The sequence below is a fragment of the Cygnus atratus genome, chromosome 2 (genome assembly GCF_013377495.2).
Source record: "Cygnus atratus isolate AKBS03 ecotype Queensland, Australia chromosome 2, CAtr_DNAZoo_HiC_assembly, whole genome shotgun sequence".
NCBI lineage: Eukaryota > Metazoa > Chordata > Aves > Anseriformes > Anatidae > Cygnus > Cygnus atratus.
The window spans coordinates 15,348,637-15,492,815 of NC_066363.1; the positions used below are offsets into that span (position 1 = coordinate 15,348,637).

The 144,179-nt window shown below is 40.3% G+C and overlaps 2 protein-coding genes across 6 annotated transcripts in view; both read left to right on the forward strand.

Annotated features, from left to right (window-relative positions):
• The first annotated feature begins 24,269 nt into the window (after positions 1–24,269).
• On the forward strand, positions 24,270–68,798 carry ITGB1 (integrin subunit beta 1). Its single transcript, XM_035545568.2, has 16 exons — positions 24,270–24,576; positions 44,113–44,182; positions 44,405–44,490; positions 45,994–46,216; positions 48,175–48,345; positions 48,637–48,875; positions 49,764–49,919; positions 51,058–51,153; positions 52,093–52,182; positions 53,080–53,220; positions 53,343–53,545; positions 55,491–55,729; positions 57,765–57,987; positions 59,203–59,435; positions 60,192–60,358; positions 67,591–68,798. The coding sequence occupies exons 1-16, from the start codon at positions 24,568–24,570 to the stop codon at positions 67,654–67,656; spliced, it is 2,412 nt and encodes an 803-aa protein (XP_035401461.1). The 5' UTR covers positions 24,270–24,567; the 3' UTR covers positions 67,657–68,798.
• Positions 68,799–105,378: 36,580 nt separating this feature from the next.
• The window catches only part of EPC1 (enhancer of polycomb homolog 1), a 69,143-nt gene continuing 30,342 nt past the window's right edge, over positions 105,379–144,179 (forward strand). The window contains exon 1 of one of the 5 annotated variants that reach the window (XM_050708808.1): positions 105,379–105,471. Coding sequence is in view for 3 of the 5 variants with exons in the window: in XM_050708806.1 (XP_050564763.1) it covers positions 125,719–125,871 (153 nt within the window). In the remaining 2 variants the exon portion in view is untranslated. Of the gene's footprint in view, positions 105,472–125,408; positions 125,872–144,179 lie in introns of those variants that run through there. The other 4 variants (XM_050708806.1, XM_050708807.1, XM_035545324.2 and 1 more) reach the window with 4 other exon arrangements.

Genomic DNA, 144,179 nt, shown 5'->3' on the forward strand with positions numbered 1-144,179 from the left:
TTTCCTCAGTGTCCAGATATTTCTTCAAACTAGCCAATTATGTCCTGTGAATTGGTATAATACCACTGTCAATTTCTGTCGATTCAGTGAAGACTTCAGCCTATTGTTTCCATTCCAGACTCCACTTCCTTAAAACAAACAGTTGGTGAGTATAAGCAGTGATGTCTAAATATGCACAGAACTCCAGAAATTTCCAAAATTATAATTCAGTTGTTATACTGGGATCTCTGGTTCTCAGAGGCCCTTGTCCCTTGTCAGTGAAATCCTGACGGTTAGGAACAGATAACTTAATTACCTTGAAATTAAGGTTTCAGCCTCAGTGTTACCTAGCAATATGTGCATTGAAAGCATTATGTTTTAAAAGCCGTTTGAAAGCATGGGAAGTTTGCCAGCTATTCAAACATTGTCATAGCTCTGATTTTTTTTCCAGCTCCCCTGATATGTACTCAGAAATGAGGCCAATCTTCCAAGGAGGAAAGACATCAAGGCATCTCCTCTTATGTACCCTGAAAACTTTCAGACCAAAGTCTATACCTGGATTTGGTCTGGGCATTTGGGTGCCCTCACTTCACACCAGGGAATAAGCACTGGGAATCCTCCCTCTGCAGCCTGGAGGAGGCAGGTTCACATTAAATCTGATGGACTGGAGCCTTATAAACCCAGCTTTTGTTATCAGAGTTTTATCAGAGGTTTATCAGAGTTTCTCTGACATGCCTGCAAGTTTGCCATAGTGATTATACAATTTGCTGTGGATTTCTGCCTTCTGGGTCTCACCATGGAGATTCAATCTCAAGGAAGATGAAAGACCAGGAAACAGTGTTTAGACCTTAACAGATTCACTTGTGAACCCCAATTCATCCGCCAAGCCATCAGATCACAGACCTACCTGTCTGTCTGGGCCTGTTACCTCTCTCCAAACTAAATCCTTTCTTTCAAACACTTCCTTGCTGCCAACTCCACCATCCTGCAAGGAGACAAAGGGCACCAGTTTTCATCTCGGCCGATGGGCTCCACTCGTAGGTTGTTCGTATTTTGTTTGCTGTGTCTCACCACTGCTTCTGCAGTCCAATTCTGCAGTCTTTGGGACAGGGCCTGTCATTTTGTGTTGTGGCTGCTATGATGGGGTCCTGCTCCAAGGCAGAGAATGCTAGGCTCTAAGGTAATAAAAATAAACAAATAAGTAGCTGGGCAGCCTTTGTAGTGCTTAACATTACAGAGCTTAGAAGACCTTTGTGATATTGTTTCGTATATATTTTTGCCCCAGAGAGACACTTACACCTCACATAAATTCGACTGGCCATTATAACTCAAACTGAGAGAGTTTTTGTGCTCTTTTTCTCCATCTTAATATCCTGTGTTCTCTTCCATTGAAGCATCTTCAGAGCTGGATGCAGTTAAATAAGAAAAGATGGATCACTGAGACCAAGCAATGTGGAAAGTCAGAGGAAAGGGTAAATATCCTTGCAGATATTTCCCCCTTCCCCTCCTGTCCCAGGATGCAGCAACCCCTGTCTTCAAAGTGATGACAAAATCCCACTGCATAACCCTCAGCCTTCTCCCTTCCACCACTGCCAACAATCCCCTCGCCACTGCCATAAAGAACTTGCTCATTTGAATTAAAAGCCAGTGTTTGTACTGAAATACAGAAGTAGCTCATTAAACTTTTCTTAGATAAATTGTTTAGACTAAGTTAATTCTCTCCTTTCTTCCCCTTGTGTTGCCAGCCTATTGTTTATAGCCAGCATTCCAGGCTGCATGTGATGAAAATGCTGATGTGTTTCCTGAGTTACAGACCCAAGCTTTATCTCATCTTTCAATTAGGAAACTGGCTGCTTTATCATTTTATGCTGCTGTGTGCAATGTTTATTTTTTTCCCCATTATTAACATTGTATAGGAGGATGTGCCCAGCCTGATCAGCTGTTAGTTGTATTGTGCATAGTACACACATACACCAAAAAAAATAAAAAATAAAAAATAAATAGTGTAATACTTTGGGGGAATCTACACGCAGCTCCAAGTTGCCCTTTGATATTGGGGACAGTCTCTGGGTTTCAGCATAAATGTGTATCTGTGTATTTATGCCCATCACATACTACACTGACTAAATTGTGGGATTTTCTGGTATTCTCTGCTGCCTTTTACTTCCCTATTTAAATCAAAAGCCTCAGTATATGACAAGGAAAACTCCTGCCCTTTGCACAGAGTTAATGATGATCACCTATTCAGCTCAAGTCCTCTTAGAAAGAAATAATTCATCCTCAGGTTTTCCTCTGTTTGGATTTTGGACGAGAAATTACTACACAGTGACTCATCTGATGGATCATGAAGGCAGCAAAGCGGTCTAGGGGCTATAGATGAATCTTTTGCTGGCTATTCTGGTCAATAAACAACTAATTGAAAAAGTAAGAGACAGTCCACAATTTAGAGAAGTTACACTTAAGAGAAAAAGAATCCTGAATTTCCGAAAGCATTTTGATTTAATTCAAAAGAACGTGCAAGTGGTTAGGAAAGGGGATGGGTACTTACTCTTTGGTCTACAGGATATTTCTGGGGTTTGTTCAAGTTGATTGATTTTATTTAATCATTTTGAAAAGCCTGTATAACTTTTTGCTTCAATTACCGAGGTAAATATTAAGGGAAAAAAAAGTACTACAATATTAGAAAGAGGATCTGCAGAGTTTGTGGAAGCCAAAAGCAACTGAATTAAAAGATGCCAATGCTGTGAAGATGTAAAATTGCCTGTCTTGGGTCGTGTGTTGCCTGTGAGGATAAATCTGAAACATTCTCACTTGGAATAGTCACCATAATTATTTTTTGTTACTGTTTATATCAAATATGATGGATTCATTGTATGCATACACTGGATTGCCCTGAATTTCTGAGGGGTCCCAAAAATAAGTCTGTCATACTCTTTAGATGTCAGTCAGTTCAATTATTTTTATTGATACTATGAATTGCTGTTCTTGAATGACTTCTCATAGTGCTTTCTAATAATAAGCATTTTTCACTGTGAATTTTACCTACAGCCAGAGAACACACACAGAATGAGTTACCAGTTTAGCTTTTCTTTCCACATTGTTTATATGGGTTTGCTTACACTGACCTTCCTTTGGAAAGAATACCTTTCCAAAATAATTTACATTTAAGCTAAACTGAAACAAAGGAGCCTGGCAAAAATATGACCTGTCAAAATCCAGCTTGAACTTTGACTTGTTGTTCAGATCTGCTTCCTTCCCTCCCCACACCCAGTAGTATTTGCTTTGTCTAATTCAAATATTTTCAATTCCATTTAATGTTCCCTTTCTCAACAACTCACTTCCTCATTAATGCATAGAAAAATGTATGGTTTCAAATGTTTGCCCCATGGTCATCCATAAAATTCACATAAGCAACAGCAGAGCTAAATGACAGTCTTCAAGGCTTGGTTCTCTGAGACTTGGGCCATGTGGAATTAATTTTCCAAATTTTCACCCGTTTTTCTTTATTAACTTGGTGATGTTCAAACCATCTTCATGTTACTGCATTCCCTGCAAGTTTCTCAGCTCTCCAGTCGTATTTTGTTTACACCATTTATAATTAGCCTGTTACTAACTGTAACACCCATCTCCAAGCATTCTCTTTAGTTATTTTTGGATAATAAAAAAAGACTTCTTGAAAATGAGACATAATAAATCATAATAGTGTAGAAAGTTTAGAAAGATGAGTATGTAGACCACTCCTTCTCATTGTGAGGACAGTGTCTCCTGCAGGGCCCCTGGACATGAAGCCAACGTGGTACTGAAATAGGATTTGAACTACACCGTGTCTATATTCAGACCTTCAGCTGCAGCACAGGAACATTCAGTTCATTTGCTTTAAGCCAAATTTCTGTTCTTCAAGTCCAGGGACTGCCACAGTATTGATTTGATCCTTGCTATATTTTAGTGCAACCCGCAGGGGTTATTTTAATTGTGGTATTCATATGTAATCCGAAAGACCTGCTTTAGTGCTCTCCTCTCCTGCTGTTCCCTTTCTTCCTTCCCTTCATCCAGCCTTGTGCCATCACCCAGCACATGACTTGCAAGCCTTCTGCACAGGTTTCTTATCAAACACAGGCTGCGGGACATCTGTCCTGTAGGGGACAGCTGTCCTGTAAGGGACATCCAGAGGCCTCCGGCAATCCTCCGCAGAAAACCTACTTCATTAGAGGAACGCTAGATGGCACACAACAACCACTGTATTATTTCTTTTTTGATTCAGAAATCAAAAATCGTTTTCAAAGCATCAGCCTGGAATGTAACTAAGGGACCGAGCACAAAACACGAGTCTAAGCACACTATAAAAACCCACTGGGAAGATAGCCTTCCCAATAAAACCTCACCCCTCTTCCTCCATCAGAACTATTATTTTTCTACTTATAATTCTGCCTAATTTGGCAGCTTCAGAAAGTAAACACGGATTTTATTTAGTGGCTTGTTGAGAGGGAAGGGAATACTGTCGTTTCAGTGCAATATAAAATAATAGCGTGGCAAGCAAAGAAAAGCCCACTTGGTTCAGCAGCATCTATAATTAATTCAAAAGACAACTGCTGGGACAAGATTCAAGTGATATAATAATCTCTCACATGGTTTCCATTAAAGGATATGTGTTTCAGTTTGTAAGAAAAATCCAGTACTCACTTCTACTGTTTACATACTAATAAGTATTTTTTCCTCACCCTAAGAGATCCAAAAGCCTAGGGGAAGAGATACATTTTACTATTCCAAATTCATGTGCTGTTTTGTACCAGTGCTTAGCATGGGTCTGTTTTAATTCTGGGGAAAAAAAAAAAAAAAACAGCACATAACAAGGAAAAGCATTTATAGGACTCTTTATAGCTCATTTCCAAAAGACTAAGCCTATCAATTCCTGGTGCCACTTTACACAGTCATCACATTAGTATAAGGTGGTGCAACTTCTGTATGTGAGTGAGGTTATAATTTAACTGAAAAGATGCGAACTTTCAACTTCCTGTGAGCTGTTAGTAATTGCCACAGCTTCTTTGAAACCATGTCCATGATTACTTGAGAAAGATCCAATTCTAAACTCACCTAAGCAGGAAGCCGTAAACACAGTTTGCTGGAAGGAGGGGCAAAAAACTTTCCTTGCTTGGATTAACACATACTAGATGATGTAAGAGCGGGTAAGGGAGACTTGACTCTGAGTGATTTCTTACTCCTCTTCCTCAGAAGTGGTCCCCAGGAGGGGACTCTCTTCTGTGAAAGCATCCCCAGGATGTAGAGCCAAGACCAGTATAAGGCACCCACGCAGTTGAGAGGTGACTCAGAACGGTAGAAATCAGCCTTCACTGCTAACCAGAGTCCCCAGCAGAGATGAGTGTTGTTTTTTTTTTTTTACTTTCATTTCCATTCATGTATTTTCACGTTTTGCATTTCTTGTTACCTATTTTCAACTGTACAACAAAGTACTTTTATTTGTATTTAACTTGCTCTCGTCTGTGTCAAGAGTAACTGGCTGAACCCTACAGTACTGCATTCCTCCAGGAATGGTCCTGGGCATCTCTTCTCTGTGCCTCATACAACAAAGCATGTTTCCACATAGTTGTGTGACTGGTCTGAGATGGAAAAGTAGAGGCCTTGGGGCAAGAATTTATGCCTGCAAGTGTCATTAACCTAGAAAGTTATCTGGCAGTAAGGATTCCAGTCTATCTGAGTTAAATAATATCTGTTTCAAGGATGCCATAGTTAGAAAACTGATGAAAAATTTGTAGTACTGTGCAAGTCCTTACTCCAGCTTACAGGAAGTACACTTCAAAAAAATATTATTGCAAGCCTGTGTGTGGTGACAACTTGCCTGTAACAGCTGCATATAATTAAGGGATAGAAAGTAGCCGAGTATATGTAAACAGTTCTCCCATCTTTTGTAAAGAGCCATAATTTTTTATGTTACTTGGAACTACGGTTGCTAATTCTATCTGTTTGTTGCTTGAAATTAATGGGATTTTCTTTTTTAATTTGGTAATTAACCAGCAGTTTTCATGCAAGTTATTTGCTAGAGTTAAGCCATCTACATATCTACTTGTTCTGTATTTCTTTCACCTCCACACCATGACACAAATGCATTTCAGAAAATTCTCAGGTTTTCACGAACAGATTTTTACAGATGTCTCACAGGAACTTAATATCAGCAAATTAATGAAGATTGGTTGGAGGTTTCCTAACAGTATGGGAACAGCTTAACATACCTCCCCCAGGAATGAGGACAGAGTGAGAAGCAACCTTAAGAGGCAGAGATCCTGCACCTGGGACCAGTTGTGCACTGATACAGCTCTACCACTTTCAGAACTACACTTCGTGCCTCCACATGATGACTCGTATGCAGTTTTACCAAACTGACAGGAAATGAGTGAAATAAGAAAGAGACATTTCTTCATGAGGACATTCAGCATGGCAGAGTCAGATGCCTACCAGCCTGTCTGAAAGTGCCCTTGGGCCTCCTTCTGCATCTTTAACATACAGACACCTAAATACTTTTCACTAACATTCTAGAGCAACTGTTGAAATTTGGTTGTAGGATCTTAGCAACGTTTACTTTAATAAAACTACACAGGAATTAAATGTTAATATTTTCACTAATATTTTCTCTATACATATCCTATTATTCTACGCTATATTATCTTCTATCCAGTAGACAACAAGAAGCCAAAGAGGTCACTTTATAACAGTCCACAGGAAACAAGAGCAGACTGGGAACAGGAGCAGTGTGATCTAGGCTGCAAATTGGCAGCAGGCTTCAGGCAGTAAACTGCTAATGCTGACGAAACATGCAAGGTTGTGGTGGCTTCCCCATCAGCTGGGTCTTTCAAGTGAGCAGTGAAAAACTCTCTGAAAGATACACTTTATTCAAACAGGAATTTATGCAGGGCTTGTGTTATGCAGGCGATAAACTAGATGATCTCAAGGATCCCTTATGGCTTTATAATCGATGAATAAAGAAAGAGCCTCTTTCACTGTTACAGACCCAGTATTTCAGCTCCTTCAGATCCAATGTGGTGTTAGCAGGACTGCTACAATGCACGAATTGTGTAAGATGCTTCTAATGCTGTGAAGGCCCCTTCAGAACACAATGGGTAACAAGCGTGTGACAGAATTGCTTTCAGTGTCCCATCAGGTCAGTTGCTTGAACACAAAGCACTGTTGAGCAAAGAATTACAGCATCTTTGTTCTATTCTCACATTATGAATCCCTTTCACTGACATACGTGGACCCATTAAATGTGATATGGCTGCAGAAATATGAAGTCTTCCAAGATTAGCAAGAGGTATATAGGTCATTTATTTTGTCATTTCATGTAACCATTACTGTTTACAGAGTGGGGCTGAAATTCAGAACACAGTTGAACTTGGTTTATGAGAATCTTCCAGACTTAAAAGTTGAGCAGGAAAGTGATTTGTTTTGAAAAGGGTAAAAGAAGTATTGACAGGCTGTCTGAATTCCAAATTAGCCAGAAATTACTCTGCTAATACAAGCAGAGATATTAGTGTCTAGACAACAGAAGAGCTGAGTTATAAAAAGTAAATCACGTCTGACAAACCAAGACACCTTGTTCCTCATTATAAAAATGAGAACCATTTCATAGATGTAGTCTGCAACAATTTGATGTCAGGAAGCACTTGCGACATTAACTGTACTATTTAAACAGTGAAGGCAAGTTGGCTTGACTTCATAGAAGTCATGTCATGACTGTAGTTTCAGCAGTATTCTTGGCCAATATGCAGATATGCATGAACTAGCTCTTCCCCATCTACTTCAGATATGACAAGGAGGATAACCATGACACCACAGAGCTCGACTCTAACCACAGAGCCTTCCTAGGTAGGCGCTGCAAACCATTCTAAGTTTCGTTTGGCCATTTCTACGGAGCTATGAGTAACCAAGCTAATTTCAGTTTGAAGCTAGCTCAGATAGTTTTCCTCTTACACTAACTACAGCAGTAACTGAAACACAGGCATACTTTGAGAGGCTCTTGATGAAATACTAGTGAGCAAAATCATTCTAACTTGGAGTAGAGAAGAGTGCATACCCAATAGGACAAACTGTTTCAAGTTTTACTTAAAATATTTATTAAAGATTTAGAAAAAGGATAAACAGTACATTTTGAAATGAAAATTATACTAATTTAAAATGGATTGCATATCTACAGCACACAAATCACCAGTTATTTCTGGAATGCAAAAAAAAAAAACATCTCATGCAGAAATATTTGCTCTCACAATCCGTTCTCAGAAAACAAATTCAGCTTCTTTTGTTTACAGGAGTAAACTTTGGTTCAAAGGTTACTTCTTGGTGTCCTTCAAAAATAAGTATGTTAGTTATGTGCTTCTTGGTGTAGCTTAGCATTAGAGGTGATTATGTTTCTCCTGTTCATTATCTCTAAGGATAAAGGCACCAAAGCCCCCACACAAGAGGAATGGTCCCAGTTCTGGCTGTGCATTTTCAGCATGCACATTCTTTCTCTCTTCACCACTTCTTTCCCCTCTTGCTGACAATGCTGCACCATTTCATGAGTAAGAGCTTCCTCTTTATTTCTGCATCCTCATTTCCTGCTGCTTCCATCCTGTGACCCTCCTTGAGGATTTTCTAAGTATTTCTCCACTTGGGGTGGGAGAATGCATTGAACTGGACAAATGATGGGGAGGAGATGATGTGGATGAAGAAATAGAAAAGGAAGTAAGAAAGAAAGAGAAGAGAAGATATGGAAACAGAAAGGGCAGCTATGAATTAAATGAGGAAAATGGAGATGTATAAATAAGCAGAACAGTGAACAGCAAAATAGAAGAAAGAGAGAGGTTCTGTTGCTTCCCATCATTTCTGAAAACTGAAATGGGTAAGAAATAAAAAATAAAAAACTACTATATTCATTATTAGTAAGAAAATTAAAACAGGTAGCTTCTCCAAAATGTAGCTAAGCTGGTAGTGTCACATGATGCAGACAAATCCTCCAAACCCTGATGTTACCTTGGCAGCTAAATAGAAGAAAAATTGTCCCTCTTCATGAACAGGAGCTGCAAGCACGGGTCTTAAGAAAGCCTCTTATTATAAAATACCATCTTAAAAACATATAACTTCATGGTGTGGCTGCATCTTAAATAATGTGTGAAGTTCTGATCCCTCCATAAAAAATAAATAAATAAATACATACATACATATGGAGAAAGCAATGAGAGTGTACCCAAAGGTGAAATGGTTCCCTGCACCACAGCTCATGTAAGACCGTCTTACAAAGCAGGACAGAGATGGTTACTTATCTCGCATCTACATCTCAACAGTGCAGACTTCGTACAACTTTGAAGATGTTCCCTGAGTAAGTTATGGGGTTGAGATGTTTGAGTTATTTTTAAAAATAGAAACCTGAACTCTCTGTACATAAGAAAGTAAATGCCCCAAACTAAAATAGTATCCCCACAAGCAGTTTTGTTTAGAGCTTCTGTATGTAACTCCCATGACAAGATGGCAAACATGGGCTTGGGGGTTGTTTTGCACTGTCCTGTAATCATCCTGTGTCAGATGGCTTGTCATTTTCCTAGAAAGGGGCTGTAGGGCTAAGCCACAAATATTTTCAGAAGTCAACCCTTTTCAGGCAAGTTACTCAAAAAAAAAAGGGGAAGGGCAGTTTCTCCTCCACTGCGACAGCAGGCTGACGGATCAGGTTAGTCAGGCTGGCAAGTCTGTTCTAGTAACGGGTAAGGATGTCTGAACACGCACTGGCAATCTGAGCACAGAACCCGGGCTGGTAAGCACCTCAGAAACTGCACTGTGCCTCTTGCTTTCCCTCACCAGTATTCAAAAAGAAGTTTAAGGCAACATCTCTACCATTTTTTTAGAAGAGGTCAAAGGCGTTGACTGGGACTGTTGAAGCTAACAGGTGTTTTCCACCAGCAACCCAGTGTTTCAGAGATCCAGGTAAACTGGACACCCAGGGAATGCTGCCTGTATGCTCACTCTGGATACAAGCTGAAGCCGGCTTGTCTTAATGCAGGCCTTACCTTGCAGTCAGGTCCACAGCGCTGCAGCTCTGGGTTCCCACCTGTCCCTGCCTCCAGGTGCCTCCTCTGCAGATACAGACACAGGATCAGTGCCCTAGGCAGTGATCTTCTCAGGGCATGGATGGGAATCATACTTGGGAGCCCATTTAAATAATGCTAATAAATTTGTTTCTTCCTAGAGAATTTCAGTCATGACACTCAGGTCATCTTTTCCATCCTTCTACAGCATGCTTCCATCCAGAGTGTTCAAGAGGACTGAAAGATGATGCATAAAGCCTTTATCTCCAGAGTTTATTCTACAAAACAGTAAGCCTGGGAATTTTTTTTTCCTTCTACTTGTCCAAAGATAAGTTTTTGCTCTATTTGAGACTGTTATTCGTGATTCTAGTATAAGCTTTTAGATACTCCTAGAAAACTCCTCTCCTTTCTTGATGCCTTTTGAATACCTGTAAAGTGTTAATCCTCCTCCTTTTGTTTTCTAGCCAAACTCTGCATGTATGTATTATTTCATTTTCTTATGTATATTGTAACGAAAACTCGGGAGAATGACAGAAATATCTTAAGAAAAGTGCCTACGAATTGTATGAAACAGGAAGAGGAGAGAAACCTGTTAAATCTCCTCACAGAGAAAAAGGCTGCAAAATCAGCTTATTTCCTCATAAGAAGCAGAAAATGCATTTGGAAGCGAATCTGCAGTAAGAAAGAATATATTGTTGTTCAACAGCAGAAGAAACTTCAGCAAAGGCTTGTCTTTGTACAGCAGAAAATGTAAGAATGATTCTACCGCAGTCACTTAAGCTATTATTGTGTCTCCAGCAATGATCAATAGCCTCGGGAAGAACCTGAGACCTGGGCGAGCAGACACTGCCGCTTCCCCAGAAGTTGGCTCCAGAGATGTGCGTGTGTGGCTCAGGGTCACAGCTTCTGCTCTTTCTGCCACTGGGGAAAGGATGCTGGCAAGCTCCAGCGAGCCAATACTTGCACCATAATTTTCATGAAGGGACAGAAAATCACAACCCTGCTTAAAAGCTCTATTAAAATCCTTATTTAAACTAAAATTAGCCCAAGGTCTCACCAAATGATAGCATTTCTTATCTCTGTGCTTGGGTGCCATAGCAGGAACAAAGGAATTGAATCTAAAGCTAATTAGAGGATTACTTCTGAGTTTTGTTAAAAACATTGCACATTGCTGAATGTGAAATGCTGCAATAGCCTTGATTTGGCAGGCCGTGGCCAAAGCCAAGCTTTCCAAGGAAGCTTGGTGGGTGGGGGATGGACAGCACTGGTGCAGCAGAGCCTTGGAGCCCTGTTCTCAGGTACAGCTCTGAGCTGGGAGACAGGCAAGTCCAGCAGCTTCTGGCTCACCTACATGTTTTCACACTAAGATGGAAAAAAAATTTGTTTTGTTTTGTTTTTTACATAAATGAATGTACTGCAGATGGAAACTCTTTTTAATCAGTTGCAGTAAAATCAGTTGACACTACCTCAGTGCTGATGTACGTCTCTCCACTACTGCACACAATTTAGTGTGGCAATGAAGAAGCATATTGGAGTTTTGGGCCTTTTGGCACTGCTTGAATTTTCATAAAACCATGGGCGGAACATTTTTCCTTTCGTCCTTCCCAAGAAAATGAGACAGGAGGAGAGCCTACTGCCAGATGTGCCTTTTCGCTACTCTACAGTAAAGGATTACTGTCTCTGTATACTAAATCTAGATATTTGTAATTCTCTCTAAAAAGCTGCTAGCTCTTTTTTTCCCGATTATTTGTGTGCAAAGAATTCTGTCTTGTTTTAATGAAATCCAATTTTAAAGCTATTTTGGCAACATTTAGTGAGAAAAAAAAAAAATCATTGCATATCCACTCACTTAACAGTGTTAAAATGAGACAATCCCACATGAAGCATTGCTGCCCTGCCTTGCAGAATTATTAGCCAGAGGAAAAGCACACCACACCTATTGTACAGTTTCTATCTTCAGAAGCCTATGCCAGGACCTTTAGGCTGCTGTTTTCTTTCACTGCCTACACAAGTGAGTATCGCAAACAATAAGAAAGTAGTTCTGTATTACTGAAATGGAAAATTAAAATAAAATATAGCATAAAAGAATTATTTAAGCTATTGGAAAAAAAAACTGCTTTGTGATATGAAATAAAATTGTTCTATAGTCTCTGTATTTTCTTTTTTTTCTGTTGTTCTTTATACCACCATTATGTTGAAAATATTATTTGGCTGAGCTACCAAACCTTGCAGAGAACTCTAGATTTAGGAGCTCAGGAAAAAAATGAGCCCAGCATTTGCAAAAACAGCTGCTCAGGATATTTTACAAAACCAAAATCATGCTTGATTTCAAGTAATTTCTCTTTTTGGTATGGCAATTTATCTCAGTCCACGAGGCCAAAGGACTCAAGACAAAGTAGGTTTACCCAATTTCTACAACCACACTGGTAATTTCTGATAGTCATTCCTTCTGGGTAAAGTGCGTGGACTTGTAAAGGACCTAAATACAATCCTCCACACAGTCAAAATGTGAAGTCAAAATGTGAAAGTCAAAATGTCAAAATGTGAAGTCAAAACGTGAAAATGTGAATTTCCTCCTGTCAGGGAGGAAACTGCTGGATATACATTTTCATAGAACCAGTGGCTACAATAGAGATGTGGACACGGACAGCAACTGGAAACAGAGCTGACACCCCCAGTTCCCCCAGTTTCCATGGAGTTTCCACCAAGCACTAATATTTTTTCAGAAGTTATTTTCCAGGAAAACAGCCAACCAGCCTGCAATACTGTTTTCAAGAAAATAATTTTCAAGGGAGGGTGAGACAACAGAATAAGCAGTCCACAGATACTAAGGGCTTAGGTTTTCCTTTAGGGTTGTCCAATTTGCCTGTTTGAATAATAATTTCAATATGGTGGTAGTCTGTTAAAAAGTATTATATACGAAACATTTCTACTTTGTACAAACAATTTTTATTTCCGCACTATTTGTTCAATTTTTTGCCCAGTTTACTATGGAAACATAAAACGTTTTTCATCCCTTGACTAGAAATAGGTACACGTATGTGAGTCCCATAACATTTGGACCCTTTAGTGGATTTCCAGCAAACTCAGCATGAGACAAAACACAAACATTTTTGCTTGCCTGAGAGACATTTTTAGTGAAGAATGTATCTTGAACTACTAAATGGCATTTTTTTTGCTTTTCAAGGGATGCTATTCTTCCTGCTCTGCCCTCAGTTCTAATCAGGCAGATTTTTAGTTCTAGTTGCTTCCGTCTGGTGTTCTCAGACCAGGGGCTGAGCAGGGGAAGGGGCAGCTCAAGAGGTGGCATCCAGGAGATGAAAGATTTAGCCAGCAGCACCAGCAGGTAAAGGGATGGCAGTAGCTGAGCAGTGGGAAGTCCTCAAGCAGACACAGCATTTTGGGCAGCCAACAATGGGCAGAGGCTGTCAGCCTGGAATGTGGGCTTATCTGGAGGCCAATTTAGGGCCTGGGGGTGGGGATAAGGGGCAATAGGAGTAGAAAGAGGGTTGTGAAATGAAAACCTTTGGCAGACATTATGGGACATTTCCTCACTGAGATAACTCAAACCCAAGGGATAATATGAGGAAAACAGCGTAAGTACAGGACTGCTGCATGATGCCACCAGCACAGCATTATCCTTCATGTCAGAAACAGGGTGCTGTAAAGCAGATATACAGCAGTCTGCATGCTCCTGCCAAATATCCTACAGGAGATGGGAAGAACAATTTATTTGCACAATATATACTGACATAAAACTGAAGTATTAACCTAGCTCATTTAAAAAGCAAGAAAACTGTAAGACTACAAATGACCAGCAGGACAGCCTTCAATATTTTCTTATGAACTCACTTGCTCACTAAGGTTCATGTTTGCACTAGAAAAATAATGAGCAGCGGTGGCATCCAAGAGCTGTATGGCAGAAAACATTTGAGAAAATCAAATCTAAAATTCTATCCAAAATTCAGTGTAATAAATCTCACTTATTTCTAGAACTAATAGGAACAGCAGAGGAACATGAAGCATTTGAACTTAAATGTTGATAAGAGACATGACACTCTTCTTGGTATGTCATAACAACACTGCTGAAGAAATCCAAAGCAGAACTATTTATGTCCTGAATATAACCCATAAAGTTTAGCTTATAAAGTTTTAAGAAACCAGTAAATAGTTACTTTATTTAAATGAGTTAAATGTTGTGAATCAATAGTAAGCTAGATTCACGTTCCTTCCTTACCCAGAACCCAGCGCTGAGACATTGGGGTACACTCTCAACCACTGGATATAAGCTTGGGAAATTAAACTTTAATACCATGAGCTGTTGAGAAGACAGTCAATGGACTCCTGCATGAAATTAACTGCATATTGCATAGTCTGTGGATGAGACCTCCTCTGTCATATAACAGACCATTTAACGCAACTGTCCTGAGATTTCCTTTTATGCATAAATCATGTCAAAGCAGGTCCTTAAGTGCTGTTTTGCTTCCTGCACTAGTCTGTCCATGATACTTCTTCCTCCAGTGATCAAAAGGCTAAATCAAATTACAAAGTATTACAAAGTCAAACTGTAACATTTATTTTCGAGTGCCAAACAAAAACATGTAATTATCTCATAACCAAGCTTTTTCTTTAGCAATAATGTCTGTGAAAAGATAAAATGATAAAAATGGCCTCGTGGGAAAAAAATATATAATAATCATCTGCTGTTAGCTCATTTTCCTGCATTCCAAGACAAAACTTATTTCCAGATATACCACAGTGCTCTTAAGGTAGTAAGTGTGGTAGGAAAAAGAGAGTATAAGGTGATATAACAAGCTTAGTACATGGATTTATCAGTTCTGTGTCATTTGGATTTACTCCAACAACCAAATCAGAGCAAAAGACAAACCTTCCCTTACATGTGAAGTGATAAGCAAGCCTGGACCTGTTCCAACAGGTGAAGTCAAGATGTTCCTAAGAGTATGACTAAGATGAAAATGTCCAGATTACAAGAACAACAACCTTCATTGTCACTTCAGTCCTGTCCTTCCCAACAAAAATTCAAAAATATGCATGCAAACAATATGCTACTTATATTTGGTTTACCTCCACTAAAAAGGACAAGGTGCAACAGATGAAGTGGTTACAAAAATACCCAAGGGTTTTCCTGGTAAAAAAAAAAAAAAAAAAAAAAAAAGGAGAAGACACAAGTCACTTGAAAGCCTTAAACATTTTGTATAAATAACCTGTGATGCTATCCAGAATCAGCTGAATCAGCTGAGCTGCAAGCATCGTCTGCCCCAACCATGAGTCAGCCTGAGTAAGTGCAGTGTACTTTTATGGTACCATCACAGACAGAAAAATACAACTCTCGGCAGTACAAAAGAGGTCTCTGAAATATGGAAGGAGCATTTGGTGGGAAGGCATTCTCCACTATTGGCTGGCAGTGAAATCAGCGGAATAAAGAAAATGCCAGCATACTTAACATATCTGTCTCCTTATTTTTAGCCCAAACAGTGGACTGAAATCAAGGCATAAAATGAAAGGCAAACCACGTTCTCTCACGCAAAACAATTTGAAACTCTTTGTACACTGCTCCTTCTGCCCAGCAGCTCTCGGCCTATGCAAAGAAGCCCTGTGGCACTTCAGACTGGGTAAACACAGTGCTCACAGCTGTTTGTGTCCCTCCCGCTCACACTATGCCTAACATCCTGGCTGGTAGAAGTTATATTTGCGTTTAAACACGATAAGACTGATTTATATTAGAGGAATGCTTCTGATCAATCATTCTTGCTGAGTAGCCAGTGACTAAGTGGAAATGCTTCACAGGGAACGCTGCCGAGTAAGAACTGAGTAAGAAGTTTATAAGATGCTGGGACTTGGCCGGCAGGCTCTAATCTACTTAGCTGATAGCATGCAACTTCCTGTCATGGCTAAAATTGGACATCCACGCGTTTCTTCCAGTATTTGGAAGAGCCCAAGTAATTGTGATTATGGAACATGAAAGGTAGGGCTCTTTGCACTTGGCTTTGCCTAGGAAAAGTCCGCTGCCAAGTACAAGCCGACTGCTACAGTCAGCAGAGAGAGATACGAGACCTTTGAGGCCCTTATCTTCAGGCGGCATGAATCACTCTGTCCACTGACTTATGGTATCGGCCTAGAAACTAATTAGCTGTCTCTGGATGAGGCAGAGCCCACCAAAAGTTTCGTGCTGTCTGCATGTAGGATGGATCACAGGCCGATGGTCTTTGTCAGGCTGTCAATAGCTACGGGTCCAGTGGGGCCGTGAAACTGGTGGAGGCAGAGATCTGCACCTTGGCCTTTGCCAAGTTTACAATCCAGCGGCCTCTGAGCAACTGATCTGCTGCTCAAGGCTCCTTGCAGAATAATTTTATAATGCACAAATAAATATTTACAGCAATAAAGCATTGCTCCTCTGATATTTGAAAAGTAATAAAAACAAAGGATTTAATTTAAAATAAAGTTTAGACTTTTAGGATGTTTTCAATAAAGAAAAGTGCAAAAGTGCAAAAGGAGGGTTTTGGACAACTGTTCTGTTTTTTAAAAGACTTGTGTTGCCAGTAATGGCAGAAGATGTTAAATTATCAAAAGGGATATGTTTTGAAGCTAATTTAATATTTACTATTAATCATGTTTTCAAGCTTACAGTGTTGGATCTGCTTAGACAATAAAATGACAGGCCAATTTTTATTTGGGGTTCATGTTAGCTCAGTGCACTGGCATCTGAGAGAACAGCATCTTGAACCGAATATCATCTTTTCATTTTAGAGCTTTTTATAATGTTAGCATTGCAGTAATTTATTTTAAGGTTCTAGGGAATTTATTAATGCCAGCCTCAGCAATGTTTCTGTAAACCAACAAAATTAATGTATAAACATTATTTCCTCACAAGGGGAGCGGAGGGGCAGGCACTGAGCTCTGCTCTCTGGGGACAGCGACAGGACCCGAGGGAACGGCATGGAGCTGGGACAGGGGAGGGTCAGGCTGGGCGTTAGGAAAAGGTTCTGCACCCAGAGGTGGTCGGGCACTGGGACAGGCTCCCCAGGGAAGTGGTCACAGCACCGGGCCTGCTGGAGTTCAAGAAGTGTTTGGACAATGCTCTCAGACACATGGCTTATTTTTTGGGTGGTCCTGTGTGGAGCCAGGAGTTGGACTTGATGATCCTTGTGGGTCCCTTCCAACTCTGGATATTATGGTTCTACAATTCTGTGATTATATGATTCCATTACTACTTTCAGTCAAGGCCAAATTTCTGTTTATAACTTGCCTTTTTCTGTTATATAGCTTTTTTATATTTATGCATCTAAGAAAACCATCGTCCTGAATGTGTATGTTTTTCTTTGGAAAGAAAAAAGGGACCCACCATTTCCAATAGTGTAAAATTAATATACAAAAAAAAAAAAAAGGTAAAATAATTCCTGCAATCTCTCATGCTTGGGGCAAAGTTTTGATGTTCAGCACTCATCTGGCCCTTGAGCCACCAGAGGTATCCTTTACATTCCTGATGGCCATTTAGTAAATCGGGCCGCTTTATGACAATGGACTCAGTTCACATGTATTTGATAGAAACTTATTAGCATTTGACATTTTCCAAAGCTTTGGAGGAATATTCAGACAAAGCAGATGAGGCGATCTAGAGGCTCACAGAAGAGAACAGGAAGAAGGAAAGACAAGGACGGGATAAGATGGAAGATGGATCATACAGGGAACAAGTTTTTCTTTGATGTTGTTACTACCCGAGCAAAAAGACCTAAAATTCACATTTACTGGTTTGAAGACAGTTTAATTTTAGCTAAACCTCAGCTACAGTAGAAAGGCAATGCCACATATTAAAGTATGTGGTTACAGAAAATACCACAGATTCTGAGTAAGCTGTGAGGCAAAGGGCTGAAAGCCAAATGACTTTCTACCACCTGAGCAGCGTGACATCCAGCACGGCCTACAGCTGCATTACCCTTGTAGTATTTCTTATTGTTTGCTTTTTGTTTTTGGTTGTTGTGGTTCTTTGTTGCTTTTTTTTTTTTAAACAAGAACTAGGCTGATGAGTTCACCTCCTCATGGTGTTCCACCTATTTCTTTTTAAGCTGTTCTAAGAATTACTTGTGATTTTTTCCATTATATTCACTGACAATTGTTTTTTCACTTGCATTCCTTGCTGGTTCATTATACCCAGGAGAAATCAGAATGGAGATTTGTGTTTGTAGCAGTTATAATATCAACTCTGGCCAGAATATCCTACCACAAAGAATACCAGCAAATAACAGGGCTTCTTACTGTAGTTTCACACCTAACATTTAATTAATGAGGTATTTAAGAGCCTGTGCGAGCAGACTGAGAAACTTATTTTTTTTTCTTGATGAGTCCAGTGAGGTAGACAATTTACTGTTGCAAAACACTGTAACTGCTGGCAGAGTCAAAGAGAAACTTGGTGAATAGCACAAAGTCAGAACTGCTTTGTATTAGCCTGTGCACAGATGACAAGATAGTGGGATAAATCAATACTCAGGCAAAACTGCTATTAACATCCAGATGTAACCTCTTAAGAATAAGAAAATTTATGACACTTGTGCTAGAAGGAGAACAATATATGGAGATCGTTGAGAGTTTGCAAGTGAGAAATTTTGGCTGTGAATCACTGGCATCTTAGACCAAACATGATTACTGCCAAAGCATTTTAGATATGAGTACAGGAAATAGAAAAATGAGTAGAAGAAATGATTTGAAGAAACACAGCCAGGAGAATAAGGCTGAGCATGTAGGAATGAGGAGGATAAATTGGGGATTTCAGAAGAATCTCAGCATCGGACTCTTTCTTCTACTTGACAGAAACAATATCAGAAAATAATATTATGTTCTGGCCTTTTTTTGCCATTGTTTTCTCCTAGAACAGCTGATCATCTTATACAATAGTGATTCCACTTGCCCACATCTCCTTTCCCAGAGGCGGCATTTCTATTTATTTACTTCAGACTATTCTTCCTGTTTCTTGCTTTCTAGACTTGCTTGCTTACAATCTTGTTTTCCATATAGCTCGTCTTTCCCCTTGAACACCAATGAATATAAAATTTGTCCTTACTCCTGCTCTTACGCCACAAACATTCACTGGTAGTAGATTGTTGCCCTCTCCTCCTTTTTCTGCAGCAGATGATATCAAAGTCCTCCTCTCTCATTCCTGTACCTTCCTGCTCTACAAAAGTAATAACAACTGCATTGAATTTAAAATGTTGGAGCATGTCCCTCATGGCAAAATTGAGAAAAAAAAATTATACAAAGGAAAACTCTCACAACCCTCCTTGCATGCTTTTTTTGGGAGCAGTGGAATTCAGTTTTTCCCCTAACATGCATGAGCTGCTTCTCCAAGCAGTGGGAATCCCCTGAGAAAGAGGGAACGGAATCTGCAGGCATGTGGCCTCAGAGCCCCGTCCTCCCTCATCACAGAATAAAAGCAGCACATGGTAAGAATTAACTAACTGCTGAAACTCAGAAGGTTATTGTGCATTCACAATTATCATCCTTTGGGGATATTTCTAATATCCCATAGGCGTTTTTTCTTGGCTAATTAAACATTAGAAGATCTTCAAGCCTGAAGTTTTAAAATCAAGTTCTCTACCAAACATGCTTAATTTCAAGCAAAATACTGAGCTGGTGCAGAAACTCTGCCCTGTGTTATCATAAGCGTTTCCTTGGAACACAAAACTAAATGACTTTATTCTCTTTGTTTAAATCCTACTCACTTCCTTATTTTGGAACACGGTAGGAACCTGTGCTTCATGCCTAGGCATGGAAACCTTGTTTATGAGACAAAACATTTAAAAGAATTTATACATAAAATCAGTTGTCTTTGTAATGATAGAGACTCAGAAAGCAGCTTGGGAAGAAATATATCCATGTGGAAACCTTGTTTATAAGACAAAACATTTAAAAGAATTTATACATAAAATCAGTTGTCTTTGTAATGATAGAGACTCAGAAAGCAGCTTGGGAAGAAATATATCCATGTGGCAAACAAGGAATGCGTATACTATTGATAGCAGGGAAAACATACGACTGCAACAGAAATAGCTTAGCTGATTCAAAAATATGCACAAAAGGATGAGGGAGGAGTTTTGTGGGTGAAGTAAAGGCAGAAGAGCCAGAGGAAGTCAGACAGACTGACGGGGCACAGCGCAGCTATAACCCAAGCTGCCCTTCAGCCCCAGCAGCCTGCTGCGTGCCTGCGCGATGGATGCCCTCTTGTCCTGCTGCCTGACAGCCAAAGCCACAAGGTGTTCTTAAACACCGCTGAGCTGAAGGAAGGGCTTGGTGGACTCTGACCTTTTTAGCCTCATGTGAGACACAGGACTGATTAAACAAAATAGAGAGCTAAGCGTTGATCATAAACCAGGCGTTAATGTATCAAGCTTGCAGCAGCCAAGTGCTGAACGTGAACAGGAGGCAGATCCAGCAGGGCATTCAGCGTCCTGCAAGTGGACAGTCTTGGAGAGCAAGTCTTTGCCACCAGACTGCAATCTGCTGCAATCTTCCAGCTTGCCGTACCTGTGACTCACTTCACTCCAGACCTCGCACAGGGCAGGAGTAACTCACCCCAATGTAAACGCACCACTCTATATAATGGGCACATTGTACGTGGCCGATAAGCTGCCAGGTCAGCTCCCTGCCTGCATCTGTGAAAAGAAGAGACAGAGGCTGACATCAAAAGTAATTGCCACAATCATCTAGCACCATCGCTTCCTGCACCAAGCGAGCCCATCTTTTAATACTACGTGCTATCCGTCTTGTGGCCGTGTCTAACATCTCCTTCATTCTCTCTGCCAAAAGGCACAGCTCCGTGCCGAGCAGCCTCCAGCAGGGCCCCTTGTTTGCCGTGCACCTCCACAACCATGAAGAGGTGGTTACAGTTCCTCAGCAGGGGCCATGGATGCTGCTCCGCTCCCAGGCCAGGGCAGGGAAGGCTGGTGCTTGCTGAGGTGGCAGCATCCCAGGAGGTCTGCCTTGGGTTTATGGCACGGTGTGGTGGTGGTGGTGTTTTGTGTTTTTTTTTTTTTAGTTTGAAAAGAAAAAAAAAAGTCCTAGGTGGGTTAGAAGCATTTTGAACAGGAAGGGGGAGAAAAGAAAAGAAGGGGGGAAAAGAGAAAGAAAGTACTCCACTCTCAGTAACACATGTTGGGGAAGAGAAGCAGTACAGATAACACTCAATGAGGCTGAGACAGGCTGAGTTATCTCATGTGGTCTGAAGAAGCGAAGGGGAAAAGACTTGTGTTACGAAGTGGTGAGATTATGAGCGAGGTGGGAAGCAGCAATGCTACGGGGAGAGCATGCCTAATTGTGGGCATGTGGGGACCAACATGCAAAACGCAGCACTCCTCGCTGTGGCCCCAGTTGCAAAGCATCTCCCTTTAAACCCTTCACTGAGCTTCAGGAGCAGAGGCAGCGAGGCGGAGAACAGCCGTGACAGCCCCCAGCTGTGTGGGCTTGGGCACCCACCAGAGCTCAGTGGGTGGCAGCAACCTGCAGCCACCGGGAAACTGCAGCCAAGAACCCCACCCCAAAATGTATATATTTATACCTATGGATAAAATGATGCACTGACAATTGGCCAGAGATTCTCAGGCTGCGACCTGGTGCTCCACCAACCACTCGCTACTTTTCCGTGATATGTGGCTCTCTTTTGCCAATGGCTCAGATTAAAAGATAGCTAGACAGAATTAAAACATATTCTTTAATGGACTTTTATAGCAAAACTCTAGTAGGTATAAAACATAACTCCATGTAATTAAATCAGCTGTACTCACTAAGTAATATATTTTTCCAAATATACTGTAACCATTTTGAAAGCAATAACTAAAATGCTAAAATATTTTTCTGACTACTTATGACTTTTTCAATAATATGCTATGCAAACAATAATAAAAACAAGAGGTATTTACAAACTGTTTTGCTATTTCTGTTGGTAAGTCTGCAGACATCACTTTGCCAGCTCTCCTGGGACAGTCTATTTTACAGCACAGAAATTTCTTACATTGTTCACAGAAAATGCATGTAGATTACACAGAAAATTAAAGGCACCATTACCAAGTGACAGTGCTTATGGTTTCCTAAATATAATCCAAGTATTAAATACACATGAAGAAATAAGGGAAAAATAGTATTATTTTAATATAATTAAGCCGAATAAATAAAACTAAGTTAAGCTAACTGAAGTAATATAATTCTGATATTTTCCAATTATAGTATCAGTTTGACACATGCAGGTACATGGAGAAGGAAGAGCCAAAAACCTACATCCGAGTCCGGTAACAAAGAACCACAATCTCTCAAAATACAGAATAAACAATAGCTAACAGAAAGCAAATCCAGCAATATCAAACAAATTGGTGTACATACTGAGAGAATACACACAATTTCATACTCCTTTCCCCAGTGTCACATTTGCTCACCTATTTTCTGTAAGATGCAAGGCTGTGGATTCCCAGAAATGGTACCCACGCCTAACAGCAACCCGAACACTTCCCTGCTGCCTGCTCAGACCATGAAAACCTGCCTTTGCTTGATCGCCTTCATGCAAAAATGTTCACTCACTCTCACAGATGTTGTGTATACCACAATATGGAGATGCTACATTAAACATTTTGACATCATCTGCAGTTGCGTCTGCTGGCTCAGATACCTCCAGCACTTTCTCTGACATCTTTAGTACTTCGGAAGTGTTGGAAAATAACAAATGGCATTCGTGCACATCTGCACTCTCCAAAAGGAGTCCAGAAAGCGGCCAAATAATTCAGCGATTCTTTTCAGCCATTTGGGAGGTTTTTCCTGCCAGCTTCGTATCACACAGTCAGCCACTGGCAACTTGACACACAGATGTCTGCGCTGGGAGTTGCGGTAGCGTTGGAAGCACCAGTTTGCTAACCGGTTTATTGACTCCTCAGCCCCAGTAAGCCACAGCCATGAGAATGGGGGCCACATTTGCCGCTGCTTGTTTGCAGTACACCGTACTGCAAGACCACTCACTGTTAACATAGTCTGGCAAAGCGTGATTAATTTTTTTTTCTTACAGTAAGGATGGTATACCTTGCCTTAAGACATTTTTCCCCCCCAGTACTTAAATGTCTTATGGCAGATTGCTATCCATCCTGCATTTGCTTTTATTTTGTGTGATATGCCATCTTGGAAGTTTGTTTTTACAGCAGCTTGTTTCCCTGCTCCTGGCAGCATTAATAATACATGCTAAGTTAACTGCTGCACCATATGGTTCCTGGCTTCTTTATCTCCGATTGTGCGAGTTATTTCTTTGCCACTTCGGTTTTTCGGTGTTTGCTTGTGATGAAGTTGCTTGGAAAGCAACCGACAATTTCATTTTCTAACACTATGTAAAGTTGTAGAATTGCAGTTGAACCAGCATTAAAAGCTTGTTGCTGCATTAAGAGACTCCATCCTAAACAACTGCACAAAGGGAAGACACATCCAAACCACTCGTGCCTGAATAAGGAAGGGTTTCTTTTTTTATTTTAAAGCGCTGTTAGTGAGAAACTGGAGGAAAAAAAGGATAAAAACGATTATCAATCTGCAGTTATCCTCCCAAAACAGGCACCGGCACAAGCTCCAGCGGCAGCAGGTCGGTCCCAAAGCACAGCTGCTGACTCGGCGCCCTACGGCACTTTACCTCCCCGAAGAGCTCCAAGTGCCCCTTTTCCCTCGTTCATTAGCGGCTCCCCCCGTCGGGGGGCACTCGGAGAGGAGCAGCAGGCTCCTGCCCGGGGCTGGGGACCCTCCTGGGCTCTGTCCCGGGGCTCAGCACACGAACCCCGACCGCTCCCTGCCGCTCCCCTCCAGCCCCTCACACCCGGGGCCGAGAAGTGCAGGAGCCCAGCGTGCTCCCAGCCCCGACGGCGGGCATGCAGCTAATGAAACCCCACCAAATAAGGCGATGGCGGCTGCCACCAGGGGAGGTGGGGGACAGCGGGGACACCGGCGATCCCTGAGAGCCCGTCCCGTACCCGGCGGGGCTGCTGAGAGGGCGCAACCGGCGTCACCCGGGGCGGCCACGCCGTGCCCTTCGGCGTCCAGCGCGAGCCCTCCTGCCCCCCTTCTTGCCTTCCTGCCCCCCTTCTCGCCCTCCGTCCCTCCTTCTCGCCCTCCTTCCCTCCCCAAGCCGCAGCCCGGAGCGCCTCCTCCGCGCCCCCGCCTGGGGCTTGACGGCAGCGGGGAGGAATGTGTTTCCGGGGCGGGGAGAGGGCGGCCGAGCGCGGACCTTCCCCTCCCTCCCCTTCCCTCCCTCCTCTCCCTTCCCCCGCCGCCCCGTCCGCCGGGCGCCCCCCCACACACCCCGGAGCGAGCTCGGAGGAGCGGAGGGCAGCCGGACGGGCGGACAGGACAGGACAGGACGGAGGGACGCGGAGGCAGGCAGGGCGTCCCGCCGTGCACAGCCCAGCCCAGCCCGCTCCCGGGACGCCGGGGCGCGGGGGGAGCCTCAGGCGGGCGGGCCGGAGCGCGCCCCCTGGCAGGAGCCTGCAGCGCCGCGGCCATGGCCGAGGTAGCGGGGGGACGGGGGTGGGAGCCCCGCGGCGGGGGGTGGGAGACCACCGGGAGGGGATCGGAGCCGGAGAGCCCCCGGGTGGGGGTCCGGGAGGGCTCCGGTGGCGGCGGGCGGGGGGCGCGGCTCCTCCCCGCCTGAGAGCCGCCTGGCCCCGGGAGCGGGGCGGGAAGGTGCCGGGCCCAGGCTGCGGCTCCTTCCTGTGGCGGCGGGACGGCGGCCTCAGGCCTCCCCGCCCGGTGGCCCTTTGTCCGCCCGGCCCCGGGAGGGATGCGGGAAGCTCACTTCGTGGCCGCCCCCCCCCCGGTGTCCGCAGCGCCCCGTGAAGTTGGAGACGCCCCCCCCCCCCCCCCTCCCCGAGGGGTGTCCGCCCTGCGGGACTGCCTGCATGGCGAAGGGGAAGGAGTGAGTGACAGGAGTGGGGCGATAAGGAGTGAGTCAGGGCAGGAATTTGGGTAGCTGTCTCGAGGTTTTGGGCCTGTCTGAAAGCCTCGAGTTGGAGGCGTGCGGGGTTGTTTGAATGGCTGCGGGGGCACAAAGCAGCGCTTGGGCTGCTCGCTGCCTTCGGCTCGGTGCCTTTTCTGCTGGCGCTGAGCCTTTGCTGTGTATAAGCTTGTTTCGGGGTGGAAGTGGGAATGGGAGGCCGCTGTATGCGATCCCTTTCACGTGGTGATTTCTGAAATGCCTTAAAACAATGAGAGCGACGCGTTTTGTCCAGTATTACTGCCTTCGTGTACCAGATGGTTGGGAGGAAGCGTGAAGGGATAGGAAATTCTTCCCTGACTCACTGTTAGGTCGCGTTTAGAGCCAATGTCAGATGTCTTCGTCTTATGGAATAAACGTCTGCTTGCCTGTTAGACTCATCAGGTAGTCTTCGTGACTGTATTTCTTTATCAAAAAAGTTGGACGTGAGTTCTTCATTTCTGCTGGATTTGTCCTTTGTATAATACAACGGAGCATTCATGCCAACACATGTGCACATACTTGTCGGGTGAAAATGTTGATTTTCTGGTGCATTTACCAGCTTGGTGCTGCAGTCCTGTTCATGCCAATGCACACAAAGCTTTAGGAGGAGGGATCATCTCCATTCAGATCAGTGAAACCGCTTGTGGCGAACGCTGAGCGTGTGCTTAGGTGTTGAAATGGAGAGGGGCTTCACGTGTGTGGAAACGGCTTTAGATAGTCTGCGCTCCTGGCACGTTCACTAGGTGATGGTGGTGGGGTGAGAAGAACCAGTTTGCTACTGTAAAATGAGATGACTTGATAGTAACTTCTTTTTTTCTTTTTAAAGAAGTGTTGTGCTACTAGAAGGACTTAAACTTGACAAATTAAGCAAAACTCTAAAAGTAGTGAAGACATTCATTGTCCATGTCCATCCCTGTGATGAAACTGATGATTCGTTGTCCTGTCACCAAAAAAAAAAAAAAATTTGCCTCTGGCAAATGATTAAGTAGCATTTTGCAAGCCTGCCTAAGGCTATATTTTTAAGGGTTGCAAAAACAGTGAGCCATTGGCAATAGGTAGGCAAGACGAGGCACGTTCATGATGAGAACACCTTCAACTTTTGTCCTTTTCAAAGATGTTCCGTGAAGTGGAAGGTGCAAACTCAACAGGCCTGGAGGACGGTATCTTACTGTAGTCAAAGTTGGAGCTGGTAAGTGCTGTTCCTGTTTGCCAGCCATGTGATAAATAACCAGTCTTACTTCAAAAATGAAGCGTCAGCAGTTACAAATCTGGTGTCCTTTCTGTGCAGCCAGGGAGACCATTTGGTTCTGGACACGCGTTTGTCCCATCTGCATAATGGTCCTAGTTGTGTCCGCCCTCGCGAGGGACAGATTCGGAGGGCTGCAAGTTTCTCTGGAATATTCATGAGCTTCTGATGTGAGTGCAGAATTGCAGTGTTTTGTCTTGTTGAGTTTAAGTGACTCGAGTGGTTAATCTTCTGCCACTTCCTTTGGGAAGTGATTCCCACAGCTGAATGCAAACTGTCCGGAAACTTTTCCTGCTGTTCTTTCTTCCTGATTCATGTTCTCATCCCCCTGCTCTTAGCCATGCTCCCCGTACTTCTCTCAGGGTAGATCTGCTGTCATGCAGTTTTAAAAAGAGCACGTTTGCTACAGCTCAGGAAGTAGTAACTTGGGCAGTAGCAGGACCAGCTCAGAGAGTGACACAGCCGCGGGGCTGACGCATGCTGTTGCCCCGAATATAGTTCCCTCTCTGCCTTTGGTAGGAGTGCTTCAACTTGCCCATAAGCAGTTGTCATGCCCACCTTCCACTGCTCTTGATTTAGACGAGGGGTGTGGTGCACATGTGCCCCTTGGTGAAACCTGAGGACCAGCCTGTTACGGACCGCATGGCTCTCCGCGGCAGCGCGGCCTTCAGAAACCGTCCTGATGGTGGCTGCAGCACGACTGCTGTTAAGGACAGCTGAAGTACCTGCTTGGTGATGGGACCTTTTTTGTAAGCCGTCAAAGGCTGTGCTTTTGGAACAGGCTCCCCTAGATGTTGCTCTTTCTCCTCTAGTAGCGGACATGGAGGTGAGCTCCTGCAGGAGAAGTAAATGCAGACCCATGCATGATGCCTGGCACAGCCTCAGTGCATGTCACCGCTGCAGGTAGGGCGCAGATGCCCTCCGTTCCCTGCTAGCTGAGAGAAAATGTTGCCCCCAGTATGTGGTCTCAGGAGTGATTTTTTTTGGGGAAAGAGCAGAGGCAGAATGGACGTTTTCTGGCAGTTGATGGGCCCTACCTCCCCATCCCAGCCACCCCTTTCCAAATACTTTTTGTACCTCTTCCATGTGAGAGCTGCTGTTGCAAGCAGTCAGACCTTGCAAAACTGCAATTAAAACAGGCATTTTTAAATATTATTATTATTTTTTAAATCAATGTTAATTAAGTATGGCAAGTTAACTGGCGTTAAGATTCATCGTGCCTTCTCAGATGGCGCTTGGAAGGGCGTTAGTTAGACCTGGAAGAGGAATCCAGGCTTGGCAGTAGCGGAGCCTGTTCTGCTGTCATTTTCTTTTCTGGAATTTCAAGTGATGTATGTATTTGTATATTTTATAGGTTGACTGTTCTCCTTGGCAAACTTATTTTTAGAAACTGCAGTGAGCCCTCTGAGAGGGAATCCTTGTTGGAATGCCTTTTTTTCTTTTTTAAGCTTCTCAGGATCTACTGGTAGAGGTGATAAAGCAATTACATAAATTAAATAATTCTTTAAAATGCAATTAGGGCAACTTGTAGTTAGATTTTTTTTATTGTCATTTTAAAAGTACTTACCAGTTTGTGTGCTATTTCCCTTTGACTAAGTTTTTATGCCATCTACCACATTCTGTGCCCCCGTAGAAATTTGCCTGTCTCTCAGTAGCAGAAAGCTCAGAATTAGCTCTGTACTTTCCTGCCTCTCATATCCCATCTCATATATTGCTAATTATGCACTCGCGTCTACTCTGCCTTGCTTTGAAGACACTTCATAACAGTAGAGTTCTTGTTAGGAGCTTTAACATTGCTGCTCTGGTGTATATGTGCATTGGGATTTTTTACACGAGGATGTGCATCTTAAGGCTTTACAGGAAAATGAGTCTTTAGCCTAGTGGAGGCTTAGCTGGTATTTCTGAAGAGGGTCTGGATTATTTTTTAAGAGGGGGGTGTCAGAGAGTCACAAAACAGCAGATGAACACGTTCTGCAGCGTGATCTCCTGGTCAGATGTTGGCAGTATCGTGCCCAGATTTAAGGCTCCTTTTGTGACAAAAAGTTGAAATTAGTTGGTTAATTAATTGATGTTGTCACGTACTGGCCAATATAATCTATTTTTTTTCTGTGTAGTTCTTTCTGTGTTGCTCTGTTTTGTTACATATTGTGTTGTAAACCTTCTGAATAAAGGCTGATGTTACTTGCTGTGCAGTAACCACAGCTGACCACAGTATTGACCAGTGTCTGTGCGTTGTCATAGTTATGGACATACTGGGGTAGCCTACAGAGTCTTTTTCATGTTTACCCAGAAATGGAAAGACAAATTCTACTTTTTTTTTTTTTTTTTTTCTTCCCCAGTTTGTCCTCCATGGGCATGGCCTGGTAACCTAAACTTGAAATTTTAAGTCAGGGTAGATTTCCAGTAAGACCTTTCTCTAAATTTGCTTCTTTCCCCCCAAGTGGATGAGTAGTGTAAGTACCAGAAAAAAGTATATACAACTTAATTGTGAGAAAACAACATGTGCTTTGGCTGTATGAGCTTCTAGTCTGATGTAAAACATGTATCAGCTTGCTTAGTAGATTATTTTGGAAATGTCATGCAGAGAAAATGAAAATTCTGACTTCTGTGAATAGAAAATAAGACAACAAGCATCTCACTGGCATCACTTAATAGTACAGTTGTGTTTTTCAGTATTAAGGGTGTTCTCTGTAGAAGAATATTGTTACTAAACATACTGTATTTTTGTAATAACCACCTTTTACTTTTCTATTCTTAAACCAATTAGAGTGATTCTGTGGGCTTCCTAGGGTATTTTATTGTCCCATTAACAGTTTGAAGATGTTTTAAATCCGCAGAGATGGTGAAGTCAGTAATTTAGTACAAATTTCGCGCATAACCAAACAAATGCACAAAAGCAGCTTGGCGAGACTATAATATCAACATTTACTTTGGGGAAAGGTGATGGAATTCCTACCTGACCTATAATCCTCTTTGGGACGTCACTGAATAAAAGCTATTTTGTATATTAGAAGGATCCTTTTGTCTATGTCTTTCTTAATTTCTCTTTACAGTCAGCTGCAAAAAGGGTTATGAAATATGTTTTCTGTCTTAAAAGCTCTTTCATGTGCTTTTTCTTTTCCAACAGCAGCAGTGAAATATCATTAGTATTCTTGTGGTTTTTATTAGAGGGGAGAGTTTTGAGTAACAAAATTGAGGCTGGAATCTTAACTTTGTTATTGCTAGGAAGAGCTAAGAAGAGTTTGGTGTTTTCTCACCATCGTTTTCATTCTTTTCACTTTCTCAGAGAAAAACGTCACATGTCTCTGATAAATTAATGTAGTTCTCAAGTTCTGCCAACAAACCATTAGTTTTCTGTCTATAGATGTTTTCCCTAAACCTCTAATTTGTGAGACCACATTTAACTGCACATTCTTCTTAAAATGCTCAAATGCTTAGAAGCTGTAACAAGTTCGATATAGTATTTTCCCCTTAAAAAAATCAACATAATATTTGCAGTTTGTTTATGATACGTGTTTTGTACAAGATTGCTTGTGCTCAACTTAGTCCTAGCTTTGACTTCACTTAGTTTTAACTTCTGCTGTCGATAGTTTCTAGTGTATGAGCAGGAAGGAGAGCCATCATTTATATGGACTTGTATGAAAGTGTAGACTTCTGTGTAGTATCTATACTATGTACAAGTACTCACATGTAATTAATTTTCTGTTATGACTATAAACAAATAATTTTCTTTTTATGTGTAGAACTGTACAGGTAATGGCACTTTTGATGTGGAAGCTGAACTGAAAAAGTGAAAGTACCTTCTTTTCTCGTTCCTTGCGGTAAAATGAAAAACAGTAATTATATATATTGGGCTAAACTGAAACAATGAAATCACCCTCATGCGAAAATGACTGATTTGTGGTTATTTAAAAGAGAAGAAAAATAATTGGATTAGATCAATTTAGAAAGAGTCAGCATTTCATTTAGGAAATGGTGATTCTTGTAAGTCAAAGGCAGTATCTTGGCTATTACGTGTATTAATCCCCGAAATCGTGTTTTTGAAAAAGAAACCTGCTGCTGAGCTCTCTGGTTTGGTACAACCTTGACCTTGAAGTAAGTGTTGAGATAAGGACGTGGGGCTGTTCAGTTTTGCAAAGGGAGAAAATAATAAATCAGGAGAATCAGGCGTTGCACGGTTTGTTAATTTTCGTTGAGGGAGCTGCAGTTCGTTGTGTCTTACTGGGGTGCAGCAGGCTGGCTGCGGGGGAAGCCCTTCGGTTTGGTGCCTTTGCATGGGGCAGCCTGCCATGGCCTTACCCTGTCCCAACGTGGGGGCCCGTGCCGCTCTCTGCCGGTGAGCTGTGCAGTAATGTGGGTTATCATGAACCTAGTAGGAGCTGCAGGACATCACTTGAAGGGCCTGGTGTTGGGGCATTTTGGCCAGCATCCTCTGCAGCTTCAGTTGCCCAAGTATTAAATCGGGCAACACCCACGCTCTGCCGAGCCCCTCAGCTATCTGCTTTTACTGATCTTAGATTCAGGCTTTTGTGTGAAGATGAGAGCAGGTGAAAGGAAGGACTGTTTTTGAAGTAAAGATAAATACAAACGACTGCAATTTTTTTGATGTTAAATATAAAGCACTCTCCAAAGGATCAAGAGGTGACGCGTCTCAGTAGTTGGTTGTGATTAAAATTGCATCAAATTCTCCATCAGGATGAGTTGCTATGTTATTACAGCATCTTTAATAGTAGAATGGCTGAAAACTTTGCACTTGTCCTTTCAAGAAGTGAAACGCACCTTCTTCTGATGATAAAAAGAAGAAATGAGGTAGTTTTTATTAGCACGATACACAAGATCAACCAGTGTAAGTAAGGTTGATTATTTGCTGCCTTTGAAACAGTGTTTTCTGGCTGTTTTTTTCTCTTTTTGGACTGAAATTTTGTTTTAGTGATGGCCATGAGAGAAAGTCAGGAATTACAGTCTATGAAGTTTCTTTTGTGTTTTTGCAAGCTTGTATTTAGTATATGTTAATGTGCCTGATTTCTGGTGTTAGTTGAAGATTGTCCAGATGCTGAGAGTAGTACTGTAGCTGATTTCTGTAAAATACAAGTCTTGACCATTTTTGAAATGTGGGCTTGATGGTTTTGCTTCAGAATAGATAAAACTCTATCCTTAATTGTGCATGAACATGGCATATGTGAATTTGCGAAATATCTCTAAGTGTAACGTTTTAGGAGATAACATTTTTTCTTTGCTTTTACTGTACAGTTCGAAAATGGGGCATTCCTTATCTGTTTTGTTTTTCTCATTTCTATGCAAATAAAAATTCGTGTGAGAAACAAATGTTCAAGAATTTCAGTGTTTAGATTTTCTTGGGCGTGGACTTGGGTGTTTAAAAAAAAGGAAACAGCGAATTTCCTTTTTCGGAAGAACATACTATACATATCAGCTATAGGTTGTTTAAACTGCATCATAAAATTTTGAAAAACAGTGATAAGCATTATTTTTTCCTCTGTGCTACCTCCCTCCAGTGCAGATGTTGCTTGAATTTTCAAAGGCCAGACAAAAATGTTACATAGCCATGTTGCTGATATCAGCAGTTTCAGGGAAGAACTCAGTTTTAGCATTAAAAAGTAACTGTAGCATGTAAAATTGCTGCCAGCACTTCTTTCACTGCCAGCTGACCAATTTGGAGGGTGTTTAGATAGTAATAAAAAAGCTTGCATAGATACTGGCTCTTTTTGGTGCATAATTTTCAATGCAGTTTCACTTTCTGAATGAATTAATGTCTGTATTTAATATTATTAATGTTTACTTGTAGCTGGCAGCAGTTTTAATATTGTGTTTCTGCAGAGTTTAAAGAAAAAAAGGAACTCGCTCATTAAGGAGAACACAAAACTATGAAAACCACTTGTCTTCTGCAAATTTACCTGAATTTTGTGTTTCATAAAGTGCCCCAGTAGCCCTGGGACCGTAAGTTCAAGTGAAAATACATTTCATTTTCATAGGAACACGGTCTTGCAGCAATTTATACCAAAGTAGGTCATAACTGTTGCAGTCTGATTCTCCCTGCTGCCTGTAGCTTGCAGTCTTCGTCCTCGTTGCATCAGCAGTGGAAGGCACAAGGCAGTACAGTAAGTCGCTGAAGTAGCTCATCTGGTCGAAAAATATCGTGACAAAAAATAACTTTCCTTTAAATCAGCTGCTTCAAGTGGGTGGCTGTGTGCACTACTAGTAACACTCGTTAGGTCAAGGGGAGGAATGGGAAATGCGTGGCTTGTGATCAGAGGAGTGTGGAACTGCAATAATCCAGAATTAAATTGGCATAAACTGTTGTGGAGCCTTACAGCATCTTCTCGTGCATGCATCAGTGCGCTTCTGACTTGAATAATCCGTGTTACCTTGCTAGATCAGGTGAGAAATAACTCAGCATTTCAGTTAGGTGGAAGCATTGTCCACAGTGGATATGAGTTACAGACGAAAGGTGCAAAGTCAGAATTAGGGTCTGAAGAAGTGGAAGTGTTGCCATTCAGTAGCAACAAACTGGCAGATCTGCTCACATGCTTTGAGAAACCTCATCTTTTATCATCTTTTGCAGGACCCTTAGAAGTACCTTGTGATCTCCAAGCCTAAAATCCTGCTCTGAAAAGCAGCAAAAGTGTGTTAATAGGCAAGCTGTTCGGGCAAGGACGGCATTGTGATGGATCTCATGTAAAACTTACTCATTTTGATATTGCTGGTTTGTTTTTTTGTTGTTTTTTTTTTTTTTTTGGTCAGATGGGTGAATTTTTGCCAAGTATTCAAACTCCCAGATTAAAATTTGGGAGAAGTCCACCGTTCCAGTGCATGTTTATACCTAGCCAGTTGTCACTGCCATTGTATTAATCATCATCATTAGTCATTTTGTTTATAGGGCTGTGTGTGTATGTATATTTTGTATGTGCGTGTATGTATATGTATATAAAAATAGATAGATAGAGCTCTATGAAGCTGTATGTAGTGGGATGGCAGGGGTTTTTTTATTATTATTATTAATTCTGTATATTCATTTTCCTGGCCATTTACCCGATGTTCAAAGTATGTTGGGGCTGAGAGTTGTTTCAGTGCAAGTCTCACTCTAAACTGTGTTAGATAATGCATCTTTTTAAAACTCACAATTAAATATTTAGATACTCTATATATAAATGTTATGCCACATACTTGTCATTAGAAACCTGAAATAAAAAAATTGAGTGGTTTGCTCTGCAGTAGTCTTAATTTTTTTTTAAATTTTTTGCCAGTTAATTTATTATAACAAACAATTGAAAAATAAATATATATATATAACTCAGAACAGCTCCCCAGACTGTCTCGTTGTTACGGAGCAGTACCCGAGGAGAGCAGGGCAGGAAGGTAGGTGGGCCCGCCTTGGTTTAGCAGCACCCGAGGAGCGCAGCGCATTTACCAAGGTCAGTCATTCCGGCAGCCAGCTGTGACCTCGCAGAAGTTGCTTTTTCAGTACTCATCTGTCCATTTGGAGGCCTGGTTCAGTTTTCTGAAGCTTCCAGAAAATTGGCCTGGATGGGGAAGGGGATGACCAAGGTGTCCTCCCCCAGCCCTGTAGGCCAAGGTGGCAGCTGAGGGCACGGGGTCTGTTGCAAGATGGGGAGCACAGAACTGGATTTTTTGGAGGTGGGGATGCTGTAGCACTACAGTTTCTTTCAGCAGCAGTTGGCTTTCGTCTTGGTTTTAGTCGCCGAAACTGTACCAGAGTGTTCACGATGGTTACTGGTGGGTAACACTGCCATGTAAAAACGGAGTTTCCGTTAAGTTTGCACTTTGTGGTATGCCAGCTTGTGATTTCCTGTAGTACCTGCCGTGACAGCGAGTGGGACGTTTTCAAGCATTTTTCTCTTAAAGAAATAGACGTGAAACACTGTATTAACTGACATTCTTTTTACTTAAGAATGTAAATACCTCTCTTCTGCTTCCCCTTTAAAACAAAGCCTCGGATTAAAGTAAGTTTAGCCAGACGTTACGACAGTCGTGGAATATTACTAAGGCAATACGGCCTCAGAAGCATCAATTACGGCCAGCTGTGTTAAGAGCTATATTTATATGTTTAACTAAACTTTTCTTTTCCCCGTGTGTGGATAAATGTGAGGTTTGAGTTGCACAAAATTAAATAGCCTCTTTACGGGAGTAGTAAGTGGTGCAGAGTGTATGGGAATTTAATACTACCACAAGGAACAGACGCCCATGTTTTCAACTAGAATGCCTTAAATCATTAGGTAGCATTCCTAATTGTAATCTGAGATGGAAATGCTAAACTTAGCCAAGTAGTGTTGTGTACTAGTAAGACCTTTGTGAACAAGCTGGATGCTAAATTCATCTCCCCCCATGCAAAAGTGCCACATTTAAGCAAGAGGGGAAATTAAATTATCATGGCAGAAATCACTGGTGGGTTACAAAGCATTTGAAAAGTGATGCAACAACAGATATTTTGCTTTGTTTTAATCGCAATTGTGTAAAGAGGTGCTTGTAATAATGAAAAACTTAAGTATTTTCTATGAAAAACTGGCTACTGATAACAGAATTGGTACAGTGTGGTCTTGGAGATAGTATGCTTGGAATCATTAAGGCTGCGGTTGACTTGAACTATTGGAAACCTCTTGGGAACAGATCAGGAAACATTTTTGGCAGTGAAGATTTTGAGGTGAAGAAAATCAACGTTTGGAGAAGAAAGTGAGATGTTACAGTTCTTAACACTTAACCCATCCCCATATATTTATCCTTAAAGAGGAAGCTTTCAAGATATACTTGTGTAGAAGCTGTTGATAGAGAAACTATTACTTTCAACCACAGTATCTGTACACAGGGTCTTGCTGTTAGCACCTCTGGAAGGTTAACCAGCTGTCTTTGTGATATGCTTGCACGCTACCATAAGCAGCGGCATGAATAGGTTTTAGTATTTTCTTCTTGATTGAAGTTCAAGTAATTTCATAATGTCATTGTAGGAATTGCAGCTTTCTGCAGACAGGATGCACCAACATGTGATTTGTTAGAGAAATGTGTGTGGTGGGGGTATTCTGCTTTTTTATTTGGTATTTTATCAAACACAGTAGTTTGAGAGGTGTGCAACAGCAAGATAAAATTACAAACTGGCTTTTCAGAAGAAAAGGTGCACATCGTAGTTGAAGCTAGGAGTAAGTTACAGGTATTAAACAGTAAAAGCATATTGCTGGTGTTTTAATTAGGTGTAGCTGCAGGCCTCTGCCTTCTCTGCTTGAGAATATGAGGAGCTGTGTTTCTCTCCTAATTTAATGTTGAACATTAAGCACAATGTACCTGCTAGTTCATGTCATTTCTGAAATACGGTTGTGAGTTTATTCCATAAACTATAGTCTGTGGATAAATTCCTTTTAAATTTTTGAAGTAAATCTATATGGAAAAAATAATATTCTCATGAGACAGAGCATCTCAGTTGGCTCTCAAGCCGTTTCCTATACGTGGTGATCCTGGACGGCTTGTTTTTGTGAGCTGCGTCCATGTACTACTTGCCTTACAAGCATCAACATGCTTTCCAAAGCAACTCCTGAACTGTGGAACCTTGCCTTACGAGTATGTTTGAACAGTTTAAGAAAACGTTATACAAATAAGCTCTTTGTCCACATTAGGACCAAGCTGAGGACGAGGATGTCCAATACAGCAGATGAATGCTCTTGTTAAATGAATAATTATTAGTAGTGTGGTAGTGCAGAGGAGATCTAGTCATGAATCAATGCCATGCACAGGAGGCTTCTGCACACCCATACTATTTGAGAAGCCATCCCTGCTTTGGAAGCGGTGCTGACTACCCGACGTCGGCCTGCCCGTACTGCAGTGCTCTCCAGAAGGTGTTACATCGAAGGCAAGAGACTGAGGTTACTCGTGGGGCTTGCTGATTCAACAGGTGAAAACGCTTTGTCAGCGGCAGCATCTTCGTGGTGTCCCTGAGCTCCCTTTTTTCCTCACTCTGTTACTTTCAGTCACTGTCACCGGCATGAAATCTGGATTTGTGTAACTATTTACTTTGTCTTTTTGGAACATCTTTCTATCTGAATAGGCTTTAGCCATGCTAGGAGTAATCTTTACTAGAGCGCTACACAACTTGGTTTTGTTTGTGATCAATGTTATTTAGGTTTGCAGCTGGTTGCAGGAGTTTGTTAGTCATTAAGTGAAATTATCATGGGACTTTGCTACTGAAAACTTGTATCGAAATGCAGTCCAATGAAGCAAAACATGGTATGTAATTGAGCCTGCCTAAATAGGATTGCTGTGCTTCATAGGAGTCTAAATTCAGTAGGTCTCTCCTTGCCTTAAGTTGCCTGTTGGAGGATGAGTGTTCACCTTACCTTCCTTTACTCCATAGTTCCTCCATAGACCATATGGTTCAGAGTAGAGAATGATTTTTGCTTGGTGTCCACTAAGTCAGAGTGGTTGTGTGATACGGGAGATGTGCAGTTCAGGCTCTCTTCTGCATCTGGTTGTAAACATACGTTCGTTTCCTTCCACTTCTCTACAGGTTATGTTATTCAGGGAGAAAGAAGGAAAGCTAATACTCCAAACGAAGATCTCCAAGACTCTTTGCTTTTATCCATTGGCAATATAATTACAGCAAATAGGATCTGGAACCCCACTTACATCTTTCTTCTACCTCCCGTCATCCAAGTGCTTCAGCACTTAAACAGCAGTCAAAACCTTGTCAGCTTGTTTTCTGTCTTGGTGCCTTTTGTTCTTGGCTGCATAGCAGCATTGTTATTATAAGAATAATGATGAATGCTCTTACCAGAATATCCACAGCATTCCCTGGAAATGTGAATTCAAACCCTTTGAGGCTGAGGAGGCTCTGGAGCCCAGTTATCTCACATCTTGGGTATGTGCTATAAAATATCTGGGAACCATTAGCACCCTTTTGTCATACCATACCGCCAGAAGATGTGCCGTGTCCTCTTAGTTTTATGTTTCTTGAGGTGGAAAGGTGTCACGTAGAAGGAAACTTTGACATCTGCAGTTGTTCTGAAACAGGTACCTCCTTTTTCTGCTAACAGAGGAAACTTACGTGTTCTATCAAGAAAAATCTCCATCCCCACCCGCCTCCGTGCAGCCGGGCACCTAACTTGGGCAGACTTGTTTCCACTCGGTGATTCAAATCAAGACCAAAATGTACTCTTCAGAAAAATACTTAATTGCTATTCCTTCCATTATTTAAAACTGTCACTAGGTTGAGGGCTCCCTTGAAATCCAGGAATAAATATCAATAAATACCATATATAAAAGGAATAATAATATCAAACTCTGTGACTGCTTATTAAGTTAGCTATTCTGTTTTAAAACAGCTGTGTCTTCTATAAACTAACAAAGAGAAATCTCGTCCTCTAGGGACACAAGCAGACATGAGAACACATTTGGACCTCTGTTCATAAGCTGTGTTTGCAGCCTGCTGGTACATGCGTGTGAACAGTTGCATGAATTCAGCTGAAGAGCAGCGTGGCACAGGTGCGCGTGCTGGGTTTTCAGTTGTGATTTCAGACCCACAAATATATTTTAGAACCTAACACCTGTGGATTTCCCCCTGACTCCCATGCTTTTCAGTGAATCTTAAGCCACTTTTCTACAGCTGTAAGTGTAAACTAACTGTGGGCAGTTATGTGATACAAGACATTACTGAGCCTCTCGGCAAACCAGTTGAGTCACCAGATACGTTTGTCTGCCTTCCTAAGTACAGGAGGTGGTTACAGGTTCCCTTGCAGAACCTGCAGAACTATGATATCTTTCCCTATGGTTCTCAATTCAGAAATGTGCGTTTTCACCTTTGTTTGGACTGCCAGCTCTGCAGAGGTTTTCTGAACTAAACAGTGACATACACTAATTGTGTCATAACTCCAGATAACCATACTGGAGGATTTGGTCTCCCTAACCTGAGCAGAAAACTAGTTTCCTGGAGATTCTAACTCTTTGTAATTAAAATGTAAGTCCTAGCTGGTGTATCATATTTTACTTTAACATATGATGCCCCAGTAGAACAAAGTGGTTGTGGAAATGCTTATCACAAGTATTTGTTGAACATAGTTGTTTTATTCCATCAACTTAGAGATAATAACAAAGAGAAACGAAATCCAGTGTGAAATGCTGCTGGTTGGTTTATCCTGTAGCTTCACAGTAGCTGAAGACATGCCTTAACAAAGCTTTTTCAGGACACAGTTTGAGTAAGCAGTCTTGATGTGATGAATTTTTGCGCAAAAGCTGTTTCAGTACTAAAGAATTTCTTATTTTGCACATTAATCTGGGTTAATGTCCCATTCTTTCCATATTACTGCAGTGATCTGTTAAGGTCTGTTAAGTTCCCCAGGAGAGAAGGAACATCTTGGTCTTGCTGAACCATGCAGTAAGCTGGTGCAAACAGGCTTAGGTGTTGCATTTCTGTGTGAATTGTAATGCTGCAAAGTCCCACTCTTGAGCCCGCATTTCCAGTGTCATTCTCGACCATTTGCACTAAGTTCCCAGCCCACGAAACCCCACTCGCTGATCTCTGTTGGTGCAGGGTCAGCAGCTGGGCCGGCCTGTGAAAGCGTGTCCTCAGGGCACCGAGCAAAGAGCCAGGTCTGCAGCTGGGAAGCAAGTAGTTTTGCATGGTGAGTGAAGGTTTGGGTTCTTTAACATGTCTTGCTTTTTTTTCAGCTGTCAGTGCGTACCCCAAATCTCCACTGCCATGTAGAACGATGCTCCAGGTATATTCTTGATGTGGTGGTCACAGGTTTTGCAGTGCAAGCAGTGCATTCCAGCTAGAATTCAGTGTCACAGCAACATTCTTGTTGATTAAATAAGATAGCTGCTACGGTATCAAGTAAGGAATTACGTATTTTAGTTTTGTTGGAAAATCTACCCCACACCTTTGATTCAAAATACCAAGATTAACTCTATGGCATGAAACATTTTAATTTTTGTACCTGTGCTTTTCTAACCAATATACCTCTCTAAAGAGAAAGAGCAGGAAGACGCTGATTTACCACCATCTTTTTATAGCGAATTGCTGCTTAGCAGTGAACTGTTAACCAGCAGAAGGGATAGTGCGTACAGTTGTTGCATATCTGGGCAAGTTAGGGTTTGCAGTGAACATTGGTTGCAGTTGTGGCCATCAGGAGTGCTGGCAGTGGTGTGGGTTGCTGTTGTTAGTATCTGTCCCATGTCACCAGGTTTGGTTTTTTTCCAGTTAAGGAAAATTGCCATGTCCTTTTTTTCTTCCATCTTTTTCAGAAATGTGAATGGGATACATCTTGCCAGTCTCTAAAATTCACACTGAAAAGTTGGGCCTTCAGCTAAAGAGGGTAAACCTTCTGGAGTGAATGAAGAAAACTTTTTTAGTACGGTATCCATCGAGTCCTGAATCAGATGTCTCCAGAGAGTATTTAATTCTGCTTATTTTAGAAACATGTCTCTTCCTGCTCCTTTTATAAACAGAGCCTTGGCGACTGGGGGTCGGGGCTGACCGTGTGACCACTCCAGTCCAGCATACAGCCACAGGCTGTGAGGGGCAGAGGCATCCTTTGTTCTTCTCCCAGTTCTCTTTTCCTCCATCCCCATCTGATTTTTCTCACCACCTCTGCCACACCAGGATGAGTGTTTCTGTACCCAGTGGCTGAAAACAGGTACTTTCTTTGCTGGCTTAGTGCATCCGCCAGATCATTTCGCTGCTCTGGCTCTTCTTGGTGGTTTTATTAATGGTGACAGGTCAGAAAGGAAAGTAGTAAGAATTACCAACAAGGAGAAGTAGGATGGGGCAGTTCTCTTTAGTGACTTTCCATTCTAGGGCTAGGTCAAAGTGGCTATTGTAAACATCGTCTCAGTTTTAGAAGGGATTAATTCTGTACAGCATTTCTCAATCAAGCTTTAAACCCGTGAAAACACAGCTGATGTATAGAGGTGTCAGTCTGCAGGAAGTGCAAATGGTAGTCCAAAAGTGTGAGCTGCTTATTCATTTCTAGTTTTATAAGTTTAGTTAGAGTGGTCTGTGGGGATGTGGGTAAGCAGGCTCTGTGGTTATTGCCTCAAAAAGGTGGCTTCTGCACAACAACTCAGTTCTTGCTGGGTGTCTGACCTGTGCATACTTCCCCTGCGTTCCGAAGTGTGGGTATGTATGAGTATAAAGCTTTGCAGCAAGGCCCAACTCAATGCACCATGCAGACACATGCCTCGTAGTTTTTTTTCCTTTGCTTGGCATTGGCCTGATGGATGCTGGAGCCCAGGGTGAGGTGAGGAGCTGCTTGATGGACTGGGACAATGCTGCAATGGTTGAGCATCTTAACCACTGACACTTAATTTCAAAGGAATTAATGCTTCCACAATGCTTATCTTTTTTTTCTTGATCCCATTTGCCCAGTTAATTTTCTACACAGATGCTATTGCTGTTCTAATTTAAAGAAAAAAACCTGCAAAAGGCTTTAGTAATATGGAGGATTAAATTTTATTTCTAAATACGTGGTGATGGATGAGCAGAATACAAAGGTGTTGATACTTGATTTGCAAATTTAAAATTAGTCTCGCTGCAGAGAAGTAATCCGTTTCTCCTGTTGTCACTTGATGATTCTCTTATTTCAAATTAGAAGCTTCAGAGACGTACATAAAAGCTGGGTTGGTTTTTTTCGTACTGAAAAAAAGTCTATTTAGACATTACTGTTTGATGAGGCACTTAGTGAAAAATCTTGGAAAGCAACTAGTTCAAGCATTCAAGGTTATGCCCATGTTTGTCTTCCTAAAATATTTAACAAAAATAGATTAGGGTTAGCAAACATACAGAAATAATTTTAAAATCAGCTTTTCAGCAGCATGCCATTTGCAGCCTTTTAAAAAGGATCCAGGTTGTGATTTAGTTGTTAAATATAGAGAGATTTCAGTTCTTGGCAAGCATACCTTTTGAATTTTTTGAGCTGCTTTTTTCAGGGGAAAAATAACTTTTTGAAGGATTCTGGGATATTTTTCAAGGATTTAATTAAAAGGGGAACAACAAGTGTAATAGGAAAATATGTAAATGTTGTGCAAAAAGCTTCTTTTTTTTTTCCTTGTAACAATGGGTTATTTTCTGTTCCCATATTCTGTGGTTGAATACCGACACAGGATTTAGTTTCTGTTCCACCAGGGGTTTCCATGGGCTCCTTTTGACGGTCTGGTGTAGTTGGGCGTTACTGGTTTTGCTTATTCCCTTAACATACAAGTCGGCAGCACGGCAATCCGGAGCACTGAGCGGTGACCCACAGGGCAAGCGGGTTTGACACCACCACGAGCAGGTTGCGGCAGGGGCTGGGAGGAGGTTCGCAGTCCAAGCAAGTGTCCACACCAGCAAATCTTTCCTGAAGTCATTCCAGTACTCACAGATGGAAAAGCCATTCAGCGGTGGAGGTGAAGGAAGTGAGCCGGAGCACGTGGGAGGCCAGGCGAGCGGCTGAGGAGAGGCACCGCCGCGGCCTTATATGGGAAAGGGAAAGGACATTTTCCTCGTTAACTTCACGGGGAATCGGTGCCCAGAGCTGCATTCATCATGTGCATGCATTTCCACAGGAACGTTTCTTTTCCAAATCGTCTTAGTCATAGTTTTAGCACTGTGTCACATCTTTGCTGGCTTATTTATATAGTCTGCATGGGCTCGCTGTGCATCCACTGCTAGTCTGCCCTAAAAAGGTGAACTGTTTATAATCTTGGCCAACAGAAAAGACAGTACTAAACTGATGCCAGCAGCTTGGTTTTCTCTTACTGAAAAGACCACCCCATTTCTGGGCTGTACTTAAAGCAAAACTTAAAGCAGAGCAGCAGTATATCCCTTCATCCGGAGGGGGCAAGGTTTGCTAAACACAACATGGCTTCCGTGAAGCCAGGCCAGAAGGAAGCTCAGCGGCCCAGTGAGGCCTTCCCCTCCAGGCTGCTTGTGTCCCCCTGACTGCTGTCTCTCGCCAACCTCACACCCTTTCTCTCTCCTCGGCTCTTTTTTGGATCACACTTACCCTCTCAGCAAGGCTTGCGGTCACACACGTTTGATTTAGAAGGGGCTTGCTTAGACAGCCCGTTTAACACTGGGTGTTCATGAAGTAGTTCTGAGAATGAAGGAGCAACACCTCTGCAGGGATGGCCAGAGGGAGAAATCCAAGTTAGCTGTGCAATGAATAATGTTCAGAAGTTGGGTTGGGTATAGTTCACAGTTCAGTTTTTCTATTTTTTGTTTTGTTGTGTTTCCTTTTTTTTTTTTTTACCAGAAGTTTCTTATGTGCCTATACACACCATCTAGCAGAGTTATCCCACACCAAATTCTCTCAATTCTCCTACGTCTAAACTTCCCCCGCCCTCTGGCTGCAGGATCCACTGAAGGCAAAAGTGGGCCAAAATGATTTGTCAGAAAAATATGAGACATCTAATATTATTGTTGGATAAAATCTATTAACAAAGGGTTGGCTCCTGTTTGAAACCTTCTCCTCCAGATTTTAGAGCAGCTGTCCCGTCTAAGTTAGGCCTGGATATGCAAAGTTACAATTATGAATGGCCCTAAATCAGTGTGGGAAAACCAAAACTCAATTGCCGTGCTAATTTAAGCGCTGCTCTCTTAGCTGCTAATTTATATGAATAAGGGTACATCTTCCAGAAAATGGCAGGTTCATTTTAAAAGATTCTCTTGGCTAAATTGCAAGATAGCTTTTAGAACAAAAACTTGTTATGAATTCTGATATTTTTAGGATGCCTGGAAAGGCCGTAGTTAGCAGTAACGTTTTAGGGCTACAAAGGAAATAGGTGGCCAGGGTCCAGGTTCTCATTCTTATAATGAATAACAGAGAAATGGAATTTAAAATAACACCAAAATTCCAAAGTTGTATAAGATCTGTGAAAACTGATTTCAGATGACTATCTACTATTAGAGGAGAAGAAAATTTGGCAAAAAAAATGGTCTGTTTGAAACCTGTTTTTAGTCAATGGTCCTAACTCTGGAGTAATAAGTGAAGTCTCTAATAATTATGGAAAGTTACAGTTCAGTGACCAGTTTGGTCAGTGATCAGTTGTGGTTTACAAGCATTCAAATCTCATCTCATAAAACTTATAACATTTGCGTGTATTTATTTTAGGGGGGGGCAGGTTTTCATTAAGATTCGTAGTTTTGGAAAAAGGGTAAAGAGTTCTTTCATTAATAAGAATGGTACTTCTTAATTATCCTTATCCCTGAAGAAGAAGAAGAAAAAAAAGGCTGAATTTATATCAAGGATGCTTTAGGTTACATATTTTGAGAGGAAATTTCTAGTTTGGAGTATAAGGTGCCAAGTTAGGCTGTAAAATACCCTTTGAAGATTTCTAGGAAAAGATTCTGGAAAGGGCCTTGAAGTTTTTCTTGCCTTAAAGCAGAGGCTTGAATAGAGAAGCTCCATTTCTCTCATATCTCTCGGGTATCTTTATTATGAAGTCTTTCTCTGATAACATTCAGAGCATAAATATTTTTGGATGGGATGTTAATAGGCTGGGGTTTTTTGGTTTTATTTTTTGCCCTGACTGAACAGCATTTCCAAATTTCTTGTATCTTGAGAGGTTATCTAACAAGAGTGTTTCAAAAGAATTTAAGTAGCAGCTGCCCTGTTTGATGTCTTATAAATGCAGAGTTTGGTTCATAAATACGGTTGTATTAGATGAAAATTCATCTGTCTGTCCAGTTGGTGTGGATAGGAACATCTGGTTTGAGTCTACTCTGTTCCTGTCCCCTCTGAAACAGTTACATGCGTGTACTTTTCGTGCAACTTTATTTTTGTTTACTAGTCACAATAAATCATACAATCTGGTTGTCTTGTTTTGTATTTCAGATTAATTTAAAATTTCTCACGTGGGCTGGCATCCTCTGTTGCTTGATATGGAGCGGGTTTGCTCAGCAAGGTAAATCATTTGATTTCACTGCACTACTTTAATATTGCTTTAAAACTGTATGTATTTAGCAGTTGTAAATGTATTGGCTAGATGAGTGCTCATAGCAGGATGTTGCTCATATCTCTTAGTCATAACATGTAGAATTTGGTTTACAGGGCCAGTATGAAACAAAATTGTGTTATTGTCAGCACGTCTTTATAAATGAAGTGACCTATCTGTGTTCTTTCATAGGTGGAAGTGACTGCATAAAAGCTAATGCAAAATCATGTGGTGAATGTATACAAGCAGGACCAAACTGTGGTTGGTGTAAAAAAACAGTAAGTATTGCACAGTTCCTTTTATTTTTTTCCCTCAGTTTCAAATTTAAATAAATATTTAAATGTATAGAAATGTCCGTTTTCATTAACAATAATTTCCTGTAGCTCTTCAATTGGATACCTATTAGTACATAAAAATTCAGTACCATGATTTTCCTGATGTCCTGATTTGAGTAGATCTTTTCACAATGTGTTTACTTTTCCTTTTCTAAAAGTTAAATGTATATAGACCCTACAAGCTGTATCATAGCTATTTTAAATCCTTCCAGCATGGAGGCTGTCTAGGTATGTTTAATTATATTCTTTCAGTGACATTAGAGTAAGAGGTATATTTAGACATAGGTGGAGTAGAGGAAGAGAGTGAAGGTCTGCTTTTAAAAGAAATGATGTTCAAATTTTAGTATTCTGTTGTTGGTAGACTTGGGGGTGGGAGACTGGTTTGTGGGGGTGGGTTTTTTGTTTTAGTATGAACCTTCAAAAGAAAGCTTGCTTGTGTAATTAAAAATTATATCTTAAATTATGTGCTGTATATGCTAAAGTTGAGTTGAAGTGTCTTCAGGTTAGAAACAGAAGGAAAGGTTCTTTAGAGCTCTTTTTTGGTTTGTTAATGAAAACTGGGAAACTTTCCTGTTTCCTGCTGTAAGATGATACCGTGTACTTAATTCCGTGCAGTACCAACTTACTGTCCCTTGGATCAGCTTGTAAGCTTTAAACTTTTCTAGTAAACTGACTTGACTTTAAAATTTGGCTCTCGGATTCATTTGGCCAAATTTTATTTATTTGGTCTTAGTCAGCTTCTCATCAAGAACTGACGAACTGTAAGATATATTTACTTACATGTATATTCTGGGGGGAGGGAAAAATCAGAATTGCCAAGCTCCTCAATTAGAAACCTTGTTTACTTATATTTGAGCTTAGAGCTGTTTTGAAGATTTGAGGTAATAGTAAGTTGTGTTCAGAGCAAAGTAACTATTTTTTTTTTTTTTTTTTTTTGCTGCTCATGAATCTTACTTTTGGATTGTTGTCCATCTTCCCCCTGCTCTGTCAGCATATTGCCATTGTTTTGTTGTGGAGTACCAAGGTACTCTTACATAATCTCTAATTAAAGCCTTTCAAAAAAAAAAAAAAAAAGGAGGGTAATTGGAAAGTAGACTGTACAAATAAGTTCACATAATTGACAACTGCATGAAGATGTGAGCCTTTCCCATCTGCTGTCACTTGTAGAGTAGCTGATTTAAAAGGATGCCCTGCTTCTGTTAGAGGTGACATTGGATATATATTTTTTACTTTCATCTTGCTTATACACAGATTTATATACATAAATGCAAACTCTTGGATTAAATTATAGCCACTGTTTCATTGAGTAAAATTTAACATATTTCAGAACTGTGTTTTAATACTGGAATTTTTTTATAAGGATGGAGTTTATTGTGTTATTGTGTGTAGAGTATAGCACGTTGCAGATAGCTGTAAATTTGATATTTGCTCACTCCTGTTTTCCAGGACTTCTTGCAAGAAGGAGAACCAACATCTGCCCGATGTGATGACTTGGCAGCACTGAGAAGTAAAGGCTGTCCTATGGAAGATATAGAAAATCCTAGAGGTAGCAAACAGGTGCTTGAAGATAGAGAAGTAACAAACCGTAAAATAGGTGCTGCAGAGAAGCTGAAACCAGAGGCCATTACACAGATCCAGCCACAAAAATTAGTACTGAAACTAAGAGTCGGTAAGGACAGTTTCATTCTAGTCTTCATATGATTTTTCCGTCACCACCACAAGTGCATTTTATGTTTTGAATGTATAATCATTTTGTTTCTGAAACTGCTATTGTTCCGATAATCTGAATAATAGCAGAACTATTCAGGTTAACCCCAGGTGTTTAGGTAATTCAAATACTGTCAGATTTTTGGAAAAGATTAGATACAGTTTTTTATCACTTGTTCCAGATATGATTTCTGAGAAAATAGATAAAGCTCATTAAAATGTCAGAATGGTTCAGATATATCACAAAAATTAAATTGTTCCGTTTTCAGTATTTTACAGTTGATTTTCTGCAGTGTGACTTCTTGTAACAAAAGTAGAGGAGCATGCAAAAACCTAGAGAAGTTATGAGAACACGTGCTATTCCTTGAAGTACTCCTGTTACGCAAAGTCTGCGCCAAATGGTTTCATAATATGTGGCAAGATTTTCAGTTTGCTATATAAAATAGTTTCCAGAGGGTAAAGAAGTGGATATGAGACTGCATTAATGAAAACAAAGCAGTTGTGTACCATTTCAAACCTATAAAGAGATATTTGATTAAAATGGGGGTGGGGGAACAATTCTGGTAGTTCACACAATACTTGAACATAATGGAAACAAACCTTAAGGAGAGTTCCTAGGTGCTGCAACCAGGTCCAAAAATACATTGTATTTACCTGGAATAAGAGCCTGTACTTGGAGGCAGCTGCTTGTTGGGGACTGCATCAATAAATGCAACGTGATCCGAGGCTGCTTAGCACAGGGAGGAAAGGGAAGAAAAGGAAAGGAATTAAAATTATTTTACAATTTTGGTATTAGCCCTGTTTAGTTCTAGTGACCCTTTCAACTTCAAGAGACAAAATAATAGTCTGTTGACACAAGTTTGATCAGCAGAGCATACAAGGGACCTGGGCAACCAAAACCTATTAACCCAAAAGATCATTGTTCAGTTTATGAGCACTTCTTTTGGTCACAAGGTCTCTGATTAGGGTTTGTGTGCATACAGAGGGGAATGTTTGCTTTCTGTGCAGGCTCTTTTAAACAGTAGCTAGGGAAAATCTAACGCTTTTATTTGTTTTAAATAAAACATGCTGCGTAGCTGCCTGATCCATACACTCATTCCCTTTGCCCATCTTACGTTTTCCCCAGCTGGTTAATTTTCCTCATATTAAGCAAATATCTGCTAATTATTAAACAGACTTAATCAGCAGCAATATCACCATTTCACTTTAGTGACTAAAAGCTGGGATGGAGGAAAAAACTTTCAATTCCATTCCTTATTTCATAAACAATAGGCAAAAGAATTATTTTCCATTTAACTTGGGGGTAGTTCTTGTGCACTGTCTTTCAACATCAGAGTGAAACTACATGCTTTTGTTGGCTAAGCACAGGGTCTGGGCTTACAATTGCAACAGACAGTAACCAATTATCTCAACTACTGTTTCTGTGCTCGGCCTATATTTGATGCAAAGTAACTTGAAATATTCTATCCAGAACTGATTTTTCTTTTATAAACCTATTTAAAGAATGTTTTTCCTAAACTAAACCCTTAGGATTTATTCAGTCATCTTGGATGCAAATAGATATTGAAAATTTATGCTATTAGAACTTTCAGGAACTTTGTTAAAATTATTGCAAGCATCGAGATTTAAAATTACAGCAACTAAGAGAGGCTTGGTTTTAGCAGGATACTATTTTCTATGGGGAAATGAAATGCATTAGACGTGTAAAGTTGGGCATCTGAAATAAATACTCCTTGAAAATTCTTTCATCATAATTTAATGTTAACCATTTCAATTAACAGGAGAAAAAAACCTCACCACTAGCTCAAAACCTTCATCATCAATATCTCAAAGACTTTACTTAAAAAGACATTTTTCTTGCCAGTGTAGTTATTGTGGAATTTTTAATGGTTTCTGTTTGTTGTTTAATCTCTGAAACAGGGGAACCGCAAACATTTTCATTAAAATTTAAGAGAGCTGAAGATTACCCCATTGACCTTTACTATCTTATGGACCTCTCCTATTCTATGAAAGATGACTTAGAGAATGTGAAAAGTCTGGGAACAGCTCTGATGCAAGAAATGCAAAAAATAACTTCAGACTTTCGAATTGGTAAGAAAGATTTGCTTATTCAAAAAAAGTTTCCTTCCTGATGTTTCTCACATCATTAAAGTGAAAATCACATCATATGAAGAATAATTATTTTTTTTAAAACTAGCAGTATTATGGCAAATATTCTAGCACATAAAACCTACCGAGGAATATGAGAATAGTTGTAAACAAATATGAGAGCTATTTTTTAACATCAGATCAACTATAATGAATTTGTATTCTATTGCATCACGATTATAGATAATAGAATTCCATTCTTTGACTTACAGGGTTTTTCTCATTCTCTCCTAGGGTTTGGCTCTTTTGTGGAGAAAACTGTGATGCCATATATAAGTACAACACCAGCCAAACTCAGAAATCCTTGTACAGGTGACCAGAACTGTACAAGTCCATTTAGCTATAAAAATGTGCTCAGTCTTACCAGTGAAGGAAATAGATTTAATGAACTTGTAGGTAAACAGCACATTTCTGGGAATTTGGATTCTCCTGAAGGTGGATTTGATGCAATAATGCAGGTTGCAGTTTGTGGGGTAAGTGTGTGTTGGTTTTCTGAGATGAAATTGTTCTAACTAATACTTTATTAGATGAAATTGTTTTAATACAGCCTTAATGTTTTACGGTGCCTGATGTTTCAACTTGTCATGCTTGTGCTAGCAAGATAAGGTAAACTAGGCTGCATGAATACATTGATTTGTTTTGTGGAGACCTCTAGTGAGTGAACGAAGCCAGCAAATGTGAAGGTGCTGATCACAGGCTGTGTTCACATCAGATAGATGAGTTCTAAAGATGATGTTTTTAAAGGTTGCTGCAAAAGAAGAGTCAAATTCTGCTCACAGGTGCAGGGAATTCTAAACAGGCAATTGTTATCCAGTGATTTCAAAGAGTCATTATGCTTTTTCTAGCTCATGTTTCAGAATAGCTTGGTGAATGTTAATTTCTACTAGCTTCTCAGACAGAAGTACATCAAAACCAGATTTTTGTTTATTTTTGGAGAGCTGATCTAGATCGCTTCATTATTCTTTGATGTTTCTGGTCTGACACGATTCTATGCACCTGTGCAATATAGACTCTCCAAAAATGATATCCTACTTTACTGCTTTGTTACTCTATTAATATATTGTTAATCAATGAAGTAAGGACTTTCTGTAACTATATGGAGTCTTATTTTAAAAGTGCAGAAGGAAAGTTTATTGCCTTTGGTGAAAATCTTACAGATAATATTTTAGAGGCGACATTTAATTAAATATAAGTGCTTTTAAGATTTGAGTGAATTACAATTTCCAGGACGATGCTTTTGTTATATGGCTTCTCCTACATCTGTCTGCCTTACCATGTATTTACCTCTTCATTGTTGGTCCACATTAATATAAAAGAAAGTGATGCAGAATACTGAAATATTTTTTTTTTTATTTCCTAAGGATCAAATTGGATGGCGAAATGTTACAAGACTATTAGTGTTTTCCACGGATGCTGGATTTCACTTTGCAGGAGACGGTAAACTTGGTGGAATTGTTTTACCAAATGATGGGAAATGTCACCTGGAAAATAATATGTACACAATGAGCCACTATTACGTAAGTCTTTACATTTTCTTCTAGGGAAATTTATATTTTCTGGTGTTTAAGTTCAAAAAAGTCAATTGAGTAAACTGGCACGGTTTCAGAATTCTACATCTTCTAAACTTTACCCGTTTGCCAATGTATTAAATCAAGTGACTTTTGCTTAAGTAAAGCAAAACTGCAGAGAAAAAGAATTAATCCAGTCTTAATTGGAAAACTTCAAGAAGTGGCAAGTTCCATACTATGATTTGTGGTAGTTAATAACTGCTTGTTCACTGGCAAACTGTGGTGCTCTGTCCTATTATTTTATTATTTCTTTAGTCTGCTTGTTCAGAAGTAGTTCTACTGCCGTCCAGTTATTTATAACGTCATACCTAGTTGTGTTTTCTTTGGGACCCAAATGATAGAACTGCCTGTAATTAGTCTCCGTTCATGAGTATTTTACTTTTTATATTTTATTTTTTATTTTATTTTATGTCTGTTAGCCATTGTGAATCATTTTATCATGAACTCTCACTGTATACTTGTAATTTTTAAATCAATTTTGCACTGATTTGTAACTGAAATGGGATAGAACTCTGCTTGAAATCTTAGCAAAATTTATGATAAAAATATGTTTAACAACATTGTCACCGTGTCTTATTTAAGCAGATGAAAAGTGAAATGAAAAACACTTAATTAATAGGGTGAACACAATAAGCTTTACAAAGTTTGCATGTTTGTATTCCTAATTGAGAGTGCTTGTTCAATGACAACCTACAATTAATTCAATTTTATTTAATCTTTTCTTTATGAAACAGGGCAAAAGCTAGTGGTTTTCACAGATATGTCATATGGAAAACTATCAAAGATAATTTTCTGAGAACATTGAGATTAGGAATTTAACTTGGAGGATGTAAATGTCAGGGAATGGGATAACATTCTTGTTGTCCCTTCAAAGATCACCTATCTTCATGGGGCTTATATGGAATCTTTTCAAGGATTGTTTGTTTGAGGGGTTGTTTTTTCTTTAGAGTTGTAACATAAGCTGGCTAGTTAGAAGTCTTATGAATGTTTCTAGAAGTGATTTGTATTTCTACTGTCAAAATGTTTCTGATTTTCTACTGTGTGTATTAACTTTGAACTGCATTTTATGCTTGATGTTTTTTAATAGGATTATCCCTCTATTGCTCATCTGGTACAGAAGCTTAGTGAGAACAATATTCAGACAATTTTTGCTGTTACTGAAGAGTTTCAGGCAGTTTATAAGGTAAAGATAAGTAACATATTTCTGGTCTCTACTTTTTTCTCTTTAACCCATTAGAGACTTCAGGTTTGGACTGAATTAATTAAAGTGGCTTAATTTAAAATTAAAACAAGTATGGATGGAAGTGATCACAGTAGTATTTTGCTATTTATGTTTTTGTTATTAAACCTTTTTTTAAGTCATTCAAAGTGATACTGAACATGTTAGTAATTTCCAAGGAGAAAACAGTTCTCGTACCTCCTTAGTAAATAATCCTCCTTTTCTCTTTTTATACCTTTATAGATATAAGGCAGTGGAGAACATATTTGCAATGCTACTTTTTATGAATGTTTTTACAACAAAATAGCTTAGGAGAGTGTAGACACCTATGAAAGAACATATTTTGTCCTTTTTGCTCTATTTATATTCATGATGGTTAAAATTGAATGTTGGATGTGATTATGAAATAAGAAATTACTATATAAAAGAGATGCTTATTTTTCCTCATTTTAATGCAACAAGGTATAATTCATTCTTTTATCTGTATTCAAATTGTAAGGTTTTTTTCCACTGGAAATCATCTTTTTTACATCTATCTCTAGAAGTGTTGTGCTTCTTTTTTAAGATCTTGAAGATGTGTGTGGTAAATTTGTGCAAGAGAACATCTTTTATTCTATTTTGTTTTATTCTGTTACCATAAAATCAATGTCTTAATTGACAAATTTAAAGTGTAAATGTAGAAGAGAAAGATGGATATTTTTTTTTTATTCCAGTATTCCTTTGTATAACCTCAAAAATCATGAAGAACGCTGGCAACACTTCAGCTTTATTTTTTGAAGTACTTGATCTTGACTAGTTAATCCAGTAAAGCATTATATCACCATACAGGTATTTACACTACAATTTATACTTGGTTTGTTAGTCAGGCTGTAACTTCCCTTTTACTTTTGTAAATATTGACAGGAACTGAAAAATCTGATACCAAAATCAGCAGTGGGAACGTTGTCTTCAAACTCCAGCAATGTGATTCAGCTGATCATTGATGCATACAATGTGAGTTCAGATTTTGTTTGTATAGTATTTGTTTTTCTTGCTTCTAACTTACTATGATTTTTTCCAAGGTAGATTTTAAATTTTTCTACAAAATAGGAAGTTTGTATTCTAAACTGTAACTGTACAGCCAGTGCACTAAAACCACATCAGACTTTCAGGCACTGTGGTGATCAGAGCTTAGATGACTAGAAAGATACACGCTTACGGTCACTTAACCTCTTTACTACTACTTTCTAATTTTATCATCTATGTTTTCCCTTTAAACAAACAAACATAACCCTTCCTTTAGGACCTTTGGCTCTTTGCCTTATTTTAACATGGAAAAGGAATGGGCCATTTTTCAACCTGGAAAATGTCTCCATCAACCTCAGTGGTTCTTACATTTGGCTCCAAAATATTTTCTTCATAGCTGTGTTGTGTAAATGAGAACCGTTCCCCCTTTGGAGTACATAGAACAAGTGTCTGCCAACATCCATGCGTAGCAGGGCTCAGGTGTGAGAAGGGGTCACCACGCGTAAGGATGGGCAGCCCTGAGGCTGTCTGTCTCAGCACACTGGAACTGCCCAGCCCAGAAACCTGGAAGGCTGGGGCAAAGTGTTCCAGTCTGCTGGGCACGGGCAGACGCTGCAGCATTTCCCTCTGCTTAAAACATACCTGAGGGAGAAGAGCGTACTTGGACCTTGTTGTGTTAAGAGCCAGAGGCCACTTGTGCTTCCCCTTGAGAGCCACTGGGCACAATGCGCAGTGGGACTGGGAGCAGGTCCCAAAGCCTCTTTTGCTCATTCTCCTGCACGTCTTGCATTTCCTGGCATATCTCTGCATCAGTAGGAGTGAGGGAGAGTTCATCAAAATGCTTTTGCAACTCCATTCTGAGTTAGCTAATAGCAATTGTTTTAGTCCCTTTCTTCAGAGGTTATCCTGGAAAACAGTAAGCTACCAAAAGGAGTGGCAATCAGTTACAAGTCTTACTGCAAGAATGGAGTGAATGACACACAAGAAGATGGAAGGAAATGTTCCAACATTTCAATAGGAGATGAGGTAACTTACAATACATGTGCTACTCTGAAATTTCATTGAAAGTGTCCAGTATTTATTGTTTTTTTATAAATATTACTAAGTTTCTTTTAATAATATAGCACTCCATTTATTTTTGTTTGCAGGTTAGATTTGAGATTAATGTAACAGCTAATGAATGTCCAAAGAAAGGACAAAATGAAACAATTAAAATCAAACCACTGGGATTCACTGAAGAAGTGGAAATTAATCTCCAGTTCATCTGCGAATGTCAGTGTCAAAGCGAAGGAGAACCTAATAGTCCAGCCTGCCATGAAGGGAATGGAACATTTGAATGTGGTGCATGCAGGTAAATATATAGATCTTATTTATTTTTGCAAATGGGAAATATGAGCTAGATTTGGTTTACTTAATTAAGGTTTATTTGATTTTAAGAATTTTTGAATGAAGGAACAAGAATTATTGTTATAACCCTATTTCTTTTAGGACATTTTGACATACTGTCATATATCTGCAAATAATCCTTGTGCTGGAATTCATAATATCGATCATTATATTGGAGCTATTGCACACATCAGAATTAGAATGTGGCCTTGGGTTAGTCCTTTAAAAGATATAGGCTTTAATGCTTTTTTTGTTCCCATATTTAATTTTAAGGGCTATCTAATGTAGCGGAATTATAGGAGAAAATGGGATTAACTTGTGATGTTTTTGCAAATATTAATACTTATCTAATTTTGTCTTTCTAATGTGAATTCTGCTGATTTCAAGAAATTCAAAGTCTTCCTAGGTTTTGATAGGAGCTCCTACCTAGGTTGGCACCAATTATTCCATAGAAGGGAAGAGTAAAGTAGTTGTTCTTTTGCGACTTTTATTTTGGATGACTTCTTCTCCCTCAGTCTCTTCCCCATATGTTATTTTTAACCTTTTAGGGTCTTATTAAAATGTTTCTTCTAATTACATGCATCTATAAATCTTTATGTGTAATCTTTTATATATTTATGCCTTTGAAATTTCCATTATTGCCAATCATAGTTATTAGATCAGATGTATATCTCTCATTACACATTTGAAAGTCAAGTAAAATGATACTGGATTTTCTGGATTTACACACCACTAAGAGAGTAGTTGAAGATTGACCTCTAGTACGTCAAGGTTTAAGGCTTTTTTTCCCAAGAAACCTACAGCAAAAATGAAAACAGTCTCTTTTTGGAAACCCTTAAGACAAGAATGCAAAGACCAGAACAAAATTAAGTAGTTCCCAAGGAAAACAAGATCCAGGACTTCAGAAAACAGTACTGGTTCCTGCTCAGTGAACTGTAGCTGAAATAAGAGTTATAAATCTTTTTCCTCATACTTCAATATGCAATTATTTATGTGACTGAAAATAAAGGAGAAGTTACTGACTTCAAGTTCATAGGACTTCTGGTGTAGGACTGACTAATATCTTTGTGGTGAAGCTGATGACTGTAGAGAACTGAGTGTTTGAAAGAATGACATATGGCTCTTAACTCCTTAATACTCAGTAAGTTGAAGAATAACTGCTTCAGACAATAAACACTGAATAAATTGCTTCATTTTGAAGACATTTTTTGGTGTTACCTTTAAATAATGAACCATCAATGACCGTAGAAGGAATTATTAAACTTGGTATCCCTGTTATTAGCGTCCCCATGATTTCACACAGGGGATAACAGACCTGTGGATAAGAACAGCCTTTTGCTTTTGGAGCAAGAGCAGTTTCATGATGGAAGCATCATCTCTGATTGACAGGTGACAACAGCTTGCCAATTGCTGAACAAGAACAAACTCCATTTCTTGATCATTGCTTTATGCTTCATAAGTGCTGAGCCCCAAAGATCTCAGCTGAATTTGCTGGTGCTCAGCAGCTCTGAAGATCAGCTACTCCCCTGACTAGTTGCTGCTGTTCATGGGAAATTCTTTCATTGAAAGTTAACAGCAGCTACAGTGAACAGTTACTGTCACTTAGAAGTAATTACGGTTCTGTCACATTGGAGAGGAATTAATAGTGGTTATGTGGCAATCTAGTTAGAGGTGGTGACAACAGTTTCTCACCTGGAAAAAGTAATCAGGATAGGAGCATCTTAGTCGAGTTACCTCCAGCAGCTTCAAGACCTGTTAAGTAGCTAGAAATCCTATTTTAAATTTAACCTGGAACTTTCATTGAGATAAGTCACTATTCCTCCTGTTCTCTGTGCTATTTTTGCAGTCTTTTTATTGTATATGTTTTAATTAATTAGGTTTACATTTTCAGTCATGTTCTTACCTTGCAGATGTAATGAAGGACGAATTGGAAGACTTTGTGAATGTAGTACAGATGAAGTAAATAGTGAGGATATGGATGCTTACTGCAGGAGGGAGAACAGTACAGAAATATGTAGTAACAATGGAGAATGCATTTGTGGACAATGTGTATGCAAGAAAAGAGAAAACACCAACGAAGTGTATTCTGGCAAATATTGTGAATGTGATAACTTCAACTGTGATCGATCAAATGGTTTGATTTGTGGAGGTGAGAAGTAACTTCAGACTTTTTTATAGACAAAACTGGTGAATAGTTTACAAGTCTGTCAACTGTACCCTGTAAAGCAGTGATACTTAGCTTAAAAATACATATCTACTTGATGAGATGAGAAAATGCACAGAGTAACAGTGACTGAAAACACTTTTTATTAATAAAACAGCCCTTTGTGATCCTGAACATAGGGTATGTTAATACATGTTTCAGCCTTCCTTGATTCAGAGCTAAAAGGATATAAACTGGAACTTGACTTCTGCTGTTTATTACAGAATTGCCCTCAGGTATTATAGTAAAGAATGCTGAGACAACTGTCATGAGATTATAAAGTTATTCTGGCTCAGTGTAACCACTGCATCAATAAAAAGAGATAATGACCTCAGTTTACTTGTAATAGTGTTTGAGCTTGTGCTTGACAACATACCAGTGAGATGCCATCTTGAGACTATTTTGAAAGGTGAGTGAAGCTTAGAATGTGCTAGCCCCAGAAAGATGCCTTAAGTGCGTGAAACAAGACTCTAAATGGCACTTTATTCTGAAATTAAAAGCAATTTAGAAAATCCTCTAGCAGCGAGTGTCTAACTTAATTTTGCTGCATATATTTTTGTCCTGCAACTTCCTTAGGTTTCTTCATACGTGGAAGTAGCTGGTGGGAGTGTAACTACTACCTCAGTTTTGACTGCGATCCAAAAAATGAAACAGAGAAGCTGCTAAGCTTTAAGAGAATACCTAATCTGTCTGATTTAGATGGAATACACCTGTTGCTCATCAGCTGTCCAAAGGATAGGAGCAGTGGTGGTGGTGTCCCAAAATAGTTGGTGACAGAGGAGTGTTGACCTGAACACTTTATTTTCAATGGAGAAGAAGAAGTGTAGCCAGAGATCTTTCCATTCCATCCAAATTGCCTTTTTTGAGATATGGATATCTGTTTCCTCTGTAGGGAATGTAAAGAGCGTAAAGCTCAGGTGAGATGGAGTTACAGTAGCTGAAAGGTTTTATAAGGAGCCTAAGGGAGCTCTGCACTGGTGTGGCCTCACCTCAAGTATTGTGTGCATTTTGGGGCACTACAGTATAAAAAGGACTTAAAACTATTAGAGACTCCTCCAAAAGAAGGCAACAAAGATGGCGAAGGGACTAGGGGGGAACGTATGTTAGAAGCGGATGAGGTCCCTGGGTTTGTTCAGCCCAGAGCAGAGCAGGCTGAGGGGGAGGCCTCATGGCGGCCTGCAGCTCCCTCACGAGGGGAGCGGAGGGGCAGGCGCTGAGTTCTGCTCTCTGGGGACAGCGACAGGACCTGAGGGAACGGCATGGAGCTGGGACAGGGGAGGGTCAGGCTGGGTGTTAGGAAAAGGTTCTGCACCAGGAGTGTTGTCAGGCACTGGGCCAGGCTCCCCAGGGCAGTGGTCATGGCACTGGGCCTGCCGGAGTTCAAGAAGCGTTTGGACAACGCTCTCAGACATAGGGTCTGATGTTTGGGTGGTCCTGTGTGGAGCCAGGAGTTGGACTTGATGATCCTTGTGGGTCCCGTCCAACTCAGAATATTCTATATTTCTAGGTGTTTCATTTTTCTATGTTATAAAGTCTAAGTCAGTGCATTCCTCATCTTTTTAGATTTTGCATTATAAATTTACATAGAGATAGGTACAGTAGTGATCAATAAATATTGATCTGTAGAGTATTTATATACACACAAAATTGCCAATTGAAGCAGTGCTGTGATGCTATCCACCCATGAGGTATGGCCATCACATTACACTGTTTTGATCAGCTTTCCCTAGTCTCATCGTTTTGTTTATGAAAGGAAATCCAAATGTAGGAAAATGGGAGAAGGAAAGAAACTTCTGTAAGTAGTTCTTTAAGGACATAAATTTATTTTTTAGCTCTTTTGATTCATTAGTATATTCATTTTTTGTCCACCAGAGTTTTCTTTTCCCTATGTATTTGAAGATGGTAAACATTTTGTTTCTTAATGTCATAAACTTGTTTAATATAAGACTTCATTTAACTGAAATATCTTTTCAATGCTCAGGAAATGGTATCTGCAAATGCAGAGTGTGTGAGTGTTTCCCCAACTTCACTGGCAGTGCTTGTGATTGCTCCCTGGATACTACTCCATGTATGGCATCTAACGGGCAGATTTGCAATGGAAGAGGAACCTGTGAATGTGGAACTTGTAATTGTACAGATCCCAAATTCCAAGGCCCCACATGTGAAATGTGTCAGACTTGCCTTGGTGTCTGTGCAGAGCACAAGTAAGTATCTAGAAAACCAAATCCTAGCTTCCATTCATTTGGCTTCATGGTGAATTTATGCGTAATTTGAAAAATATGGTGTGCCCTGAAATGCAGGAATATAATGCCATCTGTTTAGGTAATAAAAGTCTTAAGGTGAGAATCAAGAATTACAAACTAAACAGTGTTAAATTCTTTCTAAAAATTCTTTCTTAAATTCTTTCACTGCTGTTTTTTGTTACGCACAGAAATGGGTGTATTACGTTAAATCAGTTTTATCCGTTCACGTTGACTTGGGCAGGTTACAACTTTCCCCTATTTCATGTATGACTGCTAACAGCCAACTTTCTGCAGAGTTGCAGGAAGCTTAGGTCTGATGTGACAGGCTGTAAAGTCAAGTCCCACCGTCTTGACCTTTTGAAATTAATGCAGCAAAAGTAAGCATAGATAAACTGCACAGTTTCCAGAATAGTTAAAATTTCAGCTTAGCTTTTTGCTTAGAACTTCTGTTTTGTTTTTAAACTTTTTTTTTCTAAAATCCTGTTGAAGAACTCAGATTATCCTGACAGGCAAAAACTAAACTTGGATGTGTGGGAGCCAATGAAATCTGCATCCCTGTCTTAGGAAATCCAGATTTTTGCAAGGAAACTGTTCTCTACATGAAATAAATTTGAGTAGTGGCTCTGCTGATTCCTGGCTTTGTGCAACTGACTGTAAGATTTCTCTCAGCTCAGTCTTTTTACTATAAAAATCCTGCTCAGTCTGCTATTTTTCAATGATTTATTCAAGTGATATCTTACTGTAAAACTAATTACACGGTTTGTTCTTTTTAACCCATCAGTCTCTCAGATACTGTTTCATTGTAAATCTTCTGCTCCTACACTAACTTCTTTGAGAGAATATTCATTTTCCAGGTGTAACTATTGAAAATGTTTTAGAATTATTTCCTTTTAGAAGTTTAGGTCTTTTATCTTTTTTTTTTTAACCCCCTGTCCTTGAAGCTTTCCAGTCATTCAGTAAAACAGAAATTTGGCAAAGCAGGTTTTTGTTAATCAAAAGATACATTAATGTTACGACTGGTTTAAAAAAAAAGTCTTGCTTCTTTTTTTTTCTTGGTTTTATGGCAATGTTTTTGTTTTTTGTTTTTTTCCTCTCATTTACATTTCTTTAGATTAAATGCTAAAAATCTTTTGTGAACATACTAGAAAGCATTGCTTCTGATTTGCATTTCCACAGGGACTGTGTTCAATGCAGAGCTTTCAATAAGGGTGAAAAGAAAGAAACATGTTCTCAGGAATGTATGCATTTTAACATGACACGGGTAGAAAGTCGAGACAAATTGCCGCAACCCGGCCAGCCCGATCCACTGTCTCATTGCAAAGAGAAGGACGTCGATGACTGCTGGTTCTACTTCACATACTCCGTCAACTCAAATGGTGAAGCCAATGTCCACGTGGTAGAGACCCCAGGTATAAACATGATGTTGTCATTTCTCTGTCACCTTAATTCCCGCACTTACATAGTACAAAGTCGCTCCGGTTGTTTTGCCTGAGTTAGATGCATTCAGCAATAGGATCTATTTCCTGAGTGAGAGTTGCTTATATCTGGAAACACAGTGGCTTTTTTAAAAACATAAGTCTCTCTAGATCTCTTTTTTCTTTAGGCTGACGGGAACGGGTTTTGTTTTTTAAAAACAAAAAAATCAGGTATATAGATTTGTTTTCCATTTGTTAGTATTTTTTTTCTTTCAGTAGAGATCGATTCCTAAGATGAGAAAATATTTAAAAGGAAAAAAAAAGTTGCGTAGAAGCAAAGTGTTAGTTGCTAACTAGCACATATCTAAGTAACATCTATATATATTACTTACAGTCTGAGATAAAATGAGGAACACCTTTTTTAACTTACAGCTCTTGCATGTTTAAAATACAATTGCTAGCTATTTTATTCTTATACTCTGGATGAATTGCTTAAAGGGTTAGCAGTGTGTAGACTTCAGAATATTAAATATTCTATTGCTAAGATTAAACAAAAATTAGAAGGATAAAAATAAGATGGAATGTTACGAGATGTTCTGTACTAAAACTTTAGTAATTTGAAGTGAAAGTAGTATTATCTTTGGTACTTGTAAATACTGGCTTCAGTACAAAATAAAATTTTAAAGGCATCTTCATACACATTACCTTCACCATTCTGTAAAATCTATTTTTCCTTGTTTTGTTCCCTAGAATGCCCTAGTGGCCCTGACATCATTCCCATTGTAGCTGGTGTGGTTGCTGGAATTGTTCTTATTGGACTTGCATTGTTATTGATTTGGAAACTATTAATGATCATTCATGACAGAAGAGAATTTGCTAAATTTGAAAAGGAGAAGATGAATGCCAAGTGGGATACGGTAAGTGAGGAGGCTTTTATCTGTATAAAAGCTGCAGTAGTTGGTGAGGATTAGAAGATTGTTGTTCACATGCCCTACATGTTTCAGATTTGTTTCTCCATAGGACAGGAATACAGAAATATCCTTATTTTAAGCTGATTTAAAACGTGTCATTTGTTACCAATAGCAAAACAAAAGCAAACAAACAAAAAATCACAGTCCTCTTCAAGAAGAACATCTTGGTTTAGAAAAGTGAGTAATAACTTCAGTTGGAATAAAATTTCAGAGAGAAAATGTTATGGTGAGAGAATAGTTCAGCTTTGCAGTTGTACCACGTTCTGTAAGATACTATTAAAATGTCTGTTAGAAGGTGAAAATCACACTTGTATAAAATAAAGAAGGAAATTTTATGCTTATGAAAGAGATCTTGTAAGTATTCACATGGGATTAGTTGGGAGATTTCAATAACTGGTTGCAAGGTCATGATTGGTGCTGGCTTGTTGAAATCTTCCCAACCTCTTGACAACAGAAAAAATATGGAAGTAAAGCAAGCCTATGGTCTGTAGGCTTACATATGATATTGGGTCTCTGCCTCTGGGAAATGCTAGGAATCTGCTAATCAAAAACCCTATGCTACTGTTCTATAGGTCAATACCCATATACGGTTGGTGAGAGAATAATTTGAAAAAATCTCCTAGGATGTCTTCTGTTAAGAAAATTAAGTCTAAATTGGAAAAATAATACTAACAGTTTTCTTTTTATATATGGCATGATTTTTTCAGTAACAGTTGAGAATGTTGCTTTTTTTTCCCTGTTGAATTATTCGACATTGACCATTTCTTTTACTTCAGCAAGAAAACCCAATATACAAGAGTCCTATTAACAATTTCAAGAATCCAAACTATGGACGTAAAGCTGGTCTCTAAGGCTCAGTTTGTATCTTCTTTCATTTTCTTCCTTTTTTTTCCTTTGCATGTCACTTCGAACTCACTGTGTGTCACAGTCAGTTAATCACAATTTGAGTCTTGTGCAGTTTATCTACTGCTGCTTCAATTCTGGGGTTTTAAAGAATGCAGCTTGAAAGTCTAACTTGTTTTGACAGAAAGATTGCTTACTTACTAATACCACCAGTACTGGCTTAAACTATTCTACCAGTGATATATTTTTTTAAATGAACTATTTGTGAATAACTATGTGGGTATGTAATAGAACAGTTCTTTGGATTAAAGAAGCTCTTTGGATTGTGAAGAAATGCAGTGTTCAGGGAAGGATTTATCTTCTACACCCTCAAATCAGCAATCAGTTTACTTAAAACAGATGTGTTTGCAAAGCTGGTTTAGATATTCCTGAGATATCCAGCCTATAAATATAATATTTTTTAAGTGCTTTGGCTTATTAACCTAGCATAGAATGAGCCTGAATTTAAAGTGTGAAATGCATATACTCTACTCATTTGGTAATTAAATATGCATCTTATTTTTTCCATCCCTATTTCTGTTGTAACTGGCAATGTCAATCCTTGTAGCTCAGTCAGCTTGGGGCCTTCCTTAGAAAAGAGCATTCATATGAGAGGAGGAAGTGTTCTTGTCCCCTCCAGATGTACTTTTTGCCCTAGTTTCTTAGTCCTTCCTAAACTTTGTCTGAACTCCTAATTTGTTTGGAAATGCTGACTTCAGTTCTCTTCATACCCAGAGAGAAACAGTAGTATTCAGAAGAGCAAGACAGTAAACCAGAAGCGATGGATATCCTGTGTAGACTTTAAGATTGCACTGTCTTGAATGCTTTAGGATTCTCCTCCTTCCCTGGGATTCCCAGTTGCTGGGGAAGGAGTGGGAAAGGGAGGATGAGTAGGGGAGCAGATGTCAGAGTGCTGAGAGATAAGATATGCAGAAAATCTGATTAAAGGGAGGGAGTGGGACCTGAAAACGTTGGGAAGGCAGCACATCCCTTTAAATATCAAAGGGCTTTTTTCAGGAGCTAGTGGAAGGGAAGGATCTCTTATCTCAAATTTTATTCTGTCTGCTGTTTCAATTTTTCAGTGTTGCACTTGAAAGATTTTGTAAAGAGAAAATGGGAATTAAGAGTATTTAAGCTCTTACCTGTCCTCACTATGACATTTTCAAATACTTTGTCTAGCATTCTGAGCTCCAGCTTGATGAAAAGTACTTTCCTTTTCTCTTTACAATCTTTTTATTTTCCAGTGTGTCCAAAATGGATTGTAAAAAAAAAAAAAAAAATTAAAAAAAAAAAGTTTTGCTTGCCACAGTGACCACATTCACCTTCTTTTCAATTTTTTTTCTTCTCAGAGTTGATTATTTTGGGGAGGAGATTGAGTTCTTACTCCTCTCTGATATTTCACATATTCCATCTGTTAAGTCTCTGTTACCTTCTTTTCTGCTGTTCACTGACTTGTGTATTTTCTGTTCCGTGCAGAACAAGCATGTAACAAACCACATGGTGTGTAACTTCCATTCTTTCTTCTCACTCTCTACCCATGACTCCTCCCAGGATATAATGTCTTCAGTGTTGCCATTTCTTCTCAAAATTTACTTCTTGCAGAAAGCTTTCTTTCCATGGAGAGTGAATCCTGCGTTCTTGTTTCACTTACTGTGAAAATCAAAAAATAGGAAGGAGTGTAGGTTTTCAAGTATGATTTTAATCCTTTCTAGTATCCATGGAAATATCCGATCCTTGGAGAGAGAAGGCAGGCAGTTTTAGCTTTATTGGCCACCAGAAAGTATTGGCAGAACAGGTCACCCATAAGAAGAAAAAGGAGAAAGTCTTCCTTTTCCATATATCTCAGATTTTCTGGGCTTCCATTTAATACGAGAGGAAGAAAGAACTGTCTCACATTGACAAGGAAGTTTTCTGGAATCCCATTACAAGAAAAATCCACCGGAATAAGTTCCCTCCAGATGTATACATACACAATAAAAGAAATTGTGTGCACTTTGTGTATCCCTTCCATAGCAGTCATAGTGATACGTGGCCCAGTTACTGCCACGAGCAGAGCTGCAGCAGCACACAGCTCGCCATGGGCCAGGTGCCCGGGTACTTCACCAGCCCTGGGCTGTGGCACAGCGAAGGGATTGTCCCCGCAGCTCCCTTGCATCTGGTGCTCAGGGCAGCTAGGCTGAACTGAGTTCAGTTTGTCCTTGGCCTGCAGCACCGACTGCATGGTTTAGATTTGTGCCATTAAAAAAGTATTTGCTTAGTCGTAGGCTAGTTGTTTTCTTCTAGTCTTCCAGTCGTGGTAGGTGATGCCCTCTGTCATCTGTACTGCCCTCAACCTGGGCCTTTGCTTTATCCTTTGATTCAGTTGCTGTATTTACAGATTGACAGATGACTTTTTTTTTTTACTGTAAAATAATGAGTAATAATAATGATAATATAATGAATAAAACAAAAGTATGAGAGCTGAAGAACGTAAGAGCCAGCTCTTGAACAATTTGGGTGAATTTAAATATTCTGGAGTGCAGTTTCCTATAGACCTAGGGTTTAAACCCACTATATAGGTATTTCAGGTGACTGTTGAAGCAGTAAGTCCATGGAAAAAAAAAAAAGGAATAAAAAGGTTGATCAAACATCCTGTATAATAAGTTTATCCTTATAAAGCACCAGACTAAACTGTTTACTTCTGAACAGCCCAGTCTGGTTAAAAATAAGTACTGTTGCAAGAACATGACGCTTTATTCTCTCTTGACGGTATTTTTTTAAATGCCTCTATCTTTTGTCCAATGTATTTCATTCTATCTTGCATATAATTATTGTTTGTTGATTTTTGTTTTATTTTATTGTTGTTTTTGTTTAAGTGTGTGTGATGTTTTAATTTATAAGAACTTGTGGCAGAAGTTTTTCCTAACTTTGCATGCTTAAACCAGTGTGTTTTCTGCATTGGCATAAAGGAAATGGGTTTACTTACAAAGCCGTAGCTCTTGTCTAAGCAAGTTTGGAATACCATGTTTTAGTGGCCAGTTAAAAATATGGAATGCTGCTAACCTCTGGAAGTTCGTACCATGTGCCAGCTGTCAGGGGCCTAAGTGAGGTGAGAGTTGGGTTAGACTAGGGGATGTATTATTTACTACTTCCATGTTAGTTTTAATAATAAACTGTCCAGAAGACTTTGCTGAGACAGAGACTGAGCGTGGCTGGCAAGGCCAGTGCTGCCAGTGCCTGGCTAACAGAAGCCATTTGGGCGCCTCTGTTCTGGTTACAGGCAGTAAAGCCACACAAGCTGCTAAGCTGATTAAGCGTAAGGTTGGGTTAAGCTGAACAGTTCTGACTGTGGTGACTGAATCTCCGTTATTTGTAGTGGGAACAGAGACGCTCAGCTGATGTGGGGAGGCACCTGGTTAAGTGCTGCTCTGTGACCTAAATCCCAGTGTGAGTTCTTGTAAATGTAAAATGCAAGCCCAGGGGAAGACAGTACAGCATCTCACTTTCTTTGTACATAGGCCTTATGCTAGCTAAATAAAGAGCTTGTACATCTCAAATCATGATTTCTCTTGAAGAAGCATTATAATAAATATTTACAGTCATATTTTGCAAATTGCATTTTGGACCTGATTCCAAATAGAAATTACTTACATGAGTCGTACCCTGCAGATTTCCAGGTTTTACTCCTAACCTTTGGACTGATTCCTGCAATACCTGATGGATGGAAGTTACTGCTCTTTTACAAATAAGAAAATGTAAACATATACCTCCATGCTTGTGCAGGGGGTAGTCTGTTTTGTAAAATGTTGAAGGTTAAAAGCACAGAGTAACAAGTGTTATATAATGCCTTGCTGTTGAAAAGCTATGTGCATTATTTTCTAATCTGTATTCAATATAGCCTACTAAGCTTATAGACTTTCTCTGAATTACAAATTTTACTGTTTTTTTTTTTTTTCTGTGTGTGTGGATTTTTCCTATTTTGTTTATTTCCGAAGTTTTTGTTAAAACTTGTCTAGGAAACAATCAACATACGTTGCCAAGCCCTTTGAGGCATAATGAGGTATTTCAGTTACTGATGAAATCCCTCGCCCCTGGATGCTTTTTTCAGTTTAATCTGTATCTTACTGTTGCAAAACTTTTTAATAAAAAATATTCTGGGAAGAAGGTACAAGTAATTTTTGCCTTGATAATTTTTCTGGCTGAGAACTAGCCACAACACTGTGTTTCTGTCATAAATAAATTCTTTCCCTCAGCTCCCCATCCTTTTCCAAACCAGTAGATGACAGATTTTTAATCAAGAGAGAGTTGTCCTGGCATCTGATGGAAGAGCCTTTTACTGTTACTGTGTATTTGTGAAGTTTAGCCAACACTGGACACCTAGTTCCACGTTTACCTCAAACCAGATGATGCTGACTCAGGTCTTGAGGAGATGAAGTAGAGAATCTTGATTTCCAGGGAAGAGACATTGTCCAGCAGTGCAGTTTCTGGACTTGAGAGATTAGGCTGGGGTGGCAGATCTAGCAAGATTGCATGTGCTTCTTTGGTTCTGGCATGTAGAAAAGCCTACTTTAAGGAGAAATACCCTTTTTGTCTGAGAGAAACTGTGACAGAAAGGCAGAATACCAGCTAATTGGCCTTGCCCTAGCAGCAGGAGCTGCCTCTGTTGGGGTACAGTCACTTGCCCCTTACCAGGTCTCACAAATAGAAGGCAACAAACCTCCTAGGAATTGATATGAAGGTTTCAGACCAAGTTGTTTCTTGCTTGCCTTGTCACCTTTTGGCACATCCTGTGGTATTTGTAGTTGATGTTCAAGGTTTACGACCCTGGAAAAAACACGCATGCTTAATCTCTATAAATCACATATATTTACAGGGGCTTTGGGTTTCTTAGAAATAAAATGAATATTCGGAACAGCATCTCATGGCAAGATGCAACCCGTTTAATGGGTAATACTAGTCACTTAGGTTTAGACACTTTACAGAACACCTGCTATGTGCCATCTGATCTGACGTGCTGTGTGAAGTACAATAAAAGACTACTTGAAAACCTACTTTATTAAAGCAATAAGTCTCTACTAGACACAGTTTGCTCTACACCCAAAGCCGGACTATCAAAGATTAAAGAAAAAAAATGTCATCCAGGGTTGGGGCGTAGGGCTAGGATTTCCTTTGACTGTAGGAACAATAATTTTAACCTGAAATGTTTTAAATGGTTTGTAATTTAATAGAGCAGAATTGAATAATGGCGTTTTAAGTTATCACAGCTGGGAGGAACCTCAAAGGTACTCCCTTCCTAACCTTCAGATATTCCCCTGCTGCTAATGAAGGCCAGATACGGTTCTAGCCAGAGCTGTGCTCAGGCTGAGATCTGCTCTGTACTGAATTTCCTCAGAAATTATTCATACATGCGCAGAAGAGCTTTACGTTGATAAACAATGTTTATTTAGCTTGAAGTGTAGTGGTGGTAAGAGTACAGTACTGGAGATGCAGGCTGTATCAGTAGAGTTCTAGCAGGTGGAGTTTCTTCTAATAAGATTTAACTATTCATTTAGAGTTCAAGGAGTTCATCGTAGGTGTGCAAAGATGTGCCATAAATGGAGTAAGATTTACTGAGATAAAAGGAAACTTGGGGACAAGGGAAGTTTAAACTTAAAGTAAGCTTATTTTAGAGGTTTTCAAATCTCAGTAAGAGAGATATAAGCAGTTACGTGGGCATTCCTCGTATCAGTAGAAATAATGTTTTTATTACAGCATTCTCACCAGGACAGTAATCTCTTTTAACTATGCATTTTCTGTATATTGGGATGGGGGGAAACCTGCAGGAATAAAATGAGAATGACAAGTGCTAATGTTCAACATTAGATATTGTATGTGTATTGTTAAAATAGTACAAGCCTTTCCAATCTGTTACTAGAATTAAATTATAATATGAAATAAGCTATTTAAATATTAATTTTAGCAGAATGTGGTCTGTGATCTGTCATAGTTTCAGAAGATATCATTTGCAGTTCTTTAAAAAAGCATAATGGGCTACAGACCTGAGTTGACTGCTCAGCCCTGAGATACGAGCATATGAGGTGCAGCAGTATTGAAGGAAACCTGTGGCATAAACTGAATAGGATCATGCCCTAACCCTTTGCTTTATTAGCTAAGCATGCCTTTGTTAAAGTTGCAAGAGGGAAAAATAGTTTGACTTAAGCTGTTTGTATACAAACAAAACATTTGTGGATAATTTCTTAAGCTAATTTTCATACTTCTTGCAAACAGTGCTTTTTTCATCTCTTTGAATGTTAATATAAATGTTTTTCTTTTTCTAGGGTGAAAATCCTATTTACAAGAGTGCAGTGACAACTGTGGTCAATCCTAAATATGAGGGAAAATGAACACTGCTTGTATAACTTCACAACACTGTATGCAGCATAGCAATTTTTGTAGTCACAGTAAGATAGATTTAGGGCAAACTGCAGTGATTTTACTAATTCATTACATATAGGTTTGTTTTCCTGTTCAGGTTTTGAGAATGTACCATATGTAATTTTTTTTATTTTTATTTTTTTTGCAAATAAAAATAATCAGTGCCGGGGTCTGACAAAAAAACTTGAGACTGTATAGCCTAGTCAGCTAAGGTCACATGGTGCCTTTTTGACCTTTTTCCACTCCCTTGCTGTGAATCTAGATCTTCTACAGGGTGTGATACTGCTATGACATGACGGGAGGGAAATGGTTAAAGCAATCAGCATGAGGGCTCTGCCTAGCCATTTAGTATTAAAATTTTTAGCTTTACAGGGAAATCAGGGCTTGAGTTTGCAGGTATAATTAAACTCATGTAGCATGGAGCTGGTGAATAACTGGTGTTCTACTTACTAGATATATGATTAAGTATATGGTAAGTTGAGTAAGTTGGAAATGAGGAGAGTAAAGGACTGAAAAAGTGTGTGCATACTTATTTTTAATTTTTTAATTGCTTATTGCCAGGTTATGGTTAAGATGAAAGGGTTTGGAAAGAATTTTAAGAAGGAATAAATAGCTTTAAAACACGTGCCATTACTGAAAAAGTTGCTGACTGGTAACTTGCCTAGTTTTTCTTTGTAAATTCAAGCCCTGGGTGGCAGTATCATGAAGTACTTTACCAAGACATCCTCAAAACCCATAAGGGCCTTATGTCATACTGTGTCTTTCTTCTGTAATGTTTCCTTAGTTTAAAGCCTGGTGCTTTGTCACCCTTCTAATCTTTTTAATGTATTTGTTTGCAATTCTTTTTGTAATATTTTTGTATCAACACAAGCTTTTTTTTTTTTTGGGGCAGTCTTAGCTGTAAATTTGCCTTTGCCCTGTAGCTAAGATTGCATAATTTGTCATGTGACAAGTCACACATTTTTGACATGTGCCATGTATATTTGCCTTTGACCATTCAAACTGCATCCTAGTCATCTTCTTGTTTTAAGTGCCTTTTTATTTTAACAGATGTTCACTTTTTACAGTGCTATTACTGAAGTTATTTATTAAATAAAAGTACCTTAAAATACTTGAATCTTGTCTCTTTGTCTTTTAAAGATGATACAATTGGGAAAAAAAAGAACTATGTCTGGGAAAGAGGTGTAATAGATATCTTAATAATACAAAGTACATCTTTTACATCAAATTTGAGAAACCTTAAGTTAAAAAGGTAGGTTAGGTAAAAACGATCTTGGGTAACAGAAGTCATTTGTTGTATAAAAATGCATAAAGGCCAGGGTGCAGCACATACAGCATCAACGTATCGTGTACAGTGACAACTGATGTTAAGCCGCTGCCTTTTATTTGTATGTGTGCTAAAGAAGTTCTGTAGTTCAATACTCTTCTATCAAATGGACTATGTGGTTAATGCTGTTTCACAACACACAACATGAGAAAAATAATGCATTTTTAGGAAATGAAAGTGTTAATGAATTTTTAAGGGTGCAATGTTCTAGATATATTATCAAAACCACTTCGTAATTAAAAACATGGTATAGTATGTTCATGGAATCGACTCTGTATGATTTTGTTTTTTTTTTTTTTTTTAAACTTCTCAGGATAAACTGAAGTAGCAGTAGATATGGCGTGTCTGTGTGTGTTGGTGTCTCCAAGGGTGGGGGAGATCTGCATCACTGCTGGAGCAGCGCCTTCACAGCTAGCAGCAACAGGGGAATGGAGATACAGGGGCCAGCTCCTGGTTAGACCAAGCCCAGTCACTGCAGGGACAGACACTGTCTGTCTGTCTCCCACTAGTGGGCCTTCATTGTGATCAGCCAGAAAGGGGAAATCAGATGAGGGCATTCATCCCGAGTGCTGTTTTTTGCCTGTGTCTATGTACATATTTTGTGTGTACACACTTGCTGTGTGCTTCAGCTCACTATCAGTTGGCCCTGGCGACGTGGTACTGCAGCAGCCTTGCTTCCCTTGGGCTACTGGATTTGGCAACAGGTACGTTTTTTGCTGGTTGGTGCAAATGAGAGCAAATTCACAGATTGGAAGAAGCCATGCAATATTGTAGAATATTGTAGCCTGCTGTCCTTCATAACAAAGTCCACAGCAGTGCTCTGGATTGCTTCTTACTTTGAGAATGCGCTTGTGTTCCCATTCCAAATACGGAAAACAAAAGCATTGTAAATAATAATTTAATCAGATTTACTTTGGACAAAATTATCTATAGTCAAAAAGTTCGTATTTCTCTATTTTTTTATCCATTTTCCCTAAACAGAAGTGTCAATGTGTGACAGCCTAACTCAATCAACTGGTATTTACATATTATTCTTAGTCAAGTAGCACTCTCTTCCTTCTCTATCCAAAAGGATTACATGACCAAATCTTGTCCAGAACACCTCACTGTCTTTGTTTACTGTAAATGTGACTTAAAAATATATCAAAACAACACCTTTTTCTGAAGTAAAACTATTTACTGAAGCTTTGGTTTTGATCAAGGAGAAGAGGTGATAAAGAGTACTCTAGCTACAAAGCTGTACTGTTTACAGGCTCTTTTCTAAGCAATTCTCTTTCTTGAGAAAAATCAAAAGTATTTGGCAGAAAGAAAATACTTATAAGCAACTGTGAATACAAGTATCATGACAGTGCTGCAAAGTAATTCAAGTGAATGCCTATTAATGATAATCACATAGGGTTAATGTATTTCTCATTAAAATGGATAAATTACAGCTAGGAAAAAACAACCTCTACAGCACAATATCAAATAAGAATGTTGGGGTTAAATACTAATTTTTGAAGGCAGGACTTCTTTTTAAATAAGATTAATGATGAACTGAAGAGAATAATACAGATCAATCTAAGAAATATCTTCTAAAACAAAATGAGTAAAATATTGTCAATGGAAAGTTATCAGATACAGTGTATGTTCATTCTTCATAGGATGGTTGTATGATCTGTCTTGACATGTTTTAATACTGTTATACAGTACATAAACCAAGCATTTTGATCCAGAAAATATCTGAGTACTGTATTGTTGATTCTCTGTGAAATTTTAAACACGTTTCCATATCTCATTTTACATATATTATTAGGATTGTCAAAGCAAACATTAATGCACACTTTATAGTTAATGTCACTGTTAGATGATTTAAAGAATAAGGCTTCCATTATCAGTCCACAAACTATATTCAATAGTCTTTTACATGTCATAGTTTTCTTGACATTTGAAATTTTCAAGTTGTATTTCTTATCAAGATATTCATTATCAGCTAAAACTACCTCAGTGTGAAGAATGAGTTAACACTGTAGATATAAGTGTAGAGTGTTCTTCATATATTAGGTACTGTGGATTTGCCTCTAATACAGCTACTCATCATGACCTGTTTTTTCCTTTCCTCTGCTAACTATGAGGCCGTATACCAAAGAAAAGGATGGAGCCAGTACATGGCACTTATGCAAGGTGTGATTGGTGTTAAAGAGTGTCTCTGTACAACGAAAACAGAAATGCTGAACATGGAAAAAATGCTTGCATTTTTTCAACAATACTATCATGGCAATACAAGACAGTCCATATAGTTCAATAAAACCACTGCATTCCATTAGATTGAGTAATTAAGTGATGTAAAACAAATACAAATGAACAAACTATTGCTTTATTCTCATCTAATTTAATTTTTATGTTAGTACAGAGTGAAGACAGGTGAAAAAAATGCATATCTAAAGTGTCAGACATTTTACTCTAGAAGTATTTCCTAACCAAAGCACAGGCTCTAAGAATAATCAGTAACACACTTGTGGAAGAGTACGGAATCAGGATCAAGGCCTACTTAAGGCACAGAAAAACAGTAAAACAGATCAAATATATCTGTTCTACAAAAGTAGTAATAGTCTAAGTATTTCTGCTTTCTGAAATAAGAATGCTGATACAATAGGTGTATCAGAAAGTCTAAGGGTGATAACTGATTGGATATTATTATTGGAAGACTGGAAAACATCAAACCATCTACAGCAATGCTTAATTTCAAAATGGCAGAGTATAAAAATACAGACCTTTCCAGTTTGATTCCAGGTTAGTATGCAAATCTATCCTCTTTCTGTTACCTCCTGAATTTTCTTTCTGAAAGAATTCCTCCTGAAATAATATTTGTATATGGGATATTCAAAACCACCTAAGACTTTGAACAATATCCATCTACATTTCTATGAGAATTGGTGTTTTAGCAAAATAAACCACATACCAACCATTTTAATCCCCAAAACTAAAATATGATGATTCTGCGTTCCCCCTTGAAGCATCATCCATAGTCAGCAAATAGGAAATGTTAAATAAGAATTATGAAAAATAAAATTGTGGATCACTTACTGAATTGCACTGGCACTTTTGTGTTATCTTAATTCATTCAAGATCCAGAGCACCAAGCCTCCCCTGGGTATGGACAGGTATAATACAGTTCAGAGGCTGATTAAACTTGCCTTTGTGTTCCCATAGTAAAAACAATACACTAATTATCAGGTACAACATTTACTCCAAGTTGTTTCATTCTTCTGTGTAAATATTTTTGAAACTATTCTATAAACTTCATGGACAGTTTCACAAAGGAGACCATGCAGATATGTAAAACCTTGTCTCTGTGCCGCTTAAAGGGAAAAATAAATAAAGAAATAGTTAAATAAATAATTTGTCTGATGAAACATTTACCTTATTATATAATACATTTGAAAACATTTTCCAATTATAGTGACAATCTAGTACTTCAGACAAGGATCAGGAGGATATTTTTATGTATATTCAAGTACTATGCTCCTAAGTTATCAGCCATTAAAAATGTATTTTCTTTAAAAAATACCAAAGTAGCACTTAGGCAACCTAACATATCACTCTCCAGTGCCAGAACTGCTCCTTCCTTTAGTCAAGGATTAATTTGACATGTGAAAATAGACATTGCCTTCTGACCGTTTTTACATAGGTCTCAAACAAAAGAATTCTAAACATTAATATTTTTCTAAAATCATTTCCATGTTCATAAAAATCCAGTACTGTTAGTCCAGGAAGATAAGACTGTCTCAATAACTCCAGTATATTCAGTAACAATTTTGTGTGTCCGTAAGCAATACGGTATCAGACTTCAGCTGCGTGCTTTCCACACGTGCTGCCTGTTCAGCTAGCTGCCAGAGACAGTTTCCTGAAGGCAATGTTTCCTTTCAGATCTGATACCAAAATCGCAAGAAGTTTTCTGTTTTGGTAGCTCATTTAGTCTATCCTCTGCAATAACTGTAAAATAAAGGTAGTTGTCCAATTAACCGCCTATATGTATTTTGTTTAAAAATTGAACCCTATCAGATTGACCTTAAACATAAAACTTTATATTGGAAATGACATCCATAATATAATAAGTTATCAGCCTGTAGTGTGAGTAATGTTTAAAAGAAATCTTTAAATCTGTTTAAAAGAATGTTATCTCCTCATACTTAAATAACAACATGAAAAATTGCATAAGGCACAAAAACAATGGCGCTTCTATTATCTTTGTCAGCCCTGCCCTTCTATATGTGTTATATATTTAAGCCCTGCAAAACAAAGATTATCTTTTTATTTGTATCACAATGCACTTGTGATTTGTATTCCGATATCTGGATCATATCTTATTTTCCCATCTTACATGGTACAATAGCAAGAGGGAATCATGGTCAGATGTATAGATGAGGAATGCATGAGGTCGTCTTCTCCCATCTTTTCTTCCTCTTCTGTCTTCCTCCTATTTTGGATGCCATTGACCCATCTTGCCTTCCCAGCACTTCACACCCACTAGGCTTGAAGATTGCTTTCCTTGTTCCAGACCATTTCAAGACTGTTCTTTTAGTCTAGATGAGCCTTTTTGCTGTTTTCTCACTCTCGATATTCCCCAGGACAGCATCCATTGCCTTTTTCTCATCTCACATTAGGTTCTCTCTAAGCAATTTCATCAGCTGACACATCTTCAGTTATCATTTCTATGCTGATGACTAATAAATCAAGCTCAGCATCATTAATTGCTCTTCTTGTAATGTTCTCCCTCTGTCCTCCTCTCAGATTACGTCATTTCAAGGTTTTTATCATCTTTGAGTAAGCTTCTGGAAAAGATCTATTTTTCTTTCCAAAAAAATATATCTTTACTTTCCAAAAATAACTTTCTGGATACTCAGGTACATAATCTCAGGATACTTTTACAGTTTTCACTCACAAAGTTATTAAAAAAAAAGCAGAAGGAGGATTGAGGATCTTATTTCCTCTCTTTCATCACCAGTGCCTGATCTCTACTTAATATCCTCTCTCTTTCACTGTTTGGACAAAGATAAGTGGCCTACCTCCAGTATTTATATAAGGTTAGGAAACCCGTATAAAAACCCTTTCAATTTGTTAATGTGCCCTTGCTTCAACACTGTCCCACCTGAATTCTTCCACCAGCTCCCAGTTCTCTTTGACATTATGTTTTTCAGTAAGTGTCCAGGTGACATGAACCTACATCTTACTTCAAATAATATATAAAATCAAACCTCGTATTAGGTAGACTATAGCTACTTACCAAGTTAAAGAAATATCTGAGCTAATTTTAAATTAGCCAAGTATTGACAGAAGTCAATTAGCACCTGTCAAATGCCATGAGCAACAGACCTGTTCCAGTCTGTGTTGAAGACAAGAAGCCAGAGAGCAAGCTAAAGACAAAGCTCGCTAGTGTAAGCATACAAAATTGACTCCTGTTATTGTTTGTTGCATTTAGGGAGACAGAATTACATGCTTCTGTAAACATGATTACAAGGAAATTAAAACTTGGTATTGATTTATGAGAAGACAAGAAGATCTGAGGAAAGCTTAAGGACACAGTCAGGACAATCATTTTCTTAATATTTTTAATGCATAAGCAGCTTCTATTAGAGTACCAGAAGCCAAAAGTGCTGTGGTAAAGCAGACTCATACAGATTGGAACATTTTCATTTTGTGCTATCAGGAGCTGTGCAAAGCAGATGTTTAAAAACAAAATAAACACACAGCAATTAATGAATAACGTGTAGAAAAGGAAGGCCACCCAAGGAAGGAAAGACGTGATTGCAATCACATTTCCTGCAGGAATGGCAGCTGTTTCCTGTCATCATCAAGGTGTGCCATGGGTGTATGAGGGTAAGTCTGGGACTGGCTAAATGCTTACCACAGTATAAAACCTTCATCAGCTCTTAATACAAAACTATGTTTAATCAATACCATCAGAGTGACAAAAACTGCAATTTCATTTGCTCACGGCCAAACCTATCAGGTTTTATTTTGCTTTCATTCAACCCTGTCTGAGGAGGTACATCTTTTCAGACAGGCTGAGGGCTGTAGAAAACTATGAAACATCCATTTCCACAGGCACTGTTAAGGCTGGGAGAGAGAGCTAATTATGGAAACTCTCATTCCTCACAAGTGTCCATGTGATACTGCCCATTTCTGGTAACAAAAAGCAGTAACAGCATTAGGCTGGACTAGCAGAACCAGTTAATATCAGACCAATATAAAAGTAGTGCTTAGACACTGCAAATGGGTTTCGTGTAAGTGGGTGTATTGCCTACAAATGAACAAACCCAAATTCATTCAAGCTTATTTTCTTAGTAACTCTGAGCACATTTTCCTCTTGTTTCAAGCCTCCCTCCCTAAACAATGCAGAAGCAGCTGGTATTTCCCTTTCCCTTCCAGGTCACTCCTGGTATGAGGAAGACAGGCAAAATAAATTACTGTGTTTTCCAAAGCTTTTCCTGGCTGGCTAAGACACAAAATAACATTACCCCTAGTTTCTCCCTAGAATAATAGCCTATAGCTTCCCAGGGTTGCTTTACCATTAATAGCGCTTCTTTTATACAATTTGTGTGTAAATACACGGCCAATACACGGCCAATAAAGTAAATACCAAGAAAATGGGGTAGGAATTCAGGTTAGAATTCAAACTGAAGAGGTTAGAACCAACCTAAACAGAAGAGTGAGAACTACATAGAAGAGTTGTATGAGCTGCTCAAAATGGCATCAGAAATGCCATACGTAATCACATGCTATACTGTGATCACTATGGCCAGTCACACCAAGACATTCTCTGCTATGTCTTCAGCAACAGCTAATAGCAAACAGCTGAGGCTGTGTACAAAACTGCTACACAGAGCATAAATTCTCTCTCCACCTCCTTGCAAACTTAAACCTAAAATTGTACCAAAACCACTGTGTTCAACAACTCATAGCCCTGTCCCCCAGCACATGCAATCCCATCCTCTACTGATACCCGATATAAACAGCTAATTAAATGGGAGATTAAATGGGGAAAATCTAATTAAGAGGTAGGTCACTGTGTACACAAATCAAACTGATGTTTTGTTTTGATCTTTCCCACTGCTGCCTAGTCATACTGCTGAAAAGGTAAATCCAGCTCCCTGATCGCTATCAGGGAAATCAAATCATTGTGAAGAATATGGCATTATTGTATTGTTTTTAAACATAAAAATATAAAGAAAACAGGTAAGCAAGAAATTGTACTGTTTACTTTTAAGAGGATGTATTATTGCCTTTTGTAGTAACCATTTATCTGCAGCAATTGTATTAAAAAAGTGTTTTTTCAGAACAAAGCGCAGAATATTACATACTTTCACTTAGGTTCAAAGTAATGTTTGGCATGTTTAGAAGCAAAATGTTCCACAGCACTACATAAAAAAATGTTTTTGAAGTTTTTGGTACATTTCAGGTTACCTACAAAATCCTCGTAGCCAAGTCAAAAATTAGAAGCCATTGCACAGTTCCAGAGTAATCAGAGACAAAATGTTGCAAGATGATCACATTTCCAGAAGTAGTAAAAATGAAAGAGCTCTCAGGCTTTCCTGATTTGGTTGGATAACCCTGACTTCAAGCTGACTCCGAGCACCATAAAAAACACAGCAGAAAACACCTTTGGGCTTTTGGCTCTTGTGTTCAGCATGCAAATGAAAGGGCATTAATGTTTTCTCTATATATTCTTTTCCTTCTTAAGTAAATCAGATTTTGTTTTATATTTCAATTTTGTTTGTGCTTTGCGTACATATAGATTTTTAAGCTAAAGTCACAATTTAGCTTACAGAAACTAGAGGAATATGATAGGAAAGAAGGGCTTACTTATAATCCATTTTATAATATAATGAATGAAAGTCTTTAGTGTCACTATAATTGCCACTATTGCATTCACTATTTCTGCATTTGTGGAAAAGCTCCCTGTAGTTGCAAGCATTCATGACCTTTAAAGTAATGGAAAGTTAAAGACACCTTGACATTAGGATACAAGCAAAACTAAAAGAAACAAATACTTACTAGAAGAAGTATTCTAAGAATTCAATTTTATATTACTCTCTCTCAGCAGATGGAAACTCTTTCCCACCTTGAAAAAGATATCCAAGTAAGAAGTAATCTAAGCTTTAAGTAAATCAAGACAATAGTTGAATTCAGTAAATCAATATCTAACTTTGTACAGCCTACTGAAAGTTTTTTTAAATCTAATCCAAATGTTGTATTTTTAATTGTGACAACCATGCCAGTATAAGAATTAACCCACTTCAATTGTTTTAATAGATATTAGTGCTTCAACCACAACTCAGTAAAAACAATGTTGCCACTCCCCTCATTCGTAAACCCTCTTTTGTTATTTCTAAGTGCAGGCAGGACAAAAAGCCTGTTTTCTGGTTTTCACAGAACAAGTTCCACACAGGAGACACAACATGTATTCTGACATATTCCCCATGTGATTAACAACATGCCTTTTAACTGCGCTAGCATACACGCTTCAGGAGCACATCAGGCCCAAGGGAGGCTCCTGTTCCCTCACACAGTAGTACCAGCATTTGGAAAGTTTCTTGTTTCTTTGGCTTCTCAGGTGATATCTGACTCCGCACGGTAAAGCCCAGAGGAGCAGATCACTTTTCATAAAACACAGGACGGGGCACAGGTGATAATGACTACTGCAGGAGCAGCTACCAAGCTTTCCATCAGGTAATTTCCTCTCTGTATCTCCTGGTCAGAACATCCCACAACATCTGATTTTGGAATTTGTTGGCAGGGATCATATGCCAACAAAACAGCCTCCCTGATGCACCTACAGCACCAGGAGCCCCAAAGCCTCCACTAAGGGAGGGAGTCTAACAATGATATTAGCAGCATAATAGACAATTATTAGCACTGAGAAAGCTCTCAAAGGTCTGAAGGTACACGTGGGTGAGCCAGCAACAGCACGACACAGTTCAACAGCCCTTTAAAAGCGGGGACCAGATCACGTACCTGTGCCTGTAGTGTCAACGTAGATTTTCCATCCTTTTTTCTGATGTCCTCTGCATGGTCACATTGGTATAACCACAGGGTGACATGGGCTGTGTACCCACTCTGTCGTGTTGCTTGCACAGAAGGACGCTTACCCCTGATGCCTCAGACACTCGTTTGTACAGGTGGGGAGGGAGGTAGATTCTCTCAGTTGGTGGACCTCTTCCGAAAGTTTCTCCACAGCCGAGACGCAGGCCTGTAGGGAAGAGGAGAGACTTTCTTCGTACTGCCAGGGTTGTTTAGCCAGTTCATCCACTGTGGGTTCCTCATGGCCTTTCCAGTGGAGGTGCCCCCTGCTCTAGATGCCTACCCATATCCTCCCACTCTCCCTGCCCCTCCTAACTATCCTGCCTCAGGACGGATCTCTGGATGACACTCTTAAGTATTTGTTTAACCTTTGACAAATCCTGAAGTGTATTCAGGAGATGTAACGATAAGAACATGCTGGTCTGAACATCCCAAGGATAGTCGAAGTTTTGGAAAGCTACCATAACACTCCTGGAGGACAAGAAAGGGAGAGGGAACAAGTGGGAAAAAACACCTTCCCCCGACCCTACCTCAGAAACTATTAACAATTACACCTTCCACACTTTTTCTTCAGGGAGCTAGTCTATGGAGGGGTCAAGGGGAAATGTCCAACACTACTTTCTTTCTTTAAAGTTATCTCCTTGAAGCTATAACTTCTGGTAATCTAAAGGCTTTTGACTTGCATATTGGGAAAATAGCATTTCTGTTATGAACAGCACATTCTCACAACTTCCACTTAGTGAAAGTAACGATAATGCCACCAGTATCTATCCAAATCTGTTTCTACTTACCACAAGGCATAATTTGAGTTCACGTTAAGGCGCCTTTTTCACACAGTCTGTTGTTCAATCTTAACAAATACTTAAGAACATTCTTCAAAGTCAGGCTTACCTGTAAGCACTTGAGCTTCTGAGTTTTTGTGTTTGTTTTTTATTATTATATTTTTAAGGGCTGGAAAGGGAGCTGAGAATCCACATAAGTAATTTCACTGAAAACAGACAAGGTGAAGGAAGTACTCAAACTCCTCAACATTAAACAACTGTAGAACCCAGGAGCACTTACCTGCCAGCTTCTGAGCTTGAGTCACTTCCAAACTACTTCACAGTGAAGTCATACCACCAGGGTTTTACTGTACTGAGAAGGCACCACCAATGTAGCTAGCTCATAGAGTCACTAAAACTATTTCACAGAAATGGTAGAAAACATGAAGAAAAAGCAGCCTACTGGAGAACACAGAATCCATTTCACCATAGTAGGAAAGCACCCTAGACAACCTGAGCCTCAAACTCCCCCAGGGAGACAATTCCCTACACGTCCTCATGCTTCCTATACAGCAAAGGTCAAATGATCCACACCTGGCAGATTTCACTGAACAAGGGTGGAGCCAAGAGACCTTGTAGAAAAGGCTCATCTACCTGGCTTCAGTCTTTTAAGGTCAATTGCTCCTTATCACTAAGAGAAATAACCTGACAAGGGGCCTAGTGGTTAGAGTTGACCTAATGAATTAACTACAAAAGGTGCACAAGGGTCATATTTCTGTTAGTCATTCTGTGAGGAAAATTAGTACAGAGCCTGTTAAAATAAATAAATAAATAAATAGATAAAAGAAATAAAAGACATAAAAAAAATAAAAGAAATAAAAGAAAAAAGAAAATGACCTTAAAGGCAAAATTGCTGTCATAGATTTTCATCTGTCTAGTCACGACAGATAAAGAATATAGCAATCAGAATTACTTTTCTTGACATTAATGTTATTTAAATTTGCTTTTCTGAGATCTCTTCTTTATGTAGGACTTCTCAAAATCTAGCCCTGTGACCACTGACTACACTATTTACTTTGGCTGCGTATAAACTTTCACGTATAAATGCCAGGATCCTGATCCTCACTCACTATTCAGGTCAAGGACTGGGCTGAAGGTTTGGGCTCTAATTTGGTTACATGCCTACATTGAGAACCGGTGGAAGAGCTGGCCAAGCCACTTTCCATCACTTACCAGCAGTCCTGGCTATCAGGGAAGGTCCCAGTCGACTGGCGGCTAGGAAATGTGACGCCTATCTACAAGAAGGACCAGAAGCTTGACCCAGGAAACTATAGGCCTGTTAGTTTGACGTCAGTGCCAGGGAAGCTCATGGAGCAGATTATCTTGGGTGTCATCACGCGGCACTTGCAGGGCAACCAGGCGATCAGGCCCAGTCAGCATGGGTTTATGAAAGGCAGGTCCTGCTTGACGAACCAGATCTCCTTCTATGACAAAGTGACGCGCTTGGTGGATGAGGGAAAGGCTGTGGATGTGGTCTACCTTGACTTCAGTAAGGCTTTTGACACCATTTCCCACAGCATTCTCCTCGAGAAACTGGCTGCTCTTGGCTTGGACTGGTGTACGCTTTGTTGGGTTAGAAACTGGCTGGGTAGCTGTGCCCAAAGAGTCATGGTGAATGGAGTTAAATCCAGTTGGAGGCCGGTCACTAATGGAGTCCCCCAGGGCTCAGTGCTGGGGCCAGTTCTCTTTAATATCTTTATCGATGATCTGGATGAGGGGATTGAGTGCACCCGCAGTAAGTTTGCAGATGACACCAAGTTAGGTGCGTGTGTCGATCTGCTCAAGGGTAGGAAGGCTCTGCAGGTGGATCTGGATAGGCTGGACCGATGGGCTGAGGCCAACTGTATGAAGTTCAACAAGGCCAAGTGCTGGGTCCTGCACCTGGGGGCGCAACAACCCCAAGCAGTGCTACAGGCTGGGAGATGAGTGGTTGGAAAGCTGCCTGGCAGAGAAGGACCTGGGAGTATTGGTTGATAGTCGGCTGAATATGAGCCAGCAGTGTGCTCAGGTGGCCAAGAAGGCCAACAGCATCCTGGCTTGCATAAGAAACAGTGGGGCCAGCAGGGCTAGGGAAGTGATTGTCCCCCTGTACTCGGCTCTGGTGAGACCGCACCTCGAGTACTGTGTTCAGTTTTGGGCCCCTCGCTACAGGAAGGACATGGAGGTGCTCAAGCGAGTCCAGAGAAGGGCAACGAAGCTGGTGAGGGGTCTGGAGAACAAGTCTTACGAGGAGCGGCTGAGGGAGGTGGGCTTGTTCAGCCTGGAGAAGAGGAGGCTCAGGGGCGACCTTATCGCTCTCTACAGGTACCTTAAAGGAGGCTGTAGCGAGGTGGGGATTGGTCTATTATCCCATGTGCCTGGTGACAGGACAAGGGGGGATGGGCTAAAGTTGCGCCAGGGGAGGTTTAGGTTGGATATTAGGAAGAACTTCTTTACGGAAAGGGTTGTTAGGCATTGGAATGGGCTGCCCAGGGAAGTGGTTGAGTGGTTGCTCCATCCCTGGAGGTCTTTAAGAGACGTTTAGATGTAGAGCTTAGTGATATGGTTTAGTGGAGGACTTGTTAGTGTTAGGTCAGAGGTTGGACTCGGTGATCTTGGAGGTCTCTTCCAACCTAGGTGATTCTGCGATTCTGTGATTGTTGTTTCCTGGCAGGTCATGGGAAGAAGATTGGCTGGCTTGGGGGAGCTTATGTACATGTGACTTTTAGGCTGCAGCCAAAGTGTTCCTCTAAATCTGGAAGTTTGAAGAGGGTTGCAGTCTCCAAGCTCAGATACAACCACATATTAGTCTGGCACAACTGATTTTTTTGTTCCTTGCACTAGCTGTTCCTTCACCTCCTCTTCAGAGACAAGGACACGCGTCTCTTTCGTGCTCCTTTGTTAGTAAACAAACCAGGATAGATTAAAGCCTCTTTCTTCAAGTCAATAAGATACTGGGCTACTAAGATGGTGAAGGGCCTAGAGGGGAAGATGTATGAGGAGCAGCTGAGGTCACTTGGCCTGTTCAGCCTGGAAAAGAGGAAGCTGAGGGGAGACCTCATCGTGGTCTACAGCTTCCTCACGAGGGGGAGCGGAAGGGCAGGCGCCGATCTATTCTCTTTAGTCACCAGTGACAGGACCCGCGGGAACGGTGTCAAGCTGAGGCAGAGGAGGTTTAGGCTAGACATCAGGAAGAGGTTCTTCACTGAGGGGGTGGTCGCACACTGGAACAGGCTCCCCAGTGAAGTAGTCACTGCACCAAGCCTGTCGGAGTTTAAGAAGCATTTGGACTGTTGTGGTTTAACCCGGCCGGCAGCTAAACACCACACAGCCGTTCGCTCACCCTCCCCCCTCCCTCTCTGGGATGGGGGAGAGAAACGGAAAAGTGAAGCTTGTGAGTTGAGATAAAGACAGTTTATTAAGACAGGAAAATAATAATAATAACAATAATAATAATAATAATAATAATAGTATTACTAATAATAATGTGTACGAAACAAGTGATGCACAATGCAATTGCTCACCACCCGCTGACCGATGCCCAGCCTATCCCCGAGCAGCCGGGCCCCCACCCCGGCTAGCCACCCCTGTATATTGTTCAGCATGACGTCAGATGGTATGGAATACCCCTTTGGCCAGTTTGGGTCAGCTGTCCTGGGTCTGTCCCCTCCCAGCTCCTGCTGCACCCCTAGCCTGCTCGCTGGCAGGACAGAGCGAGAAGCTGAAAAGTCCTTGGCTTGGTGTAAGCATTGCTCTACAACAATTAAAACATCAGCATGTTATCAGCGCTTTTCTCATTCTAATCCAAAACATAGCACCCTACCAGCTACTAGGAGGAAAATTAACTCTGTCCTAACTGAAACCAGGACAACTGTGCACTTAGTCACATGGTCTGAATTTTTGGGTAGACCTGTGTGGTGCCAGGAGTTGGACTCGATGATCCTTATGGGACCATTCCAACTCAGGCTACTCTACGATTCTATACCCGCCTTTGGTTTCAGTGAGAATTCAGGTCCTAACACCTGAAGTTTCTTCTGGATGATGTTTCTTCTGAATAGGATAATTTCATTTCCCTTTTGAAGACTTACAAGGATGGAGTAACAAAAGCAAAGGCATAAAACAGTACCTGAGGCATAGGCTACTTTTCAGCCTGCAGCAGACTATAGGTATGATATTATCGTTTCAGACAAATGTGATCTACATAATGTGAAGTGTTCCGGCATGCTTACAATCTACCAAAGGCCAGAAAATGGCCCAGAAAATGGGACCTTCATTTTAAGACTGTATGGCAAAGAAAACAAAAACAACAACAACAACAATTAACAGAAGGAACTTTTCCTTCACCTAAATTTTATTATTTAGCAACTCCTTCAGGTGTCCACAAGGAATTAGCCCCACCCCCCCCCAAAAAAAAAAAAAAGACATTGTGGCAGAGAGGTATAATTTCAGTTCACACCAGAAGACATTCTTCTCACTGAGGTACAGTTAAGCCCCACAAAGTGCCAAAAAGCCTGCCAAAAAGCAATGTATTTACAAGTTAGTTTTACATGTTGGCATTATTTACGTGTCTGGTCTTGCATTCAGGGCTTGATCTATCTGGGGGGGGAGAACACGTAATGCCATGCAATGTTGTCTGGTTGTATGACTGACAACATGACTTTAAAATTTTGAACTGTTTGTATAGAAGCAAAATACAGAAAAGTACACTGTCCGCAAGGGAAACATAGAAACTACCTGTTGCTTCTCAGGTTTAAAGTTTTCCTTTAAAAGGTTAACATCAGCTGTTTGAGTACAATTCTTACATATACATGAACATTTTCCTCTCCAATTTCCAACTTGGAGTGCAACATCTGTCATCACACTCTTAGATCAGGATTCTAATTCATAGGAGTCAGAAGAGAGCTTTTGTAGCAAGAAAATTTATTTTAGGAGGTTCCTTAAAATTAATTTTTCCTTTTTTTCTTTCAAATAATCAAATCATTCTTGGCTGCAAGACGTTCACAGATATAAAGAACAAACATTGACCTCAAATCCTTCTAGCTACAGATCAGTTCTATCCATCTCTAAAAGAGTTTTCAGAAAACTTGACAGACATAGGAATAAAAGGGATTTTGTATTAATGAGAACATTACCTCTAGCTTTACTTGGTTATTTTTTGTTGCTTGTTGAAAGCAGTGATGTCTTTTTTTAAGACTAATTTGAATAGCACCTTCTGCATATGCTTTTCTCTGTGGGTAACGCAGGGTTTGGAAAGACACCAGTCATAATGTTTTGAATCTTCTAGTCCAGTTAAAGTAAAATATACATCGGGATAGGGGCTTTCACAGTCCAGTCCTACTGAGGACAGTAACTCCTTCAGTAGCTCTAGTTTGATGTGTTCCGTTGCAAACTATGCAACAGCTAAAACTATTGAGAATGCACCCGGATGTACCTTAACCTCAGCAGATTCCAGTATTGTAGCAAAAGATGTGGGCTAGCTCCTGGTTCTTCCTGCACCAAAATAGGAGATTGTTAGTACACTCTAGTCCATACACCTATCTTGTTCTTTAAGAATATCTGTATCCCTGGTCATTTTTCCTTCTGTCTAGGCATGCAAAAGTTCCCTTGCCACTAACAAAAACAGCCCTGAAGTCACAGACGAGCAAAGACATAGCTTACGCTCTTCCTGTAAATTCCCACTTCAGCTCCTCTTCTTCCTTGCCTTTTTTCTTCTTCATCAGTGAAGAATATGCTCCCTAAAGACGAAATTGGCCTAGATGATCTGAAGCCGATATGACAATTTAGTTCCATATCTGTGCCATTTGATGAAAGAATTATATCTTGTCCCTCTGGAAACTGTATAGAAAAAGCGCAAATCCTAACACCGTCTTCAAGTTCAAGCTCTGGAACTTCGATCTGGGGACCGGATCTGGGGACCAAATGCGGGATGCAGCGAAGGCCTGCCAGAGTAAGGCTCAGGGGAGGAAGGGGGGAGCCAGAGGGGCACGCTGCCAGCTGTCTGGTGGGAGGGAGACCCCCTCTCGGTACACACACACACAGACACAGACACACACACACACACCGGCTGGAGGGGGCTTGGCCTGCCCAGTGCCAATCCGGCTCTTGGCTGTGAGAGGAGCGCACGGTCTCCCAAGCCGAGGCCTTGTTTGCTGTGCGCAATTAGTACAACAAAACAACTTTAACGAAAACAAAGCTAAAATAATTGATCGTCCTTCTTGAGCTGTGTGTTTGCATGTAGTGTCACAAAATACGGGGAACCCAGGCACCACAGTGTTGTGCTCGTTGTTCACCGCGTGTTCACACCTATAGTCACACGATAGCAGCAGTCTGGGCCTGGAATTGGTCAACCCAGCTGGGGCTGTGCAATTCAGAAATGAATAATGTAGGATGACAATGAGCAACCAAGTAATCTAAAGTCCTTATTGTTACTGGAGCTTCAGGCTTTAATTAAAATAATCTGACATTAAAGTGCAGCTAGATGTGGCCTCTAACGTCAATACTTTCTGTTTTACACACAGGCAACAGGTGGTGTATTCCCATCACATACAAACAAAAACCAGAAATGAGCCTTTTAGACAGGGGGAAAGAGAATCTCTTTCTCACCCTGTGGGAAAAGAATAAATAAATCTTTCCAATACATCAGACTTAATGTATACATAAACCCCAAAGAGAATCCTGTTTTAGAGAATCCTGTTTTAAAATGTGGAGGGGGGGAGGTTGCTAAGCACAACAGGGACCTTCTGTAATGGAAAATTCTCCCATTACAAATAACCTGCTTAGATCAAATATAAATTCAAGGAGAAGCATGAGATGCAACAATAGAGTGCAGTAAATTTATCAACTGAAAAATAATTTAAATAGCACTCCTTGATATATACATAATATTTTCATTAGGAGTGCTCAGCTCCAGTGAGAGAGAAATCATCCCTGAATAAACAAACAGAAACCCCCTTCCTGCCATAAAGTCTAAATAAAACAGAGTAGCATTTACATGATAGATTGAGTAAAATCTAGAGCAAATAAGAGGAGCTAACATTTAAAAAATTAAGAAATAAACATCTGCAATTGTGTATGTTCATTTTATACACCAACTCATCGTTATACCATGTATTTTCTAAGACAGAAAATGGGAAAAAAATGAATATGATCATTCACTTTTGAAAAGATACTGATGCTGAATAACTTATGTAAACAGAGACTATTTATTCATACTTCATAATTTATACAGTGAGGCTGCGTAATCATTAGCAGATTATTAGACTGGACTATATTGTAATTGTTGAACTTGCATATAAACTATATTTAAATATTTATTGTTGTATGGTCAAGTCTTTGCAGGTTAGGAAATGGCATAATAAAATTTGCACAAAAAATGTTAATTCCTGCCTCTCTGTGTTTTACACACCTTAAGGTCCCATGGAAAAACTAATATGTTATCATATACCTGAAACTTCTTCACTTTCCAAGATGGGAACCCCTAAACCAGCAGTTAGTGGTTGTTTCATTCTATTCTTACTGTTGATATACATAAGGGATTATTAATTCTTTATGGCTTTTTCCTCTTTACAATGCAGGTCACCAGTATGAGTACTTTACAAATGTGAATTCACGTGTTTTCAAAGACACTTTGGATAGTGGATGAGGTCATGGTGTTATTTTACACATGAGCGTAAAGAGACCAAAGTCAGTAGTGTCAACCTGTTTTTGAAATCCAACATGAGATAGTAAAGCTTTAATTTTTCTGGCATTAGCACTTGGTGTGTTCCAAACAGGATTCCCACTCACTTCCCATGCATTAGGAATTTTAAGTCCCTCTGCACATTGTGACATTTCCAGATTGGTCATTTCCACCACTTTTCTAAATTCTCTTGGAGTAACTGGGCCAGAATCATACAGGAAGAGAGAAATTCAGTCCTGTTTGGGGATTATGAAGCTGCCTTAATCCTTTCTTTTTCTGAGGCATTTTTCTACCTCATTCACTGCACATTCAGTTTGCATATTCTGAAAACAAATGAGCTTGGAATATCAGAGATAACCTTTAAAATTGGGCCTTGTATGTTGTTTTTCTTTTGCTTTAATATGCAAATAACTTATCAAACATTAAAAAAAAAGCGGGGGGGAGACACACATGCATGCTTTCTGCCTTTCTACTTCAGACATTTCATCACGTGGAAATGTATATACCCTACACAGATTCTGAACAATACTGCGGTGTTCAGACTGGCCACACAGACAACTGCCCAATAACTTGTCACTGTCTTCTACACACAGAAATCAGAAGAGAGGTCACGTACCTTTTCATTGTTTCCACTGCTATTTGCGGATGGCAGAGGCACGCGTTGACTCCAAGAATTATGGATTAATTCCAGGCACTCAGGGAAGTTTCTCCTTCCTCCTTAGCCATTCTACATTGCTTTTCTCCTCCTAATCAAGTTCTTTTTGTCTTCTTTAATAAGAGCAGCCCAGCAGAGTTGTATTCCAGTCAGACTGCATCTGCAAACTCTCTGCACAACAGTTGCTGAACAAGGAAAACCCTCAGACATTATCCCCAGTCTTAGTTTTAGCACCACTGTAACTTTTAATGCCATAACAGAAGTGTAAGAAGTTCTGCTGAGCTCTGCAGTCCTCAGACTAACTACCACTTTGTTAGCCAGAAGGGAGGAGAAATCGGAGCAAAACTATATAAACAGTTGTTGTAAGGATCTGATGACATTCAAGATGCAGCAGAATAAGAGTCTAGTAAATATACAGGAGCTATGTGGCAATGAGGAACTCTACGTATGCAGAGTAAATACAGATGCAATCTTTCTGAAATGTATAAGCCCTACAAGATTTGCATGTAGAAGTGCAGACAATAAAACTGGACAATTTATAGGTAGAAGTAAGAGAAACCTAGTAGTATTTACTGAACAGATGGAAATTGTTTTTCAGGGGCTTATTCTGCCAATATTTGATGGCTGTCATAAAAGTAGCAAATTCATAACATTAATATCAGAGAGGTTCTGCTGCCAAACTCCAAATCCCTGCTCCAAAATGTGGTGATATTAGACCTTATAGTTCTGAAATCTCAGTACCAGGGAAATTAAATGTGAAAAATATGGTATATGCTGGGGACTATAAACCACCAAGACTTACCTTCATATTGGGAAAACTCATAGAAACTATTATAGATATAGTACTGAAAGACAGGTGGATAAATATAGTATACCTGGGGAAGAGTCATCATCACTTCCCTAAGTATAAAATAATGCACATTGGGAAAAAAATACAACTACATGTATATAAATGGATCCTAAGTCACTATTAATTCTTCCTTTCTCTCCTGCAAAAGGAAGACATGGAAGTTATTGCAGTTATTTCTCCAAACTAACTCTTAGTACTAAGAAAATAATGTTAAAAACTGTTGGAAAATGAAAACAAAAATAAGCAGAAGAGAACAAGAAAAAAGAAAACTAAAATACAGCAGAAGACTTCATTATTGCTGCATGTATGGATGGCATGGTTACACCTTGACTACTACATTTACTTCTGACATTCCTATCTCAGAATAAAAAAATAGAAAAGGTGCAAAGAAAAGACACAAAGATAAAAATAAGCTTTGAACTACTTCAAGTCAAGAACTTGCTTTTATTTTCCCCCAAAATACAGCAGAATCCCTACTGTCCATCAGAGAACTAATGGTGTAGAATTACGAGTGATTGTAGAACATGAGTTGAAAATTATTATTCACCATTTTAAAAATTAAATAAACAGGGAGTTGTATGTTAGAAGATCAATCAGCCATTTACAAATAAAGTCAAATTGGACATCACAGGATATTATAAAAATGAAAATATTAATGGCTTTTTAAAATAATGCACAAATTCATGGAGTGTATTCCCATTGGTGGCAAATAAGCATTGTGAACTATATCAGTAGTGAAGCAAACACAAGCTTCAGAAATCCCTAACTCGCCACCTGTCAGAGCTGAGCATGTATGTATACCAGTGCAAGGATCACTCTATACATGACCTGTTTCCTATATTCTTCCCTGCCGTCGTTAGCAGCAGCCTGACATCTCATTTCACTCTCTGGCCGTTCTTACATTCTTGCATTACTGAGCAATATAAGCATAGCAAGAGTATGCCAAATAAACAAGCAAAAGCATTCATTGATCTGCATGTGGCCTAGATTCTTGTGCTTTTTTTCAGTTTCCACTAATTGTATATTTGCTATGTTTTCACATCAAAGAAAATATTTCTCTGATATTGTGAAAACTCTGTCACTCCCCACCACCCAGAACTAACTATTTATGGAGGCACCTTACTTTTCAACAGGGGTTCAAATTTGAGTTTCTTCTTCTATGTTTCTTAAAATTATAAGCAGTAGAAATAGGGAAATTACCTCTGCCAGAAAATACATTTTACTTCGTAAAATAATGGAACCAGGCTTCTCAACAATTTCTAAAATTTTCAATAAATGGGGTGAAAGTATTCCTTGTATGCCAATGAATAGGATGAATAGGATGCAATCCTAAGCAGACAAATGAACTGTTAACATGCTAATGGAGCAAAAAAAAAAAAAAAACACAAAAAAAAAACACTACCCCCAGAATGGATGGTACTTTGTTAAAAATAATTTCAGTAACAGAAACTAAAGATTTTTTAAAACAGTGGAAGGATACAAGCTTAGCCTCCACTGTAGGTCTTTTTTTGTGCAATTATTTTTCTTCAGTGTGGGTATTAATACAGTGTCTCTGTCTTAATGAAATTAATAAGAGTTGAATACATTTAAATACATACTTATCACTCTAGGAGCTCACAAAACTCTGATTGTGGTTAGACATTAATCATGCATCCAAAAGCAGACTGATATAAACACTCTATTCCTCTGTCACATGTGATTGAAACTGGCCAGCAGGTTCAGAAATAATTAAAGGAGGACTACAGTAGATGACTGTACAAGATTAATTTCCCTGTAAAACCTGCTACAAAGCCATGTGAGAACTTTAAGGGAAGAGCTGTACAGAAGGAAAGGATCTTTGGACCTTACTGTCATGGAAATGAGCAAAGAAAGTAAAAGCACAGTGAAGAGTGAGTGAAGAAAGAGGCATCGAAAACATTAAAGGAAACTGTTAACTGCAAGGGATAACTCAAAGTGGCATTACTCTGAATGGGAAGGACATTTTGCTGAAATAACACATTTCTGAAAGTCAGGAGAAGTACCAAACTCACTCTTCTAACTGTTGCTCATTTAGCAAGCAACATGTATGACAATGAATCAATGGTTTGAAATGTCAGATGCTGTCCTAATATCAGTCACCTTCAAGACAGAAGGCCTCTGTAAGCATAGATATATAAGAAAGCTCAGAAAAGAAATGTCTTGCATTTACCTGTAGACATTTAGTAACAATACTTGAACACATTTGTACACTGAATTAGAACTCTTTAAGTTTGATTTTCTAGCTCAAGTTTATCTGAAAATAACATGGTCCTTCGTGCCTGTGACTTGCAGAAAACGGACTCCACAATCAGTAAGATTGTAAAGTAGGTATGTTTATTCAGTGCTGGGCAGCACAGGCAGTAGTCCCACCAAAGTCAGGTGCATGCGACGCAGCAACTTGCCATGGTTATATGCAGTAAAGAGTTACATATGCATGAAGTTTCACAATGTGCCTATACATATGCATAACCTGTCCCCGTTTCATATTAAAATTGGTTCCAGAAGTCATTTCCATAAGCTCCTCCTGTCTGCGCTTGCGCAGTGTCTCCTGGTGGTGGTTGCCAGGGGTCGTGGGGATGAAGGTTGGTGACTCTTCCTCGTCACCGCTAGTTGACCTCTTGTCTTTGCAGCAGACTCAGTTGCTCCTTGGCTCTTGTCCATCCACAGGACCAGTTTCTGCCAGTTTCTTAGGACAGGCTCAGATTCTTATCAAGGGACTCACCTTAGTAAGGGGCCCAAGGCTTCTTGCTTTAGTTAATTTGCACAATGCACAATAGTTAGCAAAGACATTAAGCAGCATCCACTAGTTTGATACTGTCAGCGCTCTATCTCTACTTGCTAAGATTCTCCTAACTCCCTCTCTCATCTGTAGTGGTCTGAATGACTGACTGCAAAGAGACTGACAAACCGCTCTTGGCTTTTGAATTTTATTAAAGAATTTTTCTTTTAAATTATATCATTGGAGCCAAAAAAGTACATTCTTAGCAATTTTACATCTGAGTATATCAATAAAGTAAGTATATCAACGAGAAAATAGGCATAGATGGTACATTTGAATGTGGGATTATGCCAGTTTGATCTGCTGTCCCTTGATTTTCTGTTCACTGAACTTGCTGCTGCAAAGAACCTGAGCTGAAAAAAAAGCGTTGACTAAACGTACTGAAATTATAAATAAGTAGAATGATATATAAAATTCATGAAATACTTTTAGTTTAAGTATAGTTAACATTTCATGAATTACATTTATGTAAAATTTAGGCACTACAAAGTTCTAATATTATGCTTACACTAAGGACTCTCTACTTAAAATCTTGTAAGGCAATTATACAGAATAAAAGTGTTACTGAACTTCTGAGCATTACTATGAAAAGTGAAGAAGGGGAAACAAATCAGTTTATAAGCAATTTCACAAGTCTATAGAGTTCCAATACTAAAACTACACCAAAGATAATAATGTTTTTTATCATATTAAATCTTTTCTAATATGTTCCAAGAAGCACTAACAGTTTTAGGATGGGTTTTAAAATTGATAAAATAGAATATTCTTAGTTCTAAAGCTGATAAAATAGAATATTCTTAAGATTTCCAGTCCTTCAGCAAGTAATACTTAATTTGGGAAGCTTTACTTACAGGCTTTCTAGAAAATCTCATCTTCTTTTTCCATTTTTTTTTTTAAGTCTAAGGAGAATTACAAAACTTAAATGTGTTCAGTACTTTTTTCCTTTCTTTGAAAGATGTTAACTAGTAATTCTGTAGCGATAAAGTCCATTTGATTTTATGTTGGCTCAATAGCTTCCCAAGTCTATTTTCTGTGTTGTTTGATAAATGAGGAAATTCAATGTAGTGTCAATAGGTTAACTAGCGATCCATCAAATGATATCCAGTAAGTAATGAGAAAAATACGTTAACAGTGGGGAGGATGACTTTTGTCTCAGAAAACTAAATTAGACTAAAATGAAGTAAAACCAGGTAAGCTGTTTTTTGCATTGTGACAGAAATGTTTATAATTATCCTCTCTGACAAGCTTCTTAGGTCTACCTGAAATAAAGGTCTATGCTAAAGCTTGATAAAAAGCAACCAAACAGAACTGTCTTATGTAAAAATAATTGAGCTCAATTCCGTTGTGAGTTCATAGCTCTTGGGAAGTGCTTTGCATAAAAGTATTGCCAGTCTTACAAAGTACTTCCAAGCAATATGGATTATCTTAGTTCATGGTTCACTTTAGTACTTAACAACAATTATGAAGAAATATAAATGATGGTGAAGCTACCTAATATTTGTCCAAAACTTCATCATCACTGTTTCCTCACGTATAAACAAAAAATGCTGCACCTGTACTTGCATCAGTTCATTCAACGTGTTAGCTGACAGTAGACACTAAAGCTTCACTGCTGGTTCTCCAATACCTCTCCTAACCACATACAAATTATCACACGTAAGTGCTCTGGCACTAGTTAGTCCAAGATATCCCACATGGCAAACATACAGAAGGCACTTCACTGTTTTTTTACATTTTGTTTTCATATCAAGTAACTATAGTACGCACCTGGGTACCATCAGCCGGTTCCACACAGCTGCAGGGCTGTCATATGAACGTTTTCTGTATTATCTGAAATAATGCTACTATGTGCTGCTCAGTACAGGAGAAGGGACTTCAGGCCTCACATTAGAATCAGGATGAGGGGATGAGAAATCTCCCATCCAGTTACAACTCAACACTCAAGGTGCAAGGATTAGGGCAACCGCTGTGGAAACACAGATGGGGAGTAGAAGTTTCAAGGCTGTTACCTGTCATAAGTGTGTGTAGTTCACACCTATTGCACCAGGCAGCAAGAGCACAGCACAGGGACTGGTGAGCTCTTAGCTCTTAGTAAATCCGCAGTTGCTGTCACGTATGTCAGCAGGGTACAGAAATTAACTCAGAAGAGATTATTTCACCAATCAAGGCTGGAATTGAAAGGTCTGGTGCATCATTTCTTTATAATCTGAGTCAGAAGTCCGTCTTTTGGGACTAGAAGGCATACCAGCTCCTTATAAAATAAGACCATGTTCTAAATGCTCCATCCACCTAGGAACTCTAGGACAGTTGTTTGCTGTCCTAGACACCAAACTGTTCTTCATCAGCTGCAGTTAGCATTGGTGTCAACCAAGTACTGAATGAATTGACAAAAAGCCTGAGTGATGATTCTTGAGCCACGTGGTCTTTTTGTTATGGCTAGCTGCCAAAAAAGACTGGAAAGTTAGGGTATATTTAATAACCATCAGGGCTGTGTGAAACCTATTAATTTCTGCAAGCATTCATTGGGGGCAAAAAAATACAATATTATAGGTTAGAGTACATATTCAGCAGTAACAGTTTTCATTGTTATTTTGGACTAATAAGACATGATATAATTACAGTAATGTATATGTTTTCATGACTTTTTTTACAGGTCAGCTATTAAAAAGATACTACTCTAATATCTAGAGCCAGCCCTTGCACTGTGAAACCACATGTAGAACTGAATAATTACTTTAAAGCTATTAGGCAACAAAATAGTCTAAAGCATATGTAAGGCCTTACCTATTGTTCACAAAGAATCATCATGAACCTTTGGGTTAAATTCAAAGGTTCGTGAGATACACTTAGACAAAAATTTTCCAGAAAATTCTTGAGATTGTTTCATATATTTTTGCCTGCCTACAGACATTGGAGAATTTTTAGCCTATTTTTCCCAGAGTCTGTAGCAGAATGAACACCTAAGGCAAACAGCATGGTATCCATTTTCAGGGCTACTTTTTAATCTCCTATGGTCAGGTGACCATGTGGTGGTTTTACTCGGGTGGGCGGCCAAGCTCCACCACAACCGCTCTCTCACTCCCCCTCCTGAAAGAGGAACAGGGAGAAAATATGATGAAAAGGGCTCAAGGGTTGAGATAAGGACGAGGAGATCGCGCAGTAATTATTGTGATGGGCAAAACAGACTCAGCATAGGGAGATAGTAAGATTTATTGCCTATTACTAACAAGCTAGAGAAGCGAGAAACAAAGGAAAGAAACCAAAAGCACCTTCCCCCCCATCCACCCTCTTCCACCTCCTCCCCCCAAGTGGCGCAGGGGAACGGGGGAATGGGCGTTATGGTCAGTGTATAGCGCTTCTTCGCCGCCGCTCCTTCTCGGTCACTCTCGTCCCCTGTGCTGTGGGGTCCCTCCCACGGGATGCAGTCCTTGCTGAACTGATCCAACGTGGGCTGCGCACAGGGAGCAGCTCTTCAAGAACTGCTCCAGATATGGGTCCGTACCATGGGGTCCATCCCTCAGGAGCAAACTGCTCCAACCTGGATCCCCCACAGGCAGCAGCTCCTGCCAGGTCACCTGCTCCTGCGTGGTCTCCTCTCCATGGGCTACAGGTCCGGCCTGGAATCTGCTCCAGCAGGGGTATTCCACAGGCCGCAATCTCCATCGGTGCAGGTCCACCTGCTCCACTGTGGTCTCCTCCACGGGCTGCAGGGGGACAGCCTGCTTCACCACGGTCCTCACCACAGGCCGCAGGGGACTTCTGCTCTGGCGCCTGGAGCGCCTCTCCCCCTCCTTCTTCACTGACCTTGGCGCCTGCAAGGCTGTTCCTCGCTCCTCTCACTCTCCCAGCTGCTGTGTGGCGCAGCAATTTTTTTTAAACTGTCTTAAATATGCTCTCACAGAGGCGCAAAACAACATCACTTATTGGCTCAGCTCTGGTCAGCAGTGGGGCCCTTACCAAACGTGGGGCAGCTTCTAGATCCTTCTCACAGAAGCCACCCCTATGGCCCCCTGCTACCAAAACCTTGCCACGTAAACCCACTACAGACCAAAAGTTAGGCAAAGAGTTTTTTAAACAAAATAAACCACAAAAACTAGTGCTGCAAAAGACATTTTATTTTCATTTGTGTCTTGGTATTTTAGAAGCTGCTGTTCTTGGGTCCTTCCTTATGTTGCCAGCACTATTCCTCACCTCTTTGAGTTGAGTTGCTCAAAAAGCTCTATAAGGCATATTCTGGTGTTTTGTTGTTGTTTGTTTGTTTCCTTTAAACAAAGGGAGTCACAAAGGCAAATTTTGTTCCTTAGATAAACTCATTTTCCTTCAAGGTTTGGTGCAGCTGTGAAAAACTAGTAATCACGTGAAGGAGTGAAGGAGTTATCCTTTTAAGCACCGAACCGCGAGGAAAGCTACAACACGTGAAATAAAACAGAAGTTCCAAACTAAAGACAGAAAAATTCTGTTCTTTCTGAGCTGCTCTCAGAGCAAGTTTCAAGGTGAAGAGGGGATATGACTGCTAAGGCCCAATTCTGACCAATTAAATTAAAGCAACTTCAGGGCTGCTCTGGCTGTGTGGTGACGGTTGCTATTATGCTGTTGTGCCACCTAGGGATCACGGCCGTGCAACACCGAGGGGCATGCTTCAACAAAATCAGGGCCTGGAAAATCAGGGCTGTCTTTTGTGTGAGCCTCAGCCGCCTTTATTTCAAGGATAACTAACCAGCAGTCACATCTACCTTTCTTACTCCTATTCATGCATAACAATAAGAAGGAGAAAAGACTAAGACTGGCCCAAAAATATGTCGTTCATTTCGGAGACATCAATAGCTCCTGTTGGGAGCCGCAATCTTGGTGCTCAGGAACAAATGAGAATTCTTCAGTTAGACTGAAAAAGCACACGACTACTTCTCCTTTTCCCTATAACTTGAAGCTTTGAACATAACATTATTCTGATCTGCCAAATACGGTTTTAAAATTCTAGGAGCTTCTCTGTCTTATCTTTTAGACAGAAGAAAAGGAAATAATAGTGCCAAGGGCATAGAAGTTACAGGCATAGTGTTGCAAATGGAAAGAAAGAGAAAACTCATATGGGGAAAGAGAAGAAGACACACAGTGACTGTGGAATGGGGTGAAAAAGAAGACTGAAGGTCACATCAGGAAAATTTAAATAGTCATGCAAAGGATTAAAAGAATGGCAAAGCTACATGGAAGAGCATGCAGGGCACACAGCCCTGAGAAGAACTGAGAGCATTAAGAGAATCTGGCTGACGACAGAAGGATGTCAGGCACTGTTGGAGAAATAAGGGGAACCTGTGTCATCTGATGGGTAAGTGGAGGAATAAGTACTAAAGAGCCTGAATACCTGTTGGCATGGTAAAAGGTCTAGAAGATTCTTCAGATGGGTAAGTCTGGATCTCACCTGAGTGAGGACTGGAGAGATGCAGTCAGCCCTCTGCATGTGCACTGAGCACACTGGTCAGCTTAAAGTAACTTGGCCAGGCTAAAGACAGGAACAGATCCAACGTAACCCAGGATTAAAAACCAGTGGATGACTCAGTCTGAAGAGCAAAATATGAGTGTATTCTACGGCACAAACGAAAGTCAGGAAGGAGAGGAGTCACTGTCACTATGTACATCAGAGGAGCAGGTCATGACAGACAGGTCTCTCAAGCAGCAGAAATGAAGCTTTGGGAGAATCTGATAGCACAGCAGTACATTGAACAGTGAAGGACAGCTTCTGTCCTAACACTAATACAGCCTAAATTGGGGAAATGCTAGATCAGTGTCCAGTTCCTAATTACTGGGGCTTGCTAAGCCCTTGGTCACTGAAGAGACAGGCTGCAGGGAGACTTGTCCAGATTTTGCCCAGCCGAAACAAAAGTAGCCAGCCATACGACCTTCTGGCGGTCTGTATTTCAGTGGATGCTCAGGTCTCATACATAAAGGATTCAGCTGCACGGGAGAACTATTTAAAATTTATATTCCAACATTTTAGTTTAATAGTTGAATGACACAAATAGGAATGTTTTTAAAACAAGGAATTTCTGTTCCTAAGGAACACATAGACACCTTTGCTGGACAGTTACTATCTTGTTATTTGCTCCCCTTAAAAACTCTAGTCATAAAGCAGTAAATATGTCTGCAAATAACTTTTAAACTATAAATGATTTAAATGATTTGATTATCAAAAATTAATCAATTCAAAGCTAAATAATTTTAGGGAAAGCTACACCAGGAGAAAATTTAGTGGCTATAAGGTAAAAGCTAAGTTCTATGATCACACACGGAAAAATCCATGCTAGTTTTAAAAATGAAGAGGAACCTGACAGATAAAAGAAATAATCAGGTATTATTTTGAAGGTAAAGCATATATTTATAAACTAAGTTCTCCTTTCTTCCATTTATGGACTGACAACATACTACGTTAGGTTGACATAGGTATGTAAGGCAAAACTAAACACATTTTTCTGCTTTATACCAGAGTGTGAATCAGGCTTCTATAACATTTAATGATCAATGTTAGAAGTGTAGCTCATCACTTGCAGGTGTGTCAATTACAAATCAATGAGAAGCATTTGCATTAAGATTTTTGTGTGGCTAAGCATGCAAGGCTTAGCATCTTTGCTAAGACCATATGAGCTCTGGCAATATTTCTTGGAAATTTACTTTGTAAGTAGGTATTGTGATCCAGCTGGCAACACATGTACTAGATTTACTCTCTAGAATACTTCCTTTTGGTCTGGATATTTGTTTCTTTGTGGAAACTATGAAGAAGTTTTTTTGGCACAACAGAAAAATTCTTCATGCCCCTTGCTAAGAGATGCTGCTACCGTGAAGGTCAATACGAGTGGAACAAGCAGGGCAAGAACTGCATTGTTGATCATACATGAGCAGCACGGGAATGAATGTTACTATCATATCTGTAGCACATGCAGGAGGGTGGGGAGACTGGGGAAGGCAAAACTGGGACCAGTGGGACATAAGATATACAGGACATTAAATGAGAATGCCACATCACTGCAACATGGTATGCCTACTGATATATACCTTCTTTTGACGATTGATTACACTTATAATCAACAAGGTAGCTAAGTTTGGGCATAGTCTTCAGAGCTTTTTCTAACATTAATAAAGAAGCTAATAGTAAGCACATAGTTTAAACACAAAAATAAGGAAACTGACAATAAATATGTATTATAAGTTAGAATCTCTAGGAAATCTACAGGAATGTGAAAAATCAAAGAATGTTCATTCAGAAAAATTAGGGATACAAGAAAGAATTTATGGAAATTAACCCCCCCACCCAAAAAAAAAAAAAAAAAAAAAAAAAGCTTGCAGGTATTTTATTTGCCCCTGAGTGGTTTGAAATGTTACAGCTAATAAAAATAATGCAGAGGAGCAGATATGTCAAATAGGTAATTTCATATTTGACAATATGATGGATGACATAATACTAGAGGATATATATGAACTACTTTATTTTCCAACAGCCACTGTATTCTGATATCTTAAAAGAATTAATCCTTTATCATTTGCATCCTGGAATTCCAGACGAGCTGCCCAATGAATGCATTGAGCTTGATGACCAGGTTATGCTGTCTGATTCTAGTTCCTCAGTGAAAGGTACCCAAGATGAAATAGAAATCACTAAACAAAGAGAAGAAGCTAAAGCTTTTATGACTGCGGTTCACTGCAGTCTTGCTGAATCTGGAACTGTAAGGGACATTGGTTCAGTCATCTCAGACCTGAATATCCTCAAAGTTGTATACAACAATAGGCTTTTCTTAAATTTCCCTTGATATACTCTTCCTATGCTCATCAAGTTTTTTGCTGACTAAACTGGCTTCTGTTCATTATATCACATCATCAGAACATTTCAAAAAAAGAAAACTGAACTGTGACAGCATTGTCTTTGCCATACAGACGATGCATTTGTTTGCAGCAGAAGTAAAAATGAGTGCTATGAGTGACTGAACCTTTCTTAGATGCTTTCAGTAGTGGCCTTTTATTCTGAATGACAAACATGAATTCAGAAAAGAACAAATAAAATGTGCTGAACACATAAACAAGTCAACAGGGAAGTTGGCTGAACACAGATGGACTGAAGCCATTATTCACCTTAACTAAATCAATCCCATTTCTACTGAAATTTCCTAGGTAGAGAAAATCATATGGGGAAATTGTCTCCAGTAGTAGGTCATATAATGAAATCCACAAGGGATCCCCTTAATCATCAGAAAATGAAAACCTGAGAGAGGAGATGACAGAATATATTTAATAAAGCAGAAACATCACTTGCATGTTCCCTTGGCCTGGCACAACACACTGTAAGCAACCCAACAGCAGTGGCAACTGCTGCATCTTAGCGTCTGTGAACAATGCTCATACAAGAACCACTGCAGACATAAAAAAGGAATGCATGCAAGTGAAAAAGATGCTTTAGCTGTTCCTTCTGCTTGTAAACATCTCAGTGAATATTTCTTCAGCTTCAGTTTCTACACAAGGACGAGGAACAAATATTCTGTGCCTTATCGGATTCAAAAGCACTGAATAACCTTACACCTGAAATTCCAAGACCTGGACAAGGGCTGATGAGACCTTTTGTCAAACATGACCACATAACAAGGAAAGTGTGCAGAACAATGCTAGTCAAGCAGTTGCCAAAGTTAAGAGAAAGATTTTACAATGAACTTTATTTTTTTTTTCTGACTTCGCTCTAAACTCATGTCCAGTATTTCTCCACCAGCTCCAACAAACTAAAATACAACTGAAAGACCAGAATTTTTTGAAATACATCTGTGCTAATATCCTATGGCAACAGCAAACTTTTAATAAGAGAACTACTACATAGGACCTTTCATATGAACATAGATTTAATTCTATGGCACATTTTGATTCCTACAGCAATACTTTCCAAAACTCATGAAAATTGTTAATGCATAAAAAGATGTAGATTATGAGCTGACCAATCTGTACAGTGGACCTGTGTAGATACTTTCAGACCACTATACAAGGATGTAGCACAAATAACAGCAATAAAAAAAAAAAAAAGCTATCATCACAAATGTGTGGCACAACTTGGCAACTACCAGCAACAGATGTTTTGGAGGTTTACTTATATGTTGATGGGTTTTGTTGTCTTTTTTTTTTTCAGAAGACTCCCATGCATTTTTGTAACCAACTGCTTTTCCAACTTTATTGACTTGGCTCTTTTTCCACAGCTTTTGTCACTGAACATTATCCTAAAACCATCTGAACTATCACTGGCAGGACTTCTGATTTGAAAAGGATGAATGACACATCCACCTGTGACAATGCTGTAATTTAAATCTACTTGGTCTAAACATAAAATATTTGAAAATGAGGACCCAGCACAAAGAAAGAAAATCAGCAATGTCACTGTTTGAAACAAAGAAAAAACATTTCTTGAAGTGAGATTATGAAGAAAAAAAATCCTTCCTGATGCTCCATATTACTGACGAGTTTGTATGAAAGGAAAATAGTGGTTGATGGGTTATTTGCAAAAAGCAACCTGGATTAGTTTATTAAGGTGGGCACAAGTGAGCAACATGTATATCTGCACAGAGGGGAAACAATATTCTAACAACAATCCTATTGACAAAAGAAATAAGAAGGTATGAACAAAAAGGGCTGACTGTAAAGGATATGGAAATTAATTGGATAGCTTACTGAATGCAGGCACTCATAATGATAATGCAGCAAGAAAGCAAAGGAAATTTGGGGAGATCAGGTATTGCCTTACTTCAGTATGTGGCAAACAGCATGACTGTTGTTGGCATATTACACCTGTTCCTGATGTCCATGACTTGTGAAGCATGAAGATTGCTGATAAACTGGAGACAACTCAGAGAAGCACTACCATCGTGTAACGTCTATAACAGAAAAACATTCTGTGAGCCTCATATACTCAAAAAAAAAAAAAAGAAAAAAGAAGTTGGACAGAGAGAGATGGAAAGAAGAGGTTTAATAGGTTACAAGGTGTGTGACTTAAATTTTGAGTCACTAACAATTTAGAAAAGACTGGTGGATTTTTAATCACTATATATTTTCGGTTAAGACTGGACACATTTTAAAAATATCTGACTTGGGTAAAACAAGAATTAAGCTAGGGAAGTCTTATGTCCCCTCTTATACAGTCAGGCATCAATGATCCATTCTTACGCTATAATTTATGAATTTTCCAAATTACAGCAAATTGGTTTCTTAAATTCTTCAAGAGCAATTATGCAGCTATGTGAACCTTATCTACTGAACTGAAATGCAAAATATTTATGCATCTAGTGATCTTTCAACTGAGAAACGTTCAATGCCACTTTTATGAAAAGAAAACAAATGATAATTTACATACCAGTGGTAAAAGCACTTTGAAATCCTCCAGCTATTGCTGTCTACCAAATGATTTACTGACTGAACAGGATTGATAATTTACTTCATAAAGACATCAAGAAAAGATTGTCAAAAGAAGATCAGTGTAATTTGTTTATTACAAGAGTAGAGACAGAGACCTACTTGGAAAATATGGCAGTAGAGTTAAATCTTTATGGGTAAGATAAAGATTAATGGAAATGAAAGATAAAGAGTAATAAAAGCAATTACATGGCAGACAGACTAAGAAGTAGTTTTACTTATTTGAGTAAGAAAATGTTATTTGAATGCTATCAGTTTTAGCCACTTTTTGTGTTAGTTTACGTCTTAAAATACAGCCAGTTTGTTTCTCTGCTCCCACACAGGTTCTCTATTTCCCTGGTTTTGAGGATAATCTCAAGATGAACACTTACACAAACATCGGTCAATCCTTCAAAAAAGTGCAGACTGGATACACCATGGTGGTGCTCTTTGGAATTAGTCTCAACAACAAGAAATTTGGGAAAATTTGACATCACCATTCTTAAGGCATGGGAATGTATTGTTCAGCTTTTCTTGGAACAGTTACTCAGATAAAAAAGCTGCAACAGGCATTTCGATCACTATCTCAATTCTCAGCACTTAGCACTTGATATCCACTATTTTCAGTTAAAATTGATGATGAATTCAAACATACGAAAAAACAACCCCGGCTGGCTTAACAGTTACCATACACAAGCCCATCTACAGAACTGGTGAGCTTTAAATCAGCAGGAAACTTGGGATGGTTCAGTTTAGCTGAGCCTGCAACAAAAGAATCCAGTCAAAGTCTTTCACCCATGCCACACCATGATATCCACAGACATCCACCAAGGCCTAGCTCTATTAAGGTAATTTACTAAAATGCATTATATCATGACTAGCTAACATGCACTTATTGGTATAGTAAATATAATTGTACTAAAGGCATTCCCTGCAAAAGAATTACACAGACTTTGCAAATATGCAACTGCTACTATTGCAGAGCTGCTATTAAATGTGGATAAGAATGAAAAAAAAAAAAAGGTTTAAAAATGCAAAACGCTGTTGCATAAAACAGAGCAGGATATGAGCCCACATACCATCCTTGTCCTCCAGACCATGGTTAGCTCTCTGGAGGTAGCTCCGCCATCCGGCAGAGCTGTGTGGCCCTTTCTGCCTTCCCCACCGTTCCAATCAGGGCTGGTGTTTTTGGATAGACGTTTAAGTTACGGGATGTTGGAAGGAGGCTAGGACTTCACAAAAAGCAGGTAACAGGAGAAGGAACCTTCCCAGCTTGCATGGTCCTGGTGCCGACTGACCTGTGTACTAATACCTGCACTAACAGGCCTGAGGTGACGCTTACTCACTAAGTAGTGGTTCATATAATGAACGCTGCCACAAGAAATAGCACTTATGAATTCACTAAGCACATGCTAGGTGGGAGTTTCAGATGAGCAACATGTAGTGGTAATGGTTAAGAACAACACTTTTATTCCTACAAAAACATGGTGAATTTCAAAACAAAACAGAATCTCAACAGCTTCACCTCTTCAAACCCATAAAATTTAAGCTACTGTATATATATATTATTTTTTTCCTAGGACTTATTGACTGCTAACAGGCCTGGTTTATGCTTTTCTCATTCAACCTGCCTTTTGGATCCTTTCACTGCCTGACCTTTCCTATATAAACGATAAGCTTTACATTTGTATATTCAATGCTATCATGGCCTACATCCCCCCTCATCATTTTTCTGTCACTATAAAGAAATTAATGACAATTTTATTAGACTTCTGTAGTTCATCTCCTTCTTTTTCACACAAGCTTCTTTGTGCTTTCTTCCATGCTGTCCTTCCTGTTGGAGAAGTCCTCTTTAAACAACCATAAGGACAATTAATTTTCTTCATCAAATCCCACCTTATGTCTTCTTTCCCATGGTGTATACACAGAAACAAGGTTGGGCTGATGGTGTGTTGCAAACTGTGCCTTCCTGCCTGATCAATACAGGCTCATTGTTTCCCTCATCTGTCCGTAGCCATCTGCTGTCTTTTGTCTTACACTTTTGAGCTCTTCAGGGCAGGAATTATCTATTTGCCCTATATTTCTGTGTGGTATATTATTATAATCATAATCCAGGATTAAGGCTGCTAGATATCAGGACAGTATAAACAAATCACAATTATGACAAAATTTGCTTTATGTTCTTTTACAGATAATTTTTTGAAATTTAAGGCCTAGAAATAGGAGGTGGTTAAGGAACAAAACCCCTCAATTTCACTGTTTTTTTTTTTTTTTGTCTTCTGAAAAAGGTTTAGAATAGCAGTGGAGGGGAATATTAATTCAAGCCTTTTAAATTAGCGCTGGATCAGGCTCAGCAGGTCTGACAGCCTGTCTCCACCGTGACTCCTACTAAAGGCAGTGAAAAGACTCTCCTGGGAAATGAATCAGGCCCTATGGGGCCCAAGAAGCAGCGTGCAGGAGGAGCTCTGCTACTGCCTAGCGAGGCTGCTGGCTGAGATGGAGGACCACATATTGACATTTTTATGATCATCTCTAATTTGAATACGCCATACCTCCGTGTTTATTTAGTTAAGGTGAACATCAAGAAAAGTTTAAGGTCGTAACACTATACAGGGGTGCAACAAGGGAAAATGCAACATTATTTCCACAGAAACCATAACTCGGGGAGGTTACTGTGAGCCACAAACGCGAAAAGGTAAACGTTACAAAATGGATATCTGTGTGCAAGAGCCCCAAATTCCCGATCCCGATGAGAATGCCCATTCCAGCGTCCTATCTGCGGCTACACGCTCACTTCCAGGCTACGGGGGCGATTTAATCCCGCGCCGAGCCCTGGAAGTGTGAGAATTTGCCAGCATTTTACCAGCCGCCTTCCAGCAGCCGAGTACCTGACTCAGCTCCCGAACTGGAGCCACAGCATCGAATTTCCCAACCCACTTCAGCTGAACGCCTGCCAAGATAGGTGAAAGACCTTATAAATATGTAAAGCAGGAAGTTCGAATTACACAGGGATGTAAATTTCCAGTGATTGATGCCCTTTAAAAAAAAAATAAATAATAATAATAAAATCCTCGAGAAAGTACGGCGCCGGGGAAGGTGCTCCCCCTGCCCCGGTGCCTGGCGGTGCCGCCCGGAGTTTTGGGGCGGCATTGTACTTTTTTCGTGCCGATTTTTATTTTGGATTTTCTACCACTTCCTGGAGGCCAGGGGGAGGCACGGTGGGAGGAACCAAAAAACTCGGTGCCACAGCCATTTTGTTTGTGGGCAGCATGGTAGAATTCTGTCAGTCAGTCCGAGGAGGGGTTTTTAAAACGGCATTTATGGAAAAACTATCCCCGCCGTGACGGGCGTACCCGGTGAATTTAGCGTTAATTTAGCTCTCGCGGAAGGTAGGTGGTTCTGCGCGTAAGGAAAGCGAGGATTTCGCTGGGAATTCAAGCCTCCCGCTTCCCAGGCTTTGCTTCGGGCATGACTGGGGCTTTTCCAGCCGCCCGGGGGGGGGGCTGAGGTGCGGCGGGGCCGGGGGCTGGCCCCGGGGTGCCCCCGCCGCCGGGCCCGGCCGAGGGATGCGCTCCCGGGCACCAAGTTGCTGCGGGGCTGCCGGCGGGGTGGGGCGGCACGGAGGGAGGGAGAAGGGCGAAGTCTCGGCGTTATTTGCTCCAGCTGCCTCTATTTATTCGTTCTCGGGAGGCGGCTGCTGGCGTTGGGAAAGAAAAAAAAAAAAAAAAAAAAAAGGTGGGGGGGGGGAAGCGAGGCGGGGGTGGGCTGCGCGGAGCGAGCCGTAGTTTTGCAGTGTCACCGAAATCCAGCGCTAGACTTTGGTCCTGGGTGGCTGGAAGGCGGCTGGAAAATGGCACGCCGCATTTTTCCAGGCGGTGGCGGTGGAGATGTTGGGGGGGGGGGGGGAGCCGGGGGCGACCGTGGCAAAGTTGTGACCCCGGTGGCTCCCCCCCGGCATCGCCCGCAGAGCCCGGGGAAGCCGCCGCCTTCCTCGCCCTCCAGCCAGGCGGGGGCGGGGGGAGGGACCGGGGGGGGGTGGGAGAGAAAGTCTGACTTTTTTTTTTTTTTTTTTTTTTTTTTTTTTTGCATTTGCGAAATATTTTAAGGATGTTCGGGGAGCCCTTTGCGGCATGGAGGTGGCTGGCGGTGGGAGAGCGAGTATGCGGTCCATATTGTTCCAGGCGGTCTGCAAGGGCTGCCTTCTCCGAAGGTAAGTTTGGGGTTTTAAGCGAAAATATTCGTGGGGGTTTATTTTTTATGTTTTTTTTCCCGTGTGTTCGTGCTGTGGACGGTTCGCCTTGTGCTGGCGAACAAAACAGAGCCTTGTATTTTTCTTAGCTTTGATCTCGTGTGTATTCTACCCAGCGATGTCTCCTTAATAGCGACTATTGCTAAAGTCAGTTTTGCTTCCTCTTTAAAATTTAATGCACGCCGAGCTTACCAACGATTTAAGTTCGATTTAAGGGTGGAAGAACTCGGGTATTTTTTTGAGATGGACTTGGCTTTTCCTTCTGGCTTTTGATCTGGGGGGTGGTTTCCTTACCGAGTAACAAACGTAGCCCCGGCCGAGTGTTTTCCCGTCTTTAGAAATACAATGCAGCCCTGAGCCACACGGCAGCACATTATGTCGCTGCTCGGCGGCGGTGGCCGTGGCGAAAAGAGTTTAAAATGCCATTTGCGATGGCTCTTGATGGATTACTTTGGTCTAAACTACGGGGGGAAACTGCCCTTGGTATGGCGGAGGTGGGGATTGACATAGCAGGGTTTATATGAAGTTATGGCTGTTAGTAAACCGTGACCTTTTTATTTACAAATTAGCGCTGTTACGGCAATTAGCTCCGAGCATTAGTTATATAAAAGCTCTCGTTTCGCCGCTCCCCGTTTGGATGGCTGGCGGGGCGGGGGGGGGGCGTTTTATTTCTTTGCCTTTTTCCCTCCTAAGAAAGGTACATTTGGGAGACATTTTGTAATTTTGGGCATTTTTCTCGGCGCATTTTCCCTCGCACGGGGAGGGGGGGGTCGGAGGGGGGGGGGGTGAGCCCCTTTTTGTGTTGCGCCGAGCTGCGGCGGCGGCGCTGTGGCGCTCCCGCACGTTTCGGGCCCTGGCGGCAGAGGGGGGGACCCGGGGGGAATTTGGGGGGATCTGGGGGCAGGTGGGGTGCTGGCAGCCCCACTACATCCCCGCCCCGGAGGTGCCCAGAGGGGGAACGGCGGCCCGCAGCGGGCACGACCTCACCCTGCCGCCGCTCTGTGGAATGGAGCTGTTTTTTTTCTTTCCTCCCCCCCCCCTTTTTTTTTTATACCCATCCACCTAAAGATCATTTTTTTTTTTTTTTTTTTCTTTTCGATAATGAGATTCTCGGCCCCACCCCCTCCCCGAGCGATTTTGCGGTGGCCGCGGAGGAGCTGTGTGTAGCTGGGCTGCCGTGCAATATGGAAGGCTGCGCTCCGCTCATTGTGCGGCTCGCCCATTGTCTGCCTGCTGCCAGCTCGGGCCGGGGGCCGGCCGCTGCTGCTGCTGCTCGGCCCCAGCGGGCCTCCTTCCCCTGGGCTCCCACGTCCCCTGTCCCTAGGAGCTGGGCTTGGGAGGGGACTGTAAAGAATGGAGAAACGTGACCCGTTTCTTCAGAGTGGAAAGAGGATTCACCTGGAGTGGGTGGGTTTCTTCTTCCCTGTTCTAAGTGGAGCATGAGTTTACACAGATCAGTCGATCCATCCATCTATATCTCATTCTGCCTTCTTTTCCTTTTGTTACAATCTACACCTCACCTCAGTTCCAAGCGCAAATCTTTCAGAAGGCTCTCTGCTAACAGCCATGTTCAGTGTTTAAGAAAACAGGAGTGATTAATGTTGGAAGAAGATGGGTGGGAAGACACAGCCAAGCCTATGAGCAGAGCGTACATTAAAAAAACTCAACAGGTTCAGGAATAAATTTAACGTTAAATCCACCACGCTTTTAAGGCATCCTTGTGGCCATTATTTTGGAGTAATATGAAGCTAATAATTTTACAAACCTTTGCATCTTACACCTTAATATGTTTATTGCTTTTAAAGAATAAATTTGACAAGTATTTTACTATTTGAAAACCATCTTTACATTTTTCTTGTGCATTTTCATCTTTAAAAATGCATTTGGCCTCTTTTTAAAGAAAGTTTGCTGATTAAGTTATTTAGTTTAATGCAAAGTGATGTGCAGCTTCAAGTAATGGTCTCCTTCTCTGTAATGGTCTCACTCCTTCTCTCTCAAAAAAAATGAAGTAAAATTTAATTCTGTCCTAGGTAAATATGTCTTGTAACCTTCCTCCAGTAAGAGGCATTTATGTTCGAGACGGCAGTCGTCTTCCAGGATCTCTTTTCTGTCAGACAAGATCTGCTTTTATCAAGTCTTGGTTGCAGCATGGAGCCCCGCTGGCCCATGAAGGTTCGTTATGAACATTATGTCTTCAAGGGCCTTGTACTTTTCCTAGATCCAAGAGTTGTATCAAGCTATGGGCCTTCTGCGAAGAATTTTGGACGTTTTCCATCTCTGAAACCAGGTTGCCAGATCACAAGGTTGGCACTTGAGGTTACACCAGTAGCAGTAAAGCCACTTCTTGAATCTATTATAGTAACAGTAAATCTTGGAGAATCTCTGGGTCATTCAGATTTAAGTAATTCTTACACAACTTTGCTTTTCTTCTTTACGTTATGTAGACCAGTGTTCAATTTGCTCATTCACTGATAACAATATTGAACAAATGATAAACTTCTGAAGGCAATTTCATGTTTCTGCTCCTCTTGCCATCCTGGACTATGGAAGTGGTGACTTCTTGTGACTGCAGTGTGTGCGTGCAGGCCACAAGCGAACTGATTGCTAGTGATCATGCTGCTGAGAGGCAGCTTCTAGCTCTGGTCAGCAAAAATATGAATTCTGCGTAGAAATTTGCTATTTTCTCCTCTTCGGGCAGGGCTATTATTTATCATTGGTTGTGGTTTTGCAACTTTGCTACATCTTATGAAAGCGTCTATTCTCACTCTTACCAAGAAGTTACAAGGTAAGAGGAGTGAAGTGCTGATGTTTCGCAACTTGGTGGTTTCCTCTCTTCTCTCCTGCTTCTTTTTTGAGCCATTGTTGAACAAGAAACAGTTCCCAGCAGATGTGTTGCCAACGAGGAATAAGAATTGATTAAGATTTAGTGTTCTCTCAGAGCTAAGTCACAACTAATTTACTTCCTGCATCTTCTGCAGAAATGTCTGGAAGACGCATTACTGAGGAGTGGCTTTGCCTCGACTGCACGTTTCCCAGCCCCACTCCTTCTGAAATGTCTGTGCCTGTCTGTGGAATATCAGGATCTAAAACACAAGAGGTTGTAGGTTTTGTTGTTGTTTTTTTTTTTTTTGGAGGGGATCTTAATTTTTTTTCCCTATATACCCCTCCAATTCTCAGACAGCAAAACTAATATGATTTGCTTGTAATACACTTTACCTTTAACCTAGAAACTTTGTGTAGACCCCATACACCTTTTCAAGATATTTGGCTCTCTTGGCTTAAAACTAATTGAAGTATAGCATCCTACCATAAACTAAATAATCTTTTTAAGATATTAACCCATCCTGACCGATCAGCTGGACCTGTGATCAATCAATAGGTTCTGCGTGCCTTCATGACGTTCCTCCTACCAATATATTACTAGTATTATATACTCAAGTAAGAGACAGAAAGTAACGCTGTCTGGCTGTAGAGGTGCAGATGTATATTACAGACCCCAGGCAGATCTAACCAGCTTCCAAAGTTAGCCAATAACGATGTGAAGACAGCTCCCCAGATGTGTGCTAGTGGTGTAAGAGAACATCACCCGGGACTCAGTTCAAATCACAGCCATCCATACCTCCCGATGTATTCACTCCATATATCACTGTTCCCTCTTTTCCTGCACGTGGTAACGTACCTTGATGGCTTTGACTCCTGGCTGTTCCCTTTTGAAGGTTTTAAACTATTAGTTGATTCTTTGATTCAACACTCAACAAGGTTTAGGAAAGGGGAATAAAAGAGGCTTCTCTATTTTATAAACCCATCTGACATAGGATCTTGTTTCTCACCTTCCTTGTTATCTGTAGTACTCGACATCATACATGTCAGCATCAAATCATAGCAGTGAATACTTTTTTAAAAAACTTTCTTCAAGGGTAACCTGTTTCCCAGCTGTGAACAAAGGATGTCTGTCTTGCTCCAGACTCTCGTTCTTCCATGCCTCTTCCAGACTGCAACTAGTATGGCTCTTCAGTGTTATGCGTCAGAGGAAGCTGCGTCCAAAGGTTAAAGCATCCTTCCACCTAGCATTCTTCATATTTTTCCTCTTTTATCAAAAGGCTCAAGAAGGTAATTCATGTGGTAATAGAGGTCCAAATCCGGGAGACAATCTAGGATTGTAAGTGTTTTAGTAAATATACGTGGGTGGGGAAAAAAATAAATCAGTGCTTTGAAATAATTTCTCTGATTTGCTGTTGTTCACAACAAAGCAATCTTGTACGCTTTTGACACTTACAACCAGCGGTTTCAGCTCCCCAGGGCTTCTTTAGATTCTTAAGTCATGTTTCGAGTATATCATATTACCACTGGCCCTGGCAGCAAGATAATATATCGGTACTATATGTTTCCTTAATAGGATGTTTTGTTCATAAGCTTTTCTATTGATAATAGCTAGAGCCTAAAATTGGTGTGCAAAATTTGACCCTTAAAGTGGGCACTGAAGTGATTAAAAATTACATACATTTGCTAAAAATGACTCTTTTTACCTACCTTAAATATTTCCCCTATAAACAACAGAGAGAGAAAAGGGAACTGCTAAATATTTTGTGAGTACTAATCCTCGCTGGTTGTGCAGGAAATTGAGATACTGTTATAGAGATCCCAGATGGTAAATGCATGGTTGCTCAGAGGCATACAATACTGTACAACAGAAAACAAAATGTAGGAGAACCCAGGAATAGTGAACAGAACCAAGGACTTTTTCCTCCCAGAGCAGTCCTCTTTGTGTCAGGTTCCATTTTGTTTGTTCTCTGGGAACAAACATATGGCTAGATGTCAAAGTAACAGGCCCGTAAGATGGTGTTAACTTATGCTTCAGTGGATTAACAGTAAGTTATGCTTCTGAGTAAATTGGAATCACTGTATCATAAACGCTTAATGTAGAACTTGCTTTAACTGACTTTAGATGGGTATTGTTAAATCTGTAATGTAATTGCTGAAAAGAAACAGGTTGAAGATTCCATATCTTACAAATAATAACCCAAATATTTTGCGTCTATTTGGAGGTGAAGAACAGTTTAAACTTCACTAATTATCCTGACCAGATCTCCACCTGCCTAGTATGACTAGCTCAGATGTGAATATCCGTACTTAATCAGATAAATTCCACACCCTACTATTTGTTTTCCCCTGACATGTGTGTGATTTAGGTAATGAAAAGTTAGTTCTTAATCCTCTCTCCTATTCAGAGCTTTAACAAACTTGCTAAACATAAGCAAGATCTCCTTGGCCTTAGAGGTATGTGCAGCTTGAATGTTCGCTAACAGAAATAAGGAGGAGTTTTTCATGTTTATTCAAACAGGATGAAAAATAGGTGACTCAACTCTGGGCCTTTCAGCACTCTAGGCATCCCTTAGGTCTTATATTTGTTTACTAGGAATCTTGGTGCTGCTGATACAATGTGATGACTAAAAGAATAATTTCCTCAGAGTCCTTTCACCTGGCAGCTTTTCATCTTCTTTAATGCCAGGCCTAGACGGAGCATATTATAGCCTGATGTATTGGTTCAGGGAGTTTTTTCTTGAAGAAAAATTAAAATTTAATTTCAAAATGTTATAATACAGAGCAATTGTGTTATTTCTGATGGTCTTAAAGGTGTCCATACGAGGCAGAATACCTTGATGACATTCAAACTGATTGCAGCACTTTCTTTGAATTGTGAATATGCAATCAGCTTTTTTTTTTTTTTGATAGAGGGGAAAACAGTTTATATTTGACTCCACGTGCACATATTCTGGCCCATATCCATTTACAAGCACTCAAAGAATGAGAATTCCACAAAAACATGTTCTAATTTGTTTTGTCATCTCTGAATCAATTTCCCAGCTAAAAATCTGCTGTCGTAGCAGGTTAGAAATTCTAGGCAAGGATACTTTCAGATGAGCTACTTTAATGTGAGAAACTGTCTTCCAACCTGTCTTCTATGTTCTTTGTTTTTTTTTTTTTAATTTTACTTTTACATTATTTTAATTAGGTTATGTACTTCTGTGCTAACGGCCTTCTTGAGTTGCTTACAAATTAGATGAAGTTCTGCAAACTTGGCACCTGTGACCTGTAGCTGGCTTGTGCACAGGCCCCTGTGTTAATGGCAGTGGTCTGTCTCTTGGAAGGTGAGAGTGCCAGACAACAATAAAACAAACACACTATTTAAGAGAATCAAGTATCTATCTGTATTGGAGCGAGGGAGAGAGCCTTAACTAGTACTCTAAATAATTTGTGAAGACTGCTTTCCACTTGCTTGTGTTTCTCAGGATGCCCTTACACTGGACTTGAGGAGAACACCTGAAATATATATGGTGTCCTCATCTCTTTTGAAGACTACTTCAGTATCTAAAAGGAGGTAGACTTAGTCTGGATATTAGGAGGAAATTCTTCACTCAGAGGATGGTGAGGCGCTGGCATAGGTTGCCCAGAGAAGCTGTGGCTGCCCCATCCCTGGAGGTGTTCAAGGCCAGGCTGGATGGGGCTTTGGGCAACCTGGTGTGGTGGGAGGTGTCCCTGCCCATGGCGGGGGGATGGAACCAGATGGTCTTTGAGATCTCTTCCAACCCAAGCCATTCTGTGGCTACACAGAATGTAATCTACACAGGGTGACCAACCCCTTAGCCTGTATCAAGTCAGCTTCGGTTTTCTGAGCCCACATATGTTAAAGGCATAGAGAAAATAATCTACTTTCTTCTCTCTTCTCAGGGCAACTTGATTTATCCTTCTCAACTGAAACACTTTCCCTGTCAACAACTGCCAAACTCCCACAAGTGTTTTGCATTCTCTAAATGTTGAAAGACCTCTAACAATGTATCTTCAGGTTAACCCTATCAGTTTTCCATTTTCATGCCTCTGATGGAATCATTTGTACACACACGCACACTCAGGTACACACATATGCATATATAATATCACCGAACAGTCTTGTCATTTGGTTTTGTATTCAGATCTAGCCTCTTCTGCTGGATATGTATATTCAAACTCAGTTCATTATGTGCTCCACTAATAGAGTGGTATTAATTTGAGCCTTCTGAAGCATGTATACAAATGCTTGCATATAAATATGATCATGATTAGTTTGTATCCCAAAGACAAACAATATCTCTGTAGTGTTCTCTCTTATGCTTAATTTAGAAATATAAATCAAAATACAGTGTGTAATGTAAAGGATTCCATATCTGAGGTTGGAATAATCAGTGTTTTCATAAGCTAATAAAAATCCAGAAGTACCATAAAAATCTTCAAATTGAAGACTGAGGAGACAAAAGCTAATCAAGGTAACTAACCATTAAAAATAACTAAAAAAACTTGTACTTCAGGATCCCATGTCTATACGTGAAACATCCCTCAGTTTACAGATTTTCTAAATGTTAGTCTTGCAGTTTCAGACTTTCAGAATCCAGAAGATGAGAGATCTGTCTTTTTTTTCTTCTTTGGAGAAATTTATTGGTTCTAAGTAAAAATGGTATAGCCTATATTAGATGCTTGGTTACATCTACGTGACTTTACTATATTCCTAATATATTTTCAGTAACTCTCCTACAAACTCCACTAGCCACTAGAATTTAAGTGTAACAACCCAGAATTTCACAAGCATCTGTTGCTTGAAAGGAACAGTGCAATCCTATTACTTTGATCTGGAATTTGAGTTTCGTCATACTGTAGGTGGGTAGGTAGGGCCACTGACATTTAAAACCAAACAAAACTAACCAAACAAAAAAGCTTGGATTTGCCACTAACTTCCACCCCGCTGCTCCTCCCCTCTAAACGTGTATATTGGGCAACACCTCTTCGTTCCAAGAGGCAAGTATACTTTCCTGCCCCTCAAAAATGTGAAATCTAGCTAATTCCTATCTAGGTATAAATCAGTGCTCTCCTGAATTGCCTGAGGCAAGCAGATACACAACTTTCATTCTGAACCAGGAATCACAATTTAAAGCATGTGACATGATAGAGTAGGTATCGGCTATAACTCTGCCTTATTTAACATCAGCGATATAATTCTGAAGGTCTGCAAGGACTGGATCATTCTGTCCAGAACGTCTGAAGCACTTGAAGCAACTTGGAAGATAGTGTTTCTATCCTAGGAGAGTAAGGTATTAAAGTAAATGCTTTAAGAACAAAATTTAAAAAGGTAGAATCATTGAAAATTGGGGATTGAATTTGCAATAAAGTTGCAAATACATGCACAGGGCCATGCAATTAACAATTACGGCAGTAAACTTTCTCCAGTTATGCAATGAACATGGCTTGGCCCCAGTACACTCTTTTATCCCTTTATCCCAGCTCAGTGTGTGGACATTGTGGCCGCCTAAGGTTTGTGTAGTGGCGTGGGGGCTTTTTGTTCCTAACTTAATGGTCAGTTGACAGATTAAAGGTAGAGTTCATCGCTGTGCCTACCATTAAACCTAAGTATAACCATCATTTCTATATTTGCTCTACCTTTTTAGCCCTTCAGCTTATTCTATGTGGAATATCAAAGTAATCTATACTTAGCTCTTTGATTAATGAATTAGCAGTTGTGTTAGGTGGCTTTGGTGTGTTTCTTTTTCTTTTTTTTTAATTTGGTGATCTTAATATTTTTTTATTATTATTTTTGGCGAGCCCAATCCTCTGCATTTCCAGCAAGAAAAGGATAAGATTCTTGCCTTTCTACTGGAAATGCACAATCATGTGATGAACTTCACTTGACTCAGTAAGTGTGTGTTATAAACCAGTGTTCTCAGAAGTTCATACTTACGAAAGGGGTGGGTAGCATGTGTGCCAAGTTCAAACCTCAGTTACCGTGGCTTTTTTTAACTGGTATTTAATTATCAGAATAATTAGCATGACAAAAGAATGAATAGTGACTTCTAATATTATTGTTGATTTGCATTTCAGAATCGAAAATGTTTTGGATAAAGTTGCTTTTTTATTGTTCTTAAGTTCTGAAACTTCTACTGAAACATAAACTCCTCTTGCCTGATGACAGCACCCAATTGGTATCTGCTTAACTGGAGGGGTAACACACAAGCTTCTCTTTGTTTGGGTGCATCTGCAGAAACCCTATGATGTGGTAACAATGTATTGTAAATGCCCAAAAGACTAACAAAGTTTAAGGACTACATAGGTAGTGCCTTTTAATTAGGAGCTTCTCAAAAAGTCCTAAAATTTCATTTTTCTTTAAAAGACTTGGGGGGGGGGGGGGGGGGGGGGGGGGAAGGAGCATCAAAGTGCTGTTTTCTACAAGCTCAGCCTAGGATCCCACTAATGCAGTTCCTTCTGTAAGCTTCAGTGAATGTCATAAGGGCAGCCAAATACAAGAGATTGTGGTGGTTACTAGAGCAGTTTTTTACATTCATAATAAACTATTTCATTTTGGAACTTTGTTACTTTTTAAAATTAATTGCTTTACAGTCATTTGCTAGTGGAATAGGAAGAATTGAAATGAAAAATAAATTTAAAAATAAATTGCAGGTGTTCTGGAGGAACAAAAAGTCTGCAAGAGGCACTAAAGACTTACACCTCCTTCTAAAGTAGGAGCATTATTTTAATGTAGTTTATAAACATATTTCCATTAATATTATAATTTCAATTATACTATTGAAATTAAGTGCTTATGCTGAGTGCTAAGGAAAAAAAAAAAGGACCAGTGTCAACATCTGATGTGTTAATCTGCTGGTCTGGTTACTAAGTTTTATATTCAGCATTGAACTTAGAAGTACTCAAGGAAGGGGAAAGTACTCGCTCAACTTAGATGAGAATTGTGGATAACTATAGAAGAGTCTTTAAAAGTTTCAGCTTACACCACAGTTTCAGTAAAGAGAGAAACTTAGGTGAAAAAAAAGTAGAGCATCAGGTAATTCACAATGGGAATTGTATATTTCATGTAAGTTGTCCAGTTCATAATAATATTAATCAACTACTGCATTGGTATTCTAGAAAACCACAAATTCATTTTCTTTTCTAGTGATCATCTCATGAATAGATATATTCCAAACTATAGAATAGAGCATAAAGTCAGACATTTCAGGATTTTTTGTTCCCCTCCTTTTTTTAATTTATTTATTTTTAACTTCACTAAAGAGTTACATTTTACATTCTTAGATGTTATTTTGTGGAATATTTGCTGGAAAAGATGACTAGAGTGTGAATTCAAGGTGTGTCTAGCTTTGTATTTTGGAGGGAGTATATATTACAGAATTGAAGAATAAAGGAGAAACTCCAAATAATTTCTTATAACACTAAGTGGATTCAGAATAGTTATCTTGAACTCTAAAACTTCAAAAGAACTTAAAAAGGGAAAGATATCTCTTTCAATATAGAAGACTCTCAGCACAAGTAATTTTTGTTTCTTTAGCACTGCTGTATCTGACAATCACTGCTACCATCATAACTCGCTTTCCGCACACATACAAAACCTTAAGTCTCCTAAATAACAAGCCATATAAAGGAAGCTAATTCCTTTTGGACAGTGCCAGGGGAAGGGAAAAAAAAAAAACACAACCACCCTAAATCAAAACAAATAAAAACGAACAAAACCCCATACCCTGCAAACTGCTTGTGCTTTCAGATGTCTTAGGCAGATAGAGACTATTTTACCATTCTGTCTGCCTTAGAACAAATGCTGACTGTTTAAAATAATAATCCTCCTTTAGAAGGAGGTGTAAGTCATTAGTGCCTCTTGCAGACTTTTTGCTCCTCCTGTGGAGGCAGAGTGCCTGCAATGTCTTGAAGATCCTAGCTCCAGTTGTACAAGTAGAAGTGTGGTAATAGCTTTTGCTGCTCCTCTGTAAGCTTTTTCTTTTCAGAAAAAGAATTGATTGCTGCTGGCTTTACCTCCTCTTTTGGATGTAGCTCAGTGGCACAACCTTTCAGGTTCAGCTTGGGTTTTCAATTCTGCCTGCAGTAAATTGATTATTCCAGGATTATGTTTAGACAGTTACCCTGAGGATGCTGGACTTCACTTTTGCATATGTATGACTGGTCCTACACGTTCTCCAAGCAGGATTACTTTGCTAAAATGGTATCTAATGCCTTCCACTCAGGTGGAAAAAGGTTGCCTGTTCTGTATGTAATAGAAACTATAAAATCCCACCCATACACAGTTGTAACCAGCCTGTAAGAAAATAATTAATGCTTCATGTATAGACTAGCTCAGACACTAGTCTCATAGGTCAAGGTTTTCAAATATATAGCATATGACAGTTTTGTTGTCCTGAGTATGTAGTAAATTGCATGTAGTTTGGTCACTTTCAAATCCTTTTTGCACAAGTTTATCATTCCAGAATTTTGTGGCTTTCACAGACTGGATCACGTGAGGGAAGAGGGCATTGGCATTAAGCTGTAGCGTGAAGAACAACTTCTAGCACAGGTCTTCTTACTGTTTTTTCCTTCTGATTTATATAATTGTTTTTTTTTTCTTGAGTTGTTGAAGTATCTGATCAGATTCCCAACTTGGTGTTCAGTGCAGCTTCATAAGCAGGTGTCCTGATATGAATGAAGGGGCAGTGTTGCTACAGAGAATCATAGAAACAGAGTGGCTTGGGTTGGAAGGGACCTTAAAGCCCATCCAGTTTCAACCCCCTGCCATGGGCAGGGACACCTCCCATCAGACCAGGTTGACCAAAGCCCCATCCAGCCTGGCCTTGAGCACCTCCAGGGATGGGGCAGCCACAACCTCTCTGGGCAGCCTGTGCCAGTGCCTCACCACCCGCTTAGTGAAGAATTTCCTCCTAATATCTAATCTAAATCTCCCATCTTTTAGTTTAAAACCATTCCTTCTTGTCCTATCACCATCTGTCCATTTAAGAAGCTTTCCAGCCTTTTTATAAGCCCCCTTTAAGTACTGAAAGCCTGCAATAAGGTCTCCCCAGAGTCTTCTCTTCTCCAGGCTGAACATCCCTAGCTCTCTCAGCCTTTCTTCACAGGAGAGGTGCTCCAACCCTCTAGTCATCCTCATGGCCCTCCTCTGGACCCACTGTAACAACTCCACATCCTTCGTGTGCTGGGGGCCCCACACATGGATGCAGTACTCCAAGTGGGGCCTCACAAGGGCAGAGCAGAGGGGCACAACCACCTCCCTCCCCTGCTGGCCACCCCTCTGTTGATGCAGCCCAGGATGCAGTTGGCCTTCAGGGCTGCAAGCGCAGACTGCTGCCTCATGTCGAGCTTTTCACCCACCAGAACCCCCAAGTCCTTCTCTGCCGGGCTGCTCTCAGTGGGTTCTTCTCCCAGTCTGTCCTCATGTCTGGTACTGCCCCGACCTTGCACTTGGACTTGTTGAACCTCATTAGGTTCACATGGGCCCACTTTTCAAGCAGGTCCCTTTGGATGGCATCCCCTCCTTCTGTTGTATCAACTGCACCATTCAGCTTGAGAACTTGCTGTGTCACCTGAGAACTTGCTGAGAGTGCCCTCCATCCCACTGTCTGTGTCACTGATCAAGGTACTGAAACAGGACTGGTCCCAAGACAGGCCCCTGAGGAACACCACTTGTCACCAGCCTCTACCTGGACATAGAGCTTTTGACTACAACTCGATGGCTGTAGCCATCAGGCCAATTCCTTATCCGCTGAACGGCCCACCCTTCAAATCCATCTCTTTCCAGTCTGGAGATGTCATGTGGGACCATGCCAAAGCCCTTACAGAAGTCTACATAGGTGACATTTGTTGTTCTTCCCTTGTCAATTGATGCAGTCACTCCATCATAGCATGGCACCAGGCTGTCTCACATCACCTCCTTGTCCTGTGTGTGCCTTGACATTGCTTCCAGGAGGATCTGTTCTGTGATCTCCCCAGGCACAGAGATGAGGCTCGCCGGTCTGCAGTTCCTGGTTCTTCCTTTTTACCCTTTTCAAACATAGGAGTGATGTTTCCATTTTTCCAGTCACCGGGGGACCTTTCCTGACCACCAGGACTTCTCAAATATGATGGAGAGAGGCCTGGCAGCTACATCGGGCAGCTCCCTCAGGACCCTGGGATGGATGCCGTCAGGACCCAAAGACTTGTTCAGTTTCATCAAACCTACTCTTTGCTTACAGTAGGAGGGACTTTGCTCATCCAGCCCCTGCCTAGAGGTAACTGTTGTTAACAGTTTTCCCTTCTCGTTTGTCAGAGGGGGTACGCTCTCCTTGGCCTTTCTTTTCAGACCTGTGTACCTCTAGAATCCTTTCTCGTTACTCTTTGCAGTCCTTGCCAAGTTCAGTGTCACGTATTCTTTGGCTTTCTTGATCCATTCCCTATGCATCTGGACAGCATCCCTGTGTTCTTTCCAGGCCACATGTCCCTGCTTCCGCTGCCTGTGCACTTCCTTCTTACATCTGTTTGACCGGCTTCCTGCTTTCCGTGCTTGATTTCTTACACGTGGAGGTGGGGAGTTCTTACGCTGTAAGAAAAGCGTCCTTAAAGATTTGCCAGCTCTGATCAGTTCCTTTGTCCCTAAGGACTGTTTCCCAGGGAACCTCATCTGCTAGGTCTTTAAATAGCTGGAAGTTTGCTCTTTGGAAGTTCAGGGTCCTGACTTTGCTCTCTGCCAGGCTGATATTTCTTGAGATCAGCAACTCCGCCAGGGCATGGTCGCTGCTGCCCAGACTGCCTCCAGTCTTAGCCTTTGTAATGAGTTCATCTGCACTGGTGAGCACCAGGTCCAGTAACGCTTCTCCTCTGGTTGGTTTGTCTAATACCTGCACCAGGAAGTTATCTTCAACTCATTCCAGGAGTCTCCGGGATTGCTCACAGCCTGCTGCGTAGCTTTTCCAGCAGACATCCGCGTGGCTGAAATCCCCCGTCAGGATGAGAGCATGAGTGCAGTGCTTCTTGCAGCTGAAGCAAGGGCATGCCAACAGGCTCCCCTTGATCGGGTGGCCAGTAGTACACCCCAACCACAAAGCGTCCTGTATTGGTTTGGTCCTTGGTGTTTACCTATTGGCTCTCAACCTGTTTGTAGCATTTTCTCAGAGGCAGCTCTTCACAATCTATTAATTCTTCAACGTAGAGGACAGCGTCACCACCCCTCCTTCCCTGCCTGTCTCTTCTGAAAAGTTCGTAGCCCTTGACTGCAGTATTCCAGTTGTGTGATTTGTCCCACCATGTTTCTGTGGTAGCAATTAGCTCATAGTTTTCTAACTGCACCGTGGCTTTCAACTCCTCTTGCTTGTTTCCCAAGCTGCATGCATTGGTGTAGAGGCACTTCAGCTGGGCTCTCAGCCACATCACCTTTTTAGAGGAGCCCTCCCTATTTCCTTTAGGACCATTCTCAAGTATTTCCCTGCTGCTTCCTAAAGTGTTGGTGTTCCCTGGTTCTTCCCTGTCACTCAGAACTACATCTCCTTTCCCCCACTGAATCTAGTTTAAAGCTCTGCTAATAAGCCCAGCCAACTTGCTGCCCAGAATGTTCCTGCCACACCTGGCCAGGTGCGTCCCATTTGGTGTCAGTGTCCCAGCTCACAGATCCCAGACCCCTGAGGTGGCAGCAGCCACGTGCCAATCATTCACCTGATCTGAAAAAGCAGAAAGAACAAATCGGCAGAGCGGAGAGCAGGACTGTAGTATCTTAAGCCAATGTTGTTAATGAAGGCAGCACACTATAAAACCACAGTCTTGTGCTCAGAGCCTGTGAAATGACAGAACTATTGTTCATTTCAGCCTGTCTTGTTTTGTTAACTTTATTTTACACTAGGTAATGCTGTCTTGTGACTTCCTTCATGTAGTTGTAAAATATGAAACCCGTTGATCAGATGGTAATCCTTTATCCAATTTTAAGTATGGGCACTTGCAACAAAGTGTTGGAACTTCAGATTTTGTTGTCATCTTCTGTGTTTCTGTTCTGAATGTTAAGGACAGGTAGTTTTGTTAGGCTGCTTTACTAGACATTTCTCATAAGGTACTGTTCATGAGACTAGCTGTTGTGGGCTTTATGGTGGAAAAAATGCTCATGTTTAATGCTTCTGAGCTTCCTATTTTATCAGTGATTTTTTTTTGAGATATAAAATTATGCAGCTTTGGAATCTAAAGGATTGCTTCTACCCTCTATATGTTGAGTGGGAACAGAAATAGAAGATTAGGTGTTGTATTATCCCTTCTCTGCTCTATTTTGTATTCCAAAGTGTAAATTAAAGGTGCTTACAAAAAATAAGTAATAAAAGAATTGGTCATGCAGTACATGTACCTTCCCATTCACTACAGGAACAAACAAAAAAATGTGTGTGTGGGTATGACAAAGCACTTTCTCCTGATAGAGACAAAAAGTGAGGAACAGTGATTCACTTGGTCACTACTTCAAGTTATGATTCAATAAGAACTTCAGACAAGCTTTGTACCTGTTGCATCTCAACTGTGAATGCCTAAAATAACTGAGTGAATATACCACATCATTCTTTGAGATACCAGAGCTATGAGACATTAAATTGTCTTTCAGAAACTGCCAGAAGTTATCACAGGTGTTTTGTACCAGCTTTGTAGTGTGGTATCTGAACACTTTACATGTTTAACAGGTCCATTATTTCTTTTATAACAGGTAGCTGACATCATCAGATAAGGTGAAATTTACTATGACTGACACCAGTTCATTTATGATTGACATCTTTATGTTGTTAAGGTAATTTCTACAATGTGCCTACTTACTACTGTAGCGTGAAACTTCATAAAATGAAGAACATCTAGTGTCATATTTGCCTGCACTTACTTCATTTTAATCCAAACTCCAGTTAGTTGACCACGATGACTTAAAAGAATTTAGCTATTTGTAATGATATGAAACATAAACAAGCACAAAAAGATAGCTGAGAATCAAATTTGAACAGAAGAATCATTAGCAAATGTAAACCAGGAATATGCTTACAGAATCCATCATCTCTTACCATAGAACAAAAGAACCACCTATACTTTTCCAAAGAGTAAATTATGGAAAGAAAACAAAGGATGGGAATTTCCTAAACTGCTATTTCATAATATGTGATTACTGAAAACAGGGGTGGGCAGTAATACTTTTTTTTTTATCAGTTCAGAGTAGTCAACCATAACAAAGCTAAAAGACCAAAAACACCTTATCAAGTTTGCTATATAATTAGTTGATGAGTGAGCTCTACAATAGTAGAAACTGGGTATAAAGTAGGCTGAGTGGAAAAAAATAAACATTTGCAAATATTTATGGATAAACAAGTTAGTATATAATCTAGTGTACACAGCCTATTCCTCAGTTTATGAAAACATGGTAGCATCTTCTGTAAAAACTCTTTTTAAATGGTTGACAAGTGAGAAAAATGTTTTACCCTTAACATATTCTACTTTTAAAATCTGCTACAGTTTTAAGTAGGCACAAGAAAAGTAGGGCCAGAGAAGATGCATATATGTAAAGAGTCAAATGTACTGGGATTTCTAATCCTAGCTTGACTCTGGATTCATTTTTTTTGGGGGGGAAGGCAAGGAAGTAATCTTCCAGTGAGGCTGGAGTGTGGAATGACATAGATGTTTACTGCTACTACTGGCTATTGCTGTGAAGATCTATTTTTTCAAATAAATATGCGCTCCATAAAACTAAAACAGAAAACTCATATATGTAATATCAGCCATTATATTATACAAATCAGCCTCTGTACTATACTTGTTTTCAACTTTTAGCTCTTTTATATTACACGTGCCTTTTTATAATATACCTCCTTATTAAAAAAAAAAAAAAGGTTGAACTGTTGGAACAGGAGACAATATTAGGCACCTGTTCAGAAGACAACTCATGTTTAAATAAACTACTGAAAGTCTTTTTTTTTTTTTTTTTTGACTCTGAGAAATTTTAAACCACAAAAATAAATACTGAAATTTGTAAAAACCTGTTAAATGCTGCGTAGAACTTGGAAACAAAAATAGCAAGCTAAATAATTAGGCTTCATAAATCTGAGTTAGATACTCTAACAAGAGACCCCTGCCTGTAGCTACATAGATCAAATTGTTGGATCTCCTCCCTTAATACATAATCTTAATACATAATCTTAATCCAGTAGTTTTGACTGAATATTGAAATCAGCTTATATTTCCCATCCAGACAGCTGATATATTAAAACTGTTGTACAAACTTCTTTCAGTTTAGTAGAGCTTAACTATTTTGAGATCGCAAAAACATAGCGTTAGAGGCATTTCTTTGATACTCCAAAGAACTATTTTAATCAGTTTGTGAAAACAAACAAAAAACACCGGGAATTCAAATCTCTGTATTTCTTTTACATTTCAGCTTCCTTCCAGTTCATTAAATTTCACTTTTTAGAACAGATACCGTACACTTTCTCAACTTTTAAAGTAGAGATGGACTGGATTATGCTTGTCTATCATGTTGTTTGTTCATTTAATAAACCAGACAAACAACATAGCAGATAATGGTTCATCTTCTGTATGCTAAAATTTAGCCTAAATGTATTTATTTATTATTTTTAGCATTAAAGAAGAAAATAGCACTTCTCTCCAGAACTAAGTTTACACTTACTGATCTTTTACTGAGAGCTGTCAAAGCCTTTTGGTCATTATGCAAAACAGGATACCAATTTTAAACTGACAACTGTCATAGCAAAGTACTGATGTCTACAAATGTAATGTAAGCATTTTGGTAAATGCTACAAAAATGGCAAAACTTAAAATATACCTACATGTGCTAACTGAAAAGAAGGTAAAATAGAAATATCTATCAGTCTGTTTAAACTCCTGCCTCAGAAAAGTTCTATACTTTTCCTATTATCACCTTGACAGAAGTTGGTGCTGATGTCAAATTGATTTGGAATATCCGTGCTTTCAAATCGCACTTCTCATCTCACTAGCAAATTAATTTAGGTATTTTTTGAAGACTAATCAAATTCTGCTACAAAATCTGTTTTATTGGTAAAATAATAAAAGCTGATGAAGCCAAGAGCTTCAGGCCAAAAACTTGTCTTAATGCATGCTGTCCTATTTGTATCTAAATGTTATTGTCCATTCTGTGTGTTCTGCGCTTTTCTGAAGCCTGTAGTGGGGTTAGAAATGCAAAGGTCCATTAAGGATAAGTTTAAACTTGAGCATTCTTTCTTTATAGTTCAGAATGTCTTCTGTACTTTGCTTTTCATTGGAGAGTCATATTTAATTGCCTTGTTTTTTGCTTAGCTGCCAGGTATTTCATTTTCAGTTAGTGTTTTAGGTCAAAGGAAATCTATGATAGTGTGTTGCTATTTATTTATTGTCATTGCATTATGTCTGCTAGTTGGATAAAATAAATTATTCAGTATTTGTGGAAAACTGTAGATGTTTTATATGCAACTTATTTTAGGATTCTTTACGATTACTATTTCTAGCTAGGGACTGCTTAAGCTTTAAAATGAGCATAAAAAGCAATGTGCAGTTTTCACATCTGGTTCTTATGTAATTACTGAAATACAAATTAATACAATGATAGTCCTTAGTTCATGCAAGTATACTTAAAAAAAAAAAAAAAAAAGGTATTTTTCTTCTTTTAAAAAAAAGTAACATTCTTCCTAGGAGCTTCCACTGCATTACCTATTTGCAATACAGATTTAAAAGGTGATGAGATTAAAAATAAATACTTTTTGTTTGTATTATAGGCATAATAGGTTTGAAAAATTACCAAGTGAATCAAGACTTCTAAAAAATCATTTTGTTACACTTATGCCCTGTTTCCTGAAGTTCTATTTTCTAGGAGTAATATGTGGTAGAAGAGGAACAGGTTTTGTCTACTGATTCTTATGTAACAGAACAAAACTATAAGATTTTGCTTGAAACGTGGAGGGATATTGAAATTCAAACAAAACACAATTTTCCGGTACTTTTAAAATTAAAAGCATGTGATTTATGATTTAGGTGTAGAACTGGAGTTACGTTGTGATATAACGCAAAACCCTAACGTGTTCAAGTACTTGCTGCGTTCCTTAAATAGCTGGCTGTAGGGATGGGCAGGGGGAAAGGCTTTTTTGACATTTGTAAGGCTGCTTGGGACGACGTGGGGCAGAGTAAAGAGACATTACTGAGATAAGTGAGGCTCTAATTTCCCATCCTTTGCTTATAGCAGAATGTTGCATCAATTTAATCAAGTCATTGCGACGTAAACTAGCTTACCTAATGAGACATGTTCCAATTAGTTCTAGCCTCTGCCTGTAACGAGCGTGCTTGAGCGGGTAACCGAGTGATAACTTAAACCCCAGCAAGGGTTAAACTGCTTCACGTGCCCGCACTCAGCAAGTGCAGGACAGAGTTTTCTGAAAAACTCGGAGAAACCGCGGAGCCGCTCGGCAGGCGGCCGCTGCTGACAGCTCTTCGCGGGTCTCCCTCAGCCGAGCGCGGGCTGGTGGCGCTGGGAGGCTCGGAGCGGGGCCGGGGGTGCCGGTGGGACCGGTGGGACCGGGGGGCTCCCCTCAGGTGCTGGGGGCTCGGTCCGGGCTCGGGGCGCTGCGGCCGCCGCCTCAGGCGCGATCCCCCCGCTGTGGCCGTTGGCGCCGCGCCCTGAGGGGAACGGGGCGAGCGGAGCGCTCGGCACCGGCTGCACCGCGAGCCGCTGTGAGGGTCGGGGGCGGCTGAACCCCGGTTTCCTTTTCCTTTTCCCTGGTTTTACCTCAGGGAGGCTCCGCTGGGGTGGGGGGGGGGGGGGGTGGGGGGGATATTTTACCTCAGGGAGGTGCGTGCGTGTGTGTGTGGGGACGTTCGGTACCGGCCGAACCCCGTCACCACGCGAGAGCGGCGGTTGCTTTCCCCAGCGGAGCGGCGCCGTGAGGAGAAGCCCCCCGCGCTGCCCCGTCCCCGCACCCGCCGCCTCCGCCCGGCCCGGCCCGGCTCGGCTCGGCTGGGCTCGGAGCCCTCCCGCGCTGCCGTGCCCGCGCTCCTCCGTGCCCGCGCTGCGCGCGCTCCCCCCCGGGCGGCGCTGTGCCCGCGCCCCTGCGCGATGCAGTGTGGGAATGGCTGTGGCGCTGGGGTTGGCTGAAAGAGGCGGCCAGTCGAGGTTTAATGTCCGCCATGTTGGCCGTGGCGTATTGAGCGGAGCCGGAGCGGCGGAGGAGAGGAGCCAGCGCCCAGCCCAGCCGCGCCAGCCGGCGCCGCCGGGCCCCGTGTCGGAGCGCGCCCCGCCCCGCCGGGGGAGCCCCGGTCTCTCCATGAGAGCGCTCGGCGGGGTCCGGCTCTCAGCTCGGAGCGCTCTTGCTGTCGCCCCCCCCTCCCCAGCCGGAGCCGCCATCGCCGCCTAACATGAGCAAACTGTCGTTCCGGGCCCGGGCGCTGGACGCGTCCAAGCCGCTGCCCGTCTTCCGCTGCGAGGACCTGCCCGACTTGGCCGAATATGCCTCCATTAACCGGGCCGTGCCGCAGATGCCCACGGGCATGGAGAAGGAAGAGGAGTCGGTACGTGAGACCCCCCCCCCCCGGCCGGGTCCCTCCATCCCCCCCGCACCCGGGGCCCCCACCTTCGCCTCTGCGCAAGCACAAAATGGCCGCCATCTTCTCCCCGCTCTCCCCGCCCGCCGGGAGGAGGGGGGGGGGAGGCTGAAAGCGGGGGAGGAAGGCTCCGAGCCCGGCCGCCCGTTACCGCCCCCCCCTCTCCCGATGCCTTCCCTACGCCCCCCCCCCACACACACACCGCTCCCCCCCGGGGCGGCCGGTGGCCCCTTCCGCCGGGCCCCGCTAGGCACAAAGGGGGTCACGTGATCCCGCGCCCGGCCGCCATTTTGTCTCCCGGCTGCTCGGGCCGGGCCTTGTGCGGCAGCGAGCGGCGGGGAGGCGGGCGGGCGGCGGGGCCGTGGCGGCTCTGCCCCGCTGGGGGGCGCCGCCGAGCCGGCCGCGGGGAAGCCGGGGAGGCCGGCGCGGGAGCGCGCACGGCTCGGGGACGCGCAGCCGAGACCGGGAGAGCGCAGGGGGGTTGGGGGTGAGCGGGGGCGAGCGTTGTGTTGTGGCCCCCCAGCACGCGTGGTGGTGTGGTGGTGGGCTTAGCGTGGGGCGGGCAGGGCGAAACCGGCGTCTGTGCGCTGCCGGGAGCAAGGAGGGGGTCGGGGTAGGTTTGTTTGGGAGTCCTGGGGGTGAAGTTGGGGTGTGGAAGCGCACATGTCAGTCTCGGAGTCAGTCCCGACATACTGACACGTTTCTCGGCGTAAGAAAGTCTGAACTGGGCGCCAGAAATCCACCACTTCCTCTCAGTTGCGCTGTCTTAGTGAAGCATGAAACTTAGAGCCTTTGCAGCATCAGGTCCCCGTAATAATTCAGTCCCCACAGTCTGAGATGTCTGTAACATTTAATAACCCCTACCGCTAAAGACCCTTGCTGAGTGTTTCTGGACTGTCATGCTGGTAGTTCCTCGTGTCTTCTAATTATTCCCTTAGTATACTCTGTTTTCTGCATTTATGCATTAAGTGCAGCAAACAGGCGAGAACGGTGGAACTGCAATTATGTAAACAGGTTTTGAAATCGTGATGAGAACAAATGTGACAACTTCATACCCTTTCAGTTTTGCTTGCTGTCAGGCTGCCATTGTCCTTCGAAGGTGATGGGCTGTCAGGTTCCTGTTTGTATTTCTAGATGTAGTAGCAAGCTTTGAGTTACTTCTCTAAAACTTAAAATACATAAATCTTCCTTAAACATCATCTTCTGTTTGTGGTGCTGTTGGGCTAAGTTAACCAGTTCTGTAAATTTTAAGGAAAGCTCACGGAGGTTGAATGTATTCTGCACAGTTAGTGCCCTTTGCATGTGGTCTCCATTCAATAACTGCTTTTCTGCTGTTTTTTTTTTCCTGTTATTGTAAATGCCTGCATTCTAACGTAACTTATATAACATTTCAAAGTTTGTGCAAGTCATAACTTTAAACACCCACAGAAATACATATTGTGAAGTATTTTTTTTTTGTGTGTTTTTTTGAAGTGGTAGTGTTCAAAACTTTATCGTGATATCCTTTTAGTAGTAGTGTTTAAGCAGTAAGTAGTTATGCTTAGATCCTCGGTTCGTTTGATGCAGTAGCTGTACTCTGAAGCAATACCTATAGATTCTGACATGAGAGAGCACCCTTAGTTTCAGCTTGCACCAGAATTTCAAATTCTGTTATGTTTGTTAGTCAGCAAGTATCTGTGCACGCGTTTATTTACATAGAAATGTCAGATAACTTTCGCTTTCACGTTTGCATTGCAGTTATAAATCCCAGGGATGGAAAATTATACGGGGTAACTCTATAGCTTCCATAAACCCACAGATATGTGTCCTAGCTAAGGAAGAGGTAGTCATGAGCAAGGGAAGATTGTTCAGCGTTAATTATGACTTCTTGTTTCTGTGGTTAATGGGATGCTTTTGTTTGTAGAATCAAGCTTTGAGGGTTAAACTCCAGAGTAGGTCCAAGTAAACGCTTTCCACAGCTAAAGTTTGCTCATGCCTTTGTTCTGAACACATGTGCATGCACAGACACACCCGAGAGAAATCTGTTTGCCATTGGTAAACACAGGTGTCTTCTTGAATCCTTTTAGGAGCTTCTTACATAAAGCAGTTGATTTTAAACTCTTCCCACTTCATGTTTCTGCAAACTTGGTAGGTTTCCTTCTTTCTCACGTATCACCCCAAAAAGCTTACTCCTCAGCTTTGTACTGTTGCTGACAACATAGAGATGTGGTGGTTCGCTAAAGTTACAGCAAATGTTTCAGGCTTAATACCCTATTAGGTTCTCTTCCCTAAAGTCCATGCCATGAAGGATTTTTGGAAAGTTGGAAATTGTATTATGTAGCAGCAGAAGACTTGGTTTTGATTTTTTTTTTTCTCTAATACTTAAAATAATAGATATTTTACATTATCAGTTTCTTTAAGGACAGATGGCAAAGTGTCCGTAAGAATCTGGGAGGAGGGGTGACTTCCATGGGTGTGAACAGCCATTTATAACGTATTTTATAAATAGAATTCTAGCATTGCCTCGAGTTTTGCATAAATCTAATTTTAAATGAACACACATTTGGAGTTAAGAGCTCTTCTCTTGACTAAATAACTTTCCCTAGGGAAAAATGCAATCAGAGATTTAATACTCAAGCATCAAGTCAGAAGATATTTAAATGACTAATTAGTGTTTTGATGCACAAAAAGGAATATATTTTGCTTCCCTTTCATCTTATCTTTCTCCCATCCTGTTCCTACAAAGAATAAATATGGAAAATAGTGTATCTTCATTATTGCAACTTGAAACTTCAGATGAGCAATGCTGTTTTGTAAGAGTCCTCTGAAGGCCAAAAAAACCTTGTCAATTCTAAAGTATGCAACAGATAAGAGGGATGTAGTAATTGTTTAAAAACAAATGACAGCAAAGGACCTTAAAGTGATGTTAATTCTGTTAACAAGTAAAGTGTACCTTTCTGCTTAGTAAGTCATAAGTTCAGTTAGTGGTTTTGTTTGGAGGCAGAAGACTTAGCTTTTTACTTACTCCTGGCACACAGGCAGTGGTACTTGGAGCTATCAACTGATAGTTCTGACAGTTGGGTTAGCTCCAGAGTTTGTAAGGTAAACACACAGTGGCTGTTGCTAAATCTAAGAGACTGAAAACAATCAGGAGATGCATGCATCTGTTAAATAATTACAACCAAAGCCTCCAAAATGTGAGGACATTTCTTACGCAACACTAAACATCCGCTGCATTATCTCAGTCTTGTTTTTGAGCAAAATGCATCCTCAGCGCAGTGATTTTAACAGCCAGAGAAGAGGTCACTGTTAATACTGTAGTAATGCAGATTCAGGTAACAAGTTCATTTTAATTCAAAACAAACGGCCTGAATAAGGAAGTAGATGGTGGCAGATTCATTTACCTTTTGGGAAGAACTTATCTTTAAAGATGGTAATTTGTGACAGATTTTTTTGCCTTTTTTTTTTTTTACTGGAAATTCAGATTTCAGACTGGAACATAAAGCAGGCAGCTGGAAAAAGAGAGCAAAGATAATGTTTCTCAAGTTACTTCAGATAAACTACTGAAAAAATCATACAGTCTGAATCTTTTTAGCTTCTTCACTAACTTAAGTTTCGCAAAGGAAGGGTGTAGCTTTGCAAGCATCCTAAACTTCGTGGCTTTTCCAGCCATACCAAGGAAGACTTGTTTTCCCTGCCTTTTTTTTTTTTTTCGGAATGAAAGGAGATAGAACAAGCACCTTAGCCTTTAGGCTCTCTTACATCAAAAACAGAAACTTAAGATGGATGGGTTTTTTGGAGGCTTTGTAGCTACGTTCAATTTTGTAGAAGGTTTTTAATGTATTTTCTTTCTAAAAAGATATTACCTCCCCACCCCCTCTTCCCCCCAAGAAAAAGAAGAAAGCAATGTTTTTTTTGAAGCACCTCAAGTCAACACTTGTGAGTGTATTTAACGCATCAAGACATGTGAACTTCTTAGGATCTTTAGTGGAAGTACTGCAACAACAAAGGCAATGTGTGAGCTTAGATACTTGTAAATAAGTGCTGTGTTACACATCATAGAAATGGATTACGTAAATAGGAAAACATGGCTACTTTAATGAAATTTCCACAGTTAATGACAGTCTCTATTCAGTGTGGGTATGGAAAATAACCTGCTTTTTTTTTCTTAAGTTTGTTATCCTGATGTGAATGCTGATATTACTATGGTTTTACTAAGGATTTGAATGTTATGTTTCCATTTAGCCTTGTGTACGTTAAAGTTTGTACATGTTAGATGCAACTTTTCCATCAGGTAAAATCTCTAAATCCCAGTGTCTCTGTCCTTGGTGTTCAGGCAGGGGAGAGTATATCATGCAAGCCGTGGGAAGTCCTGTTGCTTTATTATGTTACTCTTAACTTCCTCTTCTAACTAAGTGTGAGGGCTAGTGGTTAATCTCTGCACTCTTCACTCAGCAGTAGCAGCTTCCTTGTCCTACTAGATTTCTTCCAGGTGTGATGCACCGTGTAAAGTTCTGTTCTTAGGGGTCAGGATTTACAGTTCCATGTTGGTTAGTTACTAGTAGCTAGGTATCCAGAAAAGCTAGGCACCCAGAGTCTGAAATTACAAGCTGCACAACTGCTTTTTCATTTCTTACTGTGTTCTTTTTCAGGTGTGTTATAATGTAACTAACAGGTTGTACAGAAAGTGGAATGAAGTCTGCAGGTGCAGTTGTCAGCTGTAAAAACAATTATACTCTGTTATCTGGTGTTTATCTGTCAAAATAGTTTAATGTGTGCTTTTGATCTCTTCAAATCCATAGCTGTAGTTCTCTTCCCTGCCCCAGCTTGAGAGATGTTCAAGAGAAGCTTATTTGATAAAATGCCATTATTAAACATTCTTAATCATTTTTTTCCTGATATCAGCATGACCATCCAGTGTTTCTGAAATGTTATATACAACCTGATGATGATGATGCAGTGTTCATTCAGATGCTTTGAAATGCTTAAAATGTATTCTCTAATAGGGCATCTCTAACTTAGCAAAGCAGTGAGTTAATTCACATTTATGCACCTTGACCAGGCTCAAGAATCATATCCTCTGGCATAGCTCTTCTCCAGGGAGTGCACACAGAGAAAATAGGCCTTTTTTCTCCCAAATCCGTGCTGGAGGCATTGGGAAGATAGCATACCCAGACTATATTGTTACTGGAACAGCTGTTTTCCACCTTTTCAAGGGAAAAGCTGGTATGGAATATAGCAGATGAGGCCTATGTCACCATCTCGGCTATGGTGAATTTAAAAATGAGTGAATTAAGTGTGTAGCTGAGGTGTAGTGAGTCAGTGAAGGAAAGGTCTTGAGTTACATACCTGAGTTTCATTGAAAAGATCCTATTAGCTTTTCTGGTCAGGACATTCTTACCGCTTAAGAAATCGCATTCTGTCAGTGCTTCAATAAAAGTATGTTTTCTTCTAATTAAACACCTGTGTATATGGTGCTTAAGTACTCTTAAAATAATCATTACTTTGCTGATGCGTGGTTTGCTGATATTAAGTGCTTAGGGATCTTGTAGGGGCAGTCAGAATTACATGAATGTAAGATCATAACGGGTCCTGTGACTGAATCATTAGTCTCAAGATTTTTTTTTCCTCTTTGATGTAGCAAAACTTAACCACATTCAGTTAGGAACAGGAAGCACAGAGAACAGCTATGGGATTTGATAGTATCCTGGAGACTGACCGTCCTGATTGAAAGTTTAGGACTCATGATAGCACGTTATGCCACACAGAAGTCAGGCGCTAACTTGAAGTTGTGCGCAGAGGATTGTCACAAAGGAAGTTGATGATGTGATGTTTGCTCTGTATATGTTATCAGGTAAACATATAATAATGGTGAAGGTTTATGTCCTATGCTTTAGAGCAATGTAGAAAGTAATTAAGGTTACAGAAAATAGCAAGAAGAATGTTACTTGATCATCGGTGTTTTGTGCGGGTCAGAAGCTTCTGTAGGACATCCAAACTCTGTTTTGAAATAGGATGTCATTCACACCATGGAGGATATGAATTAAACAGCAAACCCACTTTAGAAGAATTTCAAACCAGGGCACTTGTGTTCCAAGTGAAAGCCATCCTTTTTCTATTTTGTTTAATTTCCATGCAAGTTATGTATGTACATAATAAAAGCAATTTAATTTCTCCTAGAATTCTTCCAGAAGAGCAAAGTGTAAACCGGTTTTGAGTAATGAGTTTGACATATGCACGCTCAAGTTATTTCTGACCTTTTCTTGATTTCCTAGTAATTGGCAGAAAGAGGAGGCTTGTAGCAGCAGTGAGCGGTTTTATGTGTAGCACAGTAACCTACGTTGAGACCAGTTGTTCATGTTCGGGTTTAAAACAGGCTAGGCTTATTTAGGGCTCTTGTTTATGAGGATAGTTAACCATTGGAAGAGATTGAAAATCTCTCCTTATTTACTTACATTAGGACTGAAAAAAATCTACAAAGGTAACTTTATTAACAATATTCTTAATGGCACAAGAAGGAATGGAGCTGGTAGGGAGCTTTTGGAGTTAAGGGAGAGGTGCTGATTTTATTTCAGGATAAATTTCAGGTCATTTTAGGGCTACGCTTTTACAGAAAGGTTTTACCTCCTGGGAATTTTCATATCGTCTCTTGAGGAGGATAAGGTTATCTTCATGATTGTTTTTCAGATTTGATCTATAGTGTAATGGATTTCAGCAAAAGGACATCTATTAATTGTATGCAGTAAAATACTGGTAAAGTTAACACCAGGAAGGGACAATAATTGAGTAACTTTAATGTTTAAGGATCAGGGTGATGTAGCTTTGTGATTCTTTGGATTTTAATAGCCAAAATCGTATATTTTATTCCTAAACTTAATTTGTGTAATACTTGATTTCAGATAGGAAAAAGTGTAGTGTGGCCAGCCCTTACACGTGCTAACGTTTTCTTTGAATACACCAGTTTGCTTGTTGCTGTCTCAAGTTGCCATAATTCTGTGGCCATGCCCAGAAATGTTTGTGCATTTATTTCAATATCAATCTGCAGAGTATTCAAAGTGAGTTTTGTACACCTGTAAGTTAATACATTACTTTTTCAAGTAAATGTTTTAAAGAAGTGTGTGTTGGTGCATGGCAGTCTGCGCTGCTAAAGCAGAGTACTGAAATTCACTGGCCTTAGTTATCTGTAATAGGTTACTTGTTCTTTTTCCACTTTATTTCTAAGAGCTAGCTTTAATATCCAGGAATGCATCAAAGGTCTAACGTATCAGAATAGAAATACCAGTTGTTGTGTATATCCTCCCGCTGTTTAATGAGCTCTCTATATGCTTTTTCCTCTTTGCCAGTGGTGTCTCTGTGTTTCTTACCTGTATGTTTGTTCTAGGACTAATCTAATTCTGGGAGGGTCTCTCTAGTTTAAAAAAAAAATGCATGATGGTGAATTGCATGAATTGAGGATGAAACAAACATTTGAGAACGTACTGGTCTGTCTATCTCTTCAAGCACAGGTACTTTGAGCGAGAGAGGAAACTATCCTCTTACGGTTTAAGTACCACTCTCGAAGATTCATTTCCTTTATATTTAATCAGAAGTTAAGAAATTCATGCTTTTTTGAATTGAAATGGAAGCTTTCAAGAGGGTGTTGTTGGAAAGGATTGCTCGCTAGCATCCAAAGTGACGCTGCATCTTGGTACAAAATTGTGCAGTCTTCAGTTATGAGGGCCCAGAGTGACATGGTACAATGAGGCTGGTCTGAACATGGTTGTTGAGTGAATGACTACTTCATTTTGCATTCATACCTTGGTACCGATATCACAACTTGGAGGTTGTGCCTTCCTAATTGTAAATAGAAATTAGTTAAGAGATGTTCTAGTCTGCCTGGAAGACTTAGCAAACTCATGCTTAAGGAGAGAGATTTGAAATAAAGACTGTCCCATGCATACGCCTAACGCTGCTGAGTGTTTCCTGTTAGGATTTGTAGGGCTCTAGGCTTCAGATTCTTCACTGATCAGATACGCAGCCCAAAGTGCGTGGCTGTCAGGAAGATCTTAGCGTGGAAAGTTAAATTCTGTTTGGGCTTCTGCTTCTAGACTTTTCAAAACCCGAGAGTTTTGTGCCAAGACTGTGGTTTTACGAAAGTGCATTGATCGTGGGTTAAAGATGCAGAACCCTTCTTGGAAGGGAAAGAAGGGTGCAAGTAACTTTGACAAACAATTGATTTGCAATAGATCTTGCCCAGAATGATCTTCAGGGTGTAGGCAGGGAAACGCTTGATGTAGCTTGATTGGTTTGTTCATCTGTTGGTGTCATTATCATCCCCTGTAGTAGTCTGTCTACATAGTACCTGGTGTCTTTTCTTACAGGCATTTCCCCCAGATTTTGATGTTTGAAATTGCCAATTCTCTTGCATTTTTAAATTCTATAGTTTTGTTTTCTTCAAGTTCCTTCATAACACTGGTGATAAAATCACATTCCTGGTTTCTCGTGTGTTTACATTTTCTCTTAAGAAGTGCTGCTTTTAATTGCGTGATAAATCTACATAATTCCCCTCCCCACCCGTATCCCATACTAGTATGTCAGCAGGATATGTCCTGCGTGCCTTTATGATACTTGATTTTTCTCGCTACTTAAAAGCGTGAGATAATTCTGAAAAGTTCTGAGAGAAAATCGGAACTGGCAGCGGAAAGATTATATATTGTAACTTAACATGTGATATTTACAATTCAGTAATGTGGGTATATCTCCAGAGAACGTCTGAATTTGAAACCACACAGCGGTTTTATTGGCAAGTTGAGGAAAAAGGGTTATAGGTAAGAGCCAACTGGAGCGTCAGCACTGCAGAACTTGTGTTTTGTGTGGTTACTGGACTGTTTTCAGTGATTGCCTCTGCAAAACTGTTAAAGTCTACAGGTGCTTACGGATAGGTTTATGCGTTCTTTTCTGCTTCTCAATTTATTTACAGTTTATTTCTTACTTGCATGTTCGTTGTTGTGAGTGATGGCCTTGTTTGCTCTCCCTTTCTGTTTATCTTCTGCTTTGTTAGAAGAAGGTTATGATTAATATTAGTGCACTGGCTCTGCTTTGTGCCAAGGATGCTGTAGTCATGAGGTAGAGGCCAAGTGCTGTGTGAGACTGTTGGAATGGTAGGATGAAGGCCGCTTAATAGTCATCGTTATCTCAGGAAGCTTATGCGTTTTGTCAAGTTAAGACTTCAACAAACTTCATGCCAGTAGACAAGACTTCAGCTGCTTGCGTATGATAGGAGAAAACATGAGTATCAAAACTGAAGTGAAACAGCTTTTTTTTTTTTTTTTTGCCAGTAATGGAAGGCTTGCTCAATGAGGAATAAAGCATGAGGGGGGGGAATTAGTGACACATTAAGAAAACTTTTACCAGAGCTGTAGAAGTGACTAACAGACCTTTCTCTTGTGTTTTTACTCTGTCAGCTGTCCTCTGGAGAAGTATTGTCTCTGAGGAGTCTTGTCTTGGGAAGATGGTCAGAAATGTCCTTACTGGTAGCTAAGTATTAAAGCCAAAGTTGATTGCGATGGGTTGGAACAGAAGGCAGTGAGTTTTTGGTGACCTTCAGGGCTTTATTGGTGGTTGTTGACAGTTCAGCATTAACCCTTGCATCTGTCCTGGTTTTCCATGGCATCTATATTCTGATTGCAGAAAGACCTTGAGCTGGCATATGGTAGTTAAATTTTGTCTTCATTTGGGAGCTTTAATCAGCTTTTAGGTATTTGAAGTTTGGGCTATAGAAATAAATAGGTCCTAGAAATAGAGACCCTTGGCCTTGATTAGAAAATCTGGAGAAGCTTCTGAGGAAAAAGCAGCTCTGAAGTGCTTGTTACGAGCTCATAGAAAACAAAGCTGTAAAAACTGAGCCCTTGGCTCTTTCATTATCAGTTCACTTCGGCAGGTAAAGGCCCATGGGTGTGATTTGGTAACTTGATTACTTTTTATATCTAGCAGCTGATTTACCTCGGTAATTTGAAAAAATAGGGACAAGGTATCTGCTATTTTATTTTGCCTTTCTTTAAATCGTAATTCCTCTGCTACGATTTTCTGGAAAAATAAGTTTTTCAAGGTTAGTTGCCTTATATGGATATCATCATCCTGTTTATCAGCAGTCTGGGTTGGACTTCATACTTGACCTGTGCTCAAGAGAACTCTGGATAAGAAACCCTTTTTTAGTTAATCAAGGGGAAGATTTAGCAATAGAAGTCACTAGGTCTAGAGATGGTCCCTTATCCAAGGGTGTTTTGCAGTGGGATCAGGAGTGTATGTACAGTTCACTTGTGTTTATAATGAATGTTTATCTTCTTGTGGTTTCTCCCACGATTGACAGAGCCAGTGTGCGTGTGTGTCTTGGGCTGTGGGATCATTTCTCTTCAGATGGTTGTGGCAACTGAGAAATATACTCTGGATTTTTTCAACACTCTGCTTTTTTGCACTTGGTAAATTACCTATTCAGATTACCTGAGAAAGCTAGACAGTACTCGTTGCTGAGGATTTGAAGGAAGTCAAGGCACCGCTTTAGCAGATGGCACTGTCTGCTCAGATGGCATTGCAATCTGAGGGCCTAAGCCAGCTTTTGGCAGCAGTATCACTTCCAGGGATGGAGAGAACATCATCTTAGTTTGGCTTATTGTTCCTGAACTGACTACACTAGGTCAAATCTTTATTGTAATACTGAGTCGGTGGAGAAAGCGGGTATGCATTGTCTTGTGGATAGCTAATGGTTCTTGATAGGGTAGTTCCCTTTAACTTAGCAATACGGAAAGGAAAAAAAGACCTACTTAAGGAAAAGGCCACACAGTGCCATGTGTTTGAGAACCTCAGGTAGGAGTTGGAACCAGGGTGCTGTCAGAAATACTCAAACACGCAAGTGAAAATGGATTGAAATGCATTCTAGGTGTCTTCATAAAGTGCTCTCAAGTATTAGTCTCAAAGACTTTTCTTTCCGTATACCAGTGATACCTTGTTGATAAACGTAAAGGAAGCAGCTTCCCCACTGTGACGTTGGGGCTTAAGTGTGGTCCTAAATACCATAGGGACTTTTTTTGTGATAGCAAACTGTGGCAAATGCTTGGTCGTTTTGGTTAGAATTTCTTGTTAACAGCATATTTTGCCTTTATGCCTAGGTTGATTTTTTTCACCTTGCATTATCATGTTGTCTTTCCTTTCTGTCGATCATTTACTATTTGGTCTTTATTTTCAGTGTGGGGAGAAATGGGGGAGCTGAACAGAATGATCATGGAATGTTCAAGCAGTATGAAACCAAGACTGTAATTGGCAATTTAAAGGCAGCTCCTATTTTTACTCTCTAAAAATGTACACAGTGTCAAGTTGATGGTTTTCAAGACATGAAGTGTATTTATAAAAGATTATTTAGCACGTGTTAATGGCAATAGAGCTAAAATACTCTGTGCACAGAAGGGACTTGATGAATTGATGCAGAGCACAAAATCTGACGTGCAATTCTCTGATAGTTTACATGGCGCTAGTTGGTAAAAGGGAGAGACAGGATGGCTAATGTAATAAGATCTTTTCTTAGATTTCATAAAAGGGTTTCTCTGCTGCTATGTGGACTGTATTCTTGGACTCAGTATTTGGGAATGACACAAAGTTTCTAAAATACCTATAAAGCTTCAATATATTACGTATGTAAGCATGTTTATTCATACCACTGACTTTATTCCCTGGGCACCAGGAGTTAGTTACCATTAAGAGGCATAAGTTTCTGCAGCTGCATGTTTGGTGGAGAAACAGGTAGCTCAGTGTTGCGTTCCATGTACCTGCGATCGAGTTTGTTGGGGTGGGGGGGGTGATGAGTGTGTGTATGGGGTTTGACTCTGCTGTCTTTGGTAGGTGGAGAAGGTAACATCTGTCTATTCCTTGAGAGATGGCATGCGCTTAGTTTGTGTTGTGGGTACAGGCTTTTGAAAATACAATAGCTATAAGGAATGAAGACAAAAGGAAAAACAGAGAGGTTTGACTTTTTTTTTTAATGTCTTGAAGGTCCTAACACCTTTTGTCTTACCAGCATTCAGATCAATTTAAACTACCACTTTGCATTTGAAAAAGGCAGTAAAAATCTGTCTGGGCTGAAATCAGCAGCGTGGCCTGAATTTAAGGATGCTTTCATCTTTTAAATCACATTTAGTGATCATATTTTTGTCCCAGTCAGACATTTAAGTCTCACTGTGTACACAGAAAGAATAACCACGACAGTTACGATGCATCGAGCTTATGAGCATTAGGGAAGTGCTTGTCCTTACTATAAACCCTTCCGATTCACCCTCTGTTCTTCCCTCCTCCCTCCCCGCCTCTATATGACTTTACAGCCTCAAACCTGTCTCAGATGCTCAGTGTTTATATCAGGCTTCAAAACAAGTTTGATCATAATTGCACGTAAAAGGTCATGAATTTGGAATGCTAGTCTGTACTGTGTTTTTAAAGGCAATCTAAATAAACTTGGAGATTACAAGACTCTAAGAATAGCTGACCTATAAAGAATAATGATTTGGCATCTGACTCACACTGCATGTCATATTGCACTGTCTTTCAAAAAAAAAAAAAAACATTTTTACTGGTCAGGAAACATGTAAGTTTATATTTTGTCTGAGCCTTTCTGCCTAATACAGGTTTCTGCTGCAGGAAGCATCTTGGAGCACTCAAATGTAGCTCTGTTTGTTCCAAGCCAAGAAAGTGTCTAAATCTGTAGATTTGCGAACTGAAGACTGACACTGCAGCAGGAAGTACACAGATAAGCTCATCACAGTGGTGTAATCTTTGGAAAGTCTATTTTAAGTTATTCAGCATTGCACCTGTCATTGTCACTAGTGAAGAAGCGCTCTTCCTTCCACCTTTGTGGCATCAGACCTGAAATTCGGATCTGCTGGGTGTTGTGAATACAGACGCTAATAGAGTTTAGTAGAACAGTACTGATAAATTTTACTTGCGTTTTCAGAGTCTTGTGACAAAATTTAGCTGATGAGGGCAGTTGTATACTAATTGCTAGGATGGTTTCTTCTTTACTACATGTCTTACGCAGTGCAATTCTGAGCATCTCTTCTAGCATTTTTACTTTTTATGAGGCTTACTTTGGTTTTCCCAGATATCTTAGCAACTATCTTGATAATTTTATGATCTTGGTACAGGAAAGCCCTACTTCTCTTACTAACAGCTACACACTGTACGGTGCTTTTTTCTTTCTTGTAACAAAAGTTATGATTTGAAGGAATGTGAGCTGGGAGCTTTGATATCGCTGACACCGTGACAGTTGCTGAAGGGGTATGGTGAGGCATGCTCTCTGGCAGTCTACGTGTATTTTGCAGCCTATGCTTCTGCTCATCACTGCGTAATAGCTTCTTCCCACCATTGTGTGAGGTCTTAAACAGAGGAAGAAAGTACTTAAAAAGAAAAGGCTCTGGAATCTACAAAAAAGTGCTTGTGTAACTGGCCGGGTTTTAGCCATTAGTATGATTTGCCTTGTATTTTCTTCTCTGAGCTTGCTTTCTTCCTTGTAGGACTGAAATGGGTAGTGCTACAGGTTTATTTGTTTATTTTTGAAATTAAAAATGAGCTTGATAGTCCAAGGAGATGGTCTGGAAGTTCCTTCAGTTTGATTTTTTTTTTTTAACTGGACTGTCAAATATGAGCTTTTTATATGGAATGTGTCTGTGACTGTTCTTAAAAGGTGCTTAGTCGTCTTAGGTTGATAAAGCAAGCTGCTTTTTGCTTGATAGTCTGACATGAGGTGGTGAGCCTTAACTATTGAACAAATTCATGCAAATGTTGATGCTCAGTTTTCTTGATGATGTTTTTGATGTTTTGCTGTCCCCTCATGACTTGAATACTGTAAAATATTCAGTATAAATATCAATCAAATTCTGTTACTACTTAAATGTGAATGACTTCTTGAGGTAATGAAACTGTTCTTTACAGAAGAGGTAGTTAAACCTGACAAGAATGCTGTAAACATGAGGCAGTCTTAGGGAAGGTACAGCTGTTGGGTGTTAAAGATCCCTGTGTAAACCCCATGGTTCAGTCACCGTTTTTATTTTTTATTTATATTTAGGTTTGTTTCACTTGCTCATTTTCTCCCAAGCAGAAGTGAGGTTGCATACCTGTTGGGTGTGCAACTCTTTAGCTCCAGAGTTGGGTAATGCACGCTACCCAGAGTTCATGGAAGAAATATTTCAATACCAAACATAAAAACTAAAATAAATGTGGCTTGAGCTCCCAGCTTCTGATACCATGTGACTCAGGGAACGCACGGCTGTGAAAGCGTGGCTGGTTTTTACCCTGTTCTTAGCCTTCGTGGGATGCCCATGGGCTCCTTTTTGAGATTGTGTATTAGGCCACGTGGCTCGCTGATAAAGTGCAGTCTTGTCTTGTGGTTCATTACCAAAACTGTTACTGCATTCTTTAAAGAGTTTGGCTACTAGTAGTGCTTATGGTTTAGACTAACCCAGACAACCAAAGATTGACCGTTTATTTGTAAAGGTCCTTGGCTATAGTAGCACAATTGGGTGTTCAGAGAGCTGACCTTCAAGCTCCGGGGAGTGTTAAGTTTTGCGTGGTAGTCTTGGATATTATTATCAGGGTTTGTTTTTAATGATTTTTAACAAAATAAACCAAATTCTGTTCTTACTCTGAAGAAAAAACGAGTTTAAATCTTTAAGCAGATGTGGATCTGGGAAGCTACCGATCCCTGCAGTTTGTGCGGTTTGGCTTGTGGAAGGGAATGGTTTTTAAGCCTTCTGTAAACTAATAATGGAAAGATATAGGCACTCCTCAAACTATATGTTATGGATTTATTCCCTTGCCTAGTGTTTTTTTTAGTGCCTTTCCTGTCATGTTACTGTACTGCTGTTGATGAATGGGTCAGTTTTGAGGTATGCTTTAAACGCAAAGGAAAAAGGGTTGGCTTAATGAGGAACACTGGAAGAGTTTGGTCCGAGGAACGTTTTTGAAGAACTAGTAGTAGTGGCTGATGTAGAAAACTTTTGAGAGAAATGTAAGAGTTCACCCAACTTAATTGTCTTCTTTTTGAGTCCTGTTACCTATCTAAATGGTGAAGTTCAGGGCAGGTTGTAAATCTCCAAGTGCTGTGCTCAGTACTCTGCTCTGCCATACAGTTGGAGCAGTTGCAGCACCCTGTCCGAATGGAGCTGAGCCGTGTGTGCCTGTGCATGCTAATACTCAGGAGAGCAGTGAAACAATAGAAACTTGTTTCCTGTGAAGTTGGGTACCGTGTTCCTTGTTATTCAAATGACGCTTTTTTTAGCAGCGCTCACTCTTGTTAACACTAATGTGATGTCCCTATAACTAACAGAAATGCTGGAATACCAGCGTAGTGCTTTTGCCATACAAAATTGAGTTGTTAGGTAGGATTGCTGGCGTGCAGTAAAGTTCAAGCAAGGAACAAGATTGCTGCATTTTTATTTATTTTATTTTGGGAACTTGATACAGTTTTCTTATGGGTCAGCTAATGAAAAGATCTTGAATTTCTACTTCCATTTCATACTAAGGGGGAAATATTTTTGCCATAAAGGTTTATTCAGGCTCTCTGAAATGACTTTATAGGTGGAATCTGTGATGGTAAAAGGCTGGATTTTAAGGGTTTTTTTCATTCCCACGTAGAGTGTATCCTGAAAGCTGTGACTTAGTAAACTGCATCAAATATTTGTTTTCTGATATAGCCTGCTTTGAGCAGTGGAGGTCATGCCCTGGACTACTGAAGTGTGTCCTTCAGGATCCTTTATTTAGGGTTCTGTTTAACGCAGATCACTTAGGTGGCTTTGCATCGCAGTCTCCCCAATGAGAGCTGTGCAGCTGGAGCAGTGAGTCGTGGTAAGGAAGTGGTAAGGCTTTGGCAGGCTTGCAGTTAATTCTGGAACTGTGAAACATGGCCATGTGGTAAAGTCAGGGGAGATGGGCTGAGCTGGCTTAACTGCGCTGCTGTTGAATAGAGGCAGTTCCACCTTTTCCTTAGAGCTGGCTGTGGTTTTTGCATTACCTCTCAGTGAACCCATTTAGCTCAGGCACAAGCAGAAAACAACTCACCTGAGAATAACTCACCTCCTTCTCCATGGGTTTCTGGGCTGAATAGGCTGAGGAGTTGCATGACAGCAAAGGAAAAGGTGGGGAGTTCTTAGGGCTCTTAGCAACTCTAAGGAAATGGGATAGCTTCTTCTGAGCCGTTAGTAATTTCTAAACAAAACCATTCAAAGCAATGTTGAGCCTTACGGTTCTGAATGGATATAGTGCAGTTGTGACTTGACAAGCTGCCACACTGCTCCAGTCTTTTTAGGGAGTCTGAGGAGGATCTGTACCTGGGAGTACTGAGGTGTAGATTCAGTTTGTGAGCTGTCATGTAATGAATGCATAAATACTGGAGATTTCCCAGTTCCCAGGATTCCTGTGTCATGTATGTTATCCTCTGTAGCATGCTTTGAGCCAATTTCACTTGTTTGTCTATTTTTCCACAGTAAGTTTGAATATGAAACTAATCTTTATTCAGTGTTCTGGTAACAGGACAGCAGATCACTCTGTTTCTTCAAGCATTGTAACGATCTCCAGTAATAAAGTTGTTGGGCTTGTAGATCAAATGCCCGTGTCCTCCACCCCCGTACCACCATTCACTAAACAAACATAACAAATGAAAATTTCCCAGAATGTGTAAGAGAATTCCCTACCGGAAGTTCACAAATACGGAAATAAGATTTTTTCCAAGAAAAGGGCAGACTCCCTGTATACTCCTAGAAGTAACTGATTTGAGCATTGGGAAAGCAGTAGACTAAAATGCTGAAGACTGTGTGGCTGACCTCGGTTTTAACCAGAGTTCCACATAAAATGACTAATAATTAGCAAGGTTTCTTGATAGTCTGTTAATTACAAAAATGCATATTTTTTTAAAGTACAATTAGATTACATTTTCACTGAGCAACTGCTGCTCCTAGACAGCTGTTTTAAATTGGGATTTGTAGCAGAGATCTAATTATTGTAGTAATTACAGTGGAATCCTTCTTAATTGACTACTCATGAGACTGACATCAGTTGATTAACAGAAGTGATCTCCATGGTCCTTCACCATGTCTGGAATATGAAGGGACAGCTCTAGGCTGTGCCGCGATTACAAGCGAACAGACTTCTCTACTGCATGGAATGATTCAGGGTGGTGAGAGATCCCGGTTGCCTGAGGAGGGGAGGCCTTACAACCGTGTGGTTTGGGTGAACCTTTGGGCAGCTTACATGGATGTGAGGAGTTGTTTACCCTATATCTACATATACAAGTACCTGTAACAGAAGGATGGCTCTCACTTGTTTGTGGCCCAGGCTTTGCTTTTTTTTTTTTTTTTTTTTAAATCTGCTGTCATCTTCAGGACCCATCAGAGGGAGGGAGAGCAAGGAACTGCATGATGCTGCTCTGATGACCCACAGCCCTTGTCCAGTTTTGATCGTGTGTGCTTGTTGTGACCAAACTCAAACTACTGCCAACATGTTCTTTGTTACTCACATACCTGGGGTCAGGAGGGTGGAAGCTCCTTACCTGCTTGCCCAAGTACCTACTGCATTGCCATTATCAGAGGTGTTCAAGAGCTGCAGTTTGCCATCTGTGAGTCCCAGGTCAGTGTAACCAGGGGCTGATGAGGGTATGTTTGGAGCTCTAAGACAGCAGTTGCTTGGAAACAGATGCCGTAACAAATTTCTCAATGTCATTGCTGTTTTGCATGTTTTAACGTGTCTGGATATGCATGTGAGGTGATAAAGGGGAAAGTGTGTGGTATTGTTTCTGTAATAAGCTGTGAAGGCTCTTGTTTATGAAGACCGGAGTGTTTTTTGCTTTCAGCCATATGAAAAGCCACCATGGCCACTTGCTGTCCAAAAGATGAGAAAAATGCAAAAGAAAATTGGCACGTCTCTGACCAGTTTGTGCTGATCCAAGTTGGCTGTTATATTCTGGCTTTGTGCTCTGTACCTTTGCTTGCAGCATCCCTGGTGCTTGTCAGTCCCTGGGTAGGCAGATGTTGCAGTGGCAGATAGCTACCCCCTGAGTCCCACAGAAACACGTTGCAGTGCCTGAGTTGGCCCGAGGGAGGGCCAGCTAATAATGTGAGGTACTAAGGGGTGGTATGAGGCCAGGCAGTTTCTGACTTTTTTGTTTGCGTGAAGTTATCTCATATCGCTCTCCATGCTGCTCCTAATCTTGGATATGAATTAATGTCTGTTTCTTAGGTTGCAAAACAGCTAAGAGCTGGTAACAGGAAGAGAAGGTTAAGAGAGTG

What these genes read in the sequence shown, in the direction of transcription:
- ITGB1 (XM_035545568.2), top strand. An exon ending in AGTTTCAGGCAGTTTATAAG is followed by an intron (nt 51,154 to 52,092) that starts GTAAAGATAAGT and finishes AAATATTGACAG; the next exon opens with GAACTGAAAAATCTGATACC. An exon ending in TGAATGCCAAGTGGGATACG is followed by an intron (nt 60,359 to 67,590) that starts GTAAGTGAGGAG and finishes TTCTTTTTCTAG; the next exon opens with GGTGAAAATCCTATTTACAA.